General features: G+C 43.4%; 1 protein-coding gene and 1 long non-coding RNA gene across 3 annotated transcripts; one reads left to right on the top strand and one right to left on the bottom strand.

Annotated features, from left to right (window-relative positions):
* Positions 1–9,624: 9,624 nt before the first annotated feature.
* Positions 9,625–10,886, bottom strand: LOC136017106 (uncharacterized). 2 transcript variants are annotated; one of them, XR_010613833.1, is made up of 4 exons: positions 10,790–10,886; positions 10,550–10,668; positions 10,285–10,364; positions 9,625–9,772 (listed from the first exon to the last, which is right to left on the bottom strand). It is a non-coding gene; the product is annotated as an uncharacterized LOC136017106 (long non-coding RNA). The 2 variants fall into 2 exon arrangements; XR_010613832.1 differs by lacking the exon at positions 10,790–10,886 and having other exon boundaries at positions 10,550–10,694.
* A 4,126-nt stretch (positions 10,887–15,012) lies between these two features.
* Positions 15,013–83,564, top strand: JAG2 (jagged canonical Notch ligand 2). Its single transcript, XM_065685272.1, has 26 exons — positions 15,013–15,220; positions 15,480–15,803; positions 40,856–40,910; positions 47,271–47,525; positions 48,553–48,613; positions 59,714–59,844; positions 60,228–60,347; positions 61,301–61,414; positions 62,284–62,397; positions 62,968–63,081; positions 63,639–63,685; positions 64,538–64,711; positions 66,982–67,132; positions 67,431–67,595; positions 68,195–68,308; positions 69,674–69,787; positions 70,155–70,268; positions 71,134–71,250; positions 72,296–72,323; positions 73,344–73,429; positions 74,915–75,028; positions 75,235–75,350; positions 76,992–77,237; positions 77,675–77,806; positions 78,867–79,023; positions 81,255–83,564. The coding sequence occupies exons 1-26, from the start codon at positions 15,140–15,142 to the stop codon at positions 81,725–81,727; spliced, it is 3,717 nt and encodes a 1,238-aa protein (XP_065541344.1). The 5' UTR covers positions 15,013–15,139; the 3' UTR covers positions 81,728–83,564.
* Positions 83,565–144,179: the final 60,615 nt, after the last annotated feature.

Consider the following 144,179-nt stretch of genomic DNA (forward strand, 5'->3'; position numbering starts at 1 on the left):
AGCCAAACCCCACAACATATTCCCTCTTACCTAGCTATTTCATGCTCAAAATCCACATGCAAATATTTTTTTTCTGCTTACAGTAATTGATTTTGCACATTGCTTACTTCTTGAGCAAAGATACACTTTCTAAGTGTCCTTTTCTCCATGGGAATTCATGGTAAATTTCCAAGAGTCAATGATTTTATCCTGTGCTGAGGAAGCCTCACACAAGGCTGACTGAAAGGTCCTCCAGGTGAGTGGGGAATTACCACCCCATCACAGCTTGACACATGCCATCACCTCTCTCCTTGCAGAACTGAATGGCAGGAAACCATCTTTCAACATCTCTGTAGCTCCAAGCCCCACCAAATGTCTGAATGAAGAAATTTTAACTGTTGAAGGTCTTTCATAGGATCACCCTGAAATACTCAAGACTGTGTTTTAGGTCATACTCCCACTCGTATGACAATCAGTAGGAAAATACTTCGAAATGTGAAATGTGCCTGGTCATAATAAGTGGGAAGGCTGTAACAAGAGCAACATACCAATCTTCCTAGGACCAACCAACCAAAGCACAGCAGCATCTCTCTGAGAGGCAGGAGCAGCCGAAGCAAGAGCCCCCTGGCCTATAGCTGCCCCACAGTCCTGCTTGTCCCCACATGTAAGGGCCTGCAGCTCTCCTTCTAATCTGATTGCCCATGCACATGCTCATCATTAGCACTTGCTTAATCCCCATACCTTCACTGAACTCCATCCTTGTCCTTTCAAAGGGAGAGCAATAACCTCTGCCCTGCAGGTATGCTGCTGCTATCTACATTCTCTAACTAAACAAGAGGCTCTAAACTGATGCTTCTGCCGTGCTCTGCCTTGCACTGCAGCAAGAGCTGCAGCACCTTGGAAAATGAAATCTTTGTCATGTAAAGTCAAGCACCAAGAACAGAGGATTCTGAAGTCATGAGGGGCTGTGACGTCCAAATGAACCCCAATGTACACAAGGTGTGAGTCTGGGTGAGATCAGCTCTGCTCAGGGCTGCACCCTTGGTGGTGGCAGCAAAGCTGTGGCAGCCCAGCTTACACAAAACTTCCCAAGATCCTGGTAGCTGAAATCGTTGCTGCAGTTCCATCCATTCACATGAGGAGCCAAACCCATTAGAAGTCCACCAGGAAAGCACCCGCTCCTGGCTGCGGTACAGCAGCGTTCTCCATCCCTCTTCCCACTGGTGCTGAAACAAAAATAACTGAGGCTCTTGTTAGCCAGGAGGTGAGGAGTGGAAGCAACTCATCAGTCTCATGCTCAGGGCACCCCTAAGGAATGCACTCTGCATTTAAAATTAAACAGGGGCTGAAAGAGTTGGGGTAGCAGGGACAAGATTGCAGGGCTTTCCTCTTCCTGCCATTAAGCAAGGCCAGGCTTGTATGGAGATATGATGTCCCTCATCAGACAAGCTCACATGGTCAGAAATAAACAGGCAGGTTTTCTCATCTAAAAGCCCATCTTTGGGTTTGAAAGAGAAGCAGCAGTCCCAGTCTAGGGATACATGAGCACAACTTACCAAGTTTAATTTTGCTAATTACTTAAGTGAAAAGAAGGGTTAGCACCTGCGCAGGGGAGAGGGCTATTAGCAAAGATCTGGAAAAAATCAATTACTGCCTAAGGAAGGCAGAGGGGTTAGTTCAAGGTAAGGCCAGAGGGAAAGTGTAAATAAAAGCCTGTAGAGCCCTTGCTTTTTGCAGTCAGCAGAGCTATGGAGGCTGGTTTCCAGGCTCACCTTTGTCACAGAGGTATTCCTCCCCTTGCCCTCCCTTCCTGCAAGCACCTGCCTGCACGAAGTCCTGATTATCCCACCTGTGACTGGGTAGCTATTGTGCTCCCCTAAAAGGTGAAGGGGACAGCGCTTGGACCCATCCCTCTCACAGAAATGCTCTAATTAGGAAAGCAACTCCAGCTTACCTCTATTCCCCCACCTGCTTAGGACAGGGGCCTGAGCAGCACCTCCAGCCTCTTTTTATGGGGATGCAGACGGGGGTTACACACTTTGGCTTCTTTCTTTTTTTCAGCGTCTGACAGCAACACACTGTGCCTGCTGCCTGGATCGGGCCCCTGATTGCCCACAGTATACCAGTGGGGTTCAGGCAGCAGGTAGACAGGGGCAAGTAGGAATTCCTACCCAGACCACAGGCTTGTAGAGAAATTCTGGGACAGTGGGCGGCATATCTGGGCGGTGGACAGAAACTGCAGCTGTGTGCTGCAGTACGTTTGATGCTCAATGCTCCCAGTTTGTGCTCTGGCCGTGCCTGCACCTGTCCCTTCTCTGGGGGTTTGGCTGTGCTGGGGACTCACTAGCTGATTTTACAGGGCTGCCCTGAGGCTTTGCTGCCAGGGTGTATGCACGGGCAGTTTGCACTCAGTGTGCAGCACCCATGGGACACCACAGCTAGGAGAGCTTGTGCAGAGACCGAGCATCGACTTGCCCCTGTCCAAGCAGTGGTGGGTGCCCAGCAGAGCCCCTGTGTAGGTCTTGAAAGCCCATCACACTGACAGGCACTGCCAAGGAGGTTGGGCAGCTCTGAGGTGGGCAGGAGAAGTTTGACAGTGGCTTTTTCCTCCTATTTTTATCATCTATATCCTTTGCTGAATGTAGCTTACAACAGCCCTGCACCAAGTTATGGCCCACTGGAAGCATGGGGTTGCACAGAGGCTGGCAAATGCTGCACTGCAGGAACTGAAACAGTTGTACAGATGATGGGAGGTGTTTTGTGGAAATCACTTTTGCACTGTTATGGGATTCTGCATTTTGGACATCGACATACATCTTAAATACCACCAGCACACCTCTGATCCCCGAGAGGCTGAGCACTGAGCTTCTCTCTGCAAGATTCCTTCTTTTCCACTGGGGTACCAGTAATTTTGGTTTTCTTTTTCCCCCTGCATTTGCTGCTTGCTAAGTGTGTGACCTCTGTGAACACGGTCACTTAGAGCCTCTGTCCAGTACATGTGAAGAGCAGGATTCATTTTCTGCTGGATCCATCAAGACTACCTAGCAGCGTGTGACAAGCACACTTGATTATCTTCCAATAATAATACCGTATCACCCTACATCTTCAACACTCCTACCCCACGCAGGCTTTCTCTATCTGTTCATTTGCAGAACACAGTAATTACTTGTTTTACACATGAAGATACCAGTGGCAGCCCAGCATTGTTCAGCTCACAGTGTTTCACCATTACTCTCACAGCCTGAGAAGTAAACAAACAGCCTATTTAATGAGTACCAAATTCTGTCAATGCAGGTAGTTGCTATGGTGAGAATCCCCAGTGCGGTGCTGCAGCCCTTGGTCACTCCAAGACGACAGACGTGTGCGTTTCGGATCACAACACTCTGTTTACTGAGGTAGGTCTGAAACGAACTGGAGGGCAGGGGTGGAGGCGGGTGGAGGTTGCTGGAGCAGGGAGCCTGCTGACAAAACTGCCAGAAACAAACACTTGCAGATGGGAAGATTTAGGAATAATCAGAAAACCAGCTCAGGTCAGCAGTGCCGGATTCAGTGCTGGCTGAGAGCTGTTTAGTTTCTGTTGCATTGGTATTTTCAGGGCAACCCTGAGTGTGCAGAGATCCAGAGCACAAAATCCCTCAGCACAGCAGCCAGCAAAGACACCACCAAGCAGCTGCAGATGGAGAAGTATCTGCTCTTTCAGCCCTCGGGGAAGCCTGTAGAGAAGAGATGAGCAGGCTGATAGCACCTTGCTTGATCTGCCTGCTGCATCCTCATGAGGAAGACTGCAAGCTCCAGGGCTGTCAAACCGTCAACTTTCACTTGGTTTGACAACAAACTCACTTCACATATATGGTTACATTTAAAGAAATTAAGAGGAGGAAAAAAAAGAAAGCTGTTGGAGCAAGCAATGTCCACAGATGCTTCCTAGAAGTAGAATGTTATTCTGCGATCTGGCACCAACATTTTAGCAGCCTATAAAAGGTAAAGTTGGTACTACAGCCAGCCATTTGTACTGTACAAATAAGAGCTGTGAATATATTCTGGAAGTAATGTCAAACAGGACCAGATGGGAAATGAGCAGCATTCATTCTAATTTAACAAAGACAGCTAACCCAGAATACGCATTAACATGTAGCATTTTTCATCTGCCTCCATTCAGAACAGATTCTCAGTATCATTTCCAAGCAAAGGAAATTGAAGGAATACTTACTCCTTGGTGAATTACTGTTCTCTCATAATTGGAGAAGTTTGGCATCCAAAGCTAGGTGTAATATGTTTTGCCTGGAAATGTATGCAAGGACACAATACACCCACAAACCCCTGCGCGTGGGCGCGCAGCCAGCTCCCTGTGTTTTGGTCCATGCTAGATGGATCCAGGGTTTCGGAGGCCCCGGGCACGCTGCTGGCCTGCAGAGAGCGATTTCATAGCACACGGCAGCGAGGGGAGGCTGCGCCAGGCCTACGGTGGGTCTGACCCAGGAGCTGGGGGGGTCTCATTCTACATGGGACTCAGTTTGCACATGAAAATAACAACAGGTCTGATTCCCTGTTTCCTTGCATACATATATCATGTCTTGTGTGTGACATGCTTTGGACACAGTTTGAGGCAGCTACCAAATTCTAGATGTACATTTTAAAATGCAAACTTATTTTTGGCTTTCCAGGACTGCACTGAGTAAGGTGAGCCTGTTTGAAGGGAGGGATCCCAGGGTACAATAAACTGGAATTTCTACATCTGTTTAGTAGAACCTCTGATCCTATTTTTAATCAAAGCACCATTTCCGTTACCCATCTTCTATTTTCTTAAATATTTAGAAATAATAAGCTACAGAAAACAAGCCACATTCTGAACATGTTTTTTCAGCATGAATTCAGTATTTTCACTCAAAACTGTTCATCACTGGAACCACTCTCAACTTCCAAGCTCCTTCTTGTAATATTCCCTTTTTTGAAGCCCATAACTTCCGCAGTTCCCACAAGCCTCCCATGCCTCCACATTACAAAATAAAGTTTTCTAACATTCTGCTTAGTGGAGCTCTGCATTTAAAACATACCATTTATGTATGACAGCAGTGCAACTTCAGCACACAGCTAAGGAACCAACATCAGCTCCATTCCAGAGCACTTTTCCTTCATCTGGAAAGAGAGACAGACACAGCCTGTGCTGGGTCCTGAAGCTTTTTCTCTGCCCATCAGCCATGTTTTCTCAGGCAGGCCCCAAGCCAAAGCCTGTGTGGTTAGTGGCCCTTCCTGAACTGAGCATGGGGAGCCCTGCTGCAGAGCTTCTCATTTAGTAACAGCAAATGGAGTGAAAGCCTGAAAACCGTTTGAGGTCAGACCGGATCACCATCAACTTTCCACCTGACCTTGAAAACCTGATCAAAATGCACAGCTCTGACTGGGAGTTGACACTGTACACAAAATGCTTTTTGTATGACTGAAGCATTTGGTTTAATGAATCTCTTCATTCCCTTAGCTTTTCTACACAGAATCACATTTTGAGCAGCTACGTGTAAATTCTGGCCAGTGATCTGCACCTGCCCGGCACAAATCCTTTCTCTCTCAATGATACCTACAATCCATCCAGTTGATGTGCGCAGAAGCCACTTTCGGAAGCAGAATGGGATCTCCAGGTGAAGGCTATGCCCTAGATCCCAGGGACAGATGTGCTGGCCTGGCTCCGTGGAGGCCCGGTACACCAGAGACAGACAAACTCCAGAAGCAGATGCCAGCTAAGGTCTGCAGCCAGCACCGGATCTTCCCCAGCAGACTCACCCAAATCCCAGCTCCCCCCAGCTCTGGGATCCTGCCCCATGGGCGCCTGCAGCACTTCCTAAGGGGTCACTGCACTAACACATATGTGCTGTGTAATTTGCCATGAGCAAGATACAGCAGAGCCTGCTGAAAGCAGCGTCAGCTTGTTTCACTACCTGCTTTGTCACTGCTTCAATGTGCTAAGCAAGTGCAAAACTGGCTACCAGTGAGAAGCGAGGTACACACTTTGAGGCTTGCTTGTTCATGGCTTTGAGAGTTTATAGAGCAATACTGAACAATGTGAGAGTGCTGCTGTGTGAGCATGCTAGGATCATCATGGCAGAAATAAAAATGCAGGCTGAAAAAAATCTTAACCTGCAGTTATGTGCTGTATAATGCACCAAATTCTCTATGCCCCACAAGCTTTTTTTTCCCCCATGCTTTTACCCTCTGCAAAGCTAAGGTGCAGGTTGTATCCTCTTCATTAGGGCTGGAGTAATGACTCACAATGGCTCCTGAAATCACTATCCTTGCTGGCTAGGGCAAAGAAAGCAGCATGAATCTTTATAGGCTAGAAAGGGAGAAGGGAGATTATTAGTCTTTCTCTAAAATCCTCCCTCACTCCTCCTCTCCCGGAACAAACACACTTTTAAAAAGGCTTTTAAATAATCTCATGTTCCTTAACAAAATTACAGCAGCAGTTTCCGCCTTCGATAGCACTCTTCTTCTTAGTAATCTTGTTTTAGCTACAGGTTTTGATGGAGAGTGCTGGTAGATGAATCATCTGTTGCCCCTCTTGGTTATTTTGCCTGGCTCCAGGAAGAAGGAATTCTGTCTCAGGTCTCTGGTTCAGAAGAGGAAACTCTCATTTATGTCTGCTTTTAACTAGGAGTGATAAAAAATTTATTTGAATGTTTAATCAGGGCATAAACAGATGAATTGCGAATGTGACTGTGATCCAGCACAATGGATGGCATGGTCCTAGCTCTGAGCCACTGATCTCAAATTAATTGAGCTGTCTTCTGCAAGCTAGAGGTCTGCTCCTGAACATCGCCTTCTTACAGAAAATGCTGGAATGCACTGGCTGAAAGAAAAGTCAAAGCCTGACCGAGATCTGAGTGTTAATGAAGACAGGGGCACAAGTATTTTAGTTCAAGAGCTATGACATGGATGATCGCTCCTCTGACAACCTCAGCTATACGGAAGCTCAGAGACAATTTTTTTTGAAAGAGATCTGATTTTATTTATTAAAATATCAGGTGCTGGAGGTGCCAGTGAGGGAAGAGAGATTGCAGGAACATGCACATTTGATCAAATTATGCATCAAGCAGCAATTCAAATCAATGTAAATATATAGAAAAAAAAATCTCTAGCAATGTTGTAGCTATTGGTCATCTTTTTTCTTCCATTTCTTTTTTCTTTTTTTTTCAAGATCAGTGTCACCGTGTAAGTGCATCACCAGACCTTACTGCTGGAAGAGCTTCTCTTACACATCTCCGCTGCTTAGGCTGGACTAGCACGAAGCTCACGCTAGGACATCACCAGTGTGCTGTTCAGCAGTGCCATGTACTGCATTTCCTTAGGTCCGACTGCTTTACTTCTAAGCACGTTGTGTTAGAGTGGTCCTTATGTGACAGAGAACCCTAATAAAAAGCACTGTCTTCCCCTCCAGCGTTGGGTAGTTTTTCTAGGTGACCATAAATGTGGATAGAATCAGCTGAGGATGCTGCTGTGCAAGAGCCTAGTATCGGTGAGGAATGTATGAACCCTACTCCACTGATGGCAAGTAGTATGCTTTCAAATAAAGAAGATAGAATTATAGCTTGAAACACCATATTTTCTGTCATCTTCCATACTCTCCACCTTACTCACATTTAACAAGCTGTGAGCTGGTCAAGGCCAACCACATGGCTAATGTGGTGAAAGAAATATCTTTGTATGAAGAGAAATGTACCATTATACCTATGTACATATGTTTGATACCTCAATACATTACCCCTTTACAATTAATCTCATAGCCAGACATCTGCTTTCCTCCCTGCTCATCAAATATGTCCCTTCCACAGATGTGGATACTTTACTACATTTTCCTGAATTCTGCTGCCTCCTCTTAGCAGGACCACAGTACCTCCTGGTCAACAACAGCTCCCGCTCTGTCAAGTGATCCAGATACATGACGGGGATATCAGGCCTCCCTTGTCCTGATATCAGTCCAAGATGTCAGTGTCTTAGTCTGAATCTAGATTAGGTTTCAATTAGAATAACTTCTAACTGCATCTTGGATAATTTCCCTATGAATTTCCCATGGGAATTAGAGATCTGGCATGTTGGCAGTTGGCTAGAAACAACATATCCCGAGTGAGCTTTCTTAGCATTGGTCGGACCAGTTCATGTATAAAAGGAGGAAAGGAAAATTCCTTCCATGAATAAAGCACTAGCTATTTTGGTGATGAGTGGCATCAGCTACTTATAACTCTTTTCCTGGAAGTGAATGCATGGCTGTGCAGGTGGTATCACCAGGAAAGTTTTGATTTGCTTGAACCTGGATATTCCAAGTAAAAGAACTGGTGGTCAGAGCTGGCATTCAACTCACAAGAAGGAAGAGCATCTCTGAGCCCTGACCTGCTGAATTAATGCAGCCAGCATCCTCAAGGACTGTTTTCAAAATTGAACAGGTAAATACAAGCATCAAGTACTTGGGCAGAGCCATTATAAACTGAGGGAAATACCTTACTCGTAAGAAAATCATTGGAGTGATGCTGAAGAGGGTAACATGATGAAATAATGCAAACAGCATAAGAAATAAATAAGAAGAGATTAAAACCTTGATACAAAATCAAAATGAGAGCTAATTTGACTCTAAGCAAAAAGAAGGAACTGCTTATAACATGCAAGAGGAATGCAGCTTGGGTGAGAATGACCATGAAACAACAGGGCTCACAAGTCACAGGAAAGGAAAGAAGGAGAACAGCAAAATAAGTACAATAGACTTCCAGAAACCATATTTCAAAAACCTCATAGAACTGTTAATCATGAGAAACAAGTCTCAGAGAAAATAGAACTCAGCAAAGATTGTAGCACCTTAAAGAAACAATGGTAAGGACATCAATTCAAACAATCCCAGCAGAGAAGGGAAAGCAATGGTTGGAAGGGAAAATTTGCTTAAATCATGACCACTTCATTGATCTCTAACACAAGAAATAGCATGTTGAGAAAATGTAAAACAAATTCCCTTGCATGTGAATGTAAATGCACAGGCTGAAGATGTAGGGACCAAACAAGAAAAGTCAAGATGCACAAAGAAATACAACCAACAGGTGGTATTTCAAGAAAACATAAAACATGTTATCATTGACACGAAGGCTGTGGAAGAACTACCCAACAGGGAAGGAAAACCGGTAATTCATGATGTGAAGACAGTGAAAGTATTTGCCTTTTTAACTTGAGCCTCCAGTCGAAAGACCACTCGCACCCAAATGGTTAACACAATTTGTGCTATGAATGGCAGAGAACGATCTGTCTAGAAAGAAGAAAGAATAACTGAAGAATATTTCCTGTGTTAAATATTATGTGCTTAGGCTGCTCTTTAAAGCAATCTCACTGCTGTTAGCTGCTCTCTGGGACCCCACAGAGAACCAGAAAGATGTCAGAAGACTGGAGAAGGGACACGTAATGGCAGCAATGCAGTAACATACATTATCTGAACTAGAACAGGTTATCACATCAAAGAAATTCCTATCTGGGAATGTTTTTAAGAAAAGGACGGATACCCATCTGTTACAGAAGAAGCAGGCACAGTTTGTCTTTCCTTGTGTAATGGGATAATCTAGATAATCTTTGGATAGCCCCCGACCTTATTTTCTGTGATTCAAACATCAGGAAAGCCATAGGTAGAGGCTGGGTTTTATTTTGAGGCTGACTGCGATGAAACCGAAGAGCAAAGGTTGGTTGTGAATAGTGGATACAGCATGATTCAGTCAGTTTTGAGAAGGCTTCTCAGATGGGTTGTCTTCTGAACATCCATAAAGAAGGTAAGCCACTATGAGAGCAAGAACTTCATGTTAAGGGAGTGGATTTAGTCTCAGAAGTCAGATCAGCTGAGCTGCTTTTATAATTTACCACCACCAAGTGACCAGTTAACACATCCACCCGCACCCCAAGTGTTAACCTTTTAGGCAGGGCTTTGAAACACTGGAGGTAATCAGCTAGGAGGAGCTCTCAAAGAATGCATTCAGTACACCTCCTTCATTTCATTAATACTGCTGGCCTGTACAAACTGTCTTTTTGGGCCAGACTCAGCATATGCTTCTGCTGGCAGACCACCAGGCTCCAGAAGCAGAAAGCATGTCAGTCAGCAAAGTTGAAATGATAGGAAACCACTTTCTTTCTGCTCTGGAGCCCACAGAGACCAGTGCCAGCTCAGAGCTGGGCAACCACTGAAATAGAAAAGGGTGGTGCCAAGATCTCATCTCCTTTCCTGGCACAACTTCCACCAAGCATAACTTTACTTTCCTAGTAGTAGTTGGGAAAGAAAACAAATACCAGCATTACCTTATGCCTTCTCTGCTCGATCTTCTATTTGGGCTGTACTAGCAGCTCAATCTTGAGAGAAATGGCTCACAGATCTTATACTGGAAGATATTTTAAAACACCACCTTTGCAGTTCAAGTCTGCTTTGCTTCCATGAAGAGCACACACATGCATGCACACGCTCACTGAAAACATTACATGAGCCATACAAATCCAACAGGACTCTTCAATCAAGGGAGAAGACAGGTCTCTAACCCCGCCAAGTCTACAGCAAAGCTCAAAATACCTTGCTCCAGCCAAACTCCACAAAGAAGAGAGAAAGAAAAATCTTTCTCTTCTGGTTGCCCTCTTGCTCTCTTCCTGAGCAGTCTTCTCCATTCATATTCTTAGTCCCAGCCCACAAGGCTTCTCATGGAGGAGGAAAGAGAGAAATTAATTCTCCACAGCTGGTTCTGTCCTGCAATGCCTTGCTTTAAGGACAGGCAGCTGTAGCCTTCCTGGCCAGAAAGGGAGGTTTAACTCCTACCCTGCCAATTTTCAGATGGACAACATCCAAAAGGATCTTCTTGCCTTTCACCTTCCAAAGCAGACACATTCTGGCCTGGGTAAATTTTATATATGCCCATATCCATGCACATACTGACAAATGACATTCCCATACCTCTGCTGTCTCTAAGGGAAATGGTTAAACCTTGCTCTTTCCTAGCTGCTATGATCCTCTGGGGATATTTTATGCAAATGATTTAATGGGCATACTTGCAAAGGATTTGCATACAGGCATAAACTCTAGCATAAGCACACAGCCAGAGCACAAAAGTGAAAATCCTGGCCCAGAGGGCTGGAAACAAGGAGGTGTGGCATGCCGGCACTCCACCCTGCCTGAGACTAGCTGCGAGCACAGCCGTTCCCTGCCAGAGGGACTGATGTTCTCCGGTCACATCCCTTGTGCAGGATGAGTAACTGCTGACTGCAAGCTCAAACCCTGGCTAAAGTCAAACATGAATTTTGTCAGCCCTGTTTCCACCACTCTTTCATGTACAGCCCTGATTCCCACTTAAATCCAGCAGGGATTGCTGGAGAAAGGAGAAGGAGCAGCAGCTGGAGGATGGGAGAGAGCAGCAATGGGAGGATACTTATGGAGTTTTAATCTAGTTCTCAACAACCCTTATTTTGGTGGGGAATGAAAGAATAGCACCTCAAAGCTTGCGTTTGGCATAGGGAATTTAATAGCAATTTCCCCTGAGCAGCAGGCAGGTACCCGACTGCATGGATGGACCCTGTGACTCAATGTGAATAAACATGGACCCTTCGCGGAGGAAGTGAGGGGAGGATGAACCCAGAGAATGGCAGGAAGAGTCTTGGGCTCCCCCAGTGGGGAAAGTATGGCTGCCGGTGTGGGGAGCAGCCAGATGCAGGACAGGCAGGAAAGGCGTCGGGCTGTATGACAGCAGGCTGGGCTGCAGGTGTGGGTGAAAGAGGAGACATGTTACACTTGGCAGCCAGGACCTCAAGCAGACCTTGGAGAGCACAGCTGATTGGGAATGAGTTATGGAGCCAGCCGCCTCCTGCGTGCTTGCTCAGTGCAGGGAAGCCCGGTCCTGCGAGCTTGTCCTGCGGCAGGGGTCCAGAGCCTGGGAAATGCTGGAGTGCAGGGGGAAAAATCCTGCCACTGCTCTCCTGGACACACAGGATGGCCTGTTGGAAGTGGCCAATGCACCATGCCAAGGGCTGTGCAGGACCTTTTGCTTTTCATCCTACCTAAGTTCATCTCCCTTAAAGGGTTGGTGGTAGGCAGCCCTAAATGGGAAGTCAGGGAGCATGCTGGAGGCTGGACTGTTCCTCCTTGGGGGTGGTCCTGCAGAGGCAGTCTGATCGAGGCTGTTCAAGCTGCAAGGGATGGCTCCTTTTAGCCTCGCTCAGCATTCAGCTCCAGATCTGGCCACTGGGCTTTTGTAAAAAGCTCAGAGTTCGTAAGTTAAGAAACACTTTTCCTGCGTTTCCTGAAAACCATCTCTGTCTGTGCATAACCCAAGTGAAACAACTATCCATATCTAAAGGAGAATAGAATGAAAGTCCATGACGCTTGAGAAATAATAACCACAGTGAGAGAACTAAGGAGTTCAGGTCGAAAATGAGGCTGCAGCACCAAGAGGAATACAATGAGTACCTTCCTGAGCAGAGAAAATGCCTGGCTCACCTCCCCTCTCTGCTCCTGTGAAGTCAGGTTACAGCAAGAAAAGGTGTCTTAAAATGGCACCAGAGTTTCTGAATACTGTAGAATATTTACCAAGGTGAAACCAAAGCACAAAACCAAGATGGAGTGTGCTCAAGGTAACAAAGAAATTCTGTGATACAGCAGGTAACCGAGCTCGGCTTTGTAGAGACTGAGCATATGCCGTAACTACTGGATCATCTTTCTTTGGTATTACATTTGCTTAGCTTGGTGATAAAAATATATCCTCCACAGGGATATTGACTGCATAATGCTGAAGGTAGATTATGAGGTTTTGTTTGTTTACGATGCTACATGCAAACAAAATACCGGTCTTGCAAAATATTTTGGCTGCCATCCACTGCAAAATAATCGGGCAGAAAGCTTGTCTAAGAAACTCCTTCTCTTCACCACCAGAAAAAGTAATTTAAAACTAAAGAGCATTTAGCTGTCCATTTGGAAGCCAGCAAGCCATGCAGCTGGGCAAGAAGATGGGCCCAGCAGAGTTTCTGATTAGCAAAACATAGCAACTTTAAAATAACACCTCAAACCAAGGTAACGGCCCTCCCTCAGCTCCCCCTCCTTTCCCTTTGCCACCTTCTAAAGGTGGTTATACCAGAGTTTATCTTAACCAAAAAAATGCTTGAATGCAGTTATGTTGGGAGGCACAGTTTCAAAGACAGGACACATAAAATAATTAAAAGCAATATTCACCGCTCCACTTCAGAGAGCTCCTGTTTGAGCTCAGGAGGGATGAGAGAGAAAATAAGAGATGCTTCCTAGAGAGCAAGTAAGGTGAATCAGAAACAGCAGAGGGGTAGGATCAGGACAGTGGGGAGATAGGAAACTGGAGCAGAATGTGGCAAGTGGGAGATGAGGGTGGGGAGGGAGAAGCAGGTCTGTAGGTGGGAAGAAGGAAAGCAAAGGGAGCGGGGCGGACAAGAGGATTTTGGAGAGCAGCTAGCCAGCTGGCACACATATAGCAGCTGCTGCTGTGTCAGCCTAGGAGAGTAGCTGCAGCTGCACGCTGGCCATGAATAGCGGAGGAGCAGCGTGCCGGCTGGCTGCTTGGAGAGACGGGAGGCAGCCGGGGCTCTGAAAAGGCAGGGGGAGGCTCTGTGAAAGGTTTTCTGCACAGGGGAACATGACAGCCTTTTGATTTCTGAGCTGTTTGTTCTCCAATTGTCCACTTTGGTGGGTGATCAGCAATAAACATTTAAACGGGGAAGAGGGCAGGGAGAGAAACATAAGGAAAACTTAGGTCCTAAATGCGGATCTGGGCTTTGATAGTGTATCCATAGCATGTCTGTATGTATAGCTTTCATAGTTGTCATCAGGGATCAAAATCACACGGTGCTTAAACTAAAGGAGAAATCTCTGCTCTGTTACTCTCATACTTGCTTGAGCCACCACTGGAGGAGGACATGATCCCACTACTTGGCCATCTGCTCTCTGTGCTGCACATGTCACCGAGAGCAGTCTATAAGCAATCCTGGGTGAACTACATGGTTGTGGGTTCATGCACCCTTTGTGCTTCTATATGAGCACGGGTACATGCACCCCATATACCTCCACAGCCATGTGTGCATGCACCATGTGTGCTCTTCCACAGCTGTGGGTGCATGCACCCCACACTCCTCTGTGGTGGTGTGGGTGCTCCCACTCCCTGTGTTCCTCCACAGCTACGCGTGCACCCACCCCATACACTCCTCCACAGCTGCGGGGGCATGCACCATGCATGCTCTTCCATTGCGGTGAATGATCCCCTGCCACATTCTCTTCCACAGCTACGTTTGCGTGTACCACGCTCCTACATGGCTGCCAGAACTCCCAACCACCATAATCTTCTACGACTGGGAGTGCATCCTACCCCTCCACAGCTGTGGGTGATCCCACCCTGTGCACTGCTCCACAGCTGTGGGTGCATGAGCGATGCTGGGGCACTCCTACCCCAAGCACTTTCTTGGCTGATGTGCTTGCACCACCTGTGCTCTTCTATGCTTGTGCGTGCATACACCCTTCGCAGCTCCATCAGTCTGGGCGCGCATACCGCGTGCTCCACCTCGGCCAGGGCGCTCCTCCGCAGCCATGGGTGCGCATACCCCAGGGGCGCTCCTCTAGCGCTGTGGGTGCACGCATTCTGCGAGCTCCTCCGCGGCGGTGGCGCGTTCACACCACCTACACGGGGGTGCGCGCACCCCACTTGTGCTCATACACGGCTTTCCCTCCTTCCCTCCTCCCGCCTGGGGCTAGCGGGCTCCCCGCTGCCAGCGCAGTGGGGCAGCATAGGGGGACGCCTTTGCTACTCGCCGCCCTTTAAGAGCCGCGGCGGGAGCGGCGCTGGCCCCACCCGCCGGTCGCGGGGCCGGGCCGTCCCCCTCATTAATATGAAGGCAGCGGCAGCGGCGGCGAATGGGTAATGAAGCTGTCACTCCGGCACCTACTTGTTGGGTGTCTGCGGAGCTGAGGCGCACAGAGAGCGAGCGGAGCCCGCGGGAGGGGAGCGGCGGCGGAGCGCTCCGGGCGGCCCCGCCGGCAGCCCATGCCCTGCGCCCTCCGGCGCGCTGCGGGCGGCTCCCCCGCCGCCCATGCCGCGAGCGGCCGCCGGTCCGTGGCCGGTGAGCTCGGCGGGCTCCTCTGAGGCGGCTGCGCGGAGCAGTAGGCATGCGGGGCGCCGGCCAGCGGAACCGGGCCCCCTGCGCCGCTGCGCTCGGCCTGGCGCTGCTCCTCGGCTCCTGCGTGCAGGTAGGGGGGCGTGGGGGGCTCCGCTCCCGTCCGCGGGCGGCGCGTCTACCTCCGCTCCGTTCGCTTTCCACCTTGCGCATGTCCCGTGTATGCGTGATATCTGTGTCTCATGAAGATGTGCCGCCGCCGCCGCGGGGGTGAACCCCCAGCCGGCGAAAGTTGCGGGGGCCGCAGCCGCGCCGCAGCCCCGCGCTCCCGGCGCTGCCCGCCCCGGCCGCGGTAGTAAGGAGGCTCTCTCCCCTTTGATTTTTATTTTTAGGTGTCCCGGTCCACGGGCTATTTCGAGCTGCAGCTTAACTCGGTGCGGAATGTAAACGGCGAGCTGTTCAATGGGGAATGCTGCGATGGCATGAGAAGCCCCCAGAACCTGGACTGCGCCCGGGACGAGTGCGACACTTACGTGAAAGTCTGTCTCAAGGAATATCAGGCCAAGATCACACCGGTCGGACCCTGCAACTACGGATTCGGATCTACCCCCGTTCTCGGTGGAAATATTTTCTATTTGAACAACAACAAGTACTCCTATCAAGGCAGAACCCCCGAGACGGGCAGGATTGTTATTCCTTTTCAGTTTGCGTGGCCGGTAGGTTGTTGATGATCGCGCTCTTGTTGCCGACCCTGTTTAATGTCCCGTATACCCCCCCCCCCACACACACACCTGGTGTGGGTTCCGCGGCGCTGCCCGCTCTCCCCTTAGGAAACCGGGCCAGCCGCCGGTGCGCTGCCTTGAGCGGGGCCGGCCGCTTCCCGGGGCTGCGGGGCAGGGTCGGCGGTGCGGGGGATGCGCAGGCCGCGCCCCGCGGAGGCCCCGGCCGGGGGTGCCGGGGAGCGGCTGCGGTCTGGCCGCCCGGCGGGGCTCGCTCGCGGCGGCTCGGTGCCGCACAGCCGCCGTTTTCGGCGGAGCACGCCGCCGGGAGCCGTCCCGGGAGCAGAGGCGCGGCCGCGGCGCTGCGCGGGGCCTCCGGCAGGGGGCGCTGCCGGGCGGCGCAGGTGGGGGCGCGGGGCGCGTGCCGCGGCTCGCGAAGGGCGCGAGCTGCCGCCGCTCCCGGGGCGCGGGCGGGGCCGGGCCGTTGGCGCTGGGGGCGGAGAGGGCGGGGGCGCGGCGCGTGCCCCGCGCAGAGACCCCCCCCTTCTCTTCCCCCCCTCTGCGCGGCGCTGCCCGCTCCGGGCGGCCGGGCCCTGCCCCGCTCCGCTGTCGTCCCCGTCCGTGCCTCGGCTCCGTGGCGGGGGCTCCGTCTGTGCTGCTGTCCCGTCCCGCTCTGCGGCTCCCGCCCCCCGGAGCACTGGGGGTGGCTGCGGCCCAGCCCCGTCTGCCGTGCGCCGCACGCCCGGGGCGCACACCCGCCGGCGCTGCGGGCCAAGGCGTGTCCCGGCCCGTGGAGGACGGAGCGCTGCTTCTGGCCTCTCGGGGCCGCGCGGTGCGAAGAGGGGCAGTGCCGGGGCGGGCTGGGCAGGAGGAAGGACCGGGCTTTCTGCCCGGCCGCAGGCAGGTAGGGCCGTGCGGCGAGGTTCGCAGCTGCTGCGCGCCGCCCTTCCAAGTGGGCCACGGGGTGGAAGCTGGCGAGCTGGGAGGTGCCGAGGAATGGGCATGGTGCGGTGCTCTCGCTCCGGAGGGAGATGAGTGTCGGGAGCACCGGTGCCTGCGGGCCGCGTTTGGTACCTGGTGGCCAGTGTGAAATGGCCCTTGCCCGCCGCTCGAGACACGTAACTTTTGGGATCTTTGTTACTTGGAAAACTGCCGCTGCTCACTTGTATTTTGTGCTAAAGGAAACCAGTCCACATGCATTGTTTAATGTTCTGTGCTGCCGAGGACCCTCCAACCTGATGCTCATGTACCTCAAGTTAAGAAGTGATTGCTATTTGCAATAAAGGGTTTTGCTGGAGTTAGATAGTTAAATAATGCAACCAATAAATTTCTCTGCACATAGGTGGTTACGTTCTGGTTGCCTTTGTTTTGTGGCCTCTTGAACTTAGGTTTCTGTTAATGGGTATAGTCAATACTGTAAAACCATTTAGAACTCCGCTTGCAAGTTGCGAGATCTAAAGGAAAATGAAGATTTTCTCATTTTTGTTGACCATTTAATGCAGGCTTGATGAAATCATAAACTCTTCAGTAGGAGATTTTGGTAACATTAGCACCTCAAACTTTATATGTTATCTACATGAGGAAGTAAAGGTAACTTAACTCATGCTTTTATTTTGCCAGTTCTAGTATTGCTACTTGAAACTGGAGGAGAGTTTGATAACCCATGCAGTGCAGGTCCCGAAGCCCAACCTCCTCTGGCTTTTCTCTGTTGGAATAAGCACATTCTTACCTTGCAGCTGCCGGATATTGTTGTTCTATGCTCATCCAGTCCTAAGAAAAGCTTGTTTGACCTACCTCTTGCAGGTAAATTGTCACAATGTCTCTAGCATACAGTGCTCCATCTGCTGCTGTTTCTTGTACTGTTGCCTCCAGTGTTTTAAAGGACTTTAGTATTTGGTTGCTCTTTCCACTGTTTGGTTTTAGGGTGGGTTTTTTTTTTGTGTGTGTGTGTAGCTATTACAAAGCAGCCTGTAAGTTATTTAAACAGTGCCACTGCAGTTCAGTGGGTGGCTGGCTGATTTTTGGAAGGTTTACTGAATACTCTCCCTGCCCACCCTTGATCCTAAAAATAAGCTGTGGAGTAGTTGTACTTTTAAAAACAGTCCCTGTACTGCAGTGTGTGGATGTGCCTATGAAAAGATATTCTCCTTTATGTTGTGGTTACACCTTGAACTCTGCATCCTAGGGGATGTGGCATCTTTGTCACGACTGTAGGTAAGCCATACAGACTCTGCAAGGAGAGCCTCAATTATAATGCTAGTTTAACACAAGGGTTTTTTAAAGTAGATTGAGTTCCTGGGTTGAGTTTCAACTCCCTGGGGTAATCTCAAGAATTGTTCTCAAATAATATTCTCTCTGTACTCACGTTTGCAAAGAAACAACAACAATATGGGCATAATCTTTCCATATAATGCTTTTTTTTTATTTTGCTATGCAACTGTGATGAAATTAACGTTCCATTATTGAATATGTTGGGAAGGAACAAGACTAAACAAAATCAGAAATTATGCTCTTCACTTATGAAACACATTTGCCTTGGTACCAGCAGTGAGCAAAGGACTTATTTCAGTAGTTCTATATTGGATTTTTAAGACTGAGGAATCCAACCCTAATGAAAGCCAGCACTGGTGTATGCAGACTTCTTATGGAACAGCATGTGAATGATAACTCCCTCATGGATGGAGGCAAATGTATAAATTGCTTGAGGGAGGCTTTCTTTATCTGTTTGATATTGCAGTGTCCTGAGCAAGCAGTAGCTGCAAGAAAAGTAGTATCTTGAAAGGTGGAGTCTTTACCTTGGTTTTGTTATACTGATTTCTTTTTGACTTTTTTTTGTTTATATTTCATATGGTAAAATTTTTTCTCTAAAATTTGGACAAGTTGCTTCTGTAAAGCTGTAATACCAGAGCTTAGTGACTTCTACTTCTTGATACAGTGTCAGTTATCCAGTTTATTCCTATTTCCTGTCTCTCTCTCTTTAATATCATTAGTCTGATCTCTGATTTGCAAGAGGAGCTTGGGATATTGCCAAAAAGTTCTTAAAATTGCTACCTTGGGATACATCATCCACAGAAATCTGGCAGTGGGAGAGGCTGAGGAACAGCTAGAACAATACAGCTGTCTTCTTCACCCACCTACCTCACATTTTTTTTCTTTGCCTCCTGCTGTAAAACTTGAAGCTTAATGCTCGTTTGAGACTGTTAACAAATAAATGATGCAATTAAAATTTATGTGGAACTTTAAAACAAAAGAAGACAAAACAATTCAAGTAGCTCTGAAGGACTGATTCTGATCACTCACACAGTTTAGGTTTGTTAGTCTTCAGCGTTGTTTTTTTTTCTAATGGAGCTGTTTGCTCAGGGACTGAAGCTTCAGAAGTACCTTGCGCAGCAATATTAATTACAATTAGGTTATTGGCAGAGTTTTAGAGTTGGATTTAATTGAAGGTTGCTTCTGAAGATGATGTTTTAAAGTGATAGGCATTCTGCGGGATGGGTTATGAGGAACCATTTTTCATACTCCTTTGCTAGATGCCATGAAATGGAGTTGTGTGTGTGTGTGGTTTTTCCCTCCACCCTGTTCCTTCCCTCGGGGAGTTCACAGCTTTTCCAGCACCACAAATATTGGTATGGCATCTATTACTTCAGCTAATTAGTCATATAGAGGAATTGTTCTGACAAGTTGTGGATGTTGAAATCATGTATTACAGTATGCATCCCTGTATCCCTTCTGCCCCTCTTTTTCTGGTGGTGTAGTGTGACAGACCGAGCAGTGTCCATATGGGGGGCAGTGTGCCCTGAACTCTGCAGGTGGAGGTTCCAAATTCAGGGCCTTGGCGATAAGTAGTGGAAAGAAGTGGTTTCACTTCTTTTACTTTGGTACTTAGCTAGGACTTGTCTGAAGAAGGGGTAGTAGAGGTTCAGGCAGCCTTTGTAACTTGCTTTCGCCACTAGAATGTGGGCACTAATTCATTGTTTTTGCAATCACTGATCTTAGGGTTTTCCTACTCTAGATGTGGTTGTAGCACCTTTCTCTAAGCTTCTGAAGTACTATTAACTTTCAGGTAGATAAAAATATGTGAAAGTATGTAAATGTAATACCCAGGTTCTGTGTGAGTTTCATCCATGTGCAGTCCACATATCTCATCCGAGTGCCTGGAAGGGTTCAGTCTTGATCTAAAACATACACAGGAGTGTGAACCATCAAATATGTGTAAAGCTGTTGAGAGGGTAACTTGGCTACAGCAGTAAATGTTGAATTTCTTAGAAATCAGCCCCTCCTCTGCCAAAACCTGAGCAGGAATACTTGACCTTATAGCTTTTATTACTTAATGAATACAGTGGCTTGCTTGTCGCTTTCTGTTGTCTGCTTCAGTATAAGATTCTGTATCAAGCTCAGTTCTTCTAAGCTGAAAAGCAAAGGTGTTCAGGCCCTGGAAGTCATCTAGTCTTGGAGTGTGTTATCTGGAATCCGTGGTGCTGGTAGGGAACTAGATAGCCTGAGTGTAGGAAATACTCTTCTCTATTTTTGTCTGGCTGGTAGATCCACAGTTGGTGTACCTTCTGTCTTAACACAGCCATCACTACTGTGATCAGGATCTTGAGGGTTTGGGATGAAAATATCCTGGATTAGGTTACTGTGTGCTCCCTGACAGAGTAAACATGCATCCTGTCAGGTTGAATGACAACCCATTGTAGCAGATATGCTTAAATTAGGCAGGTTAAAGTTTGGCCATTTAGCACTGAAAAAGGCACTTGTACACAGCTGTACCTGAGGAGCAGTAGGTATACTTATCTCATGAAGAAGATCAGGATTTCACAAATGAAGTATCCTCAAGTGAAACACAGCAAGCTTTACCTCTAAATAGTTATTTGCCCTATTGAAACTTCCTTTTTAAAAATAAAGTGTTTGCAAATGCACAGTCCCAAGCAGGACCTGAGGGCAGAGAATAAGAAGTGAGAGCAAGACCTTGAGCCAAAATTCACCTGGTATAGTGATGGGTTAGTGTGCATGCATCACACCTGTTAGAAGAGGAAGTCAGCATGGGGAAAAATGTAGTTCATCAATATATGCTAGCAACTACAAGAAAGTTAAATGGCTGACTTGTCAGCAGCCTTTTTCCCCCAGGTGGATGCCTCTGCTGATAGCACAAAGCTTCCTTTTTAATACTTCAACAGTTTTTTGTTGTTTGTTCTTCCCTGAACTTGCTGCTTGCTTGCTTGCTGGCTGCCTGATGGGCTTGTCCATAGACTTGGGCTCTGTGGAACTGCCATGCCAAACCACCTGTGGTTCTTGAGCTTGTAAAACATTCCCCTGCCTGTTGCTTTCATGGACAGATACATTGTGGATTAGAAAACATGGATGTATGCTTCCTCAGTCCTGGAGAAGTAGATAAGACAATTGCATGCTTTTACCTGCTCAGTACTGTGTTTGCCTTAAAAACTTTTTTGGCCATAAATGAAAGGTTGAGGTTGGGGGACTGGTTTATTATAAAAGCAGTATCTCTTTAGTTTCAAGTGACACAGATGCAAAGAGCGACTTTCAGGGTTTGTTGTGCTCTGTCTTAAAATAAGGTAATTGGCTGATGTTTTAGGGGCTGACTTCAGTGATGCTGGGTAGTGACAACTCTAGTTGATTTCAATAGCAGCTGCAGGTGTCACCTCTAAAAAAGAATCAAGGCCTTAATGGTGAGCACTTCAGAACCACACTTTGAAAAAGGGATTTATTATTGGCATGCTATGTGTGCCAGCAACTATTTGCAGCTTGCCCAAAATAGGAAGCCTAAAGGCTTATGTTTCATGTAACTATAGAAAATCTATCTTCTAATTTTAAGCAGAAATGTTCTTTGCACTCCTAATCTTTTGTGTGTGGATGTTGCTAAATCTAGAATTTCTAATGTCTTTGAAATTAATATGCCTCAGAGGACAGTATTCTGCTAACTATTTAAGCTTTTATACCTTAAAGTTCTGGGTTTTTGAATGTCACAGAGATGGTCAGATAGTAAAGAACACTTCTATTTATACTCCTTGAAAGCTTCCTTAAATAAACACTTGCTTATTTATTGGAAACACTGAGGCTGAACTCAGAACTCGCAGACAAGCTACCTTACCTCCCAGACACTGAGAGTGGTATGCTTATACGCCTCTTGTCAACTTTCTAATCTTTATTCCAGAAAGTACTCCCGCTAGCCTATCTGTGAAATGCTACACTCTTAGCCATGCAGCTGGTGTGGGCATTAAAATCTTTGACTGAAAATGGAATAGGTATTAGTCAGGATTACTCTTACACTAGAAGATGTGAGCTGCAGAAGAGGATGAGGTAGAAACAGAGCATGTTCAATCCACTGCAGTGGGATGGAGGCTTTGTAACACTGTCTTTGGTTTGTTTGAAGATGTTTCAAACACTGTTTTATATTAAAAAAAAAAAAAAGGTCTGCATATGAGAGGCCTGCTAAAGACATGACTACTTACAGCTTTAATCTTAAACAATCAGGTTTATCTTTAACATAGGCAGTTGGAGTAAAACCATAATTGGTTGTGTTTATATCGGGCTTGTGATGTTCGCTCTAATTGGGCTCTCTTCCCACTGTATTGTAGGCTTTCTGAGTGATCCTCTGAAGTTGAAGGAAATCTGTTGCTGCAGATGTTGAGAAGCTTTGTGTTGTAAAAGGTGCCTTCTTGTGTTTGATGCTAATGCTTGTATTCCTTGCATGAGTACAGCTCGCTTTGAGTTACTACTGGAGTTCACTGTTCGTCAGCACAAAAACTGCAGAAAATTAGGCTTCTGTCAAACAATAAATGATACAAGTTTTTTCTGGATGTAAAAAATGGAAAAAAGGTGTAGTGCGTTTTTAACCTGCTTCTTAGTCAGTTGTTGTAAAGTCTGTCTTGTGTAGGGAGGGTTGTATTTGAGACAGATGTGCAAGGTAAATTATAATTATTTTATTTTTTTTAACTTTTAAAATTACTTTTGTTTGTGTTGTCCCTGTAGGCCCATGGCTGTCTGCTCCCTGTTTTGAGAAATGCCCTCAAGTCATTATCTGTATGTGAGATGACTGGAATTCATCCTTTTTGTGCAGTCTGTCTTCTCTTGTTTTTCCTGTAGGTGTTACTTTGTGCAAGTGTTGGCTCTGAAATACATTCTGTGAACATCCTTTAGAAACTACTGTTAAGTCTGTAAAGCAGCTGTGATTGCACTGTATACTTAGTCATCTGCAGAAGCTTTAAATTACTGTGTGCCTGAAAGCTTCTCTCCCTCCAGTTCTGAAAACAAGACCAGTGTTTTGTCAACTCTGTGTGGGTCCTGTTCACATTGCTTGCTCTAGTTCAGAGCTGCTCAGCCTACTGAAAAGACTAAAAAGGGGGGTAACTTTCTTGCTAGTGAGCCAATTTACTTTCCTTTGGTCCTCTCCAATTCTAGCAGCTAGTAAACCTCTGATTTGGAACAAGCTTAGGAGTTCACTTTGGACAAAGAGAGGCTACCTAAAGGAGTGAGGGATAAGGGTATACTGGCATTGCTTCCGACTCCTTAAAGCTTAGCCAGATGCTTACCAAAAGGATAGTCACTACTGTTTTTTGACAGTAACTCCACCATTCTCTTCCTCTTCAGCTCTCTGATCTACTTTTGATGGGCCTTTTGCTAGAAACCTGCTCTGGCTTCTGGCTGCTGGGTGTCTAAAACTGGTCAGTCTTTGGGCAGAGGTGACTGCTGGCAGTACTGTGCCATGACCAGCTGGTGAGTTTTGAGCTGAATGTTCAGCTGTCACGTGAGCAAGAGGCAGGCATGTAGCCTGACCACTGTCCCCAGGGTTGGAGAGGGAGCCAGTAGAGATGTCTAAGACCATCTGTGCTAGGTCATGATGGGCACCTGCTGAACTTCTGCCTCCTGTGGGGTGGTGGGACTTTCTCAGAGCTGTAGCCTTCCCCTGCTGTATATAACCAGGGAGACTGGGAGGGTTGGGAGCTGCAGAGACCTGTGTGATAGCTCTTTTGTAGATGATCTTGAGTCAGGGAGAAGTGGCCGTCCCTGATTTAACCAGAGACTTTTGGTCCCTTTGCTTTCTGTATTAGGAAAAATATAAAATTTAAACTTTAAAACTGCTGTCTTAAGTGGAGACTGTCCACTGGTAGTCCATTGATGTTATAAATGAGCAGTGATGCTAGACTAGGGCTGAACCAATGAGTTTATTTTTCAATTGCTCAATGCCTTTGCCTTTTTTTTTTCCTGGTCTGATGGCCAAAGCTTTGTTCAGATACTTGATTTTAGAAAACCAATGCGAACAACATCGTAGATAGATTGCAGCATCACCTAAGATTTAAATACCATCTAGCTCCAAGATAAATGCTTGCTATTTACCTGAATGTGTCTACTGCTGCTTTGATATTATGCATTTTTCTTGTAATGATATTTGAAGATCTTGTTTAAGAGTTGAGCTATAGCTTATGCTCATTTATTAAACTTTATTCCCAAGGCTATGTGTTTTGTTGTTGTAGTTAGCCTTTATTTTGTATAAAAGCATGAAAATTAAAGGTTTATTTTATTAACTGCTGCTTCAGATAATAAAGTGTAAAAAGCATATTTGACATGGAGATCATCTGATAGCAAGTGCTAAGAGGAACTCTCAGCTGAAATACATAGTAAGCATGGATTTTTATCAGTGATTGAAATGACAGCCTAAATAACAGTATGGTATAGTAGATGGAAGGTGCAGAGCATTTCAAGGCTAAATGGCAATCTTAGTCTTACCTGGTTAGAGCTTGCAGAGGTTGCTAAGAAACAGCCTAATAGTCCTTGAGTAACCAATTATATGCCCCTTGGACAGATGCACAGGTGTTCATTCTATGAAGTTGTTTTTTTCCTGTTTTAAAATCTGAGAGAAGACTGGAATATCAGTATATAAACTGCAGTCTGTTTACATCTTGCTTCAGGCTTGAAAGTCCTGAATATATATTTCTTGTTCTCAGCAGGGTGTGTTCTCATGGGTTTTGTTCAGTACATTATGATTTACTTATTATTACACTTAAATTTTTCTTGCAATGCCTCTTCTGTTTCCAGATAGCCCATTAGGTATCTAGTCTCTCCACTGCTTCCTAGTTCTCTGAATGTACCAGGTTAAGTAACTTTAAGTATCTAACATTTGAATTGGATAAATGTTACCTTTCTGGACATTCAGTGAGTAAGCGATGTTAATATTGATGCAGTATCCAACAGGTGGTAGAAAAATGCTAGTTTGAGGTAGAGCTAACTTTCCTTACTCCTTCTGAAGCAGTTCTGTACATGCAGCTTGTAGAGAAATATTGTATGTGCTGGCAGTAAACCTAAACCATCAAATTCTTTAAGTCTTCTTTCCCCCCTACCCCTCCCCCCCCCAAAAAAAAATATATATTTCTGTTTATAGTACTGTGAAGTTGAAATATCTACCTTAAAACACGATCTACACTTTCAATGTTAAAGGTCCAGGATTCCAGCTGGAGAACTCAAATTCTAATTAGGGAGCTTGTTCATACTTGGAAGGCTTGACCAAAATGTGCTTTAAGCAGTAAGTTGAGAAATAACGTAAATAGCTTAATTATTTATCTACTACAATCAAAACTGAAGTGGAAGGTTTTTTAGGGTGTGTAGTTTTTGGTACCACTTACTGTTCTTCCTATTGATTGAGGACAATTTTAATAGCACTGGTCTGATAACTTATGTTGCTGCTTAATAGATTTTAGTGGTAGTTCCATTCTTTTACACCATGTGCAATTTTTTGAGTGCTTTTGATAGTTCCAAGTCTCTTATGTTACAATAACATGATTTTTGTTACTTCACGTGGAGTTTTTACTGTGACTGGCTGCATGTAATCAGTAGAGTCTAGAAGTCAGACCGTGTTTACTTGGACTACTAAGAACAGGTATAGCCATCTGCTGCCCTGCACCAATGACTGGGTTTTGTATGCAATAGTGAAGTGATAGCACCTCCTGTGTTGGTTATAAGCTGTTGTTTAAGCCATATATTTATAAACAGGCACAAAATGCTTTAGTGTTGTGTTCGGCTGTTGGAAAACTTTGTAGAACAAAGTATTGTTTCCATGATTCATACACAGACCAGTACTTTCTTCTGTCAGAAAGTGAGAAAGGGAAGGAAGTAGAGAAACTGAAATATTTAGACTTGCATCCATACTTATGATGTTGCCTGTCAAATATTTAGTGCTCCTGCAGTGCCTTTCGGTGTTTGCTGTTAAGCTGTGTTAGCTTTGGGATTGTATGGTTTATAGTTGGTAGTCACTTCATCTTTCTTGCTGTTTAAGAGGCAAAGTGGTTTCTTAAACCCAACCAGTAGCATTTTTGAGAGGTTAATTTCCAGAATTCAGATCCCTTTTTGATAACTCTGCATGACCTGGACTTAAACTGTCAACTGTCAGAATGTAATTGTCATAGGGCTTGGACAGAAGAACAAACTGTTGTGTATCAACAGCTCTTCTCAATCAGTTCGTATGTACTCCCAGATCACCACAAATGTAAGGTAAATGGAATAAGCTTTAGCTGCCAGGAAAAGAGAGTCTTGACTTGTGGCAGCTTGCTATTAGTGATAATTTGTTTGCCCCTAAGCCTTTAGGATGGATTTTCATGATCTGGTAGTCCATGGAACTTCAGCTTGCCAAGGAATCTGGAGAAGACAGAGCAGTGAGAGTTGGTGGCAAATGAAGTACTAAAGAAAGCGAATAGTATTCACTAGAACATACTGAGTTATGAGCCCGGTTTTGGACTAACAAAATTAGTCTCCAGGTTATTAAGGCCCGCCTGGACAAGTTCCTGTGTGATGTACTGTAGGTTACCCTGCTCTTGCAGGGGGGTTGGACTAGATGATCTTTTGAGGTCCCTTCCAACCCTTGGGATTCTGTGATTCTGTGATTCTGTGATTTTAATGTTGGCTTATTTTATATGGCTTTATTCTTTTTTCCATTAATGCTCATCCTTATGAGGAAAGCTGTAGCATTGGTTCCCACCAGAGGAGTAACTAGGGGTCAAGGATGAAATTAACTTGAAGATTTGTTGAGGTAATATCCCTTTCATAGCTTCCAGACCCATGTCAATGGGAGGAGAATGGAAAAAATAGAGAAGCACTCTTACTCACTTGCTTAGAGCAAATTTACAGGGTAAGCGCCTGCTTTCAGAGGGTGCTACATGTACTCTGCTATACTTGTCACAAAGCTTTCCTTCCAAAGGCATGCCAGTCTGTGAGTTTTGTCTGATTTGTACCAATACAAATCTATGTCAGATCCCCTCCAGTTTCTTAATCTGAAAGACATGATTTGATATTAAAATTCTGATGCTGTTTTGTTATGGTGATTGATTTCAAGCCTTGGTTGCCGTATATTCAAATGGGCGCCATGTAATTGCAGTCTACATAAGCTGTTGTATGCTGTGTTTATTTGCTGCTGTAAGTAATTCACTTTTAGTAGTAGTTAAACACAGCATAGTGGCTGGTGCTGCAAACATGGGATAGAGCATTACTGTAGCCATGAGGTATTTTCAGGAGCTTCAGTCCTGCTGTTGGAATATGATACAAACATTTGTTTTGAGAACATACATAAGAATTTAGAATTTTCGCAAATAAACTCTGGTGCTACAGCATTTATTTTAAGTGTTCATATTTGTGTGCAGAATCGCTGTTTAATCCTGTAAGTTCCTTGTTGTGTTGATCTACATTAATGAACTACACTGTGTTTTACAGTGGTGACTTTTGTTTTTCTGCTCAACTTATTCCTGTAAATTCATGGAGAACAGCAAGGCACACATATAGCTTTGGTTGTGTCTGCAGTGTCCTGGTCCGGATTGCTGAGGAGGGTGTAAGGGAAGAGGAGCAGATGTCTGTGAAGATGAAATAAGATGGTTTGTTTGTTTCTTTCTCTGCCAGTCTCTTTAGTGTGTGCAGAAATTCGGAACTGAGCTGGTGTTTGGTTTGGAGCTGAAGTGAAGGACAGCTTGAGTGCATTATATCCTTTCTCTGGACTAATGACACTTGTTACTAGCTGTGAGGAAACCTGCAAACTGCTTGAAAAGTCTCTCTTTTGAAAATGTGAAATTCAGATTGACTGGAACTGTTGTGCAGCTCGTGTAGCAGTGAAACCTAGACATTCGTGTTCTTTTACAGTGAAAACACCTATGATGATACCTGTGCTCAGAGCCCTTGGAGAAAAAGATTGCATCTTGTTTAGAGCTATATGAGTGTTTAATCAGTCAGCTGTTGCCATCACTGTGGGCCAGCAAAGTCTTTGCCTCACCTCTCCTCTGTCAAGTGGGGTTGATGCTGCCAGATAGCTCTAGAGTTGACTCAGTTGAGTAGGACTGATGGGAGAGTTGAAGAGGATTTAGAAAAACGGTGCCCTAATCTGTGTTCCCTTAGGAATAGAGGTTGAGTACGGGCCTCTCTTCTTCCCAGGGCAAGACTTCTAAGCTCATTAGCTTGAATTGGTTTTGAGGGCATTTGCCTTTTCAAAAACAAAAGGGAAGATTGCAGTGCTATCACATCTAACAATATTTAAAAGGATTAAGATTAAAACAGTACTCCGTTTCCAGGAACTTTGCATGCATAGAACTTGGGGGCATATATTTTTTTTTTTTTCTTCTGTATATGCCTACCTTCTTAATATGCATATTTCCAATACAAAAGAGAGTGCATGCAGGTGTTCTGGGTTTAGAACAATAATTAAAGTATGTTATTACATAGTTAGTTAAATTCCCTCTTGACTTCAAGTTGAAATTATAATGATGCCTGGCTTGAAGTGCCCAGAGGACACTAATATCTGTGGCACATGGAGTGCAGAGGGGAGGGGAACAGCAGTATTAATTACCAGTTCATCTTTGAATTCTAAATATTAGCATAAAACAAGTCTTGCACTAACTCTTAATGGGTCTTCATAGTTGTTACATATACTTCAAAAGAGACAATCTAGCTACACTTTCACTAACGCAACAAGAAAGTGTATGTATAACGGGCTTAATTTATCTTGGATTTCTTCCAAGTCTTAGGAAAATAGTAGGTTGTGGGTGCTTGGTTAATATCAGGTTTGTCTGAAACAGTTCAAAGGTGGTAGCCAGGCTGAAAGCTTCTGCGTAAATCTAATAAAATGATATTAAGAGAGTACCCAACTGTCTGTGGTGGTGTACACATTGTTCTAAAAAGCTTTTTTCTCTGTTCTCTAATTTCATCAATACTTTCTTCTGTTCTTTGGATTAACTAAGTGGATTTCTGGAAACTCCAGCTGTGGAGCAGACTATCTTAATAGTTGTGAAATTATGAAAATATCTTAAGAGGTAAATAGCTTGTTTATTTGCTTCTATGTAATGATCAGGCAAAATGACTATTGAAACTTATCCTGTGACTCTCCATCTAAACTAGTGGGTTTTTTGGTATTTTGTTTTTGTCCTCTAAAATTGGATATTAGCAGAGGAACATCTGGAATTGCTACTCTTTTGTGTATAGCTTCCAATTTCATCTCAATTTCTAATTTAAATTAAAAATCAACACCTTGTGTTCTTCCTGAATAGGATGGGAGGATAGGCTGCTATTAAGATTCTATCAAGTTTGCAGAGTTGATACTGATGCAGGTGTGATTAATTTCATTTTCCTTCCTACTGCTTCTGCTTTAGAACTGTCAAAAGAGAAACAAAACCTGGGGAGGTTACTCTAGGCTCTCATGTTTGAGAGACAGGTACAACACAAACTGTGGCATTTACTCAGGTAAATGAGTAAGACATCTTTGTATGCTATGGTTGTAGTATACCATACCAAATTCTATTGCTTTAGTAACTGTTATATTTAAAATAGTTCTGTTTTGGTGATTGGCTGGCTTTTCTACTATGTAATTTTTTCTAAGGTATAGAAGGAAAGCTTGCTGATACTGTTTTATATCCTAGTTTGCTTTTGAGAAAAACTCACTGGAACAGACACAGTAACACCTATATTAAAGGACATTTAAAGATCAGTTAGCTTCTAATCAGGTTGCTTAAAAGTTTCAAGTATATAGATCTGCTAGGTAAATTAGCAGAGAAGAGCTGTGGCAGTAGGAAGGATCACTAGCATTAACTAGATAATGAGTTATAAGCAATAACTAGCTTCTGAGCACTGGTATTTGCTTTCATGTTCTGTGCTCATCATTAACTCTGAACAGCTGTTTGAAACAAAGCTAAGTGATGAGCAGAGTGGTTTAAGTCTCTTTCCAGGTAGCTTTTACTTTGTGTACATATCATCCTTCTCAATAGTTTGTTATTCTGCCACAGTGGTCATGATGAACAAAGCATTGCAGCACTCAGGCAGATGTGGAAGAGCTGGCAACTGGGAGAAGCTGTCATTTTTGAGGCCTGTTTTCCACATGCCTAAAGCTTTTGGGAGGGACAGTAGGCCTTTGTCCAACAGGTATAAGAATCTCCTCCAAGAGGCAAATAAAATCTGCTGTGCTCTTTGTAGATTAGAATGTGTGTGGAGGGATGGATTTCCTTTATGTAGAAGAAAAACAGCTTTACTGAGTTACTGAATGGTACTGAGTTTCTGCAAGTCTTTTCTAATGACTTTAGAGACCTGAAGGAGAAGATCTTCTGTAGGTCCTGAGCAAAAGGCATTTTTTTCTCCTACTGGACAGTGTGCAGAAGTTCAGATCAAAGAAGTTTACCTAATATATGTTTACCTCAGTAGCTATGACTCTAGAAGGCCTGTGATGTCTTTATTCCTGCTTCCCAATCCTTATTCATTTTGATTCAAAATTTGATTTCCTGAAGTCACTGAGGATTCTCACCTCAACTCAAATCCTGTATCTCTGTTGTCTGAAGCCTGGGCTGAGCCTATAGCACTGGCTGGTACATGGCCCCTTTGCATCTGCTGCAATAGCTAAGTGGGTATACCTCATTGAGAGTACTTTAGGTATCTGTGCAGTGTATTCGGGAGCATTTTTTAGAAATCTAGGCTTTTAATATGGCTTGCTCTGAAGACTGGATCTTCCTGTAGTTTGTCTGGTATCTTGAGTAAAGACAAGGATTCTTTACAGCATTTGAAGGCAGGTTTGACAGATAGCAGTGTTGCATTTGAGGTAGTTCAGTCAAGGTGGGGATAATTCTGCAGGAAATCTGTGACTTTTGTCACTTTATACTCCTTTCCAGCTTCAAAGTTCTAACATTACTTTCTTGTTGACTGGTATTTAGAGACTGTCACAGATGCTTTTGACTTCACAGCTTTTTCGCCAGTCATACTAACCTGATCTTCACCCTTTCTATTCTATTCTTCCCTGATTCCCTCTGGAGAACATAAGTGGTGTTTTGAAAGCTGTTGGTTTGTTGTTTGATTTTAGTTTTTTTTTCCTTTTTAGACAGGCTGGCTCCTGAGTGACTAAGAGGTCCAGCTTTTAATGAGGGAGCTATTTCTTGCTTGCTCTATAGCTAGTGTCTGTCTGGAACTGTGATATTTGGCTCAGCAACATAGTGCAGAATCACTTTCTTAGTGGAGAAAAAGTAACTAGGACTAGCACCAGCCTTTATCCATGTTAAATAGAAAACACAGTAGGTTTTGACTACTGTAAAGAAGATAGCTGAAATTTGGAGGTTAATTGCCTAGTCAGTTGCCTTTCTTTGTAAACCTCAGTTTTGTTTCCCCCAAGACAAATACTGGTTTTCTTAAAGTAAAACCAGGATTTTTATCACAAATGTACTGACAGATTTTAGTGTTGAAAGAATGCTATAAAATCAGTAAGCTTTGAATTTCACTTGGCACTTATCAATCTTCAGCTAGTTAATAAATGTTTGCTGTACTTGTACATTTCTCTTGGCTTGGCTTGGATGACAGTATGTTCTGCTTTGTGTCACCTGACTTAATCATTCTTAAAAGACAGTCTGGATTACCTTTTCCTCAGGGGAACTTTCAGAAGCCTGTAGTCCTGTCCCTTTATTCCAAATACTAAGATCTCCCTGTTAATAGCTCTAGCTCAGCTTGTCTTTTTTTTGAATAGCATTTGTTGCATCTACTGCAACAGGTATTTGGCTTGCTATGCATCTATCGCATACATAGTTTGATTTGATTTTATTTTTTTTGCAATTACTTTATGTGACATCAGTATTGCAGAAAGGAGAACCTTGATTGGATTTTTCAATTATAACTTCTGTCACAGCGTTCTAAGAGGAGTTCTGAGTTCATAACTATAAATCTAACTTAACTCCGTTTTGTTTCTCCTGGCTTCCCTTTTTCCTGTAAAGTTCCTTAGTCATAATTTTGATTACCCTGGGATAGATACTAATGTCTCAGGCAGGCATGCAAGATTCCACAGTGTAACTTGCTGGCCTGGGTTTTTTACTACTCTTGTTTAAATGTCAGAAAAAGTGGGATCATTGCTTCAGAACAGCGCCCATGCTGAAAGCAGACTTCAGGGAACATAATGTTCATGGAAGGCTAAGGGCAAGAATACGGAAAATTTCTTTTCTCCCAGGCTTTGTTTCAACCTGGGAATTTCATGAACTAATTTTGGTTTCTCCAAAGTATTTTTGTCCCAGTCTGCCCTTGGATCCAAAAAGCTACTAAAACCACTTCAGCTTTGGGCAACCTGTGTAACACTCTGCCAAGCTTTGTATGAACTGCTGTCTTCTCTTATTTCTGTTCTTTTGACCATGGCTCCTGTTGGCTTAGTTTGATGCCCTTCAGTTCTTGTCGAGAGCAAGAAGATGATCTATTTCTAACCATCCCTCTAGCTTTTTGTAGCATTGTAGGCTTCTACCACATACTTCTGCTGTCTGTCTTTCAGGCTGAGAAGTTTTGACCAACTTTTTCATTCTTTCTGTGGAGGTGATTTGATTCTTTGTTCCTTCTTGTTGCTTTTCTCTTGACCTTTGATTTCTAACATCCCCCCTCTTGGGCAATGTTATTTATACTATCTCTTGGGGGAGGGAGGAGAACCACACTGTTTCACTCCATTGTCAGTTACAGAATCATACAGTGGCATAACACTGGATGTAGTCTTCCTTGATTCTCTAGTTTCCTGTTCTAGCCAGGGTGAAGTTTCCAAATGATTTCTGAACATTAAGCAGTCAAGGCATGGATGAGGATGGGAAGCAGATCTCATACTGGGATCTGATCAAAGAACTTGTGTTGAGCTTTTGGCTTTCATGGGTCACAAGATGTATTTTTTTTTTTTTTGAAGCTTTGCTAATCAGTACAAATTTGCACAGAGGAACAAAGTCACAGGTGTTAACACAGGGTTCTGTGGGGCTCTCTGAAAATCATTTTACGTTCAGCAAGGTCAGAAGTTCAAATCACAAGATTTGAAATATTGTACTGCTGTTCTGGCAATTGGTACGTAGAATTCTTTAAAAGATACCAATTATTTCTCTCTTTCCATGGTAAGATGAAACTGCATATGTTACTCTAAGAACTAGTTTAAAGGCCTCCTAGAATGCCACTTTTCTAGTCACTAGAATAAAATTGTAGTTACTGATCATTCAGCTAAAATTATATTGTTTACTTGTTTAATAAGCATTATGCTTGCTCATTCAATGGGGAAAAAATCATCTGTGTCACTGTTTTAGAAACCACTACTTTTGTTGAGACCTGTGGCACAGGAGGTCCTTAGAGATGGCAGAAACATAAGCCATTTGCAGTAAAATAGTGTTTCAACAAAACTGGTAAATGTGGTAGCTGATAGCATGGATTGGTATTAAACATAATGTTTTTCTTGTTTTTTGCTGGAAAATCATAGCAAAGGCAAGTTATGACTGGAGCCCTTGTACCTGAGTAGCTAAGTTTTCATTGGTGGTGGTTGTTGTTGTTTAGTTCTGAAAGTATAAGGAAAATAAATGTTTTGGAAGTCAATCCTATGCTGTTTGCTCAAATTGAAGTGACCACAGTTGACAGTTTGGACTTCAGAGTTGGAACTTAATCTCCTTGAGTGCAGCAGAAATGTGTATATGCTGGGGTTGGGGAAGGGGGAATGGAGTAGGGTGGAGATGAATAGCAGATAGCTATAAAAAGCAGAGGCAGGAATTGCTTCTGTTTCATAGGACTAGCACGGCTGCTATGTGTGTAATGGTGAAAGGCCCTGCTTTAGAATAGGGATGGGCTGTTCAAGAACCTGTAGTGTCCTGTGAGCTGAGAGCAGCTAGCAGAATGGCTTTTTTTCAGATGAACTCCAGGCATGACTACTGCCTGGTCATATTTCCTGCAGCTCTTTGAAGAAAGAAGCTACTGACTTGCTTCTGGCACTGTGAAAACTTAGTGAGGTGTGTGCTTCCTATTTACTGAGGGATACTGCTGCTCTGTTTGCGGCAGCTGTCTGACAGATGGTACGGCAAAAGGTCAGGGCCAGTACTTAGGTGCCGGGAACAAATACTCTGCTTCTAAGACTTGCCACAAGGTTGAATTGGCTGAGATTTGCTTTGGGTTTTTGTCTAGGGTGCTAGGATATGAGAAGCTTGTGGAGTCTTTCTTCCTGTGGTTTAGCTTCTCCCGTAGATGGATCTCCAGAGGGCTTTCCCTTTGCTTTGCGTGTGGTCTGAGGTGACTATTAATGTGCTCTCTTGAGGAGCACTAGTCAGTCATGGCATTTTGGCCTTCTGCAGTCTACCTGAAAAGGGGTCATTGTTTCTACAGGCATTAGCTAAAGCTAATATGTGACTTCAGGTGATTTTTAGAATGCTACGGGTAAAATGTTTGCTGTCCTGTGGTATGTCAAGACCCCCTCGTATTGGGAAACTCCTGTTGCAGTCTGCCATTGCACAAGGATCAGAGTATCTTCAAGCCTTCATTTGAAGATCTTTCTACAGATATATAGCCTGTTAAGGTATAGGTATGTCATGATCTAGTAGCTTGATCACCTTGGAGAGAAGTGTGCTATGGTCCTGTTTCACAAAGCAGTAGGCACTGCCAATTTGATGTTGACATACCCCTTTGAGTTCCTCCTTGAAGTTGTTTTATCTTTTAGATGCATGCAGCTGGTTGATGGTAGCGTTCTTCAACCTAGTTGCTGGGTAATTTTCTTTAACTGAAGGTGGGTATCTACCTGGGTGTTAATTTTGACTTATTCACCTGTTGTTTTTATTTGTGCTCCTTTTGCAATGAAATGAGTCTTAATAGTCTAGACATCTAGGTTTCCCCCTGCCACCCCCATATGTGTGCACACATACACACCCCTCCAGTTTTGACTTTAACTTAGTTTGGGGGAGGAGTGGAATGAAGTGCTCAGATTCATGTAGGTGGAGATACCAGCTTGTTGGCTGTTAACCATGGCAAAAAGTAGCCCACTCTCCTCCTGGTTTTGCAGGCTTCCTAAAGATTATCAGGTGGAGCTAATTTATGAGGAGTCACCCTCACACAACAGTAGGGCTCCAAAGCTTGTAAACATCATCCTGCTTTTGTGACAGGGCCAAGAGGAGTATAACTGCAGTAATTACTCTAAAATAGAAAGCTTCAACTTGCTCAACTGCTTTCTGCTGTCTGCTGCTGCTGCTTGCAGTACTCTGCCCTGGCCTTCCACAACACTCCTAACAAAATGGGGCCGTTTAGCCGCGTTTTCCAAAGGGAAGGCTTTTGTTTAGGACTTGCTAGCTGGTGGTGCTTACTTCTGAAATGAAAACTGAGAGTTTAGAGGATAGGCATCTTTATGATTTGGTGTGGTGGAATGGCCTCTGAGTTCAGCAGACAAGTTCTTGCATGTGAATGTGGCCCTCAAGTTTCAAAAAACAGCCCTCCCTCCTCCACTCCCCCTAAATGGGGAACATTTATTCCTTCAGTAAAAGTCTCCATTATGGCTTTATAATACCTGCTTCTAAAAGACTGACCTGCAGGCTTGTTCTGTCTGTCTGCTATTAAAGCATCTCTGTCTTGATGATGAGTCCTGGACCTCCTTAGAATCTTTCTTCATTTCTTCTGTACTCCGTTTGCACCTCTGAGTTAGTTATGAGGAAGTTGTAAGAACTTGCTGCAGTGCTCCTGGGGAAGGAAGTGGAATATGCTTGCCTTGAAGTCAGCTTTTTCCATGGGAAGCAGGCTGCCTGGGGGAGGGGGGAAGTGCTGAGAAAAGGTGGGGGGAAGCCCCTAGACCTGTGCTTGCCTCACAAGGAAACCCAGTATGAGAGTTGACTGTGCTGATCAAGAGTTAATGGACTTGGTTGCAAGGGATATTGTTGATTACTTATTCCAGAAGCTACAAAAAAACTAGACTAGTAATAAGAATAGTGATACACTGCTGGTTTTTGACCTGGTTTTACAGTAGGAATGTTCAAAACCACATGTTGCCTATCCTTGATTGAGGTTTGAAAGGAAATTATACTGACTGGTGATGAAACCCTGTGTTTACTGTGTGACTGTGGAACAGGAAGAGAAGGTGGGCTCTGGATTTGTTTAGGAGCTACACTTTTTATTTCATAGCTGATTCCCGATTTCTTTTGAGGTTTTTCTTTGTAGGAACTCTCATCAGTCCTTTTATTCAGATGAAACTGATAATTCTTTGTCTGTTAGAATAAAAGTATTTTAATACACAATAACATGTTATTGATGCAGAAAATTCAAGCCTCACTTTTTTGCGTTTTTCAGACTTGGAGAATTTAAGTTCTATACCAGACTGAAAGGGCTGTCTGTAGATTGATCATCTCTCTTGGGATGAAAAATCTGACATGTCCGGTTGGCAAAAAATAAAATCCCACCTTTTAAATGCAGGTTTGCAAATACCAGGGTAATAGTTCATGAAAAGACAATGCCAAACCAATATTGCAGGTCTTGTTTCCCCCCCTCCCCAGAAAGGAGGTCGCTGGGCTATATGGGGAGTGTTTTGTTTAGTGTAAACAGTGGAATAATGCTTTGAAGTTGCTTTTGTCAACACCAGTCCTGAGGGGGGGGGAAAACAAAAAACCCCAAAACAACAGAAGCAGTATAACCAGGATAAACAGGCTTAATTTGTATCTTTCCAAACTACTTGGCATACCTATTTAGTTCTGCCAAATGGTTCTTTCATAAAGCTGTACTCTTGTGCAGAAGTGTGCTGATGCTCTTCTGACTTTAACGTCCTCTGGGTTTTTTCTTTATTTGAAGAGCACAAATGTTGTCATGTTTAGTTCTTTCTGGAAGATAAATCTACTGACTTGATGGCTAGGATCAAATATGTTTTCAGTGCTGTATGCTCACCCTCATCCCCTCCCACTCCAGTCTGTGACATGGTCACTTTTCAGATATTTTCTAAGTATTTTGTTAGTTGCTAGATGCCACTTCACAAAGCTTTTTCGATATATGAGAATAGGCTGGAATGTGCATGTCCTGTTGTTGTGAGGTGCTAGTCATGTCGCCCTGTAGCAAGTTCTCTGCAAGTTAGAAAAGAAGCGAGTGTAGTTGCATGTGTGCATTATTCATAAAAGGTTCATGAATTTGGGGTGTTCTTAGGATACTTGGTAGAAAACTATAGAATTTTCTGTTAGCTTTATGCAGGAATCTAGACACATCTGTATCAGTAGTCTCTGTGGAGAACTTTGTACTTTAAATAGCTTTCAAGCTAACCTGTTCTTATTAAAGATACATCAAAGACCTAATACACCACTGGATGATGTGATGGGTTTAAAGATTTTGCAGTATGGGCAGACCTTATATTCTGGACAAGAGCTAAATTCAGGCAAGTTCTGTCATTGTTTATTGTAAGTACGATTGAAGAAAGATGTTGTCTGGTGTAAGTATCTGTGTTACACGAGAGTTACTTGCAGCTGCTGCTAGCAGAGGGTGTGCTGGGTAGTTTGCGTTAGAATTCTATGCAAATAATGGCAAATGCAAGGCAATGGTAGAGCTTTTATAAAATGAGTGTCCATTATGTAAGCTAAAAATATTCTTCAGAATTTATATCCATGAGTGTTATTCAGCCTATAGCTCTTAGGTTATTGGACAAGGTGACAGTATGGGTGAGTGTATGCATATATAATTTCCACTAATAAATGTTTTTGGTAGTCAGACATGTTTCTGATAGTTGAGCAATAACTGGGAAGCTCTCAGTGCAGCATACCATGAATGTGTTCAGCAACATGAATGCTTCTTCATAAATTTTTAGCTGCTTTAAAGTGAAGTGCAAAAGGTTAGTGCTAGAATTGGTACTTCTGAGGGGGGACTGGTGATACTGGTGGTGTCTGAATCAGTAGGTTAAGAATCAGTTTCCTGTTTTGAGGTGTAGTAATTGTAACATGATAATCCAATGTACTACCCCAGAGAGGAATTCTTCTTTAAAGTTATTGACTAGCTGGAGGTGAGGAAGAGATATCCAAGTTGGGTTGGTAACATTAACTGCGTTCTCTAGAGGCACAATAACCACAAAAATCAGTTTCTCTCCTGGTTTTTACTGTTGCTTTTAAGGGGGTTTTGAAGGGTGACTGTGCAACTGTAGGAGAAAGCAGGAAATTGCACAACTGAGAACTGTCTCAGCTGAAATGGATCTTCCAGTAAATATGCATTTGTTCATCAATACTGTTTACTACCATTTGAGTACATCTCTAATATCCTGCAAGTATGACTGGAAGCCTTCCTAAAATGCTGCTGCACTCCATGTGGTTATTCATGTGTAAATGGGCAAGTGCTAGCCTGTTACCCCTAAGTAGACATGGGGAAACTGAGGCTACGGGGTGTCAGTAAGCAAAAAGAGTTTGTCTTTGTTACGTACATTCTTTAAGCTTTTTATAGCTGGGCTTATAGTTTTTAATGGTCACCTGTGGGAGGACAGCAAAAGCTTGAGACCAGGCCTGAGCAAGCTGGGGCTTGCAGAGCTGTGTCCCTGCCCTGCCTGCCACCAGGAGGCAGTGTGGGCTTCAGGGGTCAGTCATTTGGCCAGAAGTTCAGTTGTTCCACATAGTGGAACTGTAGAGTAGTAGAGGAATGCTTTCAATTGCAGAGTGTATGGCAGCTTAGATGGTTGCATTTGCCACCGGAGCTGTGGGACTCCTTACTTTAAGTGCCCTAAAACTGGCAGAATGCCTGTTCATACCTTCCACCATGAGCATGCTGGAACAGTGCATTGCGTGGAACTCTCTTTACCCACAAAGATTCCCTAGCATCCTAGGCAAAGATACAAATCTGTTTTCAAGTGGAATGATGGGAAGGCATAGTTAACTGATCTCTTTCCTAAGACAGCAAGTCCAGCTTAATTTTTTTTCTGCCTTAGCCTATGTGGGCAGTCAGATGAAACAGCCAATTTGCAGTAGGAAAGACCAGCCCTTACATAAGATGAGTAAGTGGACATCTGGAAGCACTTGAGCACTATTTTGTACTTTTAATATGAATTAATGTAATACAGGAAAACTGAGGGATGTGTTAGAAGATTGGTTGTTAAAGGCAGGAGAGGTAGATAACAAAGCTTTAGATCATGTGCTGATTTGCAGAGTTCTGCCCAAGCTAACAATTTCCTTGCTAAATAAAGAGACTTGCACTTGCCAGAAAATAAAATTAGTGCAATGCTATGTATTATTTTCTAATACTATTCACTCTACATCTATTTTTCAGGGAGCAGTTTAGGGAGAGGGGTGCAGGTAGTGTTTTGAGAGTACGGTAGGATCCTACCTATAGTGCTTCCCGAAATGTGGAGTTTTGAGGGACGGGGTAGAGCAGGGAGTTGCAGGGTGAAGATACTGAAATGCTCCATTAACATTTGTTTTCCAGAAATGTGTGGAGCTGTGGGTTGTGCTGTGTTGTCATACCTCACAAGTAGAGGCCTTTACTTTCTCAGCTGATCTCTATCAGTTGCCCTTTTCCAGAGGCAGTTCAAGCTGAAGTATGCCTCTGTCCAGTGTAGCAACTGCTGAGCTTTCTTTTTCCTCTCCGTCCTTCAGTGTAATCTAAATGTTTGCCTCTAAACTTTTTATCTGTTTCAATGATGGAAGAACATCTTCTCTAATATTTGTCTGAAGCTGAAAGTACAGAAGAAAGTATTTTTAAAAGGCATAGTTTGTGGTTTATATGTTTCTGTAACTAAGTTGTAGGAAAGTACACACTTGGTTAAGTAACATTTCTGAATAGACTGATACCTTGCTGTAGTCATGAAAGACCTTGGCCAAAGAGCCATTCTGCTTAGGGTGCTGCATGGATCTTTGTTATTGCTGCTGCTGTTCTAAAATGGGAACACTTCAGTGTTATGATCAGCCCTCCTTGGTGGGGAGGTGAGGGGCATACAAAGCACTGATGAGCTATCTCAAAGTAAAAATATGCATCTTCTGATGTAAGAGTTAAATAATCCTAAGCACCCTAGGAAAGATAACTGAATTCTTACATAATCTTCCTCCTAACAAGGTGCTCTTTCTGTGTGAATTCACAGATTATTAGCCTGTGGATTCTGTGCACGTTAAGGCTTGGCTCTGCAGTACTCAGTTTCAGTTTTTGGTGTGGCTTTCCTCTGAGTGCAGAGATGTGTATGTGAGGGTTTTGGGATAGTGATGCAGTAACTTTTTCTGTTGTTAGAGGCTTTTTGCTTGGTTTTAAATGTATGTGAGAATCTGAATGTTAACTTGGGAAGAATCTGAATGTTAACTTGGGACAACTTGGAAACACAAAGCAGGTAAACATTACATGTATGCATGTAGTAACTTGGCAAAAAGTTTGGTATTTGGATGTCAGTATCTGTCTTAAGTATTTGTTCGTAAAACTAAGAGAGATGCCTGAAGCCTTGCTTTAGTGTGAAATAAAGACTTAAGTATCCTACTTCTTTCCCAATGGTAAGAACCCCTCACTTCATTCAAACCTTAGGGCTACTTCTGAAAATTATTTCTGTGGCTAAGCAAGCTGAGGATAAGTTAGAGTGGGAGGAGAATAATAATATTTCAGTCCTTGGAGTGTGTGGGGATGTTTTTGCTTTGCTGTTAGCATGCTCTGCCCTATGGTTTTCAATGCTGTTACATTTCATGCTTTTGAGAAGATGCCTTCAAGGGCTTTCACATGGCAGCAGAGAAGTGAAATCTTTTAACTACTTTCAGCTGGCTTTCTTGTAGCAGCAGTATCTGCTTATTCCAAATCACTGTTTGTCTGGTGTGTAACAGTATTTTTTTTTATTACTATCTAACTGGTGTCTTGTTTCTTTTCAGAGATCATTCACATTAATAATAGAAGCATGGGATTGGGACAATGATACAAAAGCTGGTGAGTATTTATATAAAACTTGCGGTTTTTACTTTGTGCTGTATGTACACAGACTAGGGAGGGGAGAAGTGGTGTGCTGCTGCAATTAGTCATCCCTCCAAATCAGTCTGAATGTATGCCTGCTGTCTAAGTGAAGGGCATCTACAAGTCGAAGCAATGAATATTGGGTTAGGAACAGTGAAAAATTACTGATGATAGGAAAAAGAATGGACAATAGTAAGTCAACATTGTAACATTTTAATAATTAGCTTTAAAAGAAAAAAGTTTAAAAATCATGGTAGGCTTTTTTTTTTTTAAGGAAAATTGTCTGTGCTGCAGAGCTGCATTTTAAAATCTTTCTCAGTTTACCCATAACCATGTTGTGCAATACTTTTCATGATCAGGTAAACAAATAAGCATTCTTGCTTCTGATGAAGAAACTATACTTCATGCTTGTGATGAAAGTCATGGGGTAATTCCTGCTTCTCCCCAAGTACTGCAAGTTACCTTGCATTTATAGTCTGAAAATGTAATGCTCAGTATCAGAGCAGGACTACTGATCTGAAGGAAAAGCAAGATTGTCTGAATACTTCCAAAATCATGTGAAGGTGCTGGTTGCCGTATTGCTACTAACGTAGGACTCCAGCTTGAACCTGCTCCTTAGTACTGATTTACAAACCTGCTTCAAATAATGATTTTGGCTACAAATGTTAAGTGAATTTCAGATTTTCATTGTGGTTAATGATGAGCGATCTGATCTTATCTGGGATCAATATAGAGGAAGATAAGTGTTTGGACATTAAGATAGCAAAGATTTATGTCCCATGTCATGACCAGTTTCTAATAGGTTCCATTCTCTGCTGCTTCATTCCTGACCATCCTTACCAAGATGTATCAAGCATAAAAAATTGGTGAAGCTCAACTGATATTAAGGCGATGTTAGAGTTTCAAGGTCCTTTTCCTTGAAAATTGGGATCAGCCCTGCTTGCATTTTCCTGGCAAACTTTTCTGACTTAGGGATTCTTCTAACATATTCTATCTCCAATGATAGACAACCTAATGATGAGTTTGTAGTTTCTTCCTGAGCCCTCCTTTTGTTAGAATTAAGCTTTTGTCTTGTTTAACAGCTCCTTCAACCTTTTGTAATAGGTATGTTTTCTTTAGATCTCTGGTAGTTCATGTTGCTGCAACCCTTTAGTTGGTTCACTGCCACCTTGGATAGCACTTTGAAAATCTGGACATGGTATTCAAAATTAGATCTTGAGTACAAAGCAGAGTAAGCCTGAAGTTTTAGTAAGTTTAGATATCCTATGTAGCAACAGAGTCCTCTTGAATGTTTTGTTCACAAAGTACTACATGAAACTAATTCCTTTAAATAGTTTCCATTTTGGGAACAATTTACCCAGGGGTAGCTAATACAGCAAATGTTGGAATATTCATGCCTTAGTTCTAGATGGCAGATCAACTCATGAAGTGGTGTAGAAAGGAGTGAACATGAAGAGCATATCCTGCAAAACAGACCTGTATCCATTCAAGTGGTGAATTTTGTTTTTTAATAAGCTGCTTAATAAATAATGGTCTTGTAAGTTGCTATATTTGTGTCTTGGAACCTGCAGAATCCTCTTGCAAGCCTGTAGATACAGAACCCAGGTTTTTATTTAAATACGCTTGATAAAGGGGATAGTCGCTTTAGGCTTGTGTTAGGTTTTTCTGTAGTTTTTAGGTTTTTAACATGCTCTGACAAATCTGTTGACTTGCACTGGTGACCCTTTTTTTCCTGAACTTCAGGCCCACAGTATATACAGCGTCTTCTGGAGGCCCAGTGAGCCGTCTCCTTAATTTACCAGTTTCTATGAACTACAGGAGTCTATACAAGTGTCATGTTACACAGTTTAGCTCTCATGAGAAATTGCTAATGGAAGGTGAACTTTTCTATAATATAGGCTGCCAGAGGGGAGCTGTTAAGTTGTGTTGCATCTGAAACCTAGAAGGCTGGTAAGCCTACAATTTGACAGAACGCTAGCTAAACACTTGTCTCTGTTAAATGCTTCTGTAGTCTATCTACTGATTCCATGATAGAGACCTGTTGCTTTGCCATGCTGCAGTTTATACTTGCATGTTGGATTTCTTTCTAGAAATCCATTCCTTAATGCTGAAGGGTTTTGGGTTTTTTTCCCTCTTCTGTGGTCTTGGCAGGTCAAAACCAGTAGGTTTTGCCTTGTGAATCTGTCAAGATGCAAAGACACTTCCTGTGTATTTCTTCAATGATTACTGAACCATCAGGCAGGCACAGATCAGTAAAAATTCATGTGTAAAAGCACACAAAAGGGAATATGACAACTTCTCCAGGGAAAAGACAACAATAATCTGTATCCTGAAGGGGTGAATAGAGTATCTGTGAAAAGCTGAACTCCTTATCGTATCCTGAACACTGTGCTGATCTTCAGATCAGGTTACGTGTGTCTTCTGTTGCTACTGTACGATTAATCAAAGTAATTGCCAGAGTCTGTTTATAACCTGATTAATTAGTTCCAAAGCCAGGTTTTGCTTTCCTTTAGTGGGGATGAGTAAGGCTGAAACTTACATGCAGGTCCGGTGTTCCAGCTTGGACTTTCAAGTGGGTATTCAAGAAACCCAAACCAAAACAAAGCTGAACAAAAAAAACCCTACCCCAAATACCCAAACAAAGTAACAAGCAAACACAAAAATCCCCATATCTGGAAAGAGGAGTTTCCAATGAACAACTTGAAGCTTTTATAACAGTTGTCATTCTTTCCTCCCTCTCTCTCTTAGCATCCTGTGTTCCTTCCTTGTACTCATTAAAAGCAAGGCAGGGTTGCTCAGAGATCTGTGAAGTACCACCTCAAGAACCAGTCTGTCAGGGCAAATGTTTCCCCAGTACTTACCTCAAACTACAAACCAAGAGACTTGCAGACCCCAGTTCTTGAACTACTCCTGTGCTTTTCCTTCTCTGTGCTGCAGCACTGGCTTGGAAGTAAGCTTGTGGCAGTATAATGTTACCACTTGTTTGCTCTGGGAGAATGTAGGAGGGGAAGAGGAAACTGTCTTAAATACAAAGTCACTGTAAAGGGCCTGTCGTGTCATCTGTCACAGCAGTTCATGCTACTTTCTAGGTAAATCATTTGACTTGGTAAACTTCGGGACCCTAGCAGAGGCCTTGGTAATGCATAACCCGGTGCTGCCATTATGAAGCAAGCTGGCATCTTCATGTGTAAAGTAATTTTCCATTAGATTGTCTACCTGAGGGATGCAGTGGTTTCCTTCCTCCTTTGTCTTAGTCTGTATGAAACTTGTGCAAACACCTGTGAAAAAGCACAGTCTGCTTTTCTAGAAAGGCTTGTAGAAAACTTTTTAGTGATTAAGGAAAATAGGCCTTATTGCTTCTGAGATGTGTGGAGCGGGAGCTTTGAGTAGTGTGTGCCAGTAACCAGACAAATTCAGGTATGTAGCTTACTGTCTTTACTGAGACCTAAAAGTAATGCGAGTTCCTAAGATGAATTTTAATGGAAAACCAGATGCAGGGAGAGAACTTGCTTCATCAAAACAGTTAAATGTGGGAGAGTGGATATCTTAAAAACACCTTGGCATGGTGGGGGAGGAACCTTGACAAACATGTTCTTCCCTGCAATTACTGATCTCTTTGGAAGATGCATCTTCTCTTTGGGATCAGTCTTAAATTGAAAGTAAACCAGAATTTTCATTCTAGTACTTAAAAATTTAGTATTAGAAATGAGACGGCTTGGACTTCATTTCCTGATGCCTTTTGAAGTTCAGGGTAAATTATGTGGCTTGCTTATTTAGGTTGTTAAGCCCTATCTTTACTCATGTAAGATAGAGGAAAAGCTCTTAAGACTCAAACTCTTTTTCAGAGGAGTTTGTGAAGATAAACTTTGAGTGCTTAAAAAAAAAAAGGCACTGTTGGGTTATTTTCCCTGTTCTTGACCCCCAGGTATGAAGAGGACTTTTCTGCATAGGTGTATTTGCAGTAACTGTAATGCTTGTTCCAGTTGTTTAACTGGCTCTGACAAATTTAGTCAGAAGATGCTTGATAAGATTTTTATTACAAAGGAGTTGTTTATAATCTCAGGAAGTGTTCTTCAGTCCATCTGATGCACTTTGAAGAAACACTTTTATAGCAGTGGCTGTTGCAGCCATTTTTAATTTAGCCTGTGTTGCTTATAGCTGGAAAAGAGCTCTAATAATGTGCATTTTCTGTTTGTTCAATTTCCTTGACCACTCATGATTCAGCATTTTTCCTTTATAGTTTTTCAGATCAATAGTCATTAGAGAAGAATAAGATTATAAAAGGATGCTGAATCTAATCACAAAGCTTTTAATGGTGACCGGTGGTATAACAGATATCCGGTTCAGTCAAAAATAAAATGCAGGCAGCCTTTCCTAGCTTGCACATTTCTTGTCCATGCTGTTACTGACCATGTGCTGCTTGATGACAGAGGTCTTGTTGTATAAGAATTAAAGAACAAGGATAGACTTCAGTGTGTCGTGTCTAGCCATAAAATGTTTTATGAAGACTAGTCCAGATAAGCATGAGTTGTAGCCTATACATGGCAATAGCACTTTAATATAAAAGCAGAGATATACTTTGAGCCTAAATAATTGGAGAAACTGTCAGTACTTAATTAAAACAGCTTTTTTTAAAGTTCAGTACTCATTAATTTTAAGGGAAGGTTGGTTGGTTGTTTTTCTTATGGTAGAAGTAAGCTTGAAAAAAAGATGTTAACAAAATACATTCTAGAACCTGCTACTTCTGTGCCTTTCCTTCTTCTTTAACGTTGGAGTGCCTGAAAATTGTAGCTCATCCTTTTACAGTCTGAGGGGGAAGTGCAGCTTTGGTAACAGATGCACAGGATATCCCTATGCTATCAGTAACTTTCTAGGTGAGAAACAGTCACTCCTTTGACTTGCTTTCTAAACAAATTAGGTTAATGAGTAGTAGAAAATAAGGTAAAATCTATTTACTGAAATTGATACTGCTTGCCAAGAGCTTGGCATGTTTTATATTATTAATATCTGAAGTTTATACTTCATCTCACTACCATTATAGTCTCTTGTGTTCAAGGTTTTGGTGGTTCTTTTCTTTTAACATGCATTTTAAAGAATCTCTTAATTAAAGAAAGTGGATGCTGAAGCTCTAAGCTGGAAATATTACAGCTGTTTCATAAATGGGTATGAAATTCATGTATACCAGTGGACCTTTCATATCTTGTTTTTAAATAGTGTTTGGAGTTCTAGCTGCAGCTTGCAGTCACCTAGAAAAACTCTTGCAGTACGATGTTACCAGATTTGAGTAGTGAAAGCATTTGAGGACTTCTGTCCCTGGGGTTACTCACTGTCTACCCTTATCCTTACTGTGCTTTGCTTATTCTTAACGTTTGCTGAAGCAATTGCGTAATTTTGTTGTATAATTTAATTCAGCTGACTATAATTGTATCTCATCTCCTAGTACTGAAGTGTCTGCGCTTCTATACTAAGAGTAAAATGAATAAAAATACAAAGTAGATATCCATAAATATTAAAATACTTTGGCAGTTCCATAATCTTAGGTCCTAGAATCTTCTTGTCCTATGTGATAGATAACACGTTTCGTCTCAGTTAATGGAACCTGGCATCAGCGGTGCTGCTGCTTTCTATGAGATCAAGGCAGGCTGCTTATAGAGTGTATTGCAACACTGATCACAATTATGAGTAGCTCCACTGGGGATAAGGATAAGCAGGATGCAGAGTTTAGAACAGCCCCTTGGCAATCCTGGGTTCACTTGTATATTTCTTGTCAAAAAAAGCTACACAGTGTTCCATGAAATGCTTATTAAAGATATTTTGCCTTTAGAGAGAATGATTACATGGAAACAAGCTAATTTATGTACATAATCCAGGTCTACCAGAGCATTTACTATTGCATAGTAGTTTTGCAGCAAATATGCTTTGCTTTATTTTTAAAATTAAACTTGCACCAGAGAACTTTAATATCTCAGTTACAAAGTTACGCAGTTTTTGCAATTTTATGAGAATAAAAAGGAGGCAAAAAGAGCCTCAAATCAAGATAAAGCTAGTTGTCAGCATGTGGGTGTGGTATGTTTGGCTGCCTTGAAAAATAAACTATTTCCTATGGATAATGTTTCAGGGGTTTTTAATATTTCCTTTGGGACACTTTTTTAAATTGGCCTTCCTGTAATGAACTTTGCAAGGCAAAGGAAAATTCAGTTATACAGTAGATCTTTATCATCTCCATATTTTCTTTAGTAGATTTTCTCTTAATGGTTTGAATGCTTTTGATTTGAATATATATGCTCTTGTGTGCTGTCAAACTTATAACCTCTTGAATTTACCATTTTCAAAAAGGTGAAGACTTGCTAATAGAACGAGTGGCACATGCTGGAATGATCAACCCAGAAGATCGATGGAAGACACTACAGTTTAATGGTCCTGTTGCCCATTTTGAAGTACAAATAAGAGTGAAGTGTGATGAAAATTACTACAGTGCTCTGTGCAACAAATTCTGTGGCCCTCGAGATGACTTCGTTGGACACTACACATGTGATCAAAATGGAAACAAAGCCTGCATGGAAGGTTGGATGGGAGAAGAATGTAAACAAGGTAGTATTGTTAGCTTAATCTCAGATTAGATTAGCTCTAGTGTGTATATATAATAGGTATAAAGTGTAGTAGATATTTCTGTGGTGTTGGTGCTGTAGCATACTAATTTTAATACATATGGACTTTGTCCTTTGAATACAAATATTTGAAAAAATATCCTCTGCAATGAGTGGAGCCCAGCACAGGATACAGTGTTACTTGTGGCCTGTCCTATGAGGGATACACAGTAAATTCAGGATTCCAAGTAATGAAACATCTTTTTTACTAATTGACCTTATGCAGAGGTGGTGTTACTTTAAAGCAAAATGATGTATTACATCTGTTAACTGTTGAATAAAATCTTAACATTATGATATCAGTAGTACTGTAGACTTTCATCCTGTGAAAATTCCCTTGTAGCACTATTTTTGCAAATGAAAAAGTTTTAAGTGTAATGTATGCAAAGCTGAAAGCTTTTTGATAGTTCTTAATGTGAAATTCAAGTGTAATCACTCCTTTTATAATGTACCACTCAATCAAATTTCTCTGCATTTTGCCTTCAGTCTTAGTGAGTAATTATGCTAACATTACTAGACATAGTCCTCTGAGAGATTTTTGGTTTTCTTTTCTGTTTCTTTTCACTAAAAAACCTATTAATGACAGGGGAGACCATTTTTAAGGCTTATGCAAGGTCATGTGTGCTTGGAAGCATGGAAACTTGGGATTTCCAGAATAATACTGGGTTTAAAAAATAACTGTATTTGAATGTTTCAGTGCTGACAATCTTGTTGCAAACCTATTCATTAGCAACTTTTTCAAAGAGTTATCTTAAGTTACTTCTTTTTTCAGAAAGAGCTGCTGTGGGATTGTTTTGTGAAATAGATAGCTGTAAACAAAGACTATTTGAATGTGGCAAAAGACAATCTGCTTTGCATGAACAACAAACAGGATAAATGACAGAAGCTCTAGCTGAACACTTCCACATTGCTGCTGTACAAATGGATACCTAACTGCTCAAACTGATGCCTATATCTTTTCCTGTTCACAGCTGTATGTAAACAAGGATGTAATTTGCTCCATGGGGGTTGCAGTACACCTGGGGAATGCAAGTAAGTCTATGTGCTTGAGTATCTTTTTGAGTGCTGATCTTTCTAGCATTTTCCATGTATGTTGCTACTTTTTAAAAGTCTGCTTAAAATGGAAAAAAATCAATGCAAGAGCATCAATGGAAATTGATCTGAAACAGATTTCATGTAAGAACTGCATATACTTCATACTGTTTTTCAATCCTATTTTATTTTTTGCACATATAAGACTGAACAGATTTGCTTCATGTAATCCAAAACAATACCTTTATCAAATGACAATAATATTTTTCTTTCCCCCTCTTTTCAAAATCCTTAGGAGCTCTGATCTCTATGTACTAATTGTTCCCCTCAAATAAAACAGGGAACTTCTTCTTTGGATTGTCATGACTAAGAAATGCTCACACTCCTAGAACACTCTATATGTATTTTTTCACCAAAATATAGTAAACTTAGCTTTTCCAAGAAAAACAGGTTTTGGTTATTTTTAGTACTAATGGAGATACAGTAGCAACCCCAAACTAAACTTTCTACCCTAGATGAATGTGTTTTGGTCCCTAAATAGAAGAGAACAGTATCTGAAATGTTCCCTTAACTTTCTGATGCAGCCTAAGTAGACTGCAGTAGCAAGAGGAGTTGATAGTTTCCTTGTAAAAGTTCAGGCATCCAGTTTGGTAGGAGGAGGAGAAATGAGTGTTATTTTTACACTGGCCGTTGAAGACAAGGGAGAGGTCTGCTTGGAAGTTGGGGGATCCTGTGTAAATTCTCAACTTCATGATGGTCAGAGTTGTATGCATCATTGTAAGAATAGATTTGTCAAGTGACTCCTTTTTAAATTGTGTTGAATCTGCTTGCTTGGACTGATGTGAAACTGAACTGGCTGAAAGAATCCCTGAGAGCTGACAAATATCATTTGTGCAAGCTGTGATAGTTTAAGGCAATTCTGCCTTATCCTCCTCCTAGGAGCTACAACAGTCATCACAGAAGTGGTAGAAATAAGATGCAGATCACTTAGCTTTGCTGGCCTTAGAGCTATGCTGGGATTGAACTGCCGGTTTTGAGTCGTGGTAGGTGACATAGAAACAAGTCTCATCCTGCTGGAAAGCCTGAAGTTTCTGGCAGTGAGGTATAGCAGATAGCAAAGTCTTAAATCATTGCCCTTTAGAGAGGTTTCTTACTGCCCTGAAACTTTCATCAGATGATGCAGACTTGTAGATGCTGTGGTGTGTTGCAGCTCTCAAATCTGACTGAAAACTGTAAATTCCAGTATGTGAAGTGCAGCACTTCAGTGCATGTGCAGCTTCACTTCTGCAGGGCTATGAAATCTCCCTTGAAAGATCTTTTTTTTCCAAGGCAGATATCTAAACCATGGCTTCCTTTCTGTGAGAGAGAATATTTCTATTTCATGTAATTTGTGATATTTTCATATCATTAAATGTTTTTGCTTGTGATTTAAAGTACTGTGTGTTCCTGCTGCTGTTGGTGATTATTTTGTTTTAGGTTACAAGTAGAAATTGTGGTTGAGAGTTGGGCCAGTATCACTTCTGCCTGAGAAACAAGTACTCTCTCCCTTGAGCCTTCCAGGAACACATTTTTCTCCTTGAGAACCTATTTTGGTACATCTTGGCTCATGTAAAGGTTTCTAGAGTTCTGTAGGCATCAAGGGAGTATCCTAGGACCCTAGGAATATTTGCTTTTTGAATGCAAGGAGCCTTTGAATGAGGGTAGAAAAGCAACATTTAAGCAAATGCACCAGAGTACCCTGGGGTGGGGGGCGCAACACAAGTGAGGTGAGAGGGGGTGGTGCAGTTTCCTTCTTGGCTTTCATTTCTCTGATACCAGCTGTATTGGGGAAAACAGAAGCTGGAGACAAAGAGGAAGGCTTAAAGAAGGAAACAGAAAACATTTAAAGATGGGGGCTGGATGACTGTGGTACTTCAAGGTATCTGTCAATAGGTAGTCTAATGGGCAAAGCCTATCCCTATGGCATGTCACTTGATACTAGAAGTATCTAGTGTTTTATGTCCAGGTGCCCCCTTCTAACCTGCCCAGTTAAATTAAGCTCACAAAAAAAAACCCCTCTATTGAGTCTGTTGAAGCAGTCTGAGCAGAAATCTTGCTATATTGTTGGATGGATTCTCTCATCTGAAAGAAAGTACTGTGGAAGGAAGAGGGGACAATATTTCAGATGACTTGTATGCTATCTGCATTGTTTCTTACTGCCCATCTGCTTCAGTGATAAATCTGTGGTCAACAGGTTGAAGAAAAACAGTGGCCATTCTATGGCTACTCTATCTGAAGTATTGCAGAAGGTTCATCTATGAAGATGATCAGGGGACTGGAGCACCTCCCATATGAAGATTAAGGCTGAGAAAGTTGGGGCTGTTCAGCCTGGAGAAGAGAAGGCTGTGTGGAGACCTCATAGCAGCCTTCCAGTATCTGAAGCAGGGCTACAGAGATGCTGGGGAGGGACTCTTCATTAGGGACTGCAGTGATAGGACAAGGGGTAATGGGTTAAAACTTAAACAGGGGAAGTTTAGATTGGATATAAGGAGGAAGTTCTTTACTGTGAGAGTGGTGAGGCACTGGAATGGGTTGCCCAGGGAGGTTGTGAATGCTTCATCCCTGGCAATGTTCAAGGCCAGGTTGGATGAAGCCTTGGGTGGCATGCTTTAGTGTGAGGTGTCCCTGCCCATGGCAGGGGGGTTGGAACTAGATGATCTAAGGTCCTTTCCAACCCTAACTATTCTATAATTCTTAGCTTCTGCTTTAAATGTGATTTGGTAGTTTGAGCTTGTTCACACAGATATCTTTAACTGGTATTCTGCAGTAGTTATGAGGGTAAAGTAGTAATGTGCTTTTAACACAAATGGATAATACTTTCTGAAGAAAAATGATGCTGAACTAAAAATAAGCAAGGCTTACAGATGTGACCTTTATCTTCAGCAGTACAAAGGAAGCTGTTATTTAAAACGAACTATGTTTGGTGCTATTGAATTATAATCTAGATTCCTTCATCCTGGTTTTTGGACAGTTGCCACTGTGATTTAACAGGTGAAAACAATGTCCTTTTTTTAATTCAGAAAGAAAATGAAAATGTGAGAAAAACATGGGTGTGAGATGTATGGAAATCTACTGGTGCCAATAGTTACTTGGTTGCCAAAATCTGCAGTGGCATTTATAAATAGAAAATTTGGAAAATGGTTTCAATCTTCGACTTGCATGAACATGCAGGTAACTTGAGCAATGGCTCTGAGGCTTCAGCCTAACTCTAATAGAAAAGATCTACTCTCCATGCTTTGATGTTCCAATGTAATTTAGAGCTCTTGGATTAAATGTTGTATGAAAAACATCTTAAAAATAGCTAAATGACTGCAGACTCTTAATAAAGAATACGCCATTAGCTATAACTGTACATTATCTGTTAGGCACATTCATGTAACTATTGTTTTGAGGAAGTTACAGTATTGTAAAGTTTGCCCTTCCTTTTGTTGAGCTTTCATCAAAAAAATGGAAAATAAGTTGGGGATGACCTGACATAAGTAATGATTTTGTGGTGTGGCTGGGTCTGGGTGATAGGTTTGTGTAATTATGGAGGCAGTTCAGCAAAAGTAAAAGCTTATTGATTAATGAGCAGAAATACATCCTTGAGGAAAGCAAAAGCAACATAGCTGAATCTTGCAAAGACTGGAAATTTCTATACTCTTAAAATAGTGGTTTGGGGTTGGGGTTTTTTGTTTGTCTTTTTGTTGGGGGGGGGGTGTTTTGATTTTTTTTGGGTTTTTTTAATGTTAAACCCAACCAACCTTAATCTACATCTAGACAAGTGTAATCTTTTTTTAACTTACAGTGGCAGACCAAATGGTCTTGTTTGAATTCACCAGCCCAAAGTAGTGGAAGGGTTGTCAAAGAAACAACATTGCCAAGCCATGATAATTGATGCTTATTGTATGTTATTGGTGCTTATTGTATGTTATTGCATCACCTGAAGTACTTTGTTAAATTGCATTAAACTGTCTAGAGAAGAGTGAAGTTTGATCTAATGGCTTATACCTGGCTTAGGCTCAGTCACCTTATGAAATTATCAGAGTTGAATATAAAGAAACCATAAGTGGCAGTCTCCTTCCTCAATTAAAACTGCTGACTTGAGCATGTTTGGTGCCACGCATGAACGTCAATAGGGTTAATGACTTAATCTTTCTCTTCCTTGTGATCCAGAATGGTATGGGTTTGGCAGAAGTCCACATATGCTTCATATCTGGCCTACATTGTCATATTCCTGCCAAAGGGGGGGGGGGGGGTCAAATCCCTAATACTATTCAGCTTGTGTTCAGCTTCTGGAGCTGTGGTAGGCCCTGGAAAAGGCAAGTTTTCACACAACCATAGTAAAAAAATTTCTTTAGAATGTGTAGAGTAGCTGGAATGAACTAGAAATGCAATCATTAATGGTACTCTAATGTGAAATCATGTAAGCATACATTTTAAAAAATGTTTGAAGTAAATGAATTTGTGCTTTTGAACTCTTACTCTAGAACTACTTTTGAGCTATGTAACAAAATTTAGATTTTTACAATACTGTTTTTTTTTCTTGTATGTTATTTTATTACACGTTGGGTTTGTCCTGTTGAAACAGGTTTTTCATTCTTCCTGTTTAGTGCCATGCTTTTTGTAGTTCTGTATTCCACTTTAGCCCTGCTTGTGAGGCTGATTTCTTGTGTCCAACAGTGCCTGCAGATGATGTAGGCCTCTCTAAGGGGTTTTGCTCTCTTAATCTGTCACTATGAGGGCCAGAACCTGCTCAGCTATAAATCAGTACTTTATGAGGATGCAGGAACAAAAGCTTGAGTTGCAAAAATGTGGTAGGACAAAGGGGAACAGTTTTAAACTGAAAAAGGGTAGATCTAGATCAGACATTAGGAAGAAGTTCTTTACTGTGGGGATGGTGAGGCATTGGCACAGGTTGCCCAGAAATGTTGTGGCTGCCTCATCCCTGGAAGCATTCAAGTCCAGGCTGGATGGGGCTTTGGGCAACCTGGTCTAGTGGAAGGTGTCCCTGCCCATGGCAGGGCAGTTGGACCTGGATGATCTTTAAGGTCCCTTCCAACCCTAATCTGTGATTCTATGAGCTACAACTACCTGGACTGTTGGGGTTGTTCTAGAGATCCTTTGTTAAACATTATAGGCCTGCATAGTCTTCCTATCCTTTTCAATAGGAGGCCCACCAATATCACTGTTTTATTTCTGTCTTCATGACAGTTGTGGGGGTAACATGGTTAACATGGGAAACTTTGCCTAAACTAACAACAACAAAAAAAGGCAACTGAATACTTGTAAACTTATTCTTGGGTACAAAGAGATCTGATGCTTTTGAAAGATTGTACAAGACTTACAAAAGTGGTTAGAGATTGATAAAGGAAGGAAATACAATGCCTGCTTTTAAAACCGGGAGAAAGCAAGAGATGGAGAACTTCCGTACCAGCTAGATAGATCAGCCAGTTCTACAATATGGCTTCCTTCCCCAACTGTTGCAGAATGGGATTGTAAGAAATCTCATAAGCTGCTCTGAACAATAAACTAGGAAGTCTTAAGTAGTGTGCTAGTTGCTGTGGCATCTGACCATTTAAATTTCTGCAATCTTGGATGAGCTTTGATCCCTAAGGAGCACAGGGTTATTGTCTGGCCCTACAGGAATGTACTTCATACCAGTACCTGGACATCTTCTTGTCTTCTATTTGCAAGATGCTGTATCACACCTTCAAGTTTCAGAGAGCTTGTAAAATTACTTCAGTTGCTATGTGTTGCATCATGTAAGTTCTCCTTCTTGTTATCATAACCAGTATCCTTTTATTATCACTTTCTACATCCTAGTCTTAAGCCTTCTGGGATTGTTGGCAAGTATTTTGCAAATAGACATACTAAGTTTGACAAAGAATCCCGTGTTTTGTTTCTTTATTGGTCAAGGAACTGAGGCACACTGTGCACTTGCTTCCTTGGATGGTTAGTGGGTGAGAAGGCACAGAATATACCCTAAAGGTGTATGCCTCTTCCATAGAACGTGTGAGAGTGTACAGGAAGTAAAAATATGTAATGCTTTAACTTGTGTTGATAATAGTAGGTAGTGCAGACAAATTAGAACAGTAGACCAAAGCAGTGTTGAGAACCCAATGGACATACTAAAAACACTTTAGTTCTTTTAATTTTAGAGTAGCTCTAGTCTGTTCTTGTGGACTGAACACCTGTTTGCAGCTGGAACACATTAGGTGTGCTCCTGGCATACATTGTCTTATATTACCTTAGTTTAACCTAAAAGGCATCCAATTCTTCTGTTACTGAGCAGCTCTGTGATGTGAACCAACACAACATCAACAGGAATTATAAGGCAGTTCACTTAAAAAGTATGTTCCTAGTGTGAACCAATGCAAATGTAGGCACACCCTTAGAGCCACTTACTGCAAGTTAACTGAACAATGTTTCCTTCTATGTTCAGGCTGAACAATTTTGAACCATCTCTCTGTCAACTCCTTCACAAAACTCTAAAGTACTGGAGTGAGAATGTTACCTTCCAATAGCTTCCTTTATTAGAGGAGGAAAAAGTTTGTAGGGAAAGGTTTTTATATTTTGATCTAACAAGAATGCTAGTGGTGAGAAGAAAAAATGGCAGGCTTTCAGGTAACTAAATTATTGCAGTTCATTAATGGGCATCTTTTCCTTCCCTAGTCAAAAACCTATCATGCCTATTTCAAAGGTAGGAAAGTGGGGAAAGCGCCTCTGTGATGTGTTTTAGTGAATGAGTACTGTACTAGCTGTAACACTGAATCCAAATGCTCAGAATTGTAGGATTTAACAGCTAAGCCATATTGCTGCCTGCTATGCAACAACTAATCTCTTAAAAGATTAAACAGACTTTCTTATAGTTATTTTAAGTAAATAACTAATATAAAGCTATTGTTCTGGCCTATGCGACACCATCCTGTTCACGTCATTAGAAAATTTAGTGGTTTTCCATGTAAGAGGGTTATTTCTCCCCCACCCCTTAATGATGCATTTTGCTTCTGCTCTTAATGTGTCACTGTTTTGCTTCAATTTTCCTGTGTTGAGTGTTTTGGCCACAGTTTCCACTTGAAATATGAGTGGGAGAAGCTCCCTTCAAAAAGCCTGCCTAAAAAATTATGTATAAATATGTCACGAGGACCTTCGCTTTGGCATTTGTACGATGTGCAATATGCCAGTATGTAGAACCTTTGGTAATTAAAGGCTCATACTGCACTGCCTACATCCTCTCCAGGATTTTTTTTTTTTTAATTCATTTTTAGGTCCCTTATTCTGACCTAGGCTTCAGAAATAGTTGTTGGGTTGGTTTGGTTTGGTTTTGGGTTTTTTTTTTTTTTTTTCATTTCCTTCCTTTCCTTATGTGTATTTATGCATTAAGTGCTGACAAAGCTCTGCAGCAAGGCGTACAACAGTTTGTTTAGGTATCTTCTCGTTCTAGTGTATTATGAGCCTTTTCTTAAGGCTAGCCAGAGTAGATTAGTGATTGGATGAGACCTGGAATATCAAGTTCCTTAGCTAAGCTGTCTGCACAGGAAGTTCAGGACTCTTAAATAACCAGAAGAGATTGAATGGGGAGAATAAACCATGTGTGAAGATAGTATGAAACATACAGGTTGGTTGATCATTGAGAGCACTTTAACTTTTTGCTATGTAACAGACATCTTCCCTCTGGATAAGGAGGAGTTGATGGCATGAAATGCCTGAGGGATCGTGGTTTACAATCAATCAGGATCTGGGTATGTTTCTTCTCCTGTCCATATCACTTCTGTAAGTACTACTGTAGGATTTCCCATTAAATCATAGAGTTTGGAAAAAACCTCCAGGATCATCTCGTCCCACCTCTGATCTAATTAGACCAGATTACTTAAGGTCTTATTCTTGCAAATGGTGAGTCTGTTTGCATACAGTATTTTTCCAGCACAGTTGCGGTTTCTTTGATCTCAGGACTGAAAAGTTATCTAGAAGCTTTTCTAAGGTTAACTCCTTCCACCTCCCCTTTTTCTAGCCTTGTATGTAAATTCTGATTTTCTGTTAACATCAGTGTCTCATCTAGAGGAAGATGGAATCTGTGAAGTGTGCCTGTAGAATTACCAGGATCTTCTTGGCATTCTTGGTTTCAAGATAACTAGCAATTGTTCTATTCCTATTGCACCCTCTCTGTGTTAATCCTGACCTGAAGGGATGCTTTGGTCTGGGAGCAGATGCCTGTACTTCAGCCTTCCATCAGGAAGTAACTAAACTGTAACAGTCTATTTATGGTAGCTTCTTTTGTACTGCTAATAACCCAGCAAGGGCTAAGATTAAGCCATCTCTGATTTTGTTGTGTGTGCGTTTGGTTGTAAAGACAAGTTAATGCTGATGAAGTCAGTAGAGGGGAAGGACAAAGGAAGTAGAATCTTGATTCCAATAAGTTTTCTTTGTCCGTTGAACAATAGGAATCCTTATGAATTCTCTACATTTGGCTTTCTTACTTAGTCAGATGTGAAAAATTTAGGATTGCAGAAACTTACAACAAATTATTCTCAACTGAGGGCAGGGAGGCAGGGAAGAAGTAACATTAGCCCACTGTTAACTGCACTCTCTGGCTTTTACACAAGTGGTTGTTACTTGAAAAGAAATTCTAGTTTGGTTTTCTTGTTGGCGTTGCTTTTGTCTCTGTGCCTTTTGGGTTTCTCATAGTGGGTCATTGACCTTTTTTCATCCTTGTGTCTTAGCTTGATAGTTCTCTCATAAATGACTGTGCCCATCTCTGGATTTATTTAACTTTATTGATCACATCTTGCTGTAGGGGGTGAGTTGAGATCTGTGTAAACATTATCTTTTTTAGAAGGAAGTGGGATTAAAGCTGCTCTAGCACCTGCTAATGTAGGATGCAACCAGACTTCCTGTTCAAGAGGAAATCCTAATTTACTCTTCCTTGTAAACTGAAGGCTGATCAGCTTACCACATAGTAACCTTTTGACTTGTAAACACTGTGTTCCTTTGGTCTGCTTTTAGCCTCTAGAAATTATTTCCCTCAGGCATATTGGTAACTTTAACAGTAAACTTTGTGTTGAATGTCATGAAAAAGCAGAAACACTTTTCTGCTAAACCAATTTTAATTCAGTCAAGCATACCTACAAACTCAAGTAGGTGCTTAAGATGCTTTCAGGTTCTAAGAAGGTGGCTGTGTTTTTCTTTGCACTCTTAATCACCACTGCAGTGATTAAGAGTTAAACAAAGAAACTTGTTATCCATTGGGTATGGAAAACAAACCAAGTTATTGTGATTATTTGCTTTGTGATGCAGTCTTTCAGCCCTTGAAAATGCTTGTTATATGTGGGTGGGGAGTTGGCCCTGGCTAGGATATTGTGGTGAATCACTGGCAGTACTGCCAGGTTTGGCATGGATGGAGATTTGGGTTGGAGCCAGTAAAGTGAGTTACAGTACTTTTTTTTTATTGTTTATTACCAGCCCCGAAAAGATTTTTCTGTCCTTGAGGAGGAAGGAAGAGATCAAATTTAGCAGGAGCAGTATTTGTTTCCTCTTACTGCTAATACAGCAAAAGAAAGCTGCTTCTGAAATACGGATATTCTCCAGGCTTCTGACAGCTTTGCTTAGATGAGCGATCGGAGGCCTCTGGACTAGGTATGCAGCTGAGGCTTGTCTTAGCGATCCCACAACTGTGAGGTTTTGAAGAGCAGATACTGGGACTAAGAACTCAAAGGGAGTTCTAGAACTTTATGTATATAAAAATAAGTAAAGATTGCCTTGCAAAGATCTGCATGTAGACTCCTTCTGCCTATGAAAACAGTAGAAATTTAAATATGCTGCACCATAACCTGCTCTATTGCTTCAGGGTTTGATGCAACTTACTGAAAGGGTGGAAGTGGATTGATTCTCAGGGAACCAAGACTCCATGTTTATACTTTTCCTTGTCTTCTCTTACTACACCCCAAAGAGTTAAGATTTTCTGTTCTTTTATGGTTTTCAAAGCATGTTGATAGTAGAATAATGGTGTTAAATCCAAAAGAAGTACAGTTTACTTTCTAATGCTTTTTTTTCCCCTAGGCATTAAGGCTCTACTGGCATGCATGTGCCCGATTCCCATTCAGTGTGGTTTTTATGCATCTCTTTGTTGCTACTATGGCTCTTATCTTGTTTGTAAGAAATACTATTTCAACAACAGGCATAAGGGTTTGTTGGTTTTTTTTTGGCCCAGTACAGCAAGCTTACTATCTGGTTTTTTTTTTTTTGATTAAAATGTGTGTGAAATGTACAGTAAGGGAAAAAAATCATCTGTCTGTCCTTTTTTTTTTTTTCTTTTTCCCCTGGTGTTCAGACTTTATCACCTTTCCTGTAGCATAAACAGGTACCTTTATTAGCAAAATTATCTTACAGATGACACAAAGATGCTGATCTCTGAAGAAATCTTGTATCTTATCAATTTCAACTGTTTGAAACAAATGACTTATTAATGGATTTTGTTTCTGTTCTCCTTTTTCCAAAGAGCACTTTTTTTTTTTTTAATCATGTCACTAGAGAATGCTGAGGGTATAAGAGAATAAATCTGTGAAAAGGATTCTTTTGAGGAACTTAAGTCCTGAGTAAATTGACAAGATGGCTGTGTTTCTGGCAGCCCTGGTCTTTCAAAACTAGCACTCTAGAGGAAGCTAGCAAATATCTTGAAATCTTATCTTCACAGATGTTAAAAAGCTGTAGTGCTTAATGCAGTGAGCCAGCAGTCTTCTTTTGAAAAGTAATTTCAACTTTTTTTATCTCAATCACAATTCTTGTTCTAGTGTGAGATGATTATATAAAGATGGGACTTGTGAAAGAATATGTACAGTTCTCATAACGCATAGTACTTGTTGCCATGATATGTAGTATGGTTGAGCAAAATGAGTTCCAGTAAGGATGTTCAACAGGACTAGTATGTTCCTTCTAAACAGGAGAAATAAAGTTTTGTTATCTGTTGCACATTAAGTGGTTGACCTTGTTCTTGAGAATGGTAAGTGTAGTGTTCCAAATACCTGTAATGCTGATAATTAAGCATCATGTTGCTAACTTTTAACATGTGAACTTACATCTTAGGTGCCATTATGGTTGGCAAGGACAGTTCTGTGATGAGTGTGTCCGCTACCCAGGCTGTGCTCATGGGAGCTGTAATGAACCATGGCAGTGTAACTGTGAAACCAACTGGGGTGGCCTGCTCTGTAACAAAGGTACTTAACATTAATGTACAGGAAAAATAAGTAAAGTTGCATGATTAACTGATAACTCATTAACCATTTTTTTTCTGCTAGTGTGCAACTAACTGAGTATTTCTGTGCCTAATTCTTTTATTGCAGATGGTGCTTAAACATTGTAAGTGTAAGAAGTTTAGGACAAAAGGCTTGAAATTGTCCTGACTCTTCTAACTCATGTAGTTGGCTCTTGCTTATCCTTCCCTGTTCTGTGGATAGTCATCAGGTGACAGGCTAGCTAATGGAATATGGAGATGATGTGGGTGAATGATGTTCAACCCGAAAAGGCGTCTGTTTGACTAGGAATTAAAATGGTGAGATTTGTGTTCCCTGTTGATTGATTGACACTTTTCTCTGTCCAGATCTAAATTACTGTGGAAATCATCATCCCTGCCTGAATGGTGGAACCTGTATGAATACTGAACCAGATGAATATCGCTGTGCTTGCCCAGATGGCTACTCTGGAAAGAACTGTGAAATTGGTAAGTTTTGGGTATTGCACGTATCTTCAGAAATCTGAAACTGTTTCAGGTATGGCTACATTGTAGTTGGTCAGATGGCGTTTTATGATCATTGCTGCCCATGTGTTTGGTTTTTGGTGATTTTTTTTGTTTGTTTTTTTTTTTTGGGGGGGGTGTTTTTTTTGTTTTTGTTGTTGGTTTTTTTTTTTAGTAGAGGAGCTGTTTTCTTCTCAAAAGCCAGCTTGGTTTCTGAGAAGGGAAGTGTGAAAAGTGATAGCAACAACTAGAAAGCGTTACCTAGTAAGTAATATCCTAGTAAGTAATCTTCTTGTTTCCAGAAGCTTCCTTACCTTCTGAGTGAGAAAATATCAAAAGTGATGGCATGAAACTTGTCCCTGTTCAACCTGGTTGCTTCGTGCAGTTTCTGCAAGTGTTACAGCCCTACATGGGGTGATGACAAGCAGTGCTGACTATAATTGCAAGCTCTGTTCTTTGTTGTTTCCAAGGAACAGTATTAGAATGAAGCTAAACAGACCTTTGATACTTTGAACTGCTACTACTGTTCAGACCTCTGCACTTGGCATATCTGTTTTGTCTCACAGAGCTGGGGGGGGGGGGGCGGAACAAAGTGCTGGAGGACTCTGGAGCTGTAAGTGCACAGCTGGAAGCAGTAGGCTAATGGGGAACTTCTCTAGTTCCTGAGATACCGAGATAGTGGCTTGTCTATTTTTAGGCTTTCTAGTCAGTAGATAGGAAGGATGATATGCACCTTCAGTAAAATCCTGCTTTGGGTCTCCTACTGGGAATCTTGCTCTCTGTAGGTAGGAGAGGGAGGTTTCAAACTTCCAAACGGGCACCTCTCCACTGCTCATGCTCTTAGTCATTTTTAATCAGAACACAGTTTATAACTGTAAGTTCTCCTTAACTGTTACTGGAAGAGCATTTAGGAAGAATTTCTTTTCTTCTCTTTCCAGCGGAGCATGCTTGTGTATCTAATCCCTGCGCTAATGGTGGAATTTGTCATGAAATTTCATCAGGCTTCAAGTGTCACTGCCCATCGGGGTGGAGCGGACCAACATGTGCTATTGGTGAGTGTGCGTCTTCTGATGACTGACCCATTAGGTTGGAAGGGCTGATACAGATAAATTGATAATATCATGCTCTTGGTAATGGATTTGATGGTAGTCTTTTACCTTAGTTTCCTAATGGCTGTGGTTTGGGATACTCTGCAAAAATTAAAGGTACTGTGTAGCCAGCAGTATCCATTTGATGGAGTTGAGGTCTACAGCTTATCAAAAGCACAGCTGGACCATAGCCAAAGAAATGCCCTGTTGTCAAAGTATGTAGGACAGTTTCTGACTCTAACTAAAGCAAAATCCAGAATGGATTTATTTTGAGAAATACAGAATCATAGAATGGTTTGGGTTGGAAGGGACCTTAAAGATCATCTTGTGTGGATGTGAAAGTTCTCCCCTTCTGAAAGTAATAGAAGAGTAGATTACTCACTTAAATATGTAAGTGTCTGGTTTGGAAGATGTAAACAGTAGAAATAGTAGAAACATATTGTGGTATTGGTTTGCATTTTGCCTGTGATTTGGAAAATGGGTTTTATCCATTTTTCAACAGCAACTATGCTAAACCCCTCCCCTAAAACTGGCTACTGTGTCATGACCTAGTAACATGACTGTCAACGTGTTCATCACTGGCAGATTAACTGAATCTTCTTGCTGTTTGCAGATAGGGGAAAAAGGAACTTTGAATTTTTCAAATGCAAAGATATGAAAAAAGCTTAAGTAAAAATTAGGTTAGAAATGCTAGTCTGTTCCTAAGTTTGTGCATTCTTTCCCTTAATCTCAAAATAACTTAAAACTCAAACAAAAACCCACACACAATAAGAAACAAGCAGGTTAAGCTGAGTTTTAAACCATGTAATGGAAGGCACACTTTGACTTTCCAGATATTGATGAATGCGCATCTAACCCTTGTGCTCAAGGAGGGACCTGTATTGATGGTGTTAATGCATTTGAGTGTATATGTCCACAACAGTGGATTGGAGCAACATGTCAGCTTGGTAAGTAATTGCCTTCTAAAGTTTTGGAGACAACTGCAGATAATTCCTAAATAATTATTACTAAATAATTAATAACTCTGGAAGCATTTCTGGCCTTGTTTTCACTGAAGAAAACATTGAAGATGTTTTGCTACTGGTACCGTAGCTCTGCATTAGTAGATTGAAAACCGAGAAGTTTCAAGTGAACCTGTAACTGTTTTAAGCCCCGATTTAAACTTACTTATAATAATTTTTCTAGAATGCCTGATAACTTTCCTGTTTCAAAATACAACATTGGTGGTGGTAGCTCCTGCTTCATGGTGGCAAAACAATGACTATAAGCTTATGGAAGCAAGGAAGGGATTTGCCCTGACTAACATAGTACCTTTTTGAGTTTTGTCCAAAGGAAAAGTAAAATAACATGCATGTGCTACTATAGACAAGTATGCATTAAAATCCTCCGGTATGTAAATGGTTTTATTGCCCTACCTATGTATAATATGAGCTTCTGATGCTTGGATTGCATGGGAACTTTGCTTGGTGCTGTGGTAATCTGTTTCTGGGTTTGTTCTTTATTCTCTTCTTTCACAGATGCTAATGAGTGTGAAGGGAAACCCTGTGTTAATGCTTATTCTTGCAAAAATCTCATTGGTGGATATTACTGTGACTGCATTCCAGGATGGACAGGAGTAAATTGTCATATCAGTTAGTATTTTTTTAGTATATATGTTGAACATAGGATGACTAATTATTTAAAAAAGGGTATTATGATGAACCCAGCACACATACTTACACAAGAGGAAAATACCTGTTGTCGGGGGTTTTTTAAACTTCCAGCAATGTAAATCAAAAATACTGTTAGAAAATTTATTTGGAAGTGCACTTGGTATGAGTTTAAATACACACATAACTATTAATATTAATATCTCCCTGCTCACTCAGCCTTGATTCTGAATGATGTCATATACTGATCCAATTTAAAATACTTTTTAGTTAAAATGTTAGATATGAAATTAGCTGATAGCAATTAATTAGATTTCTATTAGAGTAATAGAAATGTCATATGGAAGATGTATCTTTGTATTACATGTTTTTTTTTTTAATAAGAAATCTTTTAAGACATCAAGTATCCTTGCTTTCATTTGAAACATCTAGAAAAATCCTTCCCGAAAATAATGTGTTTCCCATTTTTATGCTAGAGATGTACCTTACAGCTTAGTGTTCCAGTATGAATTCTAATGCCTTGCATATTTTATTCATAGATATTAATGACTGTCATGGACAATGTCAACATGGAGGGACTTGTAAGGTAACTTTTGTTTATTCCATGCCATGTTGAAAATTAATCTTGTTCTTGTTAGGAATTCTTTATTTTGGAATTGCAGGTTGGTTAAATAAGGCTTAATATAAAAGTATAGTGTTCTAGCAGCCTTCCAGTATCTGCGAGGGCCTATAAGGATGCTGGGGAGGGATTCTTCTTTGCGGACTGTAGTGACAGGACAAGGGGTAATGGGTTAAAACTTAAAACAGGGGAAGTTTAGATTGGAACTGTTGGAACAAGCCCAGAGGAGGGCTGTGAGAATGATCAGGGGACTGGAGCACCTCCCGTATGAAGACAGGCTGAGACAGTTGAGGCTGTTCAGCCTCGAAGAGAGACGGCTGCATGGAGACCTCATAGCAGCCTTCTGTTATCCGAAGGGGGCCTGTGGAGATGCTGGGGAGGGCCTCTTCATTAGGTACTGTAGTGACAGGACAAGAGTAATGGGTTAAAACTTAAACAGGGGAAGTTTAGATTGGATATAAGGAGGAATTTCTTTACTGTGAGGGTGGTGAGGCACTGGAATGGGTTGCCCAGGGAAGCTGTGAATGCTCCATCCCTGGTGATATTCAAGGCCAGGTTGGACAGAGCCTTGGGTGGGATGGTTTAGTGTGAGGTGTCCCTGGGTGTGGTGGGGGGGGTGGAACTAGGTGATCTTAAGGTCCTTTCCAACCCTAACTATTCTATGATTTGCAGACTCTTGCGCCATTTCACAAAATAATTTTGCGGTGCTACTGCTGTTCACAAATCCAGAATATAGAAATAACTTGACTTCCTGTGTGCAAGTTTTATCAATAAACACATCGTTCTACTTTTTCTTTTTTTTCCTCCCCCTCTGTGAAGGATGAAGTGAATGGTTACCATTGCTTATGCCCTCGTGGTTTCACAGGAAAAAACTGTGAGATGGAAACCAATGAGTGTGAAAGCAATCCATGCCAAAATGGAGGCCGTTGCAAAGACCTGGTGAATGGCTTCAGTTGCCTGTGTTCACAAGGCTTTTCAGGAGTCTTCTGTGAGGTGAGGGCAGTGGTGACATTACTTACTGCAATACTTCTCATGGATCGAATTCTTTAGAGAAACATATCTGCAGGTTTAAATGGGAGTAACCCAAGGCTAAGGCATTACTAACTAATGTAGCTGTTACTTGATACTCTGAATAAGTAAATTTGTTGTGCAGTGCTGTCATAGTAGCTGAAACACTTGATTTTGCAGCCTGACAAAGTGCAAGTTGTTGCACATACATGTTGGCTCTCCTAAACGTTTAAGACTGCAAGTATTCCTTAAGCTTGAAACTTTTACCTTTGCAGTTTTCAGGACCTGTGTTCTTTTGCTCCACTAGAATGCTTTAGGTCTTCATCCTAATAACTCTGAAGTATATAATTGAATTACCTTCCAAGTAATCCTAGTGCTGTTGGTAAGAGCATCCAAGCAGGCAGATATTCGAGAATCGGCTCTCGCAACTTTCTTTTTGAGATCATTTTGAGAAACATGTAGTTCTAGTGCTTAAATAAGATATGAAATACTAAAGTGCTAGAGATAATTCTAGTTCTTCCTAGGGAGAACATTAGACTTTTCAATGCAAAGTTATATTGCCCAAAATGTGTACTTTCTGGCTTTCACTGATAGCCACGTTCTTCTAAGTATTATGGCTTGTGAGACAGACATCGACTGGAGACATTGGCTTGGAATTTTGTTGGATTTCTTCCAGAGTTTTTCATGGAGGACATTGGAATGACCTCTCTTAAATGTTGAAGTAATTTTATTCTGTATTTGTATTAAAGGAACAATGCTCTCATTTTATTCAAAAGGGTTGCAGATACTGACCAGAGTAATAAAACTGGTGCAGTACCTAATAGCTGATGTACCATTACATAAAGATCATAGCTTGAATGCTCTACTCTTGGCTGATTCATACCATACCATGTAATTAAAGTTTTAGCAAATCTGTTTGAATAATAGGGGGGAGTTGGCTGCTTGCCTTGTGTGTTGCAGGAAATATCTGCCATTGATTCCAGATGCTAAAGTACCAGCTACTGAACTTGCATTGCAAAGGGGAAATTTACACTAATGGAAGGAAACAAATGGAGACATCTGATAGAGGAGATCTGAGAATCTTTCTCAGACCTTAGCTATTTTGTGTAGCGTGCTTTGAATGTCCCACTTGAAAACATAAAAGAGCCATGTAAAAATCTCTCTGCAGCTGGAATTGTACATGCTGCTCTCAGTTAAAAACTTAACACTATTTATGTGCCTTCTGCTTTAATTAGCTTTGGATGTTTAACCTATTTAGCTAAGAACTACTAAAAGTAGTGAGCATATCCACCACTGGACTTAGCTTTCTCAACCTTACAGACATAAAATTATCATGAGAGATGTGAAGTAGGAAAAAATTACTGTAGGGGAAGAAGGCAATCCTTAAGAATAACAACTTGGAGGAAAGATAGCGTGATGTAACTATATCCCTTTTGAGGCTGCTTTGTGGATTTTGAGGCTAATTTAGGGCATCGACAGTGATCTTGTATGTCAATCTAAGATGTAGGAGAAGCAGGATTGCTTTATAGCAGTTTGTCTATTTTAAGGATGATATTATGAAAGCTAGGTTTAAATTTTACTTTTTGAATCAGATGGTAAGAAGTATTTAAAATATACTTAGTATTTCTGTGTGTAAATCGTTATGATGATAGTATTTGTAAGAATAAGGCCCCTGAGCAGCTTGGTCTAACTAGAGCTGCTTTGAGGAGGAGGTAGGAAGTAGCTGACCTCTAGAGGTCCCTTCCAAGTTGTGTGGTTCTATAATCTGTGTGTTACTTGAGGTGGAAGGAGAAGTTCCTGTGGAGAACAGGATTTATTGTTTGGTAGGATTTTTGTGTTCTATGTATTTTAAATGTGTTGCAGACACAAAGTTGACAAGTGCATTTCTATTTAACTTGCATTATAGCACTTAGTATGTAGGTGTGAAGGACAGAGAAGTGACTTGTAATGATCCAGAATCATCACAGTAAGATGTCTTTTCATGGCTTGTTCTTTGCTAAGTTATTGCAAATGTGCTTATTCATCCTCCTGCAAAGGAATGTTGTCTTAGGAGTGTCGGAAATGCTCTATATTAGGATTGACTAAAGTAACCTGAAATTTCTCTGTTGCAGGATGGAATGTAATACATATGATTCATTAACCTTAAAACTTGAGGTTCCTTGTACGTTAGCTTCATCTGCATCTTTGGCGCACAGATAATGATGCTTGCTCCTGGGAAATGAAGCAGCTGGTGCTAACTGTGGCCTCTCTTACAGATGGATATTGATTTCTGTGAACCTAACCCTTGCCAGAATGGGGCTAAATGCTATGATCTGGGAGGAGATTATTACTGTGCCTGCCCTGATGACTATGATGGAAAGAATTGTTCTCATCTCAAGGACCACTGCAAGAACAATTCTTGTAAAGGTACCTGCTGTTTTCCAGAAACCTGTCTTAATGTATTAGTGGTACATCAAAAAGGTAGTACTTCTGGGAACAGCTTAATGCAGAAACATTTTTGTTGTACTCACTTGGACTTTCTGGAAGTGAGGCAGCCAGAAGAAATGCTTGTAGCCATCCTAAGTTTTAAAGAGGTAGAGGGTAACTTAAACTTGAACATAGCTCTTAAATTGTGATAAGTCCTAATTTTTGGTTGACATTTTAAAAAGTAAAGACTGAATGGTGATGCAGATTAATAGTCTGATGGTGTACTTCTCATTCTTAGTAATAGACAGCTGTACAATAGAAGTCTTCACTAATGCTACCCAAGAAGGAATCCGTTTCATTTCATCTAATGTTTGTGGGCCTCATGGACAGTGCATTAGTCAGCCAGGAGGGAATTTTACTTGTGCCTGTGAAAGAGGTTTTACTGGAATATACTGTCATGAAAGTAAGTAAGAATTTCTTTTAGATTATTTTGTTGCTGTAAAACTCTATTTTTTGCTATGAAGCTTTACGATATAAACTTGAAACATCAAGGCTTTAAAATTTTGTGTAGAGCATTGTTTCAGATGTACTGCTTGAAATCCCTTTATTTTTTTATTCTGGTAACAGTTATCTCATCTCTGTAGTGGTCTATACTTCCTCTGTGAAGGAAAACTGGTTTTAGTCCAACTTGGATGTGGATTTGTCTGTACCCATTACCTTTATGTACAGTCTTAAAAGAAGCCATGTTTTTTTCCAATATGGGAATGATGCAGAAGGGACAGACACATTAACAGCACAGCTTAGGAGCATGTGTATTGCTGTTCCAGGTATTTTTTTGAACACCTGGATACTTTTGCCAGGTAAACTTAATGCTTTGGTTCAACTTGATATGTGAAAGAAAATCTAGAAGCCTTACCAGGCTTGAAAACAGATGTTTGAGTTGTTCTAATGGATGTACAAATGGAGTATAACTTTGCTCCTTTTCCTAGAGACCCAAGTGTGGATAATACCTCTAGGTAGGTGAAGACAGGCTATGAGCAATAATTGTTGACTTTGTCATAGATATCAATGATTGTCTTGGAAAACCTTGCAAGAATGGTGGAACATGCATCGATGAAGTTGATTCATTTAGATGTTTCTGCTCAAGTGGCTGGGAAGGAGAGTTGTGCGACACGAGTGAGTACTGCTAAGCATAACAGGGTCAAATATTAACAGTTTTGCTGTAAGTTAGTGATGGTTGGCACATTAATAATAATAATGAGGTAGGTTCTCTGTTCTGTAATTACAGACTACCCAGTGTTGTTTTCAGAATATTTTTGGGTAGCAGCTCTAAAAGTCCTTTAACAGGAACGTAACCTGTTTCTTGGTTACAGTACAAGAGATCTCAGGAGGAGAGAATTGCTTTTTTTTTTTTTCTTGAGAAGCAAAAGTGAATATACCCCGTTAGGGGTCTACTCATACTGCTTTTATTGCTTTAAGGATATATACTTTTTAGTACTTCCTGTATGCAAAAGTTTGTCCCTTACCAAATCTACTCATACATAGTAGTTTCCAAACTTGAAAAGTTTTTTTGCTTTTAAGCCAGTTTAAGCTATAATGTGCTATCACCTTACTGAAGGAATTTATAATTTCATATCTATTCCTTTAGTAAGAAAATAGCTGAAGCCTGCATTTTTACTTTATGTCATGAGTCAGTGTTTTGTAGTCTGGGTTTTGTGGAAGCAGGCTTTTATTCTTGCTGCCCTGGCTTGAGACATATTGGGCCCCAGCTGACAGAGAAGTGTACTAGGCCAGTTCATGGTTAAGTTACTCTGAGGAAACTGCAGTTGGTTCTTTTTGTACTCTGAATGAAGCTGCTTCTAAAACATGACCACAAGGACTTGCTGAGATGTTATTATAGGACATGTACCAATAAGACATGAAATAAGGACTGAGAAGCTTTTGACAGGTGTCACTATCAGAGAAGAGGTTTTTCTGTGGTTTAGATGAAGTTTGGCCTGGAAAAAATGTTCTACCTATTAAAATGTTTGTCTCAAGTAAGGAGAACTTTCTCTAAAATCCATGTATGTGTTTAATGCATGCATTTGTTTAACATGTATACACATATATATATGTGTGTATATGGTTAAGCTATCTAAACGGCATTTTCTCTGTGTGTTAGGCACAAAGTGGGACAGGGGGACTTCACTGCCTCATGTGGATGTCCTGGGTTGGGGCTCCTCTTCCAGGACTTTGTGATCCCTACTAGAAAGTTTTCTCTGAAGTGCAGAATATGGCTCTTTGGAAAAACAAATTACTCTACTAAGAAGCTGCAGTGAATAATACTTTTTCTCCTAAGCTGTCAAAGAATCTTTCATAATTCATGTTGTTCTGTATTAAGTCAGAGGTTTTTTTCCTCGGTTATGTAAAGATAACCCCATAACAATTAGGAATGCTCTTCTTAAATAGTACACAATTTATTGTCTTTATAAATGAGTATTTCATATTTTCTCACAGCCTTGGCTAGGCTGGATCATCTAATTTGAATAACTCGTTTTCTAGATTTCAATGACTGTTCTCCTAACCCGTGTCACAACGGTGGCCGATGCATTGATTTAGTAAATGACTTCTATTGTGAGTGTAAGAATGACTGGAAAGGCAAAACTTGCCATTCACGTAAGTGTTCTTTACTTTGATCTTTAGTTTAGCCAAAGGTTTGTTTTCTTTCTTCTCATGAGACAAGAGTTCCTGAAATTTAAAATAAAACAATTGCACTGAAATAATACGCATATTTTCATTACCTCTTCCAGTTTCCCAGCAACAAAAAGGAACATTTAAAAAACCTATTCCTTCATATAGTGAAATAGCGTTGTAAGAGATGCCTTAGATTTAGCTCTTTTGGTTGTTTACTGTGATACAGCAAGTGGAACTATGCATTTCTAGTTGCATTTAAATATGAAAAGTAATTTTGTGATTAACATGTACCTGGTCTTAAAATTTAGCAACACTATGGAAATTGAAAATGCTTTGTTGTGATGTATAGGTGACTACCAGTGTGACGCAAATACTTGTAGCAATGGTGGAACATGCTATGATGATGGAGATACATTCCGCTGTTCATGTCCTCCAGAATGGATAGGAAGCACCTGCAACACTGGTAAGCTTTTAAAATTGTCTACAGATCAAGGCAGAAGAAGTAGAGAAGTGTTTAAGTAATGCCTATTTAGTAAATAGGCACACTGTTGTTCTAGCTGTTCCAGTTGGCTGGTGACTGAGGTTTAGAGTAATTTCTTCCACTCACCTGTTGTGATACTGATTTTCAGGAAACTGTTCTCTTCAGGCTGTTTACAGGGTCTTTTACATATCTTCTAAGCAGATTTGGAACACCTGTGTCTTGTCTTCTGTTAGTCTTTAGAGACCATGTGTAAAAGTTTCCTTAGGAGCTTATGTCTCCTGTTTTGCTTGAAGGTTCATAATGTGCATAAGTTTGTGACTGAGAAGCTTATGAGCAGGCAGACTTGGGAGAAACAAAATGAAGTGGTTCTTGGGGACTTCCAGAGTTACTGCTTGCTGTAGGGAGCTACTCTTGATCTTTTTGAGGTTTGAATGTAGTCTCCATGATACATTTTTCTGAATATGAAACTTCCATCAGGACCAACAAGTTGGATGAAGCTGACTTAGTAGGGGTACTAAAGAGATTTTTAGATGCAATTGAAACATTCAATCAAAATCTGAACTTTAACTCACTGCTGAAGTAAGAATGTAGCAGTATTTGAAAGATGTTTAGACAGATGGGGAAAACTAGATAATGTCTTTTTATGAAACTTCATGGTTCAATTAAACTATTGAATTGAAATGATGGTGAGAGGTGTGATGTGAGAATGTATGGAGTCTTTTAATTGTCCTGTAAGTCTTGCACTGTTGACTTAAATGTTGCTCAGGATTGTGGTATTAACATATCCAGATGATAAATATAATTTATTTTCTGTGCTAAATAGATTTTTTTTTTTCTCCTTTCAAAGCTAAAAACAGCAGCTGTATTCCAAACCCTTGTATGAATGGTGGAACATGTGTTGGCAGTGGAGATTCCTTTTCTTGCATCTGTAAAGAAGGATGGGAAGGACGCACATGCACACAGAGTAAGGCTTTTCTCCTTTCTTCCCCCGAATTCCCCTGTGCTATTAGGAGTGTCTGGCACAAAGCTGTTAACTGAAGCAAAGCAAGTTTACAGTGTTCACGTGCCAAAATATCTGAATCATTCAGGGTGGGAGGTAGGTAAAGATGATGATGCTCAAGTAATGAATGAAGAACTTGTCATGATTTTTTTTGTACTTAGTCTGTGCCAAAATAAAACTTTTAGCCTTTCTACAGAAATACAAATTTTTGGAAACGTGCAGAGTAAAAAAAAAAACGTCCTTATAGAAATACTAATTTTAATAATGAAAACTATGTAGGAAGGCAGGCAATAGTGTATATTTCATCATTTTCTGAGTTTAGAAATTAATTACTTTGACATACTAATCCAATTATTTGGTTAGGTGGAGTAAAGCCTGCAACTTCTATTACTGTTGGGGAATTTTTCTGTTGCTTTTTTTGGGGAGTGTGGTTTTGTTTGTTTGCTTTTTCTCATGGTGTAATATTAAGTGGGAGTGGGGAAGTCTAAATTTGAGCTCTGTTTTTGCTCTGAGTCTGTTGTGATATTACTGTTGTATTGACGTATGCCCCAGTTACCTGTTTTAAAGCTGACCAGTCTTAAGTATAAATGCTAACAATGAATCTGGAGCAGTTTATAATGGGAAAGATTTGTTTAAGAAATCTGGCTAGTTCCATATACATTACGTATGAAGTGCCAAAGCAGCAGTAATTCTTTAGAAAGCTTTTAGAGCCTGGTTGAATTACCCACTACCAATGCAACCAGTACCTTTTTTTATTTGTTATGTTGCCATCATGCTGCCTATCAAGATTGTGCTGTTGATATATCAAAATACAATGAAGTTGTGAAGTCTGGTATTTGTCAGTCTATTCATAAATGTTAAGGTCTGTTAGGTCTAATTGAACTTTCTTGGTAAGTGTGGAAGAAAATGTTTATTTCTGTATTGGTCTTCTTTGCTTTCCTGAGCTATAATATATTAGATAATAAATATGCCACTAGTTATGTTAGCTTGTATTATTCTTTTTTTATAGATACCAATGACTGCAACCCCCATCCATGGTAAGTATGCAAACTTCAGTTCTGTACCTACTGTGGAAAATAAAAGTGAGCGCTGTAATATGGATTCCTATACCAGATTAGAACTCTGTCCAAAAATAATTGAAGCCAACCTGTGTAAAAAAAATCTTCAAACATCTTTTTTTGCCATGTCTTATTTATTCCTTGGCAGAAAAAAGAAGACTACAAAACAATCCTACTTGATTCATGTGAACAGGAGAAAGTATTTAGTGCTGTCTTTGTGCCAGAGTAAATTACTGTGATGTGAAATGAATGAGACTTGTGAACATCTCAAGCACCTGCATCTCAGTTTTATAATAAAAAATAAGAAATTAAAACCTGTTAGTTTAAATAATTTTAGATAATATAAAAATGTCCTGCTAGATCAAATCTTATGTATAAATATGTTTTAAACCCAAAATTTTCTGGAATATGCAATGGGAGTATTTTAAAAAGAAGTTGATATTACAGTTGTAGGGGAAAAATGTGGATGAAGAGAACCAGCTACCTTATCTTTCCCCATCATCCATTCTGATGCAGTAACCTGTACTTCATATATTAAAGAACCAACCTTGCATAAGCTTAGGCTTTTTCCATATTCACTTTACAGTGAGGTTTTATCTCCTTGAGTTCTGTTAATACACTTCCCCTCCCCATGCATGCACTTTTATAGAAAATTATTGCTGTTCTAACAGGTGACTAAGACATACTGTTTATACAACATTATGCTTTCTTTATTGATGGAAATAGACCATCCCCCTAAACAGCACCAGGAAGGTTTAATTAACAAAGCTTTAATTAGAGACCAGTGAAATGATGCAGAAGGCTTATTAAGTAGACTTATATTCTGAATTAGCAAGGACTTTTTAATTCTTTGTTGAATAGTGAGAAAGTACATGAGGAGGGACAATAGAAATTTGCATTTAAACATACCACATGAGAATTGTCATTTTTGCTCATCTTTAGACCAGTGAATCTATCCTGTGAACGCTTTGTGTAATAATAGGTTTGTTACTTTTGCAGTTACAATGGAGGCATCTGTGTTGATGGTGTGAATTGGTTTCGATGTGAATGTGCACCTGGGTTTGCTGGCCCTGACTGCAGAATTAGTAAGTACCTGTGTGGGTAAAGACCTCAAAGGCTGTACTATTCTGATGCACAAATTGGAAAGAATGTCCTGTGACCCTTTTTGCGTTAAGTTGGCTAAATTCTAAATATTGAAGCAGAACCCACCTGTCAGTGAGCCGGGTACTGATACTTGTAAATAATGGCAGGTTATTTTCCTTTCTTCATGTCACTAAATGGAACTGAAATGAGTTGGCTTAAAAAGCTTGGATTTTGCTGGATTTCGTTTGACAATTCTGAAGGTTCTGGGGTACTGACTTCATAAAAGTTTAAGTATTCTTCTTGATAAGCAACTTATTACAGAAGTTAAAGAAGAATATGGCCAGGTGTTCCATTTGACATTAGAAACTGAAATACACTGAGACACCTCAAATGAAAACAAACATCAGGAGTGTTGTGCTGGCATGTGAATAACAGAGAAGTGTATGGTGAAGGTCCTTCAAAGCTATAAAATCTGTTACACTTCTGAAGGAAGCTAGAATAGAACCAAAAGCCCTTCCTCAACCATTTGGTATTTTCTGTTGCTGATATGGGTGACAGTTGGACTACAACATTTATCATGATCGCTTTCTAATTCCAGTTCTTTAAACACAGAAGATGAGCTGATGCCATGCATCAGTCAAGAACTGGTGTTTAAACAGGTTTTGAGGGACTAGAGTGGGCCTTCATTTACAATGGAAGGAAGCCTTTCAAAAGATGTTTTGCAAGCGAATGATTGTTTGAAAACAAAGTAGTTGGTGCTGGTGGCTTACAACTTGACAGGTTGGTTTCTGTTGCCTTTGTTGGTAAACTGTTGCATAAATTACTATTGGTCACTTCCTCAGGATAACACCACATTGCTGTGCATTTGAATGAACTATGCTTCCTTGCCTCTTTCAATAGATTGCTATGCCCAAATCTCTGAATCTTTGAATATTTTTGTTTGTTTAGGCTTTTGTGCCAACTGTATGTATTAATCTACTCACTGTTTCATGGTTATTAAGAAAAAAGTAACATCAAACGTCTTTTACAAACTAAACTATTACTTCTTCCTTATGGTGAAGGGTCACTTCTTTTGAGCATTTTTGAGCCAATTCATTGTTCAGTTCTTGCATTGTGATAACTTCCTGAAAGCATGTGCTTTTCTAAGAAGCCTAAATGTCTTGAGATTGGTGCCAGAACAAGATGTGGGACTTAATTTCTGTACCTGAGTGTGGAGAAGACATTAGCACCTTCAACTGTCCAATACCTCTGCTCTGAAATGAGTCAGCATATGACTGCTGATTTGATTGCCAGAACCTCAGGGTGCAGTTATGAGAAATCTGTTAGGTTACTGCTGAAATGGTAGAGCTGTCCAATTAGGGGATTAATTCTGAAGCTCAACTGCCTTTTGCTTATTAAGAAAGCAGGTATTACCAGATTACATCTCCGTAAATGTTTAATTACAATGTTCTATGCCCTTGCCATTGAGTTTTACCTACTTTCTTCAGATATCGATGAATGCCAGTCTTCGCCTTGTGGATATGGTGCCACTTGTATAGATGAAATAAATGGATACCGATGCACTTGTCCTCCTGGAAGAATTGGTCCTAGGTGCCAAGAAGGTATTCCTATATCTACTATCAATCTTTACCCCAAACCCAGTAGGGTACAGTATAGCCAGTACAGAGTTTACACAGAGTAGTCTGATGTGGAAGAAACAGTAGCTAGTATTTTTTTTATTTTATTTAAATTTGTATAACTTCAGTAACTCGTAGTGGTGAAGTGTCTGAATGAGTGTCTGAATGTTCCCTTTTGGGTTTTTTCCTAGTGATTGGAATTGGGAAGCCATGCTGGCTTAAGGGAATGACATTTCCCCATGGCAGCAGGTGGGATCAAGAATGCAACAACTGCCACTGTTTGGATGGCCGTATTGACTGCACCAAGGTAGGTGTTTTGAGCAGTTTTCTTAGATCCTTCTGGCTGAAAGAGGCTGAGTGTTCTTCATGCACAAGTTAATCTGTGTGTCCCAAACTGCCTCTAAAAAAAAAAAAAAAATAATCTAATGACTTCCTGTAAAAAATACTTGTGGGATTGTCTCTAATCATAAACTGTCCTACTCTCTACCTGCTAGAACAGGTGGTCTAAAAGCAGAAAGGCACTTTTGCAGAAAAGGAAGTATGAACTGGAGTGGAATAATGATCTTTGAAAGGATAATGACTGACTCTGCTAAATCTTTGCAAATGCAGTTTTAGAGCTCCTAATTTTGTGAAACATTAGTTCCAAGGTAAAGAACATGTAGGCAGGAAAGTAGTTTCAGCGGCTAATAGTTGTCTTTTTGTATTATGTTTCAGAAGGTTTATGAATTGACAAATGGCAACTGTTGTGTATTTATTCTTTTCTGTATTTATTATGAACTGTATCCTGGTGGTTGTGACTTAGAAAAAATCAGACTAGCCTAAATGCAGATTGAACATGTTAATATGTGCTCCAAGCCTTTCAGCTCTCCTGAGCTAGGCTTTCTCAGTGCATTTGTGGTACCTGTGCAGCTTTACGTCACAGATGTAGAGAGACAAGATCAATGCTGCGGACAAGTTGTAAGGCTAAATGGGTGGCTCTAGATGAGCAGAAATAGCACTTGGAACACTGCCTCACACGACAGTCTCCCACATTTCACTGGAAGCACCAGTTTAAAAACCTCTGGGTCTTACTATTATTCTATCCAGCCTTAATCTACTTTGTTTAGCTAGGTGTGCACTGTAGGTAAAGTTATAACTAAATCTCGCAGTTAGTCATTTAGAAACATTATTTTAGACCCTTTGTGGTGTTGTGATTTCAAGTTTGAGATATCTTCAGAAGATAACAGTACATGAAGGTAACTAGAATCTCAGAAATGTTTGTGTGGTAAATATGGGCAACTTGCCCATATGTGTGATGTTTGGTTCTTTCATGGAACAAACATGATTTCTCACTGACAATTGTGCTTTAAGAAATCCGTAAGTACCCAAACTAATAGCTGTATAGAATTACTGTGTAGAATCTTCAAGGTTACATCATGAAATGGAGCTATGTTTGGAAGCTTGCTACACCTCAGTAACTTGGTACCAGCATACTGTTTTCTTTTCGGAGAGTGGTTGAAATGATGGTGCTTATCACCAACGTGCATCAGCTCTTAATATCTTCGGTGTTCTGTGGCAAGGATCGCAGTATAGATGTTGAAGAGAAATTAATTCTTTTGGAGAGGTGTTTCTCTTTCTAGGTTATAGAAGCTTAGATGACTAGTTTAAAATAAATGCTTGAACTTCTGTATAACTGTTATGGGGGACAAATCCATAAGCTTCCAAGGAGATATGGCCAGTCAGTGATGTTTTGGGCAATTTTTACAGTTTTCACTCTTTTGTCCATACAGCGTATCTTTGTGCAAGAGCAACTCCATCTCCTACTAAGACTGCAGCAGTACTGAAATAGATTATTTTTTTTCTTTTACAGTCAGTAGTAGATCATGACCATTTTATGAGAATGGGTTATTTTGATTTGATGTATAAATGCAATTAACTGCAACAGTACTTTGTTCTTTTTAATTTCTAGGTGTGGTGTGGGAAAAAGCCTTGTCTGTTACACAGGCACTGGGATAATTCAAATAACCAGTGTCCCATGGGTCAAGAATGCCGGGAGAAGTATATGAAATGTTTTCAGCCGCCATGCACGGACTGGGGAGAATGCAGTGCCTCTGAACCTCTGCCTGCCAATATCAAGTGTCTGCCTAATTCTGGGTACTTGGATAATGACTGTGCTAGAATTACTTTAATTTTTAATGGAGACAAAGTCCCCCAGGTGAGGGCAAAATTGTGACAAGATGCGTAGGAATATGTTCCATGTCAAAGCTTGGAAGATTAATGTTTCTAATATGACTTCTTGCCATCATAAACTTGCTAAGTTTATTGTTAAACTCTTCTGTTGCTGTTAATTGTGCTTTGTCTAAAAGGCAAGGCAAAATAAGGGTTTCTACTGAATATTTTATTTTCTTCTTTAAATCTCAAAGAACTACTTTCTCACTTTTCAAGATGGGCTCACACTATACTATGGTAGTCATGTAAGATCTGTTTCTCACCCTGCATTTCAAAACCCTTTTCTTCATTGTATTGCTCTTTCTTGCTGCCCTCTTCGCTGCCTTCATTAGGTCTCAGTAACTGCAAAAACTCTGAAGATGCTTATTTTTCTGTACTATTTTTTAGCTAAAATAGTCATACAATCTCCTTTGCTTCTAACAGGGTACTACAACTGAAAATATCTGTTCTGAAATCCGGTATTTACCAGCTACTAGGAGTGTTTCTAGGGACAGAACTCTGATAATATTATGTGATCTGTCTTACTCCACAGAGAATGCAGTGGAAGTTGCTATTGTAAGTATGAGACTTGCATTAATATACATAGGACTTTTTTTTTCTTATTAGTTTGAGCTGGGGAAGAGGTGGTTTAAGCTTGTTTCACTTCAGTGCAGTTACTGCAATCTGTGGCTTAGTTTGACTGCAATGCAATTTTATGATCTGGCGATTTCCTGTAATAGTAGATAGTTGAAACTGCAGGTTTCATTAATGACAGAAGGCTGCCACAACCTCCTGATAAATTACTCTGAATTCTAATTCAGCTAAAATTAGTGAACAGGGGTCTATCTTGAAATCTTGGGCTATTGACCTTCTCAGTAAGGAGCTACAGTTGCAGGTGGCTGGATTGAATCTTATGAAGTTTCTGCTGTGCATATGGAGTATGGCTGCTGGAGCTGTTCATGGCAGGGGGGTTGGAAGTAGATGATCTTAACTAGATGGCTCTTTCCAACCCAAACCATTCTGTGATTCTATGAAATACATAAGTAGGAAGTGGAAGGGAGGTGTAATTTGAGTAGACGAAAGTAGCTGTTGCCCTATTGAGGTAAAGACTTACTTTAGAAGCAGGTGAACCCAATCTCTTGGTGCTTGTGAATTGCTTAATTTCCAAGGGTGAGTTAATTTTTATAAAATGTTTTATCCAGGCAAAAGCTGGATTGTCTGTCTCTGAGTACTGTAAAGAACGTGCTGAGCCATGATGCAAAAAGGAAAGTGTGTAGTATAAATAGAGCAGACTGTTACTAGTCCAAGCTTCTATCTAGATAATCCATGTCTTGAAGTGCTCCATACTATGACTAAGTTTAGCTCAGCAGTGTAAGTAACATGGAAGTCAGCTGCCATTTATGAGGTATGCTAGATTATCAAGTAGGCATGTTGCCCACCACGTCTTGATGCTGCCTCTGCAGTTTGGGTAGAGCCAGCCATGCTGTTGCTACAGTAAACTTTCTGGGGGTACTATTTGTAACTACTGTAAATTCAGCCTAGTGAGCTCAATTAAGATGTGGCTGGATTTAAAATGTAGATTTCCACAGTTAGGCAATTGCAATAACTTCTTGTTTTTCCTCTTTTCTCCCTTTAGTCTTTTGTCCCGCATCGAGATGAAGAAGATAATAGTCTCATACAGAATGCTGCTAATACAATAGTAAATGCAATCACTAAGCGGCAAAACAGCACTGTTATGTTGGCAGTAACTGAAGTTAAAGTAGAGACCATAGTTGTTGGGAATTCATCATCAGGTAAGATTCCCAATGCATGCATCCTCTGTGTGTGTGTTAGCATCCTCTGTGTGCGTGAGCATTTTCTGTTCCCTTACTGTCAGTCTTATCTTTACACATTGGGGAAAATGATAGGTTGGGTTGTTTGTTTAATTAATTGCTATTACTAACTGAAGAGAAAGTGGCTTTAAAGTCAAGGCTCTGTGCCTATGCGCAAGCTTAAACTTAACCTCATCTCTTGCACAGTATTCCCACTTACCCTTGCCACTATTTTGGCTCTGACTTCCAACCCTATTCTCCAGTCTAAGCATATCTTTCACAAGATCAGAAGTTCTTTTCGTGGACTGTTCAAATCCTTTCCAATTCTCCTGCGTTAACCTTAACCCAGCCTTATCACTTGACACTGCTGTGCTGTAGGAGCTGAGACTGAAGTAATAAAAAAATGGTGAGGGCAAAGACACATAGTGTGATACCAACTCTCTTCTGAAGCACTTATGTATTATTTGCCTTTAAAAGGGTTAAAGATGTGTAATACCTTCCAATAGTTGGTCATGATAATGTAAAACTTTGTTCTCTTTCAGCATGTGCTTCTCACTAGTACACAGCTGGTTTAAAAAGTAATGGTCGTTTCACTTAATGAGAATATGGTGTGATTGGAGAGACCTTTATCTCTGAATACTGGCTCTCCAAGAGTGATGCCAAAATAAGCAGTTGAAGATTTTGTATGCTTGTGTTCCCCTGCCTGGGTGAGATGGGAGATGCTCTTGTGGAAGACCTCTGGTAGGCTCAAGTTCAACTAAGCCCCAGAGTGGAAATCTTACAATGGTGGGAGGCCCTCCCAACTCCTTCCTAGACCTCCCAAACATAATCTGCTGGAAGGTCTTCCAGCCATAGTCCAAACAATTAGTAAATTGCCAGGTTCTGTTTCCCTTCTAGGGAATGCCTTTCATCTGTGAAAGCTTTTGCAATAGTGGTAGTTCTTCAGCTCTCCTGAAGGAGTATACCAGCTTTCTTCTTTCCTTGAACAGAAATTGTGTAGACATGAAGATTCAAGCTGAATCTCTGTACCTCATCCACTTCCTTTTGATTCTGTGTTAAATGCTAGTCCAGAAGGGATTACTTTGCCTCCCACCTCAATAAGATTCAAAGACTCTCCCAGGAAAGTGGATAGACTTCAGCTTCTTGCAGCTAGGGGTAGAGAATGGTTTCCAGACTCATCATTTTAACGTAGATGCTCAGTATTGACCACTGGCCCCTAATCCTTTAATTGGAGTTGTTAGGAAATAAACTGTAACCTGGACTCTCATATTCCTTGGCTTGGTTTGTTTTCTTGTTAGCCCTTAATTGGGTGAGTTAGGTGGAAACCTATTATAAAATGTGTTGTAAAGCCCTGTGTCTGTGTTAAGAATCTCATTTCTGTGGGATGCGTGTCTAGATGGGGGTGATCATTTAGACACAGTTGATTTCCTCTAGCTTTAAGGAAAAAAATATTCTGAATCGGGAATCTTTATACGTACAGGAATGGTTTCCTAAAGAAATAATCTGGGTCTGTGTGGCTGGGAGAGCACTAGTGGGGGTTTGTGATTGGAATGTGGAGAAAAGCAATTGCCTCAGCTTACTTTGTTTATTCATTGAGCAGTGAAGACTCTCATCGCTAGTGAAGATATTATGGTGTCTTACTCTGAAGTAAAACCAGAATACCCTAAAGAGTGAATGACTGATTTGGTTACATAGCTCTAACCTGAATTTTTTTTGAGATAGCTGATACATACGTGTCTGTGGACTTGATGGCAAAGGACTGTGATATGCAGGACATATTTCTGATGCAAGTGCTAGTTCTTGTAGAGCAGTTTAGAAGCACAGTACTCTCTTTAGCCTGCCTCCTACAAGGATAGACTCATTTTTTTCTTAAGAGTGTTACTGAGTTTTTCTGGGCTGATTAGCATAGGTACTTGACAAAGAGATGCTCATACAACTAGTTTGTCTGTTGGAGGGGAAAAATCTCCAATGTAACATCATTAAGCAGAGAAAACTCTGCCTTGGTTTAAGTTGGAAAAGTGCATCTCTAGATGGAATAGTGTGTTCAAACAGTTACATTGTGCTGTAATGGCATTTTCCTTCCTCCTAAAAATCTTTCTAGTGCTAACCTGTAGTTATGTATGGATACTTCTTTTGCAGATGTCCAGTGCTATGTGTCTAGTTTTATTAACTCAAGTCTTTGTTTTTGTGTGTGTTTTTCATTTGCCTTCTAGATTATTTGGTTCCAATTCTTTGTGCGGTATTTAGCATTGTATGGCTGACTTGTATAATCATCTGCGTGTGGTGGACTAGGAAGAGAAGAAAAGAGAGAGAGAGAAGTCGTCCTCCCAGAGAAGAGGGTGCCAATAATCAGTGGGCGCCTTTAAATCCCATACGAAATCCTATAGACAGATCTTACAGTAACAAAGACATTCGTTATGAATGCAAAAACTTCATATCTCCTCAAAAAAGAACTTGTGATGCAGTAGAGGAGTATGTAGAGTATGAGGAAGAGGAGGATGAAGAGGAGGAAAGAGATGAGGAAATGGACAAATTCCTCTCTCACAAACTTGCAAAGCCTTTGCCCACAAAGGCATCTGACACATCAGAGAGCAGTCCAGTAAAGAAATCCCATCAAATAGGCAAAATGGACAACAGATCTGTAAAAAATGTGAATGCATCAAACTTTGAAGGCAGTAGAGACTAACCTGTATTTGGAATGTAGGCAGACTGTGCCTGCACTTACTGGGGAGGGGAAAAATTGACATCTCCACTTTGCATCAAGGACTAAAAATATCTGGAGTCAAATGTTCATAGTTTCTTTATTTTGCGTAAAAAAAAAAAATGAAAATAATAAATAAAATTTATTTTGTTTCTTTAGCCTTGTATAAATTATTCAATGACTGTCAGATGAAAAAAATGAGTAATCTTTGATAGTTGCTATTTTTGTAAAGTTTACTTATAATACACTCGCTGTGTGGCAGAGGAGAGGTTGTATTTTCAATATGTGTAAAGTTTATTACAAAAGACTGTACACTGTTTACAGAATGTATTTCTTTTTATTACTTGCTCTAATTTAATGGTGGCTTTAAAACCTCCTGGTTGAGGAAATTGTGTGAACTTTAAACTGCTTTCTTGACTTTAAATCTCTATTAATGGCAGCTCACTGCACTTGTTACGTTAGTAGCTTCTGTAAGATTTTTCCAAATTTGCCTTACACACTTTGTAATAGGAACAAAAATTATAGAGATCTTTCAACTGTGGATTCAAAGTGGCCTTTTTATTTCTGTTGAATTACTTTAGAATTGCAGTATTGAAGCATGTGACAAGTGCCTTGAGATTAAACTTTTTCTATAGCAACTGTCAAAGACTGCCATATCAATATAGTAAAATTGTGAGAACTCTAGGTTCCTTAACTGACACAGTTTATTTTCTAATAGTTAAAGTGCTTTTTTTGTAAATATGTACATATTAAATGAATCACTCTGTATATTTGATTTAATAACTTAAATATTTTGGTCTTTTTTTTTACGTGTCATTCCTTTTAATTTATGTTGCAGAAAAAGGAGGCTTTATGGCAGTTTATAAGACTTTTTTTGGTATTATGTCCAGATTAGAAAATGATGTTAATACAATCAATGTTAGGAATCTGTTGGTCATTTGTATTTAGGAGCATAACCACTTGTGTGTAAATAGATCCAGAAATGTTTGTTTATCCCCACGTTCAGTCCATCTCAAGAACACTAACAGGTGCATCTACTGTACAGTACCAACATAGTGAGGCATTGTTGTTTTTTCTTTTGTGAATATGTTAATTACATGTGGTATTACTTTTTTGCGTTTAAATACAGGCCTAATGAAGGGAACAATATTTTCCTCAATCTTGTTTCTGTTGTGCTTTATTCATCTTTTGCTCTAAAGAAAAGAGGCTGGCAAGCTCAGAGGATGGGAGTACCACATTAGAAATGGGTATTTGTCACGGAAGGCTTATGCGTTTGTGTTGTTGGGGCTTTATTTTTTTTAAGGCTTTTATTATTGCTATTAACTGGGCAAACTATAAGTTTATTTTACTTACTGAAGAAACATAACACTACATACACCTAGTTACCCTACCAGTGAGAGAAGCGGATGTTTGAGAGTCTAAACTCTGGCCCATGAACAATGTAAACATGAATGTTTTGAAATCAGTTATTTTATACAGGACCGCAGGATTTGCTTTGCAGGATCTTCTGTTTTAGTACATTTTTTGACATGTTCTTATAAAAACCTTTCAGAAAAGAAACTATTTATTAAAGCATTTTATAATGGTGTTTGTTGTAACTTTTTTACTTGTGCTAAATATGCAGAACTTATTTTGATAACCTGTTTAGGAGTTAGTTTAGAAAAGGGTACTATCCTTCTCATGTTCCCCAGTATAATCCTGAGTATTTAAACCAAAACCACTTCTTTTTTCTTCTTTTTTTTTCTGCTACTCTTGTAACTTTTTGTACTGTAATGCTGCTGTCTTCCATAATCTAATAAAATGATTCCCTCATTGTGTGTAAGATACTTCAGATCGTGTTTGCTTTCTAAGTGCTTGGAGTTCTGATGTGATGAGGCTAAATGAAGGAGGAGTGACAGTCTTGATTTAATACAGGGTACTTCCTGTAACCTGAGTTTATAGCCTGCACACAAGTGCCAGTATTTCCCCAGCCAGCTTAGCAGCGTTGTCCTCTGCCCACTGCTGCAGCACTGGCTGCACAGGAGGTGATATCATCCCACATGGGTCTAGAGACACGAACATCTCCAGTACCTAACCCAGGACTCTCCCTGCGCTGCCTCTTTTAAAAGCAGGAAGGCTGGTTTTAGCTGACAGGTACTGACTGTGTCTATGATGTGCCTTTTTTGAAAGCTGCTGAATAGAGGCTTGTGGGAGCACTATTGTTGTACTTCCTTGGGTGATAAGAGAGCTGTTCAGGCATGCAGGGACGTGAGGTATTCTTGACAAATTCAGTTGGGTTTTAAAGTAACACCTTTCTATTCTATTCTGCAGCCATTCCAACCTTTTGTCGTGTTCGTTTCAGTTTAGTATGTCTGTGCCTGTTTCTTATGGTGGCTTCAACAGCTTTCGGATAGAATATTCTCTGTAATAAAAGGTAAACCTCTTACATAGGATAATGTAGAATATGAAAGTGGAATTTTTCCTAATAGCTATCAACCTCCAAACCAGAATTCTAGACCCTAGCTGAGTTTTTATTCCAGTCATCATACAGTTACCTTGTTATTTTTCTTGGAGTATTGGCATGTCTTTATCTTGAAAATCAAATTTCTATTGTTACCTTTTGATTTTTCACTTTTCAAATGTGTCTCCTGTCCTTGACAAATGGCTGAGGGGGAGGGGGAATCTAAAGATGAGATAAAGAACCAACTTGTTATTTTTCATTGGTGACTTCCTAAAATCAACTCCATGGTGCCTTGGAAAGACTCAGTGACTGCTGTTAGCTCCTCAGAAATAGTGGGAGCAATGCTATACTGTTCAGGTGAGTGACAGGTTTGAAAAATGACTTTTTGTAAGGTTTGCTGTTTTCAGAGGCTGCAGTTATTTGTGTCTCACTGCTGCAGAGAGCAGCTTCTGATACTCAAAATGTACTTAAAATAGCTAAGAGAATGCTCCTTGTTGGAAGTTTTACATGAATGCAAATCAATGTAGTGGGTGTCACTGCTGTAGGCAAAGGGAGAAATAATAGGGGGTTTTATATACACTGAGAATGAGGCTGTTGCTGTTCTGTCATGCAGCAGTGAGCTGGCCCACTGCTCCTGAAGGTGCTAGTTTGGCTTCTTTTGCATTACTGAAATGCTATGTAAAGTAGTGGCATTACAACAGTGGTCATCACCCTCTGCCCCAAAGAAAGGGTCAGAGCATTCCCCTGCGGCTGATACTGTGTCCAGGACGTGATCCCCTGGGGATTCACAGAGCCAGCATGAGCAAGTGTTCGATGTGGTAGTGCTGTTTACCTGCCAAAACGAAGAATTATTTTATGCCACCTTCATATGATGACCAAGGGCAAGTTATGTAGACTGAGATAGATGAATAAAAGAGGAGGGTGAACAAAAAGTAAACCTCAACTTGCTCAATTTAACCTTGATCTGTTTTATGCAGACTTTGTTTCTGTGCTGCTCTTAAATTAATTGCATGTGCTCTCCACTTGCTCCCTATCACCTTATTCAGTAGTTTTGTTTCTGTTTTACTTATTCTTACAGGGAATGTTGACCTTGTATGTGTCAACTTCTTCCTGGTGCACATGTGCTAAGCAGTATGTTACTTCCAGAATAATATCTTTGAAATCTACGTTGTGAGAAGAATTAGTGAATGGGCTCTTTGAGATTTTTCTAAGTAAAGAGTGGTTACAGGTTAATTTGTTTTCTGTGATGTTCTTTTCAGGATCTGATGCTAACCTGAAACCCTTGGTGAGCTCGATTCTTTTGGCCATTTGCTATTGTCTGGCTTATTCTCCAGCAGACCATGTAATTGGTACTTTTGAGGCCAAGCAGTGCTTGGATGGAAGTTATTTTGCTGTATAAACAAACTTGCTGCTGCCCCATACTTCTTCAAGAAGAGCCTAAGAGTTGCAAGGCATTTTAATCACTGACTTGAAAACTGCAGGGACACTAGTTGCAATGCCAGTTGTGAGGTAGCTTTGGCAACAAAGGATTCGGGTACTGTGGAATTAAATTGTACAGGAATTTAGGTTTAATTTGGTCACACACTGTATCTCTGTCTCACTGTTCACAAGTGCTGGTGGGTGTCACGTTCCTTTGGATGCAACAGAGGAATGGTGAACATGAAAAAGTTTTAAGTAGCTTGTGAACCATCCTAGGCAGTTCTCATACCTTCTATTAGACGGTCTAGCTGTAACCTTTGAGGGCTGCTAGTGAGTGAGGAGGGTCGGAGGTTGGCTTTGCTTTTTCTCTGTTCTCAGCAGTAAAGTAGTTGTTTAGGTTACTCTTGGATGGAATCTTACTATTGCTTTAGGAAAAATACGTGAATCTCAGACTTGCTCTGTTCAGTGCTGCAAAGTGGTTCCTAATAGCCTCTTATCCTTATTTCATCACAGATGGTGACTTATAAAATAGTAAAGGAACAAAAGGTTGCCTTGGGAATAAAATATGACTAAATCCTTCCCACGTTCATCTCTTTTAAGCACCCATTCTCATGCACACAATATTTCAATACAGATGTGGAAATTTTTGCTTTTGCTCTGTGTGCAGGTGATTTCTTTCAGCATGATAGGGACTTGGACTAAGAGCAAAAGCCTCTCTCTTCAAACACGTGACTGCAAACATCTGCTTGTGATCAAATGTTTATAAATTAATGTCCTAAGTAATATTCTTAAATAGGATGTTTTTTGTTTGTTTCCCCTGCATGCATCGCTAAGTTTCATTGTTCATTGGGTCAACTTTTCCCCTTCAAAAACTACTAAAATCTGGGTGGTTTATATGAATCTGCTTTTTATACTGTATGTACTACTCCTGAATCACAAAAAAACAGAGATTGTACAGGGAAGTGTGTGTGTTCATAGCACTTACGTACACTGGTAAGTCAGTCTCACCAATTTGTTGGACAGAGACCCAATACTCCTGCCTCAGAGTTAACAATCCAGGTTATTTTCAGAGGATCTGCATGATTTGCACAAGGTATGCAATTTCCCAAAGACTTAAACACTGCAATCTTGATTCTTGTTGCCAGTAACAAGTCCTGTAGTTCATACCTATAACCTGTTCCTACAGCTGTGCAAATGGAGCACATATGCCTCAGAGTACCTTGAAATAACTTTATGAAAGGTGGATATAAATCAACTAGCTTGGGTGAAAAATGGCCAGGTCTTTAGAAACTCATAGGAGATAGTTTAGTTTCTTCCCCTGGCAGTAAAGCTGCTTCAACTTTTCCTAGATGGGCAAAAAAATCATGGAAACAAACAGGCTGTGTTTGGAAGGTGTTATACTTCTGTGTTGGATGGACCACTTTGTGGATTTGGAATTGGCTGGATGGTTGCACTCAGAGATGTGGTCAATGGCTCAATGTCCAAGTGGAGACCAGTGGCTAGTGGTGTGTTCCTCAGGGGTTGGTATTGGGACCAGCACTGTTTAACATCTTTGTTGGTGACATGGACAGTGGAATTGAGTGCACCCTCAGCAAGTTTCCTGATGATGCCAAGCTGTGTGGTGTGGCCAACACACTGGAAGGAAGGGATGCCATTCAGTGAAACCTCCACAGGCTCAAGAGCAGGACTCGTGTGAACCTCATGAAGCTCAACAAGGCCAGGGCAAGGTCCTGCACCTGGATTGGGCAGGGCCGGAGGAGAAGGACTTGAGGGTGTTGGTTGAGAAGAAGTTCAACATGACCTGGTAGTGCGTGAAAGTCAACTCTATGCTGGGCTGCATGAGAAGAACCATGGCCAACAGGTCCAGGGAGGTAGTTCTCCCTCTCTGCTCTTGTGAGACTCCATCCATATTACTCTTCATAACTACAGAGACATAAAGAATCTTCTTTATGGTGGTGGATAAGGCAGAGGAATCACTTTGCAGATGTGTGACAATCCTGTAAGGATGCAAGACTGATTAGGTAGTCACACTGTCTTCTGGTCTATGTGTTCTCAAGCTAGAACATTGCTTTCAAGTGTTCTGTCAAAAAAAAACAACCAAATGCAAACCCTTCAGCCCTGTTTGGTAGGGAGGGACTTGTTAACTTGTAGGTCTTTCTCAGCTGCTATCCTATCATTTCTCCCACCCATCTGAAGGAGGCTGGGGTTAGAGAGGGCTTCTCCCTGTGGCAGATTTGCTGTGTGATAGGCTGCATATGAAAGAAGGTTGAGCAGGGAGCTGTGGAGCAGGTTTGGAAACTGCTGCGGCAGCGGCATACATAAGGCCCTTTGAAGGCTTGGCCCGTAACTCTGGGCATAACCTCACCTGTTAATTAACAAAGCCCTGCCTGTGGGTGGGAGTTGATTCAGTCAACAACTATACCGGTGCAGATCAAAGGTCTATCTCTCTAGTATCCTGTGCCCTGCAGTGGCCAGTGGAAGACACAAACTACAAGAAAGCAGCAAATCATAGCATTAACTGTCCTCGTAGCCATCCAGCTTCTATAAATTAGTGATTTAGGGGCTTCCTGATGCTTCTCCAGGGCATCATATAATCTTTTTATGCTTTAGGTCTTCACAACATCCTGTGGCAGAGTTCCACAACTGCACCATGAATTGGGTGGAAAAGTGCTTCCTTCTGTTTGTTGTGAACCTATTCCTTTGCAAGGTGTTTTAAATACAGCAAGCAGTTATTCACTCTCTACCACCTCCACAACATTTAGGATTTATAGTGCAGACACCCCTCTCTAAGTCCTAGGGTTGAGTCCCAGTCTCTAATGTCTCCACTTGCAGAGATGCTGTTCCACATCTCTAGCTGGTCTTCCTGCTCTTCCAAATTATTCTCTGCCACTTTTGAGTCAGGATGATGAAACTGAACAGCATCTGATGCATGGGCAAACCACACAAACCATCACTGTTCTCCATTTGGTTCAAATCCTTTCCTGACAGTCCCTGGTGGGTTGATCACTTCTTGGCCCCTGCTGGTTTCAAGACTGGTGGGGAAATTAAGGCGGTTGTTTCATGCCTTGGCTTTGCATGTGCCTGGTTTTCATTAGAGAGAGGTTGCAAAGCAGTTTGGGGTGTTGGGGTCCTTGGAGAAGCTTACTGTGCCCATGAGTGTCTGTAAGGAGCAGCACCAGCAGGCGGGGAGGAGGTCCATGCTGGGCCTGAGCACCGCAATCCTACTCATTGTGGGGGTGGTGTACATGCAGGTATGCCAATGGCCAGAACTTGTGTAGAGAAGGCTACTGGAAGAGCTAACACTACAGCCTCCTTAGCAGGGAGGAGGCTAAAAGGAACGTGGACATCAGTGAGTGTGGAAGAGGACTGTGTTTCGGGGAACATCAGCAGGATCCAGAGATGAGGGTTAGGTAGTTATCACATTGGTTCCTCCCTCCTCAATTTCTCTGCTGCTGAAGAGCTGTGCAGCAGGTCACATCTGGCACAGTCTTTCTCAAAGTGGTGTATTCACAGTCCTGTGCTCTCCAAAGTGAGGTCACAATGGTCATGTTCATGCTGCACAACCAGCGCTCCTGGTTTGCTGTTGAAGAAGCAAAAGAGAAAAGGAAGAAGGGTCGGGTGGCTGGGGGCATGGCTGTTGTCCTGTGCCCAGCCCTGGGCAGACACATGGTTGCTCTAGCTAGGAGAGCAGCCTGGGTGGATTCTCCGCACTGTTATCTGGCAGAAAGCAGCAGCTCCTCATCATCACTGGGCTGCCTGTTATTAAAAGCTTGCCCACGTCTAAGAACTGCTGCAGACAGCTCATGTTTTTAGGAGCAGACAAAATAGCCTGGCAGGGCTTTTCCAGGTCCTGGTACCTGCCAGTGCTGGAAAAAGCAGTGACATCACTCAGACATGGCTAAAAATTACCTTTTTTATATTTAGGACCTGCAGTTTTATATAAAGTTCTAAGTGTTACATTAGTTTGAAATAGAATATGATAGCTGTTGTGAAGAAAGGGGTTATCCCTCCTTTTATCATGGAATCGTAGAATAGCTAGGGTCGGAAAGGACCTTAAGATCATCCAGTTCCAACCCCCCTGCCATGGGCAGGGACATCTCACACTGAACCATCCCACACAAGGCTCTGTCCAACCTGGCCTTGAACACTGCCAGGGATGGAGCACTCACAGCCTCCCTGGGCAACCCATTCCAGTGTCTCACCACCCTAACAGGAAAGAATTTCCTCCTTATATCCAATTTAAACTTCCCCTGTTTAAGTTTTAACCCATTACCCCTTGTCCTGTCACTACAGTCCCTGACAAAGAGTCCCTCCCCAGCATCCCTATAGGCCCCCTTCAGGTACTGGAAGGCTGCTATGAGGTCCCCATGCAGCCTTCTCTTCTCCAAGCGGAACAGCCCCAGCTTCCTCAGCCTGTCTTCATACGGGAGGTGCTCCAGTCCCCTGATCATCCTTGTGGCCCTCCTCTGGACTTGTTCCAGCAGTTCCATGTCCTTTTTATGTTGAGGACACCAGAACTGCACACAATACTCCAGGTGAGGTCTCTTAGATTCAGACCCAGGGCCTGACCTCTCTATGGATTAGAAATACAGGGACAGTTTGTATGTTTCTCCTCTTGCCACATGGCTTATCTAGTCCTTCCCTCTTTGGTAGTCCCTTCACTGATGTATGCTTACATGGCTGGGCTACACTTCAAAATCCTCCATGCGTTACTTAACAAGGTGGTTTAAAGAGGCCTGCTAAAGGGCTGTTTGGTGCTGAAACCCCTAGTCAGCCTGCATAGGAGATGTGCAAGCCAGCCCTTGATCCAGCCAAGCTGACAATCCTGACCTGGCCTGTGTTCCATGGGGCTGAAACTCCCCTGGCACTGAAGGTTCAGCTGCTGCAGTGTTTTCTAATCTCCACTTCTCCAAAGACGATGGAAATGGGAAGTACAGCAGCTTCTCAACAGGAGGTATAAAAGAAGGTATTGTTGGAGTTGAACACTTGGGCAAGTTAAAAGGTAAATGAGGATCAGCATGCTCTCCTCTCTATTTTTCTTATTCTTACCGTTTATTTTTTTTCAACAAAATGACAAAATTATAGCAAATTCTAAATTATAGCAAACAGTTTTTTGACTCCTTGAAGAGAGATGCTGAGAAGTGTGAGGTACTGCCTTGGCTCCCTGGACCCAGTGGGCTGCTGGGGGGTGCCTGGATGCTAAGCACAGCCTGGTGAGGGTCCCCACTTGGTGGCACTGGGACAGCCCTTGTGCACGGCCCCCAGGCCGTGGCGGGTCAGCAGGGAGGTGTTCTGACAGCCCGCTGACATCGCTTTCAGTACTGATAAACCAGTGAGGTTATCTTAAGTGCAGCAATATCCTCTAAAACAGTGAGGAGGAGAACCTACTTTGCACTGTGTCACCATGGATAAAAGCCTGTTAATGAGCAGCAGCGGTGGGAGCTGAGACCCCGCACCTTCTACGGGCATCAAGAGGCTGCAGCCTGGGTGTACAGGACCCGCAGCAAAATGCAGCAGAGGAACTACATGGCCGGCATTTTCCAGCCTGGGTGTTTGAATTTTGCTCTATATTTAGTGCCTTAAATGAGTGCTTTGATTTGCAGTGTTTCCAAGCACCTGCTGCTTCCATTGACTCTGGTGGTCTATATGGGTCCCAGCAATCCTCAGGGTTAAGCTGCTCTATCTACATGCCTAAATTTGGGTACTTAGGCTGGGAGCTGTGGGTGCTTGGGTTTATGTTTCTGCTGCTGTGGGGTTTGGTCCTAAACTGGGTTTTGTGGGCAAAGTGTTTTCAAAACGAGGGTGGCTTTGATTTGCCAGTTTCTGGTTCAGCTCATGTGAGTGACTGATCATTACTTGGAGCAGAGTCATTAAAACTTCTGGGGAAAGAAATTAATTAGGGTGAACTATTTTTCCTAGCAGCAGACACCTGATGTGTGTGCAGCTCGGGCACTACAGTGCATCTCTCTTGCAAGGGAAGTGTTTCTCATGGCCTGTCCCCTATAGACCCAGTGGAAATGCTGAGCTGCAATACTGATTGCAACCATCCCACTGTCAAAACCTCCGCTGACTGCAACAGCTCAGCAGGGCACTGCTGCCTGTGGAGCTGGCACCTGCCTTTAAAGGAGCCCTGGTCTAGAACCCGGTATAAACACTTTCATGCTCATTTCCAGAGCAGGTAATTAAGGTATCTTGGTAAGCACTAGCAACTATGTCCATGTTTCTGTCCCTCTGTGATATCCTGTTGTTGCTTTCCAGAGAAAAATACCAGCAGACATTCAAGGTTACTTCCTTGGCATGCTCTGTGTGTTTTCAGCCTGATTGTATCTACACTCCTTAGACATTTCCTGACGTGCTGTATCTCCCCTGCTCTTGCATCACAGGCTGAGCATTAACTTTGCATGCTTTGCTGCAGCAGAACTTTCTTTCCTGACTATGGCCCCAGTTATCTTTCAGAGGCTTGCTTCCAGCCACGTTCCCTCCTTTCAGCTACTCCCACTTTCCCGGGTTGCTCCTCAGATATGTCATCATCGTGCTCAATACACATTGGATGTTCAGGCAGGTCTTTACCCAGCGCAGGAGATGCAGAGCGAACATGGCACGCATCAGATGCCCACATGGGTGCTGGAAAAGGCCCTCCACTCTTTTCAAGAAAATGACATCTCTCAAAGGTGGTTTAAAAAAGTGACTCATCTGCTCCAAGGTTGCCTCCAGACCTTGCTCTGCTTCTCTGCAGTACCTGGGTGAGATGGAGCAGCCCTGGGATCCTCATGTGTGCCTGTTGCTGACCTGACACTGCTCCCTTTGCTCATTCATACCCCAAGAAGTGTGATTCCAGGTTCGCCATTCCTTGTTGCTCCAGGATGCTTCTGCTTCTGCCTTGAAATTCATTACAGAGATTTAGAGCCCGTTCCTGTCTCCATTCCCAGGCCCGGACTGAGGCAGTACAGTCCAAACCCCAGCACAAAGCCTGTATTGCATGTGATGCTACAGATGAAAGCTGTTGTTTGTTTACAAGCTTTCCTCAATTAGAACTTATTTGCTGTTCACACTGTATTTAAAAGCTCATGTTTAAATCAGTGCTGGTGATTTAGGAGTGCCTGTTTTGGTTCTTTTTCCTAGATAGATATGATAATTCCTCCACCTGTTAAAAACCTGTTGCTAATATTTGCTGACAAGTTTCTTTTTCTTTTCATCTTTCTTTTGCTTTTCTTTATCTTTATCTTTATTCAGCAAGGTAAAGTGCTGGGTCCTGCATTTGCGTTACAACAACCCCGTGCAGTGCTACAGGCTTGGGGAAGAGTGGCTGAAAGCTGCTTGGCAAAAAAGGACTTGGGGTTGCTGATTGACCCTGGGCTTAATATGAGCCAGCTTGTGCCCAGGCAGCCAAGAAAGCCAACAGCATCCTGGCCTGCATTGGAAATAGCATAGCCATCAGGGCCAGGGCAGTGATCATCCCCCTGTACTCAGCACAGGTGAGGCCATACCTCGAATGCTGTGTTCAGTTCTGGGGCCCTCACTACAAGAAAGACATCGAGGTGCTGGAGTGAGTCCAGACAAGGGTAACAAAGCTGGTGGAGGGTCTGGAGCACAAGTCTGATGAGGAATGGCTGAGGGAACTCGGGCTGTTTAGTCTGGAGAAGAGAAGGCTCAGGGGGGACCTTATCGCTCTCTACAACTGCCTGACAGGAGGTTGTAGTGAGGTGGAGGTCCATCTCTTGTCCCAGGTAACAAGCGACAGGACAAGAAGTAACGGCCTCAAGCTGTGCCAGGGAAGGTTTAGATTGGATATTAGGAAAAACTTCTTCACAGAGAGGGTTGCCAGGCATTGGAACAGGCTGCCCAGGACAGTGGTGGAATCACCATCCCTGGCACTGTTCAAAACTGTGTAGATGAGGCCCTCAGTGACATAGTTTAGTGGTGGTCTTGGCAGTCCTGGGGTAATGGTTGGACTTGATGACCTTAAAGGTCTTTTCCAACCTAGCTGGTTCTGTGATTCTATGATTCATGTTTTAGCCAAGGGCCAAGTGCTGACCCCTGTTTCCCACTCCCACACGTGGAAGTTAACAGAATCATTCTGTATTTTCTGCAATGTGCATGAAAAACTTTTTTGTTCCTTTCATAATTTTTGGAACTCGAATGACTTTGGGGATGCAGTCACGAAACATAATCTTGAGTAAGATAGAAAGAAGAAAGCCAAGTCCTTGTTGTATCTTCCATGCTATTTCCATCTCCAATGTATTTCCTCTCTCAAATTGCTTCTCTCCAGAGTCACACTCTGCTAGAGATAACTAGGTGGCTGTGAGTGAAGAAAGGAACGGTATTGTCTACAGCTTTGAACCATGAATAGCCCTTGGAAAAACAGCAGCAGGGAGAGATACAAGTTCACGTTGATAAAGCAGGTTGCCAAGTGACAGAAGACTTGATCCTGTTTCACTGAAGTTGGCGCTGAACTCCCACAGATGTCGTTTTTATCACTGCTCCCGGCCCATCTTGGGTACCATCCACCACCAGCCTGTATAGAGCATGGGCAGGGCATGGATGTAGGGGTTTCTGCAGGGATGGGGCTGGCTTAGCTGGTTGAGTATCCTGCTGCTGCAGGTGCTGGGGCCAGGTTAACATGCACCCACGAGAAGCAAGGTGGGTTACCTGAGGTTCAGCAGCCTGAGGGGGCTAGATGAGTAACTGAACTGCAGCAGCCTGATGGATTTTGGAGGCAGGGGGAAGTGGGACGGGACATGGCAACAATTTGCTGGGAGGCGTGTGGGGAAATGTTGTTGCAGCGATGAAGAGCGGGAGATGGAGTAACAATGGCTCCGGTTTACGTTGTGCTGGGCTGGCGCTGTGATCTGCTGCCAAGATCAACCCGGGAGAGAGGAACTTGAAAATAACACGAATAGTGTGGCAGGAGAGATACCCTACAGCATATCCTGCTCCCTTGGACACTGCCTTTGAGTCAGGAGTGAAATATTGGAGCTATTGTAGTGAAGTAAGACTTAAAAATAGAAGAAAAAAATGCTGCTTTTTTTTTTTTTTGCCTTTTTTTTTTCTCCAAGGGGACACTAATTGTTTTAAGCTGTGCTACTTCTAGTTTGATTCAAGAAGGAAAACACTTCAAGGCATTGAAAGGGCTAGAAAACATGTCACTCATCAGCTGCAGTGTGAGGGCTGCCCCTTATCTCCATTGCCATAGCGATTCTGCTACTCTGGTTACTCTCCCTGATGGGTTTCACACTGCTCCCCACATCACCACCCATGCTTGAGATCCTTTCATAAGAGGCCTGGTTAATACCATGAATCTTACAAAACACTAGTGCCCAAGCTCAGCTTTGGGACTGTGGTAGCCTTTCTGGTTACCCATGTGTGTGCCCTGTGGAGGAGGGCTGGTGCTCTGGGTTTCTAGACCGGAAACTGCACATAAGCTGGAAATTGTCCTCTGTCTTGCAAGAGCAACACTCTGGAACCAAACTGGAGTTGGGGAGTTATGAAGCTTATATTTATTGTAGTGTTATAACCCATTTGTTTTTGCTGGTTTTTTGAGTTGGTTTGGGGATTTTTTGTTATTGCAGGGATCAGAGGGCTAGGGCTTGTGCAGTTGGCTAGTAAAGCTTAAGGGGCTCTGGGTGTTTAGAGAATTGCATTTACATGAAGCTGGATGAAGCAGACCATCACCAGATCTGCTCACAGCAATGTGGATGCTGTTTATCTGACATCTCCAGAAACAGCACATCCCTCTGTGTTAGGCTCCTGTCCAGGTGCTGCAGGATGCTGCTGATCTTGGACCTCTAAGGTGCCTTTCCATGTGCGTAAAAGCCTCCCTCCCTGTCTCTGAGCTTCCCTGGGAGCAGAGAAGCTGGTCTGGGGTGCCAGAACCACCAGTACCCTAGGACAGCTGTGGATGGCCTCCAGCTGCCCTCCTGGGGAGTGCCCCCTATCCCGGACCTGCTGCCACCCATGGATAAGTGAGAGCTGCCATGCAGGGACAGGGCTGCTCCCGTACAAGGAGAGTGCCGCACTGGTTTGTATGAATACATCACATGACATTTATGTCTGAATTCATCAAATTCAGCCCTTTCCCACAAGTACACCGTGAGAACCAGCAGCGTCGTAGCTTTTATGGTCATGAGGAATTGCTAAATCTCTATTTACGCAGATCACTGAGCTCAGTCGCTCAAGCTCAGTAGCCTGTTTTACTAAAGCCACATTGCTCTGAAGACACTGGGAGATGGAGTTACTCATTTCTCTTTCACTGGTCACCATCGTTGTTTAGTCATGTGCTTTGCTTCTGGTTCAAATATGCTTGTCCTTAACTCAAACCACATACGCCTTTGGTAATGTTAAAGATCCCAGTAGCACTGAATATTTTCATCCCTTCAAAGCGTATATATCAAACTGTCTCCCAGTCCTCTTTGCTAAATTTAAAGAGACATTCAGCTTCTTAAGAGACTGCCTGTGAGGTCTGCCCACCTCCCCTGTCCTCCTGTCCTCATATTGCTGCTGTGCCTCCTATGCCCATGATGCATATGTTCCATATATCCATGGCATTCAGCATCAGAAGCCTGGTCTCCCACAAACAATTTCCAAAACTGAGGATGTTTTCCCCAGGCTCTAGAAAGGATCGGTGACCAAACCAGGTGCTTTGGCATGAGTTTAACTGAAGACATCCCTATGGCGGAGATCCTCTCAGCAGCAGACCCAGAGAGAGCACATCCATGACAGGTGGCCACAACTGATGGTTTCCGTGGGAGGGCGGAGGACATGGCTGCACCTTGCCCAAGCTCACAGCTCCTCCAGTATCTCAGAGGAGCCACCATGCAAAGGCTCGTTTCTGCACACATTGAATCAGCAAAAGGAAGTGAATAAAGAACAAACGACGGATTTTAAAAGACGGAAAACAGCCCGTTATTGATGTGAAGCCTGACAAAATACCCAAGTAGTGTTCAGAGATGGCATGACTTGATAAAGGTACACAACATAGGGGTAGAGAAACAGCTCAGGGCCTGGTATCACACTGGACATGAGGGCTGGCATCCCAGATGGGATCCCTGACCAGCCAGGGCAGGTCTGATGACAGTGCTGTGGGGAGCACTCAGTGGTGTTTTGAGTGCATCACATGCTAGCGGAAGGTATTGGCTTAAACGCTGAAAGAGGAGCAGACTCAAGTCATGGGGGCTTTCAAAACCCCTTAAAGAGAAGGAGCAAAACAAAACCAGCACCCAAACACTGGAAGAAAAATGAGTCATTGTCTTAAAATCTGAGCTACTCTTGCCAGGTTATGGCTCTGCTTTTAGGCCCCAAAGCTCTGAGAGAAGGCTGGGGAAAGGACGTTCAGGAGGTAGCACCTTGACTGCCAGAGATGCTCATTGGAGAAAGAGTTTTCCTTTCCACAATGTGTTTTTTAGCTCAGCACCCAAAGGAAGCCTCCCATGCACCCTTCTTCTGTGTTTGACCTGTGGTGTGAAGAGCGAGTGGTTATCTTCTTCCTTCTCTCCATCCCAAGGCAAAGCCCAAGGGCTGCACTCACCTCACTGTGTCTTTGGCTTTACCCCAGATGAAGAAGAGTCAGGAGCATCTGTGGTTTGCACCAGGGACAGGGAGGAAACCCCAGTTGCTCACTGGCCAGCTAATACCTGGTTAGAACAGAAAAATTAGAGGTAGAAGGGCTCCTGGAACCTCTGTCTGGGTCCAGGCCTTGGCGATACATGGTGTCACCTCCAGTTTTGGAAGTGAGAAACCAGGCAAAGATCACATTCTATCTGTACCATGGGCCACACTTCAGGAATTTTCTTTCTGTTGCTTTCCAGCTGCAGCTCCTCCCTGAGCTGGGTTTAGTTCATCATAGAACAGAAACAGAGTCTACACACCCCATTAAGATTCACTTCATATTATCCTGTTGGAATTTGCTCACTTCATGGAACAGTGACATGTTAACATCCTGGAGCAATGACACGATGTAGTCCTGGAGCTAGGTGTAACCAAATCCTCCCTTGAGCCACAGTAATACTTATTTTATCAGTGGACCATCACAATTGTGGCTTGTCAGTTTTGGCACAGCGTGACTTCGTATGAACATGCAGGCCTGCCTAAGAAACTAAACTAATTGCATCATCATTGTTGTTCTTGTTGGCTTGTTTTGGGTTTTTTGTCGGTTTGCTTGTTTGTTTGTTTGTTTTTATGTCTTTTAATTTTTCCACACGGGACCAAGTAACTAAGTTCAGCCCCCCCCCCCAACCCCCGCTTTCTATCCTCTAGGCACAATTACTGATCCCCACTGTCCTTCTGCTACACAAATTCCTCTCTCAGTGCAGATACTGTGCAGTTTTATTTGGTTCATCAAGGGACAGAAACATAAGCCACAGCCTGCATTTCCCATCAGAATGCACCTGAAATCGCAACAATGCGCAAAACAAAAAAACCCCAGCAAATCTCCCCACCCATAACCTGCCAAGAAAAACCCAAGTCCATTGTCAATAATTCTAATGAGTTCACACTGACCTCACTCATGTTCACCAAATTCCTTGCTGGGAATTATTAGCTTGGTTGGAAGTGGGTGTTTTCTTGCCCTCTGTGCAGTGTTATGTCTCAGGTGACAATTTAAGAATCATTTGCCCACAGACGGCTGACTCGAGAGATGTGCAATTTACCATTTCATCCACAGATCCACACAATAGCGGCAGTAAAAGGGGCCACAGCATGAGGTTTGTTTGGTTATCAAATAATTTCTCCTTTAAAATATAAAGTCTCCTCAGAGGAGTACTCACACCTTTCTACTACCCTGCTGTGAATCATTCAGTCTTCAGAAGAAGGAACATTGAACATTTGTTGCTTTTAATCTGGACAGGAGACCCAGCAGCCTTCCCCTGCAAAGCTAATTGGACACCACAGAGCAGCCCATGGCTTACAGAGATGAGAAACCTGTCTTCCTTATGACTAATCAATAATAAAAAAGACCCATCTCAGGCAGAGGTGTGCAGTGATTCAGCAAATGCTCCAGCAACGGCCTTGGTGGCATTAATCAGCTCTAGTGTCGGAAATGATGTGTGCAGTTGTCTCATAAGCCAAGTTCATGGCAGCAGCTCCTGCACACCTCTGAGTCAGCTGCAATTTTGAAACCTCGAGGTGTGAATTTCTCAAGTGACCTCAAGGTGGTTTCCCAAATAGCAAGTCAAGTGCAGAGGGTTTGGAGCCCACACATCTGCAATGGGACTGGGACACCATCCAGCTGTGAATCTCCTGTCAAGTAAGCCAGCCAAAGGGCTCTTTGCGTAGATCTCACCCAAGAGGGAGAATGACGTAGGAGAGGAAAATGTGCAAAAACCTTAACTGTATGAGGTCAGGTTTTAGTGCAGCTTCTTTCTTCTGCCTTTCCCCCTATGTATACAGAAGCTGAGTTACTTGATGGAGAGGCAATGAGACCTTCTGAGAATACGTGCTCAGTTTCTGGCCATACAGAGAGATGTTCCCAGGCTTGCTCCTTAGGTCTGGGCTCGTGTTTGGGTCTGGAGCCAGCCATGAAGGAGGGATGCTCTGCCTGCCTCTGACCACAGAGCATGCCCAGCAGCCCAGTTCAGTGCTGCTGGTGTGGGACCAGCCCCTGGCACGGGCTGTGGCAGTGCAGCATCACTTCCCGCAAACATCGTGGTGTGCAGCTGCCGCGTCCACAGAAGCCTCCAAATTTTGGTGGTGCAGGTGAGAGAACCCGTTTGGCAAGTCCTCCACTGCCCAGGAATTTGGGTCCCCTCTAATCTGACCCCAGCTGTGTGCCTGCACTGGTCTTACAGCTGTTATCCCGTCTGCAGAGAGTCTCTTTCCTTGCAGCTGTGTCACCATGCTGGGCAGTCTGCAGGCTGGCTTCCTGATGCGCTTTTGGCACCACTGGGAATGGAGTCATGAGAAGAGCAGCTGAAGAAAAGCACCTCTGAATATTCTGCTTTTCAGCATTTCTTTCTGCCCACCACCACAGTGTGTCATGAAGCTGGATATTCCCTGGGGTCTGTCTCCAGCCATCTCCTCTTTCCATTTCTGACTGCACCTCCCCACAGACTGCAGCTGAGTTATCTGCTTTCAAAGGTCATCAAGAAGCAGGGTTAATACAGTCACAAATCTGCAGCACAGCCCTCCTGGGCCAGAGCCCCCTCCCACCCACGCCCCCCCCCCTCCCCCCCAAAAAAAAAGCATTGAGCATTATTTGGACTAAAACCAGAGAGGGTTCTGGCTGTGCTACCTGCAGCACCACCTCATGACGGGATGATAACAAGGTCACTGCACCCCTCTGCCTTCCGTGCATCTCACAGATGTTCCCCAATAAATTTTCTTTGCAGTCATTCTGAAGCTAAGTCAAGTGGACATCGACGTATTTGAATCAGGGCAAGATCTCATGCCCTGATTTGATACCTCCAAGTTTAGATTAAAGAACATCCACATTTGGAGATGGTTGATGTTTGGCTTTTCTCACAGGCTTTCCCATTTCCCACAGCCCACAAGTGGCTTTCTGCCAGCTCTGCAGCTCCTCACCCCTATGCCTGGCAGTGGCGCTGGCAATGACACATTTTGCAGGTCTGTGGGGGAATGAGCAAAACTGCACAGGATGAGAATCTCCTTTGGGGGTGGAATTTCAGTGATTTTGAAACTCATCTGTGTTTGAAACATTGGTTCCAAACCAAAAGGTAATAACAGAAAGAATTGTCTGAAATCTTCCGGAGGTACAAGTGGGACTTCAGATGTTAGAAGAACATTCTCCGTCAATACAATCAATGCTCCTCATTCCAGGCTCAGTCTTTTCTGAGCTGCACTCATGTCCGTAATAGAACATGCATTAAAAATTAATGAAAAGTTATTAAAAAAATAAAAAGGAAAAGAAGAAAGAAGGCTCCTGGAATAGGATGAGGGAATATCTTGACCTTGGCAGGAAAGTGCCGGCACAACTTCTTGCAAAGTCACTTTTGGCTGAAAGCTGTATGTTCCCACAGAAAACTTCAGGATTTTTAAGAAATGGCCCTTTCCTTTTTCCTTTTGTCCTTTCTCCTTTTTCCTTTCCCCTTTCTCCTTTTTCCTTTCCCCTTTCATTCTCTATTCCTGTTTTCTATTTCCTCTTTCCCATTTCCCCTTTCTCCTTTCCTTTCCTTCTCTTTTTCCCTCCCCTCCCCTCCCCTTCCTTTCCTTCCCTCTCCTTCCCTCCCCTTTGCTTTCTGCCTGAATATTTGCAGGCAGCTATCTAAATAAGCTATATCAGAAATACCTTTTTGTGACACTAAAATAATGAGTGAATGTTTTTTGGTCACTGAAGTGGATGTACTTAATACCACACATCTTCCCTCTACACTTTTCCCAGTGTATTTCACAAAGCTGCTGGGCAGTGCACATCTCTGCTCAGGAATTTCACCCTGGGGGTTTTGCTCCCATCTGAACCTTGTGCTGCCATTTCATCCTGTTCCCTTGTAGGACCAAACATGAGCCAATTGCTTCTTTCCCTCTTTTTTCAGCAGCCTGATACCTCTTCAGGGATCGCGGCCATTTGTTCACAAAGTGTGTGCCTGTGCCCACAGGCAAATTTAAGTCCCTAAATCCCCTCTTAGATGCCTCAGTGGTGCATTGAATCTGGTTCAACAGTCTCTTAAGCAACAGACCCTCCATAAAGAGCCAGGGGCGGGCACATCCCCTCCTTTCCCCTGCATCTTGCCCTCCAGGATGAATAGGAGCATCCCAGCCTGCAGCTGAGGATTTTTTCCAACACTGGAGACATCTGCCTGGGAAAGTGGCTGCCTCCCCAGGAGCCGCATGTGTTCGTGAGATGGGTGAGGGAAACCAGTGCAACCACTGTGCCCTTTCTCCTTCTGCAGAGATGAAAGGCAAACACCAGCCTCAGATGAAGCTATGAGCATGGGGAAATCCTGCATTCACTTCCAAAGATATGGCAGATACGGTGGCTAAGTGACCCAAGCCCCGCAATTTTCTCCCAGTCCCTGTACAAACAGCTTGTCCCTTGCTTGCCACGTCCGCCCCTGTGACTTGGCCATGACTACAGAGCATTGTGGTGGCTTTCCCTGTCTACACCACTTGGCTTGTACACTACATCACAAAGGAACCTTGTAAAATAGGGAGCAAGAACCGTGTTTATCCCTCCAACCCCTGACCCTCCAACAATTTAGTTAATGATTCTGGTTATCAGATATACACACTCAGCAGCGCATCCATCACCAAGCTGACAGGGATTCAATCCTGTAAGGGGAGGGAATGAGCAAACACATTCAATCCTGCCCTGGCCAGCTCCCAGTGTGCCACTCCCCCTAAATCCAAGAACAAACAGAGAGTTTCCATCAGGGGAATATCTGCTGTGATTTATTGTAAAATAATACATAGGAAGGGGCTGTAGATTCTGGCAATGCAGAGCAAACCCAGGAGGTGCTGCTTAGCTGCTATGCTCCTTGCAGTATAATGGGAGAAGCAAACAAGCAATGGTGCTTTTCTTTCCACAGCAGACTTTGCAAATTCACCTACAATATTTTAATTACATTAGGTTCAGTCCTGCAGCCCAAAACTGAGCTCAGCAGCGATCTTTGCTGAACCTAAAGCTTACACCTTGTATCTGTACTGTTTCAATGTCACTGCTCACCATTAAAGCCTCTTGCCCCATTTGATTTCAGCCTCTTGTTTTCAGCCTCTTCCCAGGACACTGACCCTCTCTGTCTCGTCCAGTTTCCCCCTGTTTTGGTAGATTATTCTGCAATAAATCACTGCACTCTTCAATGATGGAAAAGCCCTGTTTGTTCTTGGATCTGGGGGAGGTGGGTAAAGATGCTGTCAGCCATAGCAGCCCCAAGGGCAAGTGAGGAAGAGAGAATTGGTGATGTGACAGCAACAGCCTAGAGTCAATTTGCCAACACTTGTACCCACCACAAAGTTTCCTAAGGCTTGCAACTGCTGGCTCACTCCTGTATTTTTTGATATCACAGTATTCCCATGGTGAGCAAGGTCTCAGACAAAACACAGAAATACAGCTGCTAAGCTCACCAGATTTTTAATAGGCTTCAACACTCTTTGAACAGGCAGTGCAAACTGAACCCAGAGTCTCCAAAGACCAGTCCCTCCTTCTGCTCGAATGCCATTAGAAATCCCACTCCTGTTTCATCTTCTTGCCTCATCACGTCACATGTGCGTGGAGTGGGCACAAAAGAGGCACAGGGCCTCTCTCAGGGTGTGACTTTTCACCCTCCCAGCTCCTCCATGTGGAAGAAACCCCTCCAGAGGAGAGGTTCAGAGAAACCATCACTGAACCCCAGCCATCAAGGAGCACCAGGAGACAACTGACTGTAGAGTGGGGCATGCATTAACCACCCTAGCGTGCATCTGTTTTGCATAGCAACTCTTTCAAATAAAGCCAGGGTTAATTGGCTGCTCCTTGTTGCTGCTGCCTGAAATAGACCTCCTTCTGTGTGAAGGGCAGCAGTGCAGAGCAAACCTGGTGCTTGCCTTCACTTCTGATCAGAAATCTGACTGGAAACCCCAGCCAGGCTTTGGAGGGGTGACAAACGCCATGCTGAATTTCTATCTTGCTTTGGACCCCTCAAGCTACCCAAAACTTTGGCTTAGCCTTCTTAAAGCTCACTCGTAAGCAGATGATAACATGAAGACAAGAAAGCTGGCTGTAGCAGGAATAACGCAGCACAATCACCTTCTGACTAATGTGTGCTCTCTAAAGAGTGCCAAGGCACTCTTCCTGGAGGTCCTTGTGCTCCCTGTACAGGCTCATGAGGATTTGAAACCCCCTTCACTGGCATTTGCAACATAGGTAGGTGCAGCCTAGCAACTATAGGGATGCTGGGGAGGGACTCTTCGTCAGGGACTGTAGTGACAGGACAAGGGGCAATGGGTTAAAACTTAAACAGGGGAAGTTTAGATTGGATATAAGGAGGAAATTCTTTCCTGTTAGGGTGGTGAGGCACTGGAATGGGTTGCCCAGGGAGGCTGTGAGTGCTCCATCCCTGGCAGTGTTCAAGGCCAGGTTGGATGAAGCCTTGGGTGTGATGGTTTAGTGTGAGGGGTCCCTGCCCATGGCAGGGGGGTTGGAACTGGATGATCTTGAGGTCCTTTCCAACCCTAACTATTCTATGATTCTATGAACTGCACACAGCATGCTTGCAAAGGAGAGGGTGCCCCAACCTTGGAGCAGTGCTCAGCCAGGGGGAAAGCTGCAACAAAGGCACAGGTTTCCCCCTGCACTCTTTCCCTTCCCTCCATGGTTACATGGGATCCCTGGGGAAGCTGAATGTGGCTGTCAGTGCAGGGAAGATGGCCTGAGCCATTTCTGGGTAGTGTTGCTGTGCTGGAGTCTCAGGTCCCACACTGGCAGCCTTCACACTGACTGGTCTCAAGGGGACCACTGCGTTAGGGAAGCTGCACTGTAGCTCTGCATGATAGGAGCAGATAAAAGAGTTCCTGCTGTAATTACAGCATGACCTAACAAGTTTCCTGATGCCATACCTACGCCTGTCACTCCTTGAGACAATACTGTTATCCCTGGCGGGAATGTGCAGGCAAGCAGGAGCAAACCAAAGCTGCAAGCCCTGCTGCCCTGTGGCAAATAAACATCAATAAACATCAATATGTACCCTCATCCCATGCAGAGGGCTGGCTCAGGGACTTAGGGCAGGGAGATTTCCCAAGGAAATGTCCTGGAAGGGCAGAGCATCCTCACTGTATCACTTGGAAGGGACAGGGAAAGGGAAATGTACAGTGAAAAGAGAACAGGATGTGAACCAATGCTGAAAATATGACAAATAGCAACTAAGAGTGCAGAGAAACTTCTCTATTTGCATAGCTGTAATTTGAAATAGGATGCCAGAGGGGAGCTAAGGCTCACAGAAATGGAAACGTTCTTCCTTCCCAGCTCCACCATGATGATACGGCTGCTCCAGTGTGGTGGTCCAGCATGCCCTGAGCTAGCCCTCCACCACCTTTGCCTGACCACCTTGTCCAGCAGAAATGTGCCTGGAGAAGTTATCTGCAGCTTTGCATGTGTGGCCTGGGCTTTGTTGGCTTGGTTGCAAGAGAAGAGCCTGGCTGTCAGACTGGATCAAGCCTTGTCGGTGCAGTCCCTGCTGTCTCAGGATAAACAAGGCTGAGGAACTCTCAGTGATGTTTTCCTGTGGGACTGTTCATTCGCATGGGCACTGAGCTGGGAAAACGCTCATACTCAATGATATGCACATCATTGCAGGCTGCTCTTGGTATCTTAGGGTAGACTATGTGCTGGCCCCTATGGAAACTGCTGAATTGGGACCTCACCCTCAAAGTTTTGTCTGCCTGATTTCCTGAGCCATTGAGGAATTATCACTTTTCTTTAAAGTGAGCTAAGGGCTTTCTGATGCTTTATAGCTCAGCTGCTGTCCCAGCAGCAGACTAAAACAAAGTCCAGACACACTCAAGACTGTGCCTTTCCAGTCTCATATGTGACTTTAGAAACATAGGTGATTTTAGAAACAGATATACTGCACCACTATCATATATCCAAGTCCTACTGTAAGTGTATAGACACTTACCATGTGCTCCTTACCTTGTTTATACTGCAGTGAAGTCATCAGGGCTTTGCCTGTGGAAAACAAGGGCAAATGCAGCCCAAGCAAGGCCTGCACCTGTGTGACAGTGTACAGCTGAAGGTGTTTTCTGACCCTCTTGGTTTTGCAAGCTCGGTGCACCTGCACTCATTTAACGTTAGTGCCCAACATGTACTCTGGACCAAGAGCATAGCATCATGCCAGGGTGTGCATTCAGCATGTACAGTCAGTACAAAGGAGCAAATAATGGCCCATTAGACCATGGTGTTTAGCAGAGCCCACAAAAAAAGAGCTTTCCAGCTATCCTAGAGGGCTCATTTGCATCAAGAGAGCCAGTTTGCTTCTCTGAGCTCTTCCTGGCCTGCCTGAACAGTGCCACCCCAACGGCTCTCAAGAAACATTTTAATAGGTACCACCGGATAAATCTTTGTAGCTGAAAATCAGAAAGGTGACCATAAAAATTACTCTGAAGTTCTCTTTTTCTCCACTGAGGGTTAATTCGCATAAATACAGAGCTGTTCTTTGAGCTAGTTTCTGCAAAGGATCGATAAGGTAGAGATGATCTCTTCCTCTCACAAGCACAGAAAACGCTCTAATAAATACCTCTGCAGTAGTCCCAAGGTGCAATGGTTGAACATGAGCTTTTTCGTGTATCTCCATGGGGCACACAGTCCTGTGGAGACCTGTTGGGCGAGCTACCTCCTTTCATCATGAAAGTCATTGTGGTAGAACATCTCTCGTGTTTTTCCTCTTGGGAACTGCATATTGGCTGGGAGGCCAGAAGAAAAGAAAGTTGTGTGTGTCATTGGGCAGCTCAGACCCAGGAGATGAGAAGGTGTGTAGAAATAAAACACATTAGTAATATACTCATATGGTGGTAGTGATTTCTATTTTACTAATGAACCACCTACCAAGTCTCCTGATCTCTACCACTACTCAGCAGATAGGCAACTTGTGTCAGAAGAATAGCAGTGATACTTTATCATGATTAAAGGTGCAATAGGTCCCTCTAGATATAATTAGCTGCTCTCTAAAAGAAGGACACTACAGCTAAGCCTTGCAGGCATTTTTACTTGACCACATAGGGCCCTCATCAGAACATTCAGTACTAATATATTATCCCTAATGATGACAACCAGCAGTTCCTTCTCCCCATGAATTACAATTACACATTCTCATTTGGCTGGAGAGTCAAATTTTTCACAAGGAAGAATTTTCAGGCAGATGGGCCAAGAAATATAATTTATTTTTTTTTTTGACTCTCCATTTTCCACCACTAATTCCTTTCAAATTATTTCCAACATTACTAAGTTGGCGTGAATGTTCACCCACCACTTTTCTCTTTCACCAGCCCCCATGTCTCTTTAGATGCTCCACATTCTTACAGTTAGCCCAAACGCTAACTATAAAATGTCTGATCTCTTAAACCAGCCATCACAAGAGGGTTTGCCAATCTTTGTTTCACCACCCAACTCTTTTCCAGTATGGCATTTGACATCTGAGCTATGTGTTCCTCTCACTTCAAGTTCACCTTTGCAAACATTCCTGCTCCAACAAGCATATTTTTAAGGACCACTGCTCTTATGCCCTATGCTACATCCTATACTTAACAAATTACTCCCTAAAGATCATAGAAGGCTGAAGCAGCTTTGGAGGAAGGCTGCCTATCTCAATGCAGTCCAGAGGTCTGGAGATGGCTATTACCCATGTGTATTTACAATACCATAAAAAAGCCTCCAAAATCTGTGCACCTTAGGAGGTCCTGTGAAGCAAAGGTAGCACCATCAGCTCTTCTCACAGCTGGAGGTGAAATGTGTTAAGAGGCAGTAATATGAAGGGAGACACAGAAGTATTTCAGCTAGACCCCAAAACAGGTGAAAAGAACCAAGGCAGCAGCACTAGGAAAGCCTGAAACCGACTGAAGGAGAAAGCCATGGCAATCTCAGCAGGCTCTTACAGGCAACACTGATGTTCTGAGCTGCTGTGGTGGATGGAATGGGTTGCCCAGGGAAGTTATGAATGCTCCATCCTTGGCGGTGTTCAAGGCCAGGTTGGACAGAGCCTTGGGTGGGGTGGTTTAGTGTGAGGTGTCCCTGCCCATGGCAGGGGGGTTGGAACTGGATGTTCTTAAGGTCCTTTCCAACCCTAACTATTCTATGAGTCTATGATGCTATGGGGAGGTATTGCATTATCTGGGCTGAAACCACTTCTCCAGCTCTGGGGAAGCCCAGCATCTCTATGAATCATATCCCGAAGGGCACAGACCAGAGCTCAGCAGTGTCTGCTGTCGTATCCCTTTGGGTGGACTGCTGTTGCAGGTAGACAGAGGTCTGGAACCACCCAGGGGAAGCCCATTGGTACTCCGCATGGCAGCCAGCACCTAGTCCAACCTCACTGTCCCAGCTAATAACATTCCTTCTGAACAAGATTTGCCTCCCTGTACCTTCAAGAGAGTCTCCAGGGATAGCAGGCTTGCTTTGGGGAGCTGCTTCCTCACTCATCCATCCCCTGAGGGATGAAGACACTAGTCTGCCTGTGACAGAGTTGTCTTCTGCTGTGATGCAGAGCCTGCATTACAGGTTCACTATCAGAAGTAAACCTGCTTTCAGGTTGTGTGGATGTTAATTCTAGGCCTCTTCTAGTAAACCTCCTCTTTTATTTCTGTCTTTCCCATCATCAACAAAAAAAAAAGAAAAAAAGAAAAAGAAGATATTGAAAGAAAGAAAGATATGTACCAACGGGCTCAGTAAGTACTTTTCTTTCTTTAAGATGTCCTGGCTAATGACAGTTCTCCAGGCCCCAAGCTGCACCCCAGAGAGATGAGGAAGTGCTAGCAGCGGCCAAGGTACTCAGCAGTGGAGTATGAGATCTTGTTCTGCCCCTCATGTAACGTGCTTCCTCCTGCCCAGGATACCCAGAGAAAAGCTGCCCATTTTGGGCAGCCTCTTGTCTGTGGGGCAGGAGGAGATTGCATTCAGTTGCTCTGTCTTGTCAGGCTGAGGGACTGTGCCTTGGGACTGCACATGTATATTCACCACTCAATCAAAGAGCAAGTTGCTGCCTAGACTGAGGCCGGGGGCTGCGTCTTTCAGATTCAGGTGTCTGTCCTGCGGAAGAACTGGGGTGGAGCCAGCACTGGACCCGTAGCTTTTATCCCACACCCTATTTTGATGTACTGCAGAGAGCTCAGACTCAGCTCTGAGAGCAGACTGAGGTTTCTGAGCTCCCCAGCATCCCCAGTCATGGCTCCAGTCCTAGCTCCAACTGCAGAGCATTGTTACACCTCTCTGCTCCTATGATTTTGTAGCATCCTGCCAAGTAACTATCTTTCTAACACTTTCTTACTGAACAAACCTCTGCAGCTACTTTCTGTTGTCATTTACAGTCACTTCACCACACTGAGCTCTGCTGGCAGCCTGTCACCAATTTCAGCCAGGCAGCTGGATCTGACCCTGAGAAATCAGGGCATTGCAATCAGTAGGTTCCATTGCCTGTAAAATGGAGATGAATGCCACCTATGGTTTTTTTTAAGTCTTTGCTTGGCTTGAAGGTCCTGCTTCAGCCTGCCGTGGAGCCTGTCCTGCACAGCGGTCCCCTCTTGTCCCGCCTGGATGGGACACAGCATGCTGGAATCTCATTCATGCATCTGCTGTTGCACCGCTGCTGCCAATCCAGCCGAGACTTTAGGAGAGGAGAACATGATCGCTTTGCAGGATGCTGGTGGAGTCACCGCACAAGCAGAGAAGACCATCTAATCCTCACATTCCTGCAGGAAAGAAAGCCCCCAGTGAGCTAAACATAAATGGCCAACGGTGTGTGTTATTTTTAAGTCCAAAAGCCTGAAGGCAAGGTTTAAAGGCGAGTCTAATGGCATTTTTTTCATGAGCTGTCTTAAGTCCACTTGTCTCTTGCCTGGATTGTGTCAGCCAGAAGTGAAATATTTTGGTATGGGAGCTGTCTCTGTCCCTGTTCTCAAGGCACTTTAAGTCTCCATACGTGGTTGGAGCGGGCAAAATGAGACACAGAGCAAATGCTGGCTTCCGTCTACGTATCTTGTCATCCAGGATTGACAGAGACCACAGAGTGGCCTCATGAAGGGATAAAGTCAAATGATACTCCTGCCTGATGTTTCACGTTATACCCTGCCTCTCGTCCCCAGAGCCAAGGGGAGGTTTCCCATGCCCTGCAGTGATTTCCCTGATGGCCAGCTGTCCATCAGTGGCCGCAGTGAAAGGCCCCTGCTGTGTCCTCCCTGCTGCCCAAGCAGGAGCTGGGGATGCTGAAACCCAGCATGTACCCTTCTTCTCACTGCTTTGCCAGCCATGGAGAGCTGGGGCTGCACCAGCCCTCCAGAGAACCCGGGAACATCGTGATTTCCACTCCCACATGCTCTGCTCCTACAGCAGTCAGAGCACCATGTGTGTCCCGGACAAGATAAAAATCAATGGCCTTACACTATGGATATGACTAAGTCGCATATTTAGTCGCTTTGTTGCTGTGTGAGGCAGTGTTAGGAGATGAAATGACGGTTGCCAACTCAGAAGGAGGAGCGCAATGTGTGCCCTCTGAAGAGCACCAGCCAAGGCCATGCATGCAGCGCACCCAGACATGGCAACCAGCTCTTACTGTGCTTACTTTGTCATAACTGAGCATACCGGACACATACCAGTACTGCATGGCATTAAATAATGGGTTCCTGTTTGACAGTTCCTCCATTGGAAGCAACTGTAGAGGCAGTTGAATGGTCCCAAACCCTCCACAGTATCTGTTGCACTAATGCTTTCAGATTCCAGCAATCATTTCTGACAACAACGACACTATTGTGATACAGCCCTGCCATAACTGCAATATATAACCAGCTTTGACTTTTGCAATGTTTCATACTCTAAGATGAGTATTTTCATTACAGTACAGACGGCTCTTGCTGAAACAAGCAGACACTGAATCTGGGATGAAATCTGGAAGGTAGATGAGGCTATTTTTTTGAAGGAAAGATGACTCCTGCAGACAAAGCAGCCCAAGTTTTTCTCATATATAAAGGATTGGGGCCAAAGTCAAAACCAACCATACTACAATGTCAATGAATGTAAGAGGTAATGGGGGCAGCCTCAGGGTTGAAGGCTGAGTGTGGATTCCAGCCCATCTTTCAGGATGGCCTCACCTACCTACACACTAGCACGGGCTGATACTTAATCCTGAAATCCTTGGCTTGTGTACCCCGTTGCTCTCATTCATGCTTCTCATTATAATGGAGATACAGAGTCATATAACACAGAAAACCACCACTGGTGCTTTGTTTTCTGAACACAAACTTGTTCAAATGATCTGTCTTTCTTTGTTGTTGCTTTTTAGCTTTGGCTACAACACCTTCTTGGTTGTGCTGCTTTTCAGATACCTTATGTGCATTTTTGCTCTTCCTAACCCTGTTTCTACTGTCCTATCTTCTGTCACATGAACACCCTAGCTCTCAGACAACAGAGGTAATGGAAATAAAATATATATCCCTCTACCCACCACATCAGCTCCCAAAATTCTCTTCCTGCCTCTGCTGTACCAGGCTGGAACCTATGGGGCATCTGGTACAAATGTGACTGATCTGTAAGCAAAGTCCCCTGCACAAACAGGAGAAGGGCCTGTTAATATGGGCCAGTCTCTGCATCTCCAGATGAGTCTAGAAGCAGCGGTGGCTTGGAAGAGGCAGCATGATGCTCATGCAGAAGCACTCGAGCTTGTAAGCATGGCCTCATCCCTGCTGTGAGAGAGAGTCGGGGCAGACACTAGTGTCTGGGCACCTTCTTCAGACTCCCCTGGAACAGAGAACTCAGTGCAGAGAAAACAGAGGAGAGGCAACACCAGCATCAGCTTGGGGTGGAGGCAAGGGGACCTTGTTTATGAATTTTTTAATTGGTTGGGTCATGACAGTGAAAACAAAATCAGTTTTAAGAAGCCAAATGGCTTTTATTAGCCATGCAATTATGAATGCACTGCCTTCCCAGGCAGAGGGAAAGGCCTCATCTTCATATGACTTCTGAATGTCTGAAATATGACTTCTGAAATAATGACTTCTACAACCCCTCCCTCCCCTCTCCCCTCACCATAGGGTCTCCCTCTCCCATGCTGGCGACTGTGCTGGGATATGCCCCGATAATCTTCTGCTATCCTGGGGGCCTGGGAGGCAGGAGGGCCATGGAAAGAATCCCAGCGTTTCCATCTGTCGAATTCCCGAGTGGCAGAAACCTGACCCTGCGCGGAGCGGTACTCACTGCATTATTGCTGCTGTGGCAGAGCAAGCAGCCTGTGCTCCTTGTCATGCATTATTAAGGAGCTCAGAGAGAAGGAAAGACACCAGTGAGAGGGTGAGTGAACCTGGGAAGTGGAAAAGGCAAATCTATCCTCATAATAATAAAAGTAATAAACCCAACCCTGGGCAGACTCAGCAGCAGATGCGGCAGCTGCATTTATGGGCAGAGCTGACCTGATATGAGTCAGAGACATGACAGCCATGCTGATGGTTTGCTGCAATAGCATAGGGTTTTCCCATGATTTTACCAACTTCCTAGAAAGGGAAGAAGCCTGTGTGAAAAATGAGGCAGTAAATGTTGAAGTCTGCTATTCACTTGTTTCTGTCATAATTAGCCCAGGGCTGAGGGACTGGTATAACTTTGCCATTGCATCAACTGCCCCAGGTCTAAACCCCACAGAAGTGGTGCAATCCTATACAGTGATGTACGGGCTACAAGCCTGGCCCAGATCTGGGTGGCATTGCTGGTACCCGAGGCTGGGAAATACCCCAGCTGCTGCAAAACAGCTCAGCATTGGCTCCTCAGGCAGCACATCCCCTTGCTTCCAAAACACATTTGGGAGTGGTGGCAGGGCTCCTTGCCCCATGCAGGGCCCTGCCATGAGCACAACACTCCTAAGCCATCAGATGAGACTACCCTGGGACCCACATTTAGCTGTGCATGTACATCCCAAACTGCTGCACCATGAAACTGCATTGCATAAAATACAGGGGAAGAGTGTGGGCACAGGGTTTGTCCTCTGGGACTCCACCACCCATAGAGGTGGATGGGATTTGATGGGGTGAGGGAAGGAGAACCCTCTGCCCAGCTGATCACCGTCACAGCAACAGCAGGAGGGTTTCAACCAGGAAATGCTGAGCTCACCTGTGGGGAAAGGCCGCCACCAGTGACCAGAGATGTAAACTTGACCAGGTATGTGATCCCTTCAGAGTTTCTCCCAAGCCTGCTTAGAGATGCCTTTGTGGATGCTTTTGCCAATTTTCCAGCCCAACTATTCCTTATATGGAAAAAGAAGAGTGTAGAGGAACTTAAGGTGTTTCTAGCTGCATTTAATGAAATATAATAACTTTTGTAAGGAAGCAGAATCAGCCCACCTAACTCTTCATGAATCCAGGGCTCATAACCTGAAAGCCTGTCTCAAGCAGAACAAAAATGGCCACTCCTGTTATTTGCAGAAGAGGCAAAATTGCAAACGTCCAGGTATTGCAAAACCCCAGGTTCTGCAGAAGGTGATTTATAGTTACCTGCAAAGACGTGACTAAGAAGCTCAGGAATCCCAGGCTGAACAACAGTCCATTGATAAGCCACAAGACACTGCAGGCCAAACTCTTGGCTACCCCCCAGCTGACCCCTGGCAGTGTCCTGGGCTCGCCCAAAAGGCAAATGTATGCAGGTGAGAGCACAGGAGGGCACTGCTGTGGGCCAGGGGCTCTGCACAGTAGGATGGTTTGCTTTTGTCAGCAGAGGATGGACCAAATCCATCGCTGGAGGCAAGCGGCTTCGCTGCTGTCAAAGGGCCAAGGGTCAGACCTCTTCTAATAGAGGGAGTATTTTTCAGGGATCTTTTTTCTTTCCACTTGTGCTCCTGGAAATGCAGAGACACAGAGATAGAAAAGGACAAATCAATAAGCATTTATGAGCCTTGACAAAGCTTTTTTCTTGCTCAGGTAAAATCTTAGTTGTGCTCTTTATGTGGCTGGGGTGATTCATTATGCTTCTCTCTCCCCCACAGGCAAGCAGAAATAAACAGGAATACTTTCTAAATTCAGAAAGCTCACCCTCTCTCTCTCTTTTTCCCAGTATTACTATAATTTTCTCCATGCCGCTCAAATCATTCTCCCTAAATACATGTAAACTCCAGATTGCGCTCAGTTTGCTGCAGCACAGCCTGGAACACAGGTCTTCCCAGCCACGCATACGCCCCTGACGAACAGTTCATTTCCCTGCGTGCCAAAACCCTCCTCCAGTTCCCTGAGCTCTGTTTGTGCTGTCACTGGAGTCGAAGGCAAAACTTCCCGTGGCTCCAGCGGGAGCAGGAGCACGTTTGTCAGCCGACGCACACCTATCGCCATACGTTGCCTTTTCTCCCTGTTCTGTTTTCCTCTCAGCCCTATCTGCTTCATCAAAGAACGGGCGCGGATCGCGTTTGCACAGAGGTGGTGATTCAAGCCCGGCGCGGGCTGTGCCGGCAGCGCAGCCTGGGCACCGCTCCTTGGTTCCGCTGAGCTGTCCGGCGGCGCCGGCCCGGGCTGCCGGCCGCAGGCAGGTGGCTCTCACAGCAGCCTTCCCCCGGTGTGCGCCCAAAAACCCCTCTTCTGTGACTCGCCTGCGGGTGAAGCGGCTCCTGTTCTGCGCCGCAGGGCGCCTGGAAGCCCTCCCCGAGCATGGTTTGCAACCTGCACTATTTCTAAGACCCTGAGGGGCCAAGAGGTGCTGGACAAAGGCAGCAAACCGATAACACTAACAGTGGGTGCTGCCGGGGATCCGGCTGGCTGGGTCTTTGCTTGGGCAGGAGATCCACTGCTGGTCTCCATCCTGCTGCACATGAGCATGCACCCATCACGCTCACAGGACCCAGCTACCGATGCCTTCACCATCTCATGCTGAGGACAGGCATTTCAAAGGAAATAATGACCTTCTTTCACATAACCCTCCCTATGAAGGTGAATCCTCACATCGTGGGAGGCACCCAAGCCTTTCTGCTCGTCCTTTGCAATGGCCTGGGACAGTGCCGTCTGGCCCTTCCATTGTAGAGACTTTATTCCAAACCCGTTGCCATCACCCAAGGTCTTTGTGGTGAGTTTGCTGGACCTGGATGGGTTTAGAGAAAGTGCAAGGTGAAATTCCCTTTAGCTGCATGCCTCAGTTCGGTTTCTCCCCACTGCAAGAAATTCCAGGATGGAGAACAGTCAGATCAAAGAGAGACAATCCCAGCTGAAACATGCACGATTTGCATATTCCATTAAAAAAAATCAAAGGGGAGGGTGTGTAAAATATTTGCGCCCTGGAGCATATACAATGTATGCCCCAACAAGATGCGCCGTGTAGGGCTTATACCTATTTACTCTGATGCTTAATAACAACAACAACAAAAAAACCCCAACAAAACCAAACAAAAAAAAAAAAAAAACCAAAAAACAAAACAGAAGAAGAAGCTGCTGCAATTTTCATATCCCAAAAGATTCTGGCTCATCTGATACGCAGACCAGCTCCTTGAAAGAAGCACAGATACCCCTAAAAAGCTTGGGCTGACTTTTGGCAAATTGCTTACTTTTGAAGGTCAAACTAAATACATTCCTTGTGCAGTGGGAGGTCCCCCATTGATAGAAATCTTTATTGCTCTGGTTCTGCCATTTCATTAAAGTTTTGATAGGCCACAAACACAGGGGAGGTGAGTGGAGGATACATGCGCCTTTCTGTGCCAGATTTTAGAATGGTGCTGTGAAAACTCAGAATGGCAAAGCTGAGTTTGTTTTAGGCTAAGAACAGCACGGTTTGTGAATTTAATTGTGCTGCTGGCTCTGCTGCCAGCCAGCTGGATGACAGTGACAAGGTCACTGCTCTGTGCCACTGTTTCTCCATCTATTAAAAAATGCCATTGATTCTTCTTGGAGTATGTTGAGATGGACTGCTGCAAAAAGAGCTTCCTGGTGGTTAGCATTAATATTCTTACTGCTTGTCATTACCACCGAGGTGGCTATTAACACTGCTAGCCCATGCTGCACCACGCCAGCGTCTGAGCACAAGCACAACCCTTTTGCAAAAGCCAGGTGACACTATTTGCATGGAGAGATGTGACCTGTGCCGCTTATCCTGATTCTAATGACTCTGTTCTTCCCTCTATGTGCAGTTTCCAGCTTCAAAGTCTGCACTGATCTGCACTGCCTTCCAGCAGGAGACAAAACATAGAAGACCACCTGGTCTGTGCTCCCCATGGAGCAGTGGGTTGCAGGGCTGCTCTGGGCAGCCCCCATCTCTGAAGCCTTTCTTCCAGCTGGCGGTCCGGTTCATAGATCAACAGGTCCTGAGGGATGCAGCGAAGGCTGCGAGGCAGCACATGGAGACGAGAGGCAGGGAAAAATGATGGGTACACACCCAGACAGGAAAACACCACTGGCAAGAGCTGAGCATCTCCTCCCGCCTGCGGCTGCCCCGGCCCTTCTCCAGGCAGGGCCACAGCCCTTGGGTGTCCTCTGCAGAGCTACAGGCTGGAGGAGGCACTCTGCTCCTCTTCCCCACAGGGTTTTCTCATGGTTAAAGCCCTCCCATGCCAACACCCCACTCTGGCCTGAAAACCTGACCAGCTGTGTGCCTCATCCCATGACAACGGCTGCTATGCCTCACTCCAGCCTCCCCCTAGAAGCGGTCAGGCACAGCAGCTACGCATGGTAATGCCTAAGAAAGATGCCAGCTTCCTCCCATTGAGTTTTCCTGGCTGTTGGCATGCCACAGCAGCTCAGTATTGATTTGCTTCAAGGCAGTGGTCGAGTCCCTCGTAATTTATTGAAAACCAGCTGGGTGGTTGCTGCTGACTCCCCATGCCTTATATGGCTCACATTAATAGCAATTGGGTGCCAGTAACAAGTTGGTTTTTGAGACTATAATCCCTCTCACAGAGCATCTTCCAAGAAAAAAAATAATACACAGGAAGAATGCACCTCAAGACATCAAGCGCTTTAGCGTTGGTTTGTTTGCTTTTTCCCAACAGCCTGCCTTTAAGGTACATAATTTCTGGCATCAGGTTTCTTCACGTAGAGACCATTTAAGTACTTAAGGTGCTCTCTATATACTCAGCCAAATGTTTTGCCAAGAAACCTAGAATTTCTTTGCTTTAAAGGCATAAAGTCTTCTATCCGAGTTTTAATTATAGGGTTGAATACACAATGAAACTGCAGCTAAGCCCCTACATGTATGGAATGTAACACCACTTCACTGTGCCTCACCTGAAAGACAACTTGTAAAAAAGCCACAGATGAGTAATAAACTGGAAGGACACTCATAAGAAATGAGAAAAGATTTAAAGAAAAAAAAGATCCCTCCAGTAAATAATTAGCTCTTTTCTGATTCTGCTCCTCCTGATAAAAGACAAAGGGCTCTGTCAGGAAGTGACTCCATCTGAGAACCTACTTCCAGAAAATGTGGTTTTAGTGGTCTAGACCATCTGCTCATGGCCAGGGGAAGGGTGGGTCTGAACACGTCTGCATTCGAACCACTCCGACATGGGGCCACAGCTCTCTTGTATTGTGCTCTTGGGCTGGGTGTCCCAGGGGAGGCAGCAGCAGCAATGGAGTCCCGAACCTCCCATTGGAGGAGGAAGCCCAAAAGCCATCCCTGCTGGGACATGTCCTTGGTGCTATTAAAGATCTGCAGTGCTAGAGTCAACAGGAAATTTGCCTGTGTTTTTGTGGGCTTGAGGTCAAGCCTATCTGCAAGGCTCCTTTTGCACCTGGGCAGGAGCCAAGGTGGCTCTAGGGATGTGGCAAACCCAGGTGCTCCTTCAGGGCTGCCCTGGGGCTCTCCACAACACAGCAAAGCTGGGGGCAGTGATCTCATGGCCATGCCTGGGCCAGCCCAGACCCCAGTGGCATCATGCCAGCTCAACTCTTGCTCCCCACAGCACCATTTCTGCTTCTATGACTGTGCCATGGGGTTTTGGTGTGGATAAAAGGGATTGCCCAGCTCCAGGGAAGGGGAAAGCATGTACGGGCTCTGCTTCCCAGTGAGAGGGGTCAGGCTGAGCTGCAACAGTGCATGGGGTGGAAAGCCCTGGAGAGGCAGGTTTGTTCTCCATGGTCACAGCAGCCAACTTTGCCTTTCCTTGTGGCTTACATGCTGCACAGCACAAAGAGCTGAAAGGCAGAGGGAAGCTCCCTGGATAAATCCCTGGCATGGCCAGGTCATCTGCTTGGGGACAGAAGCAGGAGGATAACAAACAAGTCAGCGCTGCCATTACTTTGAAAGAAACGTGCACCGCATTTCCTAGCAGGAGAAGAAGCCTCATCAAAGCATACCTGAAAGGAGGGAGCATGCTTCACCCAGAGCACATAATCTTCATTTTTAACCTGTAATTTATTTTTTTCCATTGAAAGTTCAAATTAGCTGCTTTAACTCTGTCCCTAATTAAATGTTTTTCTTTTTTCCTTTTTCCAAATGGCAAATTCCTGCAAATTCAAACAAGTTATATCACCTGGCAGAATTAACTTTTAGTCAAGACATGCCTGTCATTCCAAACAAATTAGATATCTGAAGGGGTGGGTTTAGCTGCATTTCTGTGCACTAACCAAACCAAGCGGTTATAATACACACAGGGCCAAAAACAATGTTCTTCAGGCGACAGCAACCCCTATGCATATCAGCAGCTCGCTGAATCAAAGAGTAAACACCCACTGTACCCAGGTATATGCCGCTGTGGGTCTCTGAACCGATGTTTAATGACCTTGTCAGGGAATGTGTGTGCTGTACCCTTACATTTTTAAGAAAGCATAATGGTGCTTTTGTCTTCTGTTTTTTCCTGTGTGGCAAGTTGCAGCTAGTCCTCAAACTTAGCTTAAAAACTTTACTTCTTCACTTATTACTTCTGGACAGTTCTCTTGCCAGTTCTGTGCTTGCATTATTTTATGGTGGTTTTTTTCCCTCTTCAGTGGGGTGTTTCAGCAGATATCGAACTTTCTTTTTTAGCGCTGTAATTGATAGTTTGCAAACCAGTTGTGTGTCTGTGCATGTGTGGATCTGCAGACTCGCAGTCTCCAGTTCATTGAACAACCATAAGGCAAGAGCATAACTTCTCCCCCAAAACCTAAAATAAGCACTAATGCTCTTTTCAACGCGCCCTGGTGTTTCGTGTTTCCTTATCCAGGAGGGAAGTTCACTGGGTGGCTGCCTTTCGGCATGTGCCAAAGTCCCGCTAAATTAAAGACTCCACAAGCTTTTACAGACACTGAGAACTGTGAAAATGCAGGCTTCACAACCAAAGGAGAACTTTCTGTTCTTCCCACCCGGAGGCTTTCAGGAGAACTTAGAGCTCTTTTTGCCCATGATTGTCCGGGTGTGGGCACGGGTGTGCAAAGCATGCCCACAGCTCAGCAGCCTGCCCTAAAAGCACAGCTACAGAGCTGGGAAGTATCTAAACCTGCAGTTCAGCTACAGAAAGGGACACTTCATTACAGATAAGATAACAAATTGTGCACATACACCCAGAAAACTGAGAGAGAATTTTCATATAAATTTCTTGGGGGCTGCCATTGGGATTGAGAGGTTCAAGAGGATGCTTGGGATTAGGAGGCAATAGAAACTACTCGCCTGGAGCAATTAGAAAGAAGTCAAGGCTTTTTGATGCCTTTTTCAGTGCAGCTGTGAATTTTTCATAGTTCCTTATGGTCTTCTTTTAACCAACTTTAGTTTCTGGAGAAAAATGTTTGTGGCACAAAAGCAGGGTTCATCTCGCAGCATTTTGGACATTTACAACACTGTAGTCTTACCAGAGCTCCCTTCACAGACATGTAACACCTCCTAGAGAAGGATGGACGTAATTGATTTTGGCATCTATTTTAGCATGAGATAAATCCCACTTGAAGCCATTGACTCTAAAGAGACAACAGCAGGCTAGATGGTAATCAGCTAGATGGAGGTACCTAGAGCTAGGGAGATTTATTTCCCCTTAGGTACAATTTAAGTGTTGAGCAGGTTTACCAGCCAACTGCTTTTGCTGCAAAATTTGTAGGAAAATTAGTCAGGGAGCTGGAGGAATCCGGCTGTGGGCAAGGAGCGTTATCATCTCCTGGCAGGAAGAAAAGGCACTGGGAAGGGAACAATTAGAAAAGCGTATGAATATGAAAATACTAATGGCTCCTGAGGTGCCGCTTAATTCTGCTAATACCTGAATGGAATGGAAGACACGCAATGGGCCTTCCTAAAGATGAGTGTAAGAAGTAAGGGAGCCTTTGTTAAGATGATTTTACTTTATGCCCTCTAATGCCTCTCTGGAGCCAATATCCCACTGGAGGGCAGCTGCAGCAGGGAGAACCAGAGCCCTTATTCTCAACCATGGAGGATTGCTCTTTCAAAACCACCTGAGAGCATCATAAAGCATGCTGAAGTGAGGGGGAACCCTGTGAAATCTCCTTAAAGACTATAAGACTTGATGTAATGAAATCTCATCGAGTCAAGCTCAGATGATTTTCCAGGAGTCAGGCACACTTGTTTTTGCTCCCATTGCCTGGACGAGAGCTGTGCAGGCGGCGGGGAGGAACCAGAAAGGTGGCCTGAAGGACCCCCTTCTCTCCTTATCACTCCACCACATGCCATAAACAGGGGTATGAAACAGAACCAGCTCTGCGGGGTGGACACTGGTAAGAGATGAGATGAAGAATGGAGAGACACAAACAGGAAGGTAGAAGGAGGCCCTGAGGGTGTGATTGTCTGTAGGACATGCTGAGAAGGGGATTGAATTTCATCACTCGTGGCTTACCTGGGTGCTTCAGTTTTCACTCTGGGTCAGGAGTTGCTGACTCCATACACCACATCCCCATGCCTTACACTGCAAGTCTCCCAAGAGCCCGCACAGGAGCACCATACCATGCTCCAGGGATGGACACACAGCCGAGCCCCAACATAGCCCCGAGATGTTACTGTGGGCAGGATGTGTCCCTTCCTCCAGCTGGCATGAGGTGGTTCATCAGACCCTGCATCCAGCCCCATGCCTGCTGGTGTCTCCCCCCGTCCCCGTCCCCCCCCACCTCTCATGTATTCTCACACCATCATCCAAAGGTCACGAAAAGCCACACCATGCAGTTTGCCCATGCGTTTGAGCACACACTTTCATATGCACCTATGGACAGAGTTTTGTAGGTTTATGAATACAGAAAACTCCTAAATCTTTCCACAGTGCCATAGAGGACAATTACATATAATGTCAGAGCATTAAGGCCAGCAGCTTGGGCTCTGCACAAGTGCCCCACATGAAGAAAACGCCTCCTATCCCAAAGCACTTACAATCGAAACATAAGAGCAGGGCCAACAGGTGGACACAGACAGCCAGGCTGGAGGGAAGCACCAGCCAAAAAGGAAACCAAGAAATGCATGCAGTGCTGATGCGGCCGAGCTTCTCTTTATTGAGATTGGGTTTGCCCATTTCTTGCAAAGAATTGCACCAAAAAATTCACATGCTCCATTCTGGGTTGTACAGATAATGGTGGAGATGAAAATGAGTCAGACATAACCATACACTCAAACACTGGCAACTCACAAGGGCTTGTGTCCTGTACAGGAGATCCTAAATTAGATATTTTTGTTTAAACGACACCTCTGCCCTTACAGCTTTTCTCGCCAGCTGTCCTACGGAGGACTATGTTCTATATCTGTTTGTTTACCTACTCTGCTGTAGGAACTGTTCCTATGACAGCTCCTATTAGAGGGAACACCTGCAAGTCTGAAACCCTGCACTCCCTGGTTCACAAATTAATTGTTCCTCTTGATGGGCTGAAGCCTGAATCATTTCAAAAAGGGCACAATCAAGAGTTTCCAAAAAGTGGTTAGAACTGCGAATGTGGAGTTACATCTAGAAGATGGCAGCTGCAGATAACAGTTTCCAGAACTGCCCTCTGCCAGGTACGTGATGGATTTGAAATGAAAGTCTGCAGCTCCCTTCCTTTGTTAAGTACCTGTCTGACTGCAGGTCTCCAGGACCCCTAGACTTGCGGTAGCAGGCACTATGCAAGCATACAGAAAGGACATGGCCCGGAGTTTGCAGTAACATCGTAGGATGGGCATTTTATTCTATTATGTTCATTAGTCTTTTTTTTTATTCTGCTCTTGAATAAGAGCTGGGAAAAAGGTTACTTGCAGCTTCACACAGCTCAGAGTCAAAGGGCAAGGCCAAATCCAGAAAAACAAATCTCCCACTTCAACGCTTCTTCTGCATTGTTAAAATTGAACTGAGGTCCAACATAGAGTTAAAATCCCGGCAGTATTAGATGCCGAACATCTAACAGCAGACATTGTAAAATCAGCCAAAGATTGCTACACCAGCAAACACTCCAGCAGTTGCATCTAATACTGGTGTAACCTTCTTCATCCAACAGACAAATGCCCATGGACTGTACCAAGGAGGTCAACCTGGACTACAGCATCTAGGCTGGAAACCTGCTGTTTAGCCCTTCTCTGCCTGATAGAGGACTATTCTTGGGCAACGCTTGCTAGGAGATTGGGCTTGATGTTTAGCAAGGCTGTTCCTGTCACTTCCCCAAGACACATTTGCATAATTTCCTAGAGTGAAAAAACAGAAAAAGACTTTTTAATGGGTGAATGTATTTTGCCTTATCTGTGGGTCTTTCCACACAGCAGGAAGAAGCACGACTGCTGCTGACGTTAGCACACTGCTGGCACATCTCTAGCAAGGATGCCATGAGAGTGAGCTTTATCAAGTGCAAGTAACGGAAGGACAAACATGCTGTGGACCCAAACCACAATCAGATAAAAGCAGGGCCATGGTGCTTTCATTGCTTCATTCCTCCTGCTAGTTGGATTGGGCATATTACAGTGATCACCTCCTGCAGCCTCACCCAGGCTTTATCTCTTGGCTAATAACTCCTCCTTACCATTGGCTTTCTGTGCTCCACGGTTTGAAGGCTCTCCTCCATCACCTTGCTTCTTACTCCCCATGGCCCATGAGTCCCATGGTGGGAGTAAGTGGCAAAGAAAAACACCACTTAATCAAAATTCCGATTCTTCCCTTTGTGTCTGTCCTGGTAGGATTCATGGAATGGCTCTTCAGGTATGTGCCTGCAGCTGAGCAGCCATTCCCAGAGCTGACCTTACGTACTTCATGCTGGTGGGTGATAGCAGGTTGAAGGGCAAATGAAACCTCTCCAAACAAACTCTTCTGTCTTAGAAGCACATCATTTAACGTTCTGGCTTTTAGGGTGATACAGCTGAGTCTCAGAACCATGAAACACCTTGGCAGGGGCTTGCCCCAGAGGCCAGTTTTCAAGAGTGACCTGAGAGGTCTCTTTAACTTTACTCCCCCCTATATGAAAGACAGCTTGGGAAAATGAAACTCACATATCAGTGTCAGAACCACATATCTGGGGGCATATGGTGGCCCAGCAAGCTGCTAAAGCAAACACTGGCAGCTCTACCCCTTGACTCGCCCTGTAACACAATACAGAGCAGCTCATAGGACCGATGCTTTGCAGTGCCGTCACCCAAGGAACCACTGGACTCTGCTGGTAAACTAATTCTTGAAGTGAGGCCTGGAGGGCAAAGGGGAGAAGGGCACACTGAGGAGGATAATCCCCACCTCCTTTAAAAATTAAAAGCTGTGTTCCGCTGCTCCAACACTGGGTAGCACTTTGCTCGGCAAATCACTCACAGAAGCCAGGAAATTCCAGGTGTGCAAGCCATCCAGCTCTTAGCTAGGTGCCACCTGAATGGGCTTGCCTGAGTCCCTCTACATAGGCAGATCACAGCCACCATAAAGGACCACTCACTCCATAGTCCCAAGCACCTGGCCTCAAAGGGAGCAAACACCCTCCCAGGGAGTCCCAGCTACGGCACTCAAAACCGTATCTTCTGCCCATGGATGGTAAGAGCCTGCTTTGCTCAGGTAGCTCTGTATTTTCTGTTCCCAAAATTTTATCAACACCTACTCCATGAGAGAAACTTCCCCATCAGCTCTGGGACTTCAGAGCCTGTGCAGCAAGCAGCACTGGTGATCTCAGAGCCCAGGGATGACAGCCAGTGCTCAGATGGGACCAGAGCTGTACATACATCCCGGGTAGCTGCCCCTTTCCAGCCTTTCACAGGCTGCCACCTCACTGGGCTATATTTAGTGAGGCATCTGCGGTGACAGTAATTTTTCCAGTATTTAGGAAATGTAAGTGCTGTCTTCTGGTTGGCTGCCAGGTGCTACTGGGAAACATGTGTTGGGATTATTTTTGGTGCTCCCACCACCAGAGTGCCCATCAATCATGCCTGTGGGGCTGCTTCAAGTCTGCCTGGACCACAGCAGCCTCACAAAGTCCTCCTGCCTCCCTGGGGTGGGGGGACTGTGAGCACAGGGAGGCTCAAGGGAGGCATGCAGATCATTTTATTAAGAAATTCCTGTCATGCCAGGCTCGGCTGAGCCCACCCAAGGCTGCTGCAAAGCCTGGGGAAAGAGGTGATGTTTAAAAGGAGTCGGCCAATGCTGGGGGCATGCTCTGGCTTCACTATGAAGGCTTCCTTCGAAATGGTTCCCAGGAGGAGAAGCCAAACGAAATACCCTCCTTCCTCAATTGCTGGCTCACAGAAGGGTTTTCGACTGGGGTATTGCTTCATATTGTATTGGCTTCTCCCAAGAAGCAGCTCCCAGTTTGCTCTCTGCAAGGGCCTTCCTTCTATTTAGAAGGCAAAATGGACTCTGTAATGTCTTGCAACTAAGCAAGGCATCGGAGGCCAGCAGCAAGCAGAGGGTTTGTAAGTGTTGTTATTACATAATTGATATGCTCTGTTAAACCCTTTATTTTCTTTTAAACGGGGTTTTTTTTAGTGTACTTTGGCCACAGCAGCATCAAAGCAGCACGGTTCAAACAAACACTTCTGCCAGGTCTTGATGCGCTTTCTCCAGGATTGTGACAGCCTTTGCCCAATGGCATTTGCAGGATCCATACCTGTGTCTGCACCTCAGTTCCCACCACTTCCCACCAGGGCTTTTCCTTTTTGTTCTCGATGTTCCCAGATTTTAGGTGTCAGTCTCTACCCGCCCTCACAGCTACGCTTACCTTCCCTTTCTGCTCTCCTGTGCACATCTCTCTAGTGTTGGACAAAAGCATGCTGAGGTCTAGCTGGGGAAGGCTGCAGTGGCAGTGACTAACCTCACCAGCATTGCTCCATGGGCTTACATCTTCAGTGCAGACCCCTGGGAGAATGGACTGCAGTCATGAAGGCCTTTGTCAGAGAAATCCACACCCAGGGAAAAAGAGAGGGTTTCCCAGGTGGCCGAAAACAACAAAGACCACTCCCCAGCCTGGGATCTCCATCAGGGACCAGAGCTGTGGCCTTGAGCCTTTGCTCCAAAGCCAGTCCTGAGCTTTCTCTTTTTCTCCCATGAAGACTTTCTTCCTTCCCTGTTGTGCATCAATAGTCCTAAAACAACATTTTAATCTCCATGCTTTGGTCTGCTGCTCAATTATTTTTTATATACATATACCAAGCTGCTTGCGAATGTAAAAATGTCTTGTAAAATATGTCATTAACAGTTACAAAGTCATGGCTTTAAATTAAAAAAATATTTATAAGGGAAATCTGGACACTGTTTAGAAGAACTGATAAGATACAGTTTTGCAATAGGTGTGTGAGTGAGAAAAAGACACTAAATTTCCCAAACACGTTGCTGGTGATGGACTGTGTGGCTGGTGAGTCACTGTGTTGTATCTCTTGTTTCAGCTTCTGCTGTATGTGGGCTCAGAGAAGAATCTTTTTATGAAATTGCTCATAAAACTGTTTAGGTTTCCTGAAGGTGATGATTTGTTGATCTGCACTACTACTGCCTGACCAATTTGGTGGCCTTCTATGACGAGGCTACGGAACTGATGGACAGCGGTAGAGCAGTAGATGTCATCTACCTGGACTTGGGCAAAGTGCTTGACGCTGTCCCACACAACACCCTTGTCTCTAAATTGGAGAGACACCAATTTGATGGATGGACCACTCGGTGGATAAAGAACTGGATGGATGGCTGCACACAAAGAGTTGTGGTCAAGGGCTCGATGTCTGGCTGGAGACCAGTAACGAGTGGCGTCCCTCAGGGATCGGTGTTGGGACCGGTCTTAACATCTTCATCGCTGACATGGACAGTGGGATTGAGTGTGCCCTCAGCAAGTTTGCCGATGACACCAAGCTGTGTGGTTCAGTTGATATGCTGGAGGGAAGGGATGCCATCCAGAGGGACCTTGACACGCTTGTGAGGTGGGCTGATGCCAACCTTACGAAGTTCAACCATGACAAGTGCAAGGTCCTACACCTGAGTCGGAGCAATCCCAGGCACAGCTACAGACTGGGCAGAGAAGAGATTCAGAGCGGCCCTGCAGAGAAGGACTTGGGGGCGCTGGTCGATGAGAAAATGAACATGAGCCGGCTTCAGTGTGCGCTCGCAGCCCAGAAAGCCAACCGTATCCTGGGCTGCATCAAAAGGAGTGTGACCAGCAGGTTGAAGGAGGTGATCCTGCCCCTCTACTCTGCTCTTGTGAGACCTCACCTGGAGTATTGTGTGCAGTTCTGGTGTCCTCAACATAAAAAGGACATGGAACTGCTGGAACAAGTCCAGAGGAGGGCCACGAGGATGATCAGGGGACTGGAGCACCTCCCGTATGAAGACAGGCTGAGGAAGTTGGGGCTGTTCAGCCTGGAGAAGAGAAGGCTGCGTGGAGACCTCATAGCAGCCTTCCAGTATCTGAAGGGGGCCTATAGGGATGCTGGGGAGGGACTCTTTGTCAGGGACTGTAGTGACAGGACAAGGGGTAGCAGGTTAAAACTTAAACAGGGGAAGTTTAGATTGGATATAAGGAAGAAGTTCTTTACTGTGAGCGTGGTGAGGCACTGGAATGGGCTGCCCAAGGAAGCTGTGAATGCTCCATCCCTGGTGGTGTTCAAGGCCAGGTTGGACAGAGCCTTGGGTGATACGGTTTGCTGTGAGGTGTCCCTGCCCATGGCAGGGGGTTGGAAATGGATGATCTTTAGGTCCTTTTCAACCCTAACTATTTTATGAGTCTATGATTATGGCAAAAGCAGATAAGGGATGGATGATGTCCTCTTTTTGCCAAAAAGAACATTAGATGCACATCCCTTGCAGCTGATGTTTTTATGATTCAAGTGGGTTTGCAGAGGTCCCTTTACCTATGTATGGTGTTTGCCATTTTCACAAGCCAATCACACCGTGCTACTCTGGGCAGAAATTGCTGAATCACCCAGCTCTTTAAGGCATCCACGTAAGTGTTGGAGCAGTGTCCACATCACCTTTCCACACCTAACACCGATGTCCTGCTACTTTGTTCTCAAGGACGAACGCTACCAGCCACCAGCTCTACATGAAACGCTGTTTCTCTGATGGAAGGCAAAGACACATTGCACAATCAGGCACAGAAAGAATTTTCTACCTGTCATCACATCAGAGCAGCATGAATGTCCATCCCTTAGCCTGCAGGTCAACACACTAGTTCAAAGTGGAAGTTGCCACCCAATGCAGGATGGGATGGCATCTTGAGGCCATCCAGTCTAGTCCTCACAACCATGTGAGCACCACTCGGGTCTCTAGCACCACTCTCTATTCCCCAGCCATGCAGTGCAGGATCAGGGCTCTTGTCAACACCCAAAACACATTTCCAATAGAAAGCTCCAGGTCTCATCCTAACAGAGGAAGGAAGCAAGAGGAAATAAGTTGTCACCTCTGTCCTGGGCCTAGACAATAGGAGGGCTTTAATAGGTGGAAATGTCCCTGCTGAAACATATCCCATTGCCAAACCTCAGACTACTGAAGCCCCTCCCTAGTTATCATTCCCCATGGGATTTTTGCTGAACTGGCAAGAAAACAGTTTCTTACCAGACTCTTGCTGCTCCTCCCCACATGAAGTATTTTTGTCAATAGCCAGGTTCCTTCACAGGGTTTCCAGAAACAGGTGGGAAGGGCTCTGCAGTTCAAGTGTGCTTTCATCTCACTGACAGCATCCCCAAATCCTAGAGGCTGGCCTTGGTCATCTTAAAGCACGCTGTGCATGCAGCATGTGATGAATATGTTGACTGCACCCTGGACAGTTTGGACCTGCTGTGCACAAACGGTGGAGGAGATTTGTGTATGGTCAGGAAGCTCCACCTGCACTGAAGACATTGCATTTCCTGTGTTGTGCTTGCTCCAGGAGCCTGATGCATCCGCCACTGCTGCTGTACCCCCCCTGCATTGCGCAGTATCTCTGCCCATACCCATTGTGTCTTGCCCAGACTCCTGCATGTTCTCAGCTAGGGCAAACCCACTGCCCTGCCTGAGCTTCAGACCACCGCTATACCCAGATGCAGGACCTTTGAAGCAAATCTTTTAAAACTCAAGGGATTTATCCTGTTCTTACAACAGCAGCATTTGCTAACCCAGGAGCGATGATGAGGAGCTAATGCCTTCAATGTGTGGAAAGCATAGAAATGCTCATGCCTGTTAACCTTATGAACCTTGTCCTTTGAGGACAGCAAAGAGTGAAAGGCCAGTGCAGCTGCTAAACGTCCACTCGGGACTTCGGAGACCAGGGCTTTGATTGGCTTCCCATGGAGCCCAGGCTGATGGCTGAGACTCCTCTGATCTTGGGCACTTCATGGGGCTGCTAGATGGGAATTTTGCCTTTGGAAAACTTGGAAGTGTGCAGCAAGACGTCCTGCTTGGCTGAGTTTTCCCTTGTCTGGGGAACAGGAGATGGCTCTGTGGTACCTCCACTGGCCTGGGCACTGCTTCTCTGTTCCCACGCACTGCTGTGCCACAGCAGCTGCTACTGCCCCCAGCACCAGTTGCAGGAGACATCCATGGAAAATAAATAAGCTTCAAGCAAATGAATCTTGAGCAGTATTAAAGGGTTAAATAATACTATTAAAGTATTAAAGGGTCTTTTCTCCTGGAGCAGGAGCTCCCAAGGTTGCATAGCTCAGAAATGGCTGCCTGCACTTAGGGAGTATTGCTGCTCTGCAGCTCGTTCATTGGCAAATCAGTTCCTGGAAACACTCATGGTGGGTTGAATTTAAGAATGGCATTGCTTCTTCCCAGAATGGGAAGTTATGCTATTTATTTTATTATTTTTATTTTATTTTTTATTTGATTTAATTTCATTTTATTTTATTTTTTGGTTTTGGACACTTTTCAGAGAAATGTTTGAAGCTGACATATCATTTAGGAAATGACCATGACTGACTTTTTATTGCAGTAATGTAAACTGGAACATGAAAATTAAACACAAATATTTTGGCTTACAGGGACTGAAATGTTGCATTTAAAGCAAAGTGTTCAGAGTGTTTTCAGAAGTCCTTTCTCAGCCAGGCACCCAGCTTACTCATGCAGTCCTGGGGGACGAAGGAAGGAAACAGGGATATGGCAGCCTCCAAACTCCTTCTCTCAGCCATGGGGAGAGCACTGCCCTTTGCATCATCCTCTGCAACATGCACATGTGGCTTGTTAGAGCTTATCTTGCACCTGAGAAAGTGCATCGCAGTTTTCCCCTAAGCAGATTTTCACATGACACTGACAAATCCCTCAACATAATAAAGTCTATTATCAAAAATATCCAGCAAAATATGTAGAATATCAGGGAGGATTTTCTTTTCTGTTTTCCTGCATGTGATCTCTTTTGAATCGTGGCTACTCAGCAAAGGCAAAACTTGTGGAGCTGCACAAGTTTCCCTACTCAGGCAAATCTTCCCATAGACTTCAGTGGGCAGAATTGTCCAGAACTAATCCATGATGGTGAAAGAGGTGATTCTTGTGTTTAGTTGTCCAGCTTTCATTAGGAAAAAGGTAATGAGCCCCTGTTTTTTCACATAGATGTTTTTATGCTTTTTTGTGTGAGATTTACTGAGCTAGTTTCAGGAAAAAATCTCTGTGCGTACATGTGTGTGTATGTTGTGCGCAACCCTGGTGAGTGGCTGCTCTGGGCCCTATGCATACAAAGACTTCAGTCAAGATTAGTTAAAATGTAATAAATCTAAGTAGGCAGACATGGTCTGCCCCGGCTATTAATAGTAGCAGTGGGGAACTCAACAACTGCTGGTTGCTCAAAGGGCTTAAATGGATAAAATGAAACAGAAGGTATATGTTTTATTATAGGGTGTCACAGTATTATCAGATGTGTGGAAATCATCCTTGCAATGCTACTGCACCACTAAATCTTGCATGCAGGCTGAATGAAGAGGATTATTTCCAATATCCTTTTGCTCATGATGCTGTCACAGCTTTTCCATATTTGACTTTGGGAAAAGAAAAGAGTTAGCAAAACGAAGAGTCATGGCAGCACTGCGTGCTAGCTCCAAATCAAATCAGTCACATGCTGCTCTCACTGATACATCAAAAGAAGTTACCAAGCCAGCAGAAATGGCTCAGGATCCTTTGCAGGGGTCTACGGTATTTGGGTTTATATCCATTTCAAAGGGAAGAAGATGTGGATAAAGCATGATATGGCAAACTGGAATATAGCACTTAGGAATGTAAGAGAGTAGGAAACTTGGTCTCTTTATACTGTGTGACTCCAGCTCAGACACTGCTTCTTAATCTTTATCCACCCTTAGGCTCTCTTGGGCCATGTGGCTGCCAGTTCTGAACAAGCACTGCTTCTCAGCATATGCTTATTGAAGGGCTATCCCAGTGTGCCCAATCTTAATATCTGTAAGATGTATCATAATGCTAATACAAACTGTGGGTTGGCTTGAAATATTTTTAACTATACTTCCAATATGGTTCTCTGTGTGGGTAGCAGGTTTTCTGCAGATTCTACTAGAACTGCTAGAAAAGAACAATGGAAAATAAAACCTTATTTGCATTACTTTCTCTTGCTTCTTCAAGAAAAATTACAAATTATATTAGAACATTGGAAGTAGGACTTGCTTGACACAGCTATACCACTTGAAGTAATAGCTATAAGCAAATTCCTAAGTAAGTCACCTATTTTTCTTTCAGCTTCCAACTTCATTGTACTATGAAGGATGACAAGTCATAATGCTGATAGGAGACTTTCCTTATTGTTGGCACAGCATGAAATCATGTCCGTCTTGGCCCTGGGAGTCTGTTTTCTACCTACTCTTCCAGACTTGGATATACATCTACAAGTTGAACCTCTGATCCAGTGACCCTTTCAAATAGTGCAACATCCTGAAAATCTACTACAACCTCAGGAAAACAAAGCAATGGGAACCAGTGAAACAGTGGAAAGCCCATAAAGTTACCTTGGAAAATGGAGGTTTGTCTTGAAAGGCTGTTTGTTCACCTGATGGGCTCCATTAGGTGTGCTCACTTACATGACAGAGTAATGGACTCCTGGACTCCTAAGGAGCTACTGGAAAAAATATGTAAGGTAAGCAGCTGAGGCCCAGAGGGACCATGGAGTGCCAGTGGTACAGGTACTTATCTGCGGTACTATTGATTTTGTGGTGTGTGGCAGAGCAGCCCTTACTTGGCTGCTCCATTTCCGTCTCTCTTGGTCCCTCATTTCTTGGATAAGAGGGAATTTTCACATGAAGCTTTTGTTGCCCCCCGCAGCTACAGCCGCTCTCTAGACCTGCCCATTATGCAAGATCATGCAAAGATCAGTGGTTCTCCCTTGAGTTTCCCATCACTTAGAAGGCTTAAAAAAAATCATATCCTAGCCTAGAGATGCATGGGCAGAGACTGCCACAAGGTTTTCCTTCCCAAGGGGAAGCCTGGGGCTGGCCCAAATGCATAATACTAAAACAAGACAGGGGACCTTTCTGGGACACTAAGCGACACAAACTGACTGTGTCCATGCACAATAGCATTTTGGACTGGATCCCCTTTGGCCTTGCATGATGACCCTCCAACATTAATATTTTTTACCTATTTTTTCAGCTAAAACTTTCTGCAGTAACAGGAGGGTCATGCTGTCAACACCCAGAATGATTGAAATGGAGATTATGACTTGCATACCCTAGTGAGAAGCTGTGGGAAGATGGAAACATATGAGGCCATGCTCCATGCTGCAAAGATAGGAGATGGCAGGTATAAGCAGTTTGACAGGATTATCCATATAATCCCTTGTATAAGGACTAGTACCAGCTACGCCATGTCACTGTGTTCTGCATGGCCAGAAAACTTGTACAAGATGATCCGAGAAGGGGAAAAAATGGATTGTGTCTTCTATAGGCTGACGGAGATGTCCTGTAGTGCCTACACTGTGTTGGCTGTCTTCTCTGGCCATCTGGAACTAGGAAAAGCAGCACATAGCATGTGTGAAGGCAGAGGATAACAGCTGAAGCCGGTAAAGAGAAGCAGAGAAAGACAGAGGAAGCTGTTTGTGGTGCTAGAATCTATCCTGCTAGATACAGGGGTTTTATTATTATTTAGCAATATATGTCAGAGATAGGAAAAAAATAGAAATGAACCCCAAAATTATGAAGATAGACGTATAAGAAGGCCTGAGCTTTGTATTGAAAAAAAATTATAATTTAAAATATTGCTATTGATCTATTAAAATGTTTGAAATTACAATTTTCTTCCTTATTTTACCCTTTCTACTCTTCATTGCAAGTCCCTTTGTTCTTCACTTGTCACTCAATGTCACATAGATTTTATGGTATCTGAGGCTGCATTTTCTTTCCAGCTTTTCAGCTTTCTCACAATCAATCCCCGTGTCTCATTTCTCTGCTAGTCACTCTGGGTGCAAATCATCCGATGCAATTTTAGCCATTTGAAAGTTAGCTACTTACTAGAGCTGGGCTTTGGGCTCATTTTACAGTGGGCAGAGAGACACCCAGCTGGCAGTTTATCCCACGCTCTCTAGGAAGGGGCGAAAGGCTTAGCTTTCACTAGACATCTAACTCTAAGACAGTGAAGAAAGAAGGTGACAAGTCCTGTCATCTGTGACTTCCCAATAACTGCAGAGTACTAGACTTAAAAGGACAAAAGGAAGAATAAAACAAAGACAAGCTATAATTTGAAAGGGAGAAAAAGTAAACCAAAAAGTATCCACTTGTCAGAAAAATAGATTTTTTTTTTTTAAATACTGTATTTAGGAAAATTCAAAACTGTTCACATGAATTCCAAACTTAGGGCAGAAAGGATATTTTAAGAAAAGAAAAATCAAATCAGATTTAGTAAAATTATAGACATTATTTCTCTAAAGTTCTCCAGGATGTAGCTTTATACTTTATGAAAGGTAAGAGAATGTTTTAAGCAAGAGCAACCTTTAAGCAGATATGAGTGAATTTGTCACAGACCATGGAGCGGATGTGTTCTGTAATGCAGCAGATACACCGTCACAGGCTGCGCTGCTGCAGTGACAACAGGGCAACGCAACACATGGAGCAGAAACACATTTTATCTGCCAGCCTGGTGCATTGGCTATAAAAAATAATAAAGCCATACCAAGTATTAAAATGATCAAAACGTTATCTAAAACTTGAATAAAAATCCAATATTGTCTTTTTTGAAACAAAAGCATATCTGTATAACTTCATGAAATATTTAAGTACCTCTGTCTTCATGTCCTTTTCAGCCCCACACTATCACCTGATATCTCTTAATTTCTCCTTATTTTTGTCGATTAAGAAATCAAATGTAACTTCCCAGCTGATTTTCCTTCCTCAATTTTTTAATTCCTTTTTCCCAACATCTTATTCGATTTCTATCTCACCACACGTGCATAAGTTGCTTAATAAATTTGAGGGTGAGGGGAAAGAATGAGGGAATGACAGGAAAAAAACCAAATAATTCACAAAAGATGGCTAATGAATAAGCGCTACTAACACCATGTGCATGTTGATGCAATGGGGATGCTCTGCTACCTAAACCCTGTCCAGTCACTTTGTTCCTTCCACAGCCTCGCTCCACTGCCCCTTTTGCACAGATGTTTGCATATACCTATTGCAAGGAGGTGAAACCCCATTTGCGTTTGGTGCATCCTTCTGCAGGATCCAAGCAGAGGAGGACTCTAGGTGGTTTGATAAGGGTGCTCAAGCCAGGATTTCAGGCAACACACCTTTCTGCTTTATCCTGAGCAGATCTGACCTGCAATAACCCTCAAAATTTGGAGAAGTGTCCTTGGAAGCGGTGCTCTGTATAAGGCCACCTTGCAGATACCAGATCACCAGCTGAGCCCCAGCATTAGTGTGCAATTGCACTGAATGGGGGCAACCTCCTTTCTTCTCATTTTTGCAGTAATTTATTCAATTGGGAATTACCGCAGTGGAAAATTGGTAGGTCCCCGGCTTATAGGGGCATATGAATGCACAGCCCCTTCTGCAAACAGAGGTATAACTTACTTCCTGATTGTCTGTGAACTGCAGTGATATTAACTGCACCAGTGTCCTGTATAATCATGGCTGAGGTCAGGCTTTAATCTTTACAAGCTTCTGTCCAACAAACAGGTCTTTTATCCGTGAATTTGTTGCTAAGGTTGTCAAAAGGAAGCACTTTTTCTTCTAAAAGCACTATCCTTGTGATAGTACCTGGGTCACCCCTATTCCAGGCTTGTTGCACCTTTTGAGCATTAACTGAGATGCTCAGACAAAGCCTGTTGTGCTGCCTTGACATCAAGGATTGCCAGAACTGGCAGTCAATCAGTAATTATGATGCCCAGGTCATGCTTTCATGTTCTTTTCTCCTGCAAAGAGTTTCCCTTGGCAGTGACACCAAAGTTCAGGATCACGTGCTGGCTCCCTTGGTATTCTCAGTTGACTCCTGCGACTTTCTCTCTCCCTGCTATTTACCCCCTGGTCTTTTTCCTTGTCTCTAAGCTGGTAAATCAATGTCTTTCTCTCTCCAAATGCCTTTGTGCTAAATTCATTGGTGTTCATAAACATGCAAAGCCAACTATGAAAGTGCAAAAAAATTAATATATGTTAATGTATTCTGTGATCATAAAACCAGAAAAGGGAGAAAAGAAAGCAGTGATTTTATCTCCATAGAAAGAATAATTTAGGAAACATTACCAAACATAGCTACAGGACATGGCCAATGACTCTATTTCAGGTCTTAACCTCTCTATCAACCTGCTCATAAATGAGGGGGGTTTTCTACCTTATGTGCTTCCCAAGCTGCCAATAATCTGCAACATGAGTTATTCCAGTCTCATTTCTTTGCACCAATGTGACTATTTTTCAAATAAAAAGCCCACTGCCACACATTCTGCCTACAGCTGGAATAACATACAAGTTGTTAGCTCTTAAATTCACCCAAGGGGAGCAGTTTAAGGTAAAGCAGCATTACCCCAGAGCACATGTCACAACACGACAAAACCCCTTGAAAATGAAAATTAAAAATGCAAATCTGCCCTCTGTGTCATCCATTACACCAGTCACCGTACCAATGTCACCAGTTAAGCCAGGTCTCTAGGTTTTAAACTTTGAGAGAGCAGCCTTGCTTGATTTTTTTACTCCCAGGTCAGTTCTTCAGCTGAGTGCACTGATATTACTCTGTCAAATAACTCCTGTGTAATTTGAACTACACTACAAGATTAATCCCTTCTCTTTTTTTTTTTAGAGAACAACCTGATGGAAAGAGCTGCAGTTAGCAGGTGGGCTTGTGGCAAAGAAAAGAGAGCAAGGATCAATTATAGCCTTGAACATGGCTGCTCAGCTATGTATCAGATAACCACCAATTCCCTTAAAATCTGTCACTATCCAGCAGTTGCTATGCAAGGGTGAGTGTGAGGCTGCTTAGTTCATGTTCATAATCAAGCCAGGTGGGTGATGCCTTTTAAGGAGAAGCAGCAGAAGGAATTCACTGGGACCCAGGACAAACAGCCCTGTCAGTTTTGGCACAATAAAATGTACCTGATGGCCCAGGAGCTCTGGTTTCATCTGCAAAGGGTTTTTGCAGGGGGGTCACAGAGAAGCAGAGCCCCATCGATCAGATTGTGTCAGTGCTGAGTAACATAGCAATGGCCTGAAACCGGCAGTACTTTATTCTTTCAAATTCACCCTTACAGACTGGCCTGGGTCACGGCTTTGATGGCATAGATATCTGGAGGACAAACAATGGGTCTGATCTAGGAAACTCTTGCTTTCTCCTGGACTCAGCACCCTTCTAAATATCCCCAGATTTTTCACTGTATTATATGTTTCCATGTATTTCTAAGAAGTAGAAGTGATTTTTCTCCTCCTGCCAGGTGCAGTTGCACTGACATCCTCATTTCAATGCAGCCCTTAGGGGAGGGCACAAAAGCTGGTGGTAGGTTTAATTGGTCAGACAAAATTATCATCGGTAAATGCTTAAAACTGCTCCCTTATAGGCATATATCCAAAGCTCTTTGATGAGAGAAAGAACATACTGGTTCCTCATCTCACCTCTTCAAATGATCCCCTGAACCTGGTTAAACATCTGGCTGATCCAGCTGCCACATTCATCTCATCAGATCTTCATGTTCACCAAGACCAACCAAACTCACTGCTTTATAACACCTCCCGCTATCCCACTTGCCAGAAGTTTTATTTGCACTGCTGAAGTAGCCAACAAAAGAGAGACCAAGAGCATGAGCTAGAGACCCACCAATATTATCAGGTATGTAAATGGCTCTTAGGCACGAAAAGCTCACAGATCATCTGTACATGCACAGTCTTTCCAACACACTCAGGCCTCATCCAACTTCCTGTGATGAGCATTTGCCAGGATTGCCCAAGATTTTTCACTGGGCTATCAAGAAGTCAGATCAGCAGTCAAAGCAGTGCAAGGGTGGATGGGCTTGGAGGTGAGGAGACACATCCTTGGCAACATGAGCTGTCCTCTGCATGAGTCAGGAGCACCAAACCTGGTGTGATTGTACCAGGTCGACCTCCTCTGTAGTGCTGCCAAGCCAGATGATCCAGCAGAAAAGAGAAAGCAGCAAGTAGTTGAATGAATTAGGTTGATCAACAGGTGAAGAAAAGAATGGGAAATGGGACACATCCCTTACAATGTGATTATAAATGAAGCTGTCCCCACAGCTGGGTGCTTTTAAGGTGCACTGCAGACCAAAGCCAATTCATAGCTGCTCTCTAGCAAGCCTTCTTAAATCATTAAACAAGACCATAATGACAAGGTCCTGCACAGAGGTCAGTAAAGAACGAAGGCAAAACAAACACAAGAAAATAAACACATACTCTAATGCCAAGAGACCAGTAAATTCTTAGTGTCAAAAAATGAAGCAGCAATGCAAGGGATTGAGATAATGGCAGCTCAGGGAATTGTGGTTGCCCCTACATACTGGGACAGCTGAAGTCAGAGACTGCTCCCAGCTGTCCTCTTCATGTTCCTCATCCAAGAGGCGCCTCTGCTTCAGAGGCTGAACAAGACGTCTGTCTGCCTCAGCCGTTGCATTTTTAACTCCACATTAGTAAAGCCCCTTAGGTTCCTCCTTTTGAAGATGGATGTAGGTACTTAGATCTCTTAGTTGTATATAAAAATACTGACCAAGAACCAGACATGGAGTTACAGGACAGTGATTCACAAGTGTCTGTTATTTACTAAATATTTTTATGGTATAATAAGCGCTTATTTTGTTCTTCAGTGCCCTCAAAAGGAAATTGTTGCAAACACATTTTGAGGAATGGTGTCTGTCCCAAAGCACTTGCGGTCTGGACAGACAAGGCAGACAAAGCATGGGAAGGATTAACAGTGGGGCAGGTAAGTGATTCGCCAGAGGTCATAGCATTAAAACTGGGACTGGCTCTCCTGGTGTCCTGTTCCCTGTCTGATATTTTGTCCACTCAGTTCTGATGCTGTGTTATTCCTGGCTATGGAAAAAGTTAGCTGAAAAATATGTCAGAATAGAATATTACTGATGAGTGATTGGGGCTTTTACCTGGTGCCTATTAACTAAGAGCACTTATTACAGAGGAACAAATCCTCAGGGTTCTCTGCTCCAAAAATACAGGTTGATTGTCTTTGATACCATATATTTTTTTCTCTCTTCTGACACTGAGAAATGGTAGTTTACCTGCATGTGATGGGACATTCATTGCAGCAGTGCTTGATGTAGATCCTATTGCTGTCCTTAACTATGAGTGATATATCTGCGGTATTCCATCTCATCTGTGGTAGAGTGGAGGCTGGTGACACAGTAATGTCCTCTAACGGCCAAGCAGGGGACAAAGAGTAAGTCCCTTGGCTGCTCTGCTCAGCCACCAGTTTTGCTGTCCTACGCTTACTTCAGCTGGTGGTTTTGGGGTGACCGCTCTGCTATCGTGTGAACTCGGCGAGCTCCACACTCCTGTTGTGTCTCCATTCCTGCTCTTGTGTTGCAGAGGTGTCATTCAGATGATTCTCGATTTACCAGGAGGCGACAGCGATGTGTGCTCAGAGCACTGTGAGACCTGTGGACAGAAAGGGAAGTGGGGGGGATTACATCTGCCGCCTGGAAACCCCGAAAGGGGTACTGGAAAAGTCGGAGCTATAAGCTAAGTGTTAGCACCTGCCTCTGAGAGCTGTCTGCTTCATCTATAATTGGAATATTTGTCCTTGAGACAGCTCAGCTATGCCCCTGAGGAGGAAGAGCAGTGAGAATATCTGAGGGCACTGTAAGAGCCGGCAAGCTCCAGGAGAAAAAAACCCTGTGTTGTCTGTGGCTTTTGTGGTTCCTGTGACATCTTGCTAGGTGTTGTAATGGTAGTCAAGTTTTAAGGACATCAACGGATCCAGATACACAATCTGTAAGAATTCAAGCTCTTTGCAAACCACCTGCATTTTAATGACATTTAATCCCGTAAGACAGGCAGCAAAGAGATGAGGCACTAAGGACCCACAGAGATATTCCAGCTGTATGAACATGCATTCCTGTAGCATTTACTCCTGATTTCCTAAACCCACAAATGAGTGTGTATGGGAAAAAGGGAGTGGAGTTTTTGTGGGAAGGGTGGAAGAGGAGCACATTCGCCTGGTGAGGATGCGCAGTCAGATCTGCGAGGGGTTTCTTGTCCTTGGGACTGTTTTGAGGATAATTTGTGTGGACGCATGTATTTGTGGATGCAGCTAGCTGTGAGTTTAAGCTGGGCTGTAGGAGGGCCATCAAACTTCAGGAGAGTCATCAAACTTTACAGCCTTCAAACTGCTCCAGGCTGTGGAGGCCATGCACAGGGAAGGGGTCTCTGCAGGGGGACTGGAGACACAGTGTTTAAAGGTAGAACCTCTGCGTGGGTAGCAGTTAGGTTTGGTCAAAGGGATCTTGAAGCTTTTCTAAACCAAGCACAGATGGGCTGAATCCCTCCAGTCAGTGCAGCAGTGAGGGTTGGCAGAAAGGCAAATCCCTCAAATGCTTTGCCCTCCGCAAGAAGAGCCTGAACCTGCAACATCAAAAGCTGGCCAGCCCCACGGTGAAGACAAAAATGGCAACAGTGTCCCTTGGTGTAGACCACAGTGGGTCTTCCAAATAGGTGTGTGAGTGCCTGAGCGAAGACACGTTTACAGACACAGGGCTAAACACATCACAGCTGTTCAGCCAAGCTCCGAGCAAGGCTGGGACCGGAGGAGTGGGTGAATCCCTCTCTGTCCCTGGGAGATGAGCTCCTTTGCAGGACAGCAGGAGCAGTATGAGCAGCAGAGGAGCAGGCACGAGTGGACCTTCCCTGGCTTGTGCACCCGTTGGTGGCGAGAAACCAGCCGAGCCGATTGCCCCGCTGCTGCCGCCAGCTACGTGCCAGTGAGCCTGCCCAGCCTTGCAGCCGTTTTATCGTTTTAATTAAGCTCTGCAAACCCAGAGCTGTTAGTATGGGATTCATGCCTCTGGTATTCACTCTTTGCTCCGGTGGGGACGTGCTCTCTGCGGCTTTTGGGTGCTGGGGATGGGCCCTGCACACTGCGGTGCCGGTGAGCCCTGGTGCGTGCCTGGCAGCTCCACCAGTGTCCTGGTGCCTGATTCCTGCAGGGTTGGCTACTCAGCCAGCTGGAGTGTGCAAGGCAGGAGGAATGGGCTCCCTTGAGGCACAGGTTTGGCTGCTCTGAGGTCCAAGTGATGCTGGTAGCAATCCTACACAATGGTGTGGGGTGATGTGATGGCCAAGGGATGGCCACAGTGTTGCTCATGAGGCAGGGACATGGACCCTCTGCTTGGGTCATTGCAATGGCTGTAACTCCCAGGTTCTGCTCCAGGTGCACACTGAATCAGGCAAAAAGCTGGACTGTTGTAAATGGGCACAGCACCATGAGAAGCTGTTACATGACCCCCCAAGGAGATGTGGGATTGCTCTGGTCCAGCCTACTGTGATGTTGTAGCACTTCCCATGGGGTTTCCCAGCCAGCCCCCATGGCCCCTAGTGAGCCCCAGCCCAGCAGGAAGGCAGCATGCCCAGGCCCGGCATGCTGGGGCACTTTTCCAGCCTTTTTCACAGGGGCCATGCCTTTCCTTCCATGCCGGCCCATGCTGCCTGCCCACGCTGTCTCGAGCGCTTCCTGCAAGCACCGGCGATGTGCCAAACAGAGGGAGATATCCACCGGGGTTCCAGAAGGGTGCATAGTGTGTCCCCAAAGTGGCTCAGAGGTACGCACCCAAGGGCAGCCTTCCTAGTGGACAACTTGGCAGGATGCAACTCCAAGCCAGTTCTCCTTCCTCCCAGGATAACATGGAGTCATCTCATTAGTGCCAGAGCAGCCGCTTCAGCATTGCTGAACTTGGATGGGAAGGCGTCTTGCGCTGTGCTACACCCTCCAGCAGCTCCTCAGGAGCATATTTCTTTCTGTAGGTGAAAGAATAAGAACTTTGCTTTGTTTCAATTTTTGAAATCAAAAGATCTTAGTGCAAATATGTTAGATTTAATACCCTGACGAAACTTTGAATTCATGTAGCCACAGAAAGTGATGTGTTGTGAGCATCTGTAAAAATTTCAGGCATTAATCACATGTGCAATTTTTCCTTTGCTTCCTTTGAGGCAGCAGGTGATGCTTACAGCAACACAGTATGTGCTGCTGCAAGGAAGGGGAAAAGCATGCCCTGGGGCAGGGTCCAGGACAAAAGGACCAAACTCTCAGCATCCACAAGCATGAGAAAACTTGGAGTAGCATTTCTAGCTGAAGTTAGTTGAGCTGCTCCAGCTCCAGCTCTGTGCTGCTGTGATTGACATCAGCCTTTAGCCTAACACATTTCCAAGCAACCTCAGTAACAATGCCAGAGTGCACCTTGGCACCAGGAGAGCATCACGCACAGCAAGTGTGCCTTCTTCCCTCCAGTGCCATCGTCATCCCTGTGCAGCTGAATGTCTGTTTAGCCACCTGGGATTTTGTTTGGGTTTTGTTACTGACGAAGGATTTATCCTGTACTCAACTTGGTAATTCAGCTTTTAATTGTTTTCTCTTCTAGGAAATTACTTCAAACTTTTATTGTTGTTTTAAAAGTTAAAACAGTTTCTCTCCCATTGTGTTTCCTCCCTTCCTCAAAAGAAATGTCATTTATAGGGCACCTGTGTCTGCACCCATAGTTTTAATTGCCTGCGGAAACTTGCCTGTGTGTGTGTGTCAGCTGTTTTACACCAGAATCAGAAGTGTCTCCAAAGAAAAAAAAAAGATAAAAGCAAATGAAGTGTAATAAAAAGTATAGCTGAAGGGGTTTGAGCCGTATCTCCGTAGCACGAAAAGTTACATCACCTGTGAAAACATCAGATATACTCTTACAGCTCTGCAGTCATTATCCTTATTAGCAGTGTTGCTATTACTGCTGGAAGAAGTGTGAGCTCAGGGCCATGGAAGCAGGCAGGCTCAGAGCCACATCCTGCCTCATGTGCAATAAGGTCCTGACCTAGACCAGCAATAGTCAACAAACGCATACAGAAGAGGTAAAGGAGCATTTTTGGTAGATACAGTTTTTGAGGAAGTGGAGGTGGTTTAGGAAGAATAGAGTATCCTTTTGTTGCTTCCCTCAAACATTGTGTCTAGCCTCTCCTTCCTGGCACCAGAACCATAGTGCTATGGGTCAGCCTGGCACTTCTCTGCTCTGCCTGCGGGGACACACGTCAGGAGGGCAAATCCTGCCTATTCACCTCAGAAATCACCCCAAACACAGGGCGCAACTGGCGTAAGAAATTAGGCAGGTTCCTAGGAAAGAGGAAAGTTTATTTATAATGGTCTCTCCGAGACAGAATCCTCCTGCAGCCTGTCTCTGGTCTGCCCGCTAGCCCCTGGGAGAGGCACACACTGCGTCCACCTTCACCTTCAGTCACCAGCAAACCCCCAGAAAAGCCACACAGTCTTCCCAGTCTGCCAGGGACCATGAAAAACTGAAGTGCTTAGTTTAAAGGAGTTGCTTTGGTCTCATCTGGGGCAATGGACACCTCCAGGAGGTTTTCTCGCCTGAAGGGGAATATGGGGAGAGATGCTTCTCTTCATAGGCTCGTAGCTTTGCCCCATCTGCAATAAACAAAGGCAGTCTGACTCAACATGTTCCCTTTAAAATGGTCTGCTCCAGGCAGGTTGGCAGAATTAGATCTGACCAACGGTGGATATTTTTGTAAACAAATTATATTAAAAATAAGCTAACCCCCTTTCCTAGGAAGCCACCCACTTTTTGCATGCCAGCTGCTCTGCTGCCTGGAAGCTTTCCAGGCAAAGTGCAAAAAAGTTTCTGGATGGGCTGCAAATTAATTCAGCAGCAGTTCATTTGTTTCCCTTAGCTGCATGTACCAATTGCAAATAAGGTTAGCAGATGATATTTGCTACTTAGAATGGTTTATAAAACACTATGAGAATTATTTATAGTCTGCTTTCTCTGCATGCATGGAGATATGATTTGAGGTTCACGAAATCGAGCTCTCTAGCACAAGTTAGTCTTTTTCTTGAGAAAGTTTCGTAAATTTCCATCAAGGGAGAACACTATACAGACTTATACCATGCCAGCTGGTATCCTGGAAGACAGGTTTGCCACTTCACTTCATCAGAGAGAGGAATCACACCAGTTTTCACAAGGAAACAAGAAAACACAGGAATTGATATTCGTATTGTTCTGCATAGGTTGGGTCTTCTGCTGACCTGTGCTTGGAACTCCATTGCAATAAGCGATACCATTGCAATCTATCCCCAGCCGGGGATCCTGATTACAGAAGTTAAGAAGTGAATTTAATTTAAATGCCAGCATTTTATAAATGAACCTCCAGATAAACCCCCTGCATTCCTCAGTATGCACTATGTCTCATTTTTAGATAGCTTTGACATCCCATTTGCAGTCCAGTTAGGAGACTAATACACACATAAGTGTGTGTATGGATGTGGATACAATGTTATGGCTAGCATATTGACAGAAAAGGAGCATCATAGGCCCAGACTGCACTACTGGCTTCATCAACTCATTATCAGAAATATCTCTTCTCCAGATCAATCATCTCCTCTTAAAGCATGTTTAACCCCTCGGACTTCATGGTTATGGGATAGTGTTGGATTAGAGCACTCCAATTTAGCAGCTGGTTACATATGAATCTGGAAAAGTCCTTCTGCATGTACAGTTACCTATTGTCGAGGTTTAAACCCAACCACAAACCTCGTTCACTCACTCCCCCCCCTTCTTGCCCTCCCCCTACTCCTGGAGGGACGGAGAGGAGAATCGAAAAGAATGCAACTCCCACGGGTTGAGATAAGAACAGTTTAGTAACTAAGGTATAACACAAATCACTACTGCGACCACCAATAATAATAGTGCTAAAGGAAATAACAAGGGCAGAGAATACAGCACCTCAACACCAGCCAACCAATAACTCGCCCCACTCCCCCCAGCCAAGCACCGACCGATACCTCATCCAACCCTCCCGTCCCCAGCCCTTCCGGGTCACTCCCAGTTGCATCCTGGGCATGACATGCTGTGGTATGGAATACCTCTTTGGTCAGTTTGGGTCGGGTGCCCTGTCTCTGCTTCCTCCCGGCCTCCCCTCCTCCCTGGCAGAGCATGAGGCTCAGAAAGTCCTTGGCCAGACCAAACATTTGAGCAGCAACTGAAAACATCGGTGTTATCAGCACTGTTCCCAGGCCAAAAAATGAAAACATAGCACTGCACTAGCTGCTAAGAAGGAGAAAAATGACTGCTACTGTTGAACCCAGGACACCTATCTTGCATGTCAAAATGAGATGGAGCACTTATGTGTAAAAATGGTCTTAAGGTATGCCTACAGTACCATAAGAGATTAAAAAATCTGAAGTTTTTCAGCTTCAGAAAGAGGACAGTTTATACATCCAAAAACTGCTGAATAAGCCCTGTGCAGGAGAATCCCTTTGGAAAGAAAACAAAACAACAGTGACTGTGTTAGGAAGACTGACTTTTTCCGTGGGGTCTACTAGCACTTGTGATACTGCTGTCAATTTAGCTCTGCTCCTGAGAGAAGAATGTGCACAGGTCTGAAGCTACTGAAGGTAAATATGGTCCATCTATCTCCTCCATCATGCCTGCAAAAAATGGTGACCCACCTTTCCAGGAAGAGCTTGCAGATGACAGGTGAGGTGACTTTAGATAATAGGCTGGAGGTGGCTGCAGGCATTTCCAAAGACATAAGCATCATCTAGCAGTGAGCTCTGCGCAGTGAGCAGTAAGTACAAGGCATCCGGTACATGCAAGTACCAGGAAGTGCCTGGCATTTGAAGAATTTCTGTACTCATTGTTCACATGAACATTGAGTCCCAAGAAGCCTGGACACCCAGAAACAAATCAGACACTGTGGACATTTGCAGACTACCCATATCACCATGTTGATTTTGTCAAATACCACTTGGTTTGAACTGAGGGTCTCTTCAATTTGCTTGCAGAATGATAGCTTCTTTTTTCCTCGAGTCCTCTTTAGGTTTGACCCAGGTTGGGTAATTTCAGGGATCAAGTGGGAGTTAGATACATGGATCTTGACTTCTTTCAAAGTCAGATGAAACAGCACTTACTTCCTTGCATTCCTTCCGGGACCTCTTGTCCAACAGGAGTGGTCTAATGACCTAGTCCATGAGAAGCCCTTGAGAGACAGTTTTTGCTTCAAAGACTGGATGCAGATTTTGTACCTTGTGCAGTTGAATGGCTCGGCTTGACTACAGAGGTAGCAGATAGAGAGGGCACTGCTGGCTGGCTGGC

Source organism: Lathamus discolor, chromosome 6 (assembly GCF_037157495.1).
Source record: "Lathamus discolor isolate bLatDis1 chromosome 6, bLatDis1.hap1, whole genome shotgun sequence".
Classification (NCBI taxonomy): Eukaryota; Metazoa; Chordata; class Aves; order Psittaciformes; family Psittacidae; genus Lathamus; species Lathamus discolor.

Coding starts and splice junctions, on each gene's coding strand:
- JAG2 (XM_065685272.1), top strand. CDS start 15,140: ATGCGGGGCGCCGGCCAGCGGAACCGGGCCCCCTGCGCCGCTGCGCTC. Junction 62,398..62,967: donor TGGAGCAACATGTCAGCTTG/GTAAGTAATTGC, acceptor CTTCTTTCACAG/ATGCTAATGAGTGTGAAGGG. Junction 68,309..69,673: donor AGGAGAGTTGTGCGACACGA/GTGAGTACTGCT, acceptor CTCGTTTTCTAG/ATTTCAATGACTGTTCTCCT.